General features: G+C 38.3%; 7 protein-coding genes, 4 long non-coding RNA genes, 1 other non-coding gene and 1 pseudogene across 13 annotated transcripts; 7 read left to right on the top strand and 6 right to left on the bottom strand.

The window, feature by feature from the left end:
• Positions 1-26,337: 26,337 nt before the first annotated feature.
• On the top strand, positions 26,338-29,401 carry LOC116299435 (uncharacterized). Its single transcript, XM_031708095.2, has 2 exons — positions 26,338-26,602; positions 28,256-29,401. Exons 1-2 carry the CDS (start codon positions 26,373-26,375, stop codon positions 29,304-29,306), a joined length of 1,281 nt encoding a protein of 426 aa, XP_031563955.2. The 5' UTR covers positions 26,338-26,372; the 3' UTR covers positions 29,307-29,401.
• Positions 29,402-42,413: 13,012 nt separating this feature from the next.
• On the top strand, positions 42,414-44,612 carry LOC148912675 (uncharacterized; annotated as a pseudogene). The gene is made up of 5 exons (XR_016119190.1): positions 42,414-42,494; positions 42,987-43,277; positions 43,455-43,630; positions 44,084-44,173; positions 44,277-44,612. The product of XR_016119190.1 is annotated as an uncharacterized LOC148912675 (transcript).
• Positions 44,613-46,441: 1,829 nt separating this feature from the next.
• Trnay-gua (transfer RNA tyrosine (anticodon GUA)) lies at positions 46,442-46,514 on the bottom strand. Its single transcript has one exon. It is a non-coding gene; the product is annotated as a tRNA-Tyr (tRNA).
• A 53-nt stretch (positions 46,515-46,567) lies between these two features.
• Positions 46,568-88,207, bottom strand: LOC116299430 (uncharacterized). The gene is made up of 2 exons (XM_089026445.1): positions 88,146-88,207; positions 46,568-47,076 (listed from the first exon to the last, which is right to left on the bottom strand). Exon 2 carries the CDS (start codon positions 46,909-46,911, stop codon positions 46,576-46,578), a length of 336 nt encoding a protein of 111 aa, XP_088882571.1. The 5' UTR covers positions 46,912-47,076; positions 88,146-88,207; the 3' UTR covers positions 46,568-46,575.
• LOC148912673 (uncharacterized) lies at positions 69,896-70,815 on the bottom strand. The gene has a single exon (XM_089026441.1). The coding sequence runs from the start codon at positions 70,731-70,733 to the stop codon at positions 69,897-69,899; it is 837 nt and encodes a 278-aa protein (XP_088882567.1). The 5' UTR covers positions 70,734-70,815; the 3' UTR covers position 69,896.
• On the top strand, positions 78,866-80,039 carry LOC116299433 (uncharacterized). The gene is made up of 3 exons (XM_089026422.1): positions 78,866-78,870; positions 78,991-79,213; positions 79,465-80,039. The coding sequence occupies exons 1-3, from the start codon at positions 78,866-78,868 to the stop codon at positions 79,561-79,563; spliced, it is 327 nt and encodes a 108-aa protein (XP_088882548.1). The 3' UTR covers positions 79,564-80,039.
• On the top strand, positions 86,140-87,011 carry LOC148912672 (uncharacterized). Its single transcript, XR_016119120.1, has 2 exons — positions 86,140-86,708; positions 86,797-87,011. It is a non-coding gene; the product is annotated as an uncharacterized LOC148912672 (long non-coding RNA).
• Positions 88,208-88,566: 359 nt separating the features above from the next.
• LOC116299436 (uncharacterized) lies at positions 88,567-93,035 on the top strand. Its single transcript, XM_031708096.2, has 2 exons — positions 88,567-89,484; positions 90,927-93,035. Exons 1-2 carry the CDS (start codon positions 88,773-88,775, stop codon positions 91,781-91,783), a joined length of 1,569 nt encoding a protein of 522 aa, XP_031563956.1. The 5' UTR covers positions 88,567-88,772; the 3' UTR covers positions 91,784-93,035.
• A 6,262-nt stretch (positions 93,036-99,297) lies between these two features.
• On the bottom strand, positions 99,298-108,698 carry LOC116299434 (E3 ubiquitin-protein ligase TRIM71). Its single transcript, XM_031708094.2, has 6 exons — positions 108,118-108,698; positions 103,482-103,776; positions 102,969-103,216; positions 101,913-102,244; positions 101,378-101,660; positions 99,298-100,832 (listed from the first exon to the last, which is right to left on the bottom strand). The coding sequence occupies exons 1-6, from the start codon at positions 108,683-108,685 to the stop codon at positions 100,306-100,308; spliced, it is 2,253 nt and encodes a 750-aa protein (XP_031563954.2). The 5' UTR covers positions 108,686-108,698; the 3' UTR covers positions 99,298-100,305.
• A 1,452-nt stretch (positions 108,699-110,150) lies between these two features.
• Positions 110,151-117,766, top strand: LOC116299426 (E3 ubiquitin-protein ligase TRIM45). The gene is made up of 10 exons (XM_031708086.2): positions 110,151-110,529; positions 112,107-112,443; positions 112,947-113,113; positions 113,725-113,890; positions 114,115-114,197; positions 114,285-114,577; positions 114,979-115,157; positions 115,598-115,762; positions 116,066-116,206; positions 116,735-117,766. Exons 1-10 carry the CDS (start codon positions 110,393-110,395, stop codon positions 117,314-117,316), a joined length of 2,250 nt encoding a protein of 749 aa, XP_031563946.1. The 5' UTR covers positions 110,151-110,392; the 3' UTR covers positions 117,317-117,766.
• A 1,675-nt stretch (positions 117,767-119,441) lies between these two features.
• Positions 119,442-128,856, bottom strand: LOC116299427 (uncharacterized). The gene is made up of 2 exons (XR_004197468.2): positions 128,720-128,856; positions 119,442-120,268 (listed from the first exon to the last, which is right to left on the bottom strand). It is a non-coding gene; the product is annotated as an uncharacterized LOC116299427 (long non-coding RNA).
• Positions 127,721-130,515, top strand: LOC148912671 (uncharacterized). Its single transcript, XR_016119199.1, has 2 exons — positions 127,721-128,036; positions 130,382-130,515. It is a non-coding gene; the product is annotated as an uncharacterized LOC148912671 (long non-coding RNA).
• On the bottom strand, positions 130,290-131,436 carry LOC116299437 (uncharacterized). Its single transcript, XR_004197469.1, has 2 exons — positions 131,307-131,436; positions 130,290-130,484 (listed from the first exon to the last, which is right to left on the bottom strand). It is a non-coding gene; the product is annotated as an uncharacterized LOC116299437 (long non-coding RNA).
• Between the last annotated feature and the right edge of the window lie 521 nt (positions 131,437-131,957).

Here is a 131,957-nt window from a genome sequence, read left to right as displayed (position 1 = left end):
ATAGAACCATCATTTAATTCAATCGAAGCTTGCACAAAAAACACATAATCAAATGCTGTAGTGTGCAACATCCATATTGGTACATCTACCAAATTATCAGATGGAATTTGATAATTTGCTGCAAACGTTTCACTCATTGTTCAATTTTAACACAGACGATGAAAGCCCAAATGAGATAGAACTTGAGCTAATGGTCCACCTAACTCACAAGGAATATAATAAATTAATAGAAAATAAAGAAAACTTAAATTTGGCTAAAACGGAAAACATTAAAGATATCATTGTCGAATTGGCAAAATGTAGCAATTTTGTGAACAGAACCATTGTTTTTGCAAATAACAGCAAAATAGAAAAGTTCTACAACAAAGTCAGAATAGACACAGTGACTTCTGACAATGGCATTGTGTCAACTTTGTCGCTCGAATTACGTTCTGAAAAACAGTGTTACACGTCTGAGTTTGGAAATGCAGTAGTCCAAAAAAGCACAAGGATCCCGTTTAAGAGATTTGAAAACGTATGGCTAATCAAAAGCTCGTTTGAAAGCGCATTTAAAATGCACGAGTTTATAGAAAAAAGTTACAGAATTGAAATGGAAGTTTCAATTGGCCAAGCGGATCCATTAGCTTATTTCAACAAATGCTTAAATGCTTACGACATAATGAACTATTATGTTTTTGCTTTTAATACTATATATAATTATATGTGCAATGTGTTCGACATGAAAGTTAGGGACATAAAAAGCTTTAAATTGTTCGTCAACCAACCAATTTCCTTGACAAGATATGCATTGTGTAAGTTAAACGCTGATGACGTAAAGGTGACAATTAAATTGGACGGAATGGTCAGTGTGATTGCAATCGACAATGACGGAAATTTTGTTTTTGCGCCAAATTATGGCGAAAGCTTAAGTGATGATTCAAAGTACGAAAATAGCAATTTTGCCATAAAAATAAATGAAGAAGAAACGATGTCTTTGTTTGCCGTTGGGGAATTGTTAGTAAATTATGAAAACAAAAGCACCTTTTGGATTTTTGACGTTTTATTATATGATGATAAGGTGCTAACAGATGAATTGTTTACTGAAAGAGTAAAATACTTACAAAGTGCGGTTCAATTCATTGAAAACATCTTTAAGGACTACAATGTTACAGTGTTACCTAAAACATTTTACAATCTAAACACTTTAAATGAGTTTCCAAAAACCAACCAAAAAAATGACGGTCTGATTCTTTATATTGCTAACAAGCCGTATTGGCACAACATTTACAAATTAAGAAATGCAAACCAAAACACTTGTGACCTATTAGTATATAAAAAGATAAAACGTGTGGTTTTGCGTTGTAATGAACAAACAAAATTTGCACAAATTGTACTACAAACAAGACCCAAGCTTAAAAAACCTTGGAACACAGCTATTTCCTTCAAGAAACTTTGAAATAGTTCAGTTTGAAGCGCCAGAAATTTTTTAATAACGTAGTTTCGTCCAAGATTCACACATATTTAGTTAACGCTGTAAGGTCGTACAAGCTCATTTGCAATGTTGTCATTGACATGGCATGTGGTAGAGGTGGAAGGCTAAAACTCTTTCAAGAAGTAGAAGTATTGGGAGAACTTGTGTTTATGGACATTTCACAAGCGTCCATTGAAGAGCTAAAGGCAAGGTTGGTAACATTTGGCAAGGAATTTAAGTCAAAAACCGCCAACTTTTCATTTTACATTGGTGATTTTACCAAAAAAGAAGACGTCGAACTTCTTTTGCAAAAAAAAAGAAAAAACGCTGTTTTTAATTCTTTAGGGGCAGACTTTGTTTACATGATATATGCGATTCACTACATGTTCAAAGACGCTGAAAGTTTTGAGCAATTTATGAAATTATTAAATTCTTGTTCAAAACCAGGGACCATCTTTGTTACTAATGTCATTTTGGCAGACAAAGCCGCAGCTTTAAATTTGTCAAAATTCAAACTAATCCCTATTTCACCACAAAATAAGAGCATTGCTTTTTCTAATTTTGGCAAAGTCAGCATACCCTTTGGTAGCTTAAACAAAGGCAATAAAGACGACAACAATACCGACAAACTGACTTATTCCACAGAACCGATAATTTACGAGGAACCGTTCTTAAAAGAAATGTCTCAAAAAAAATGGGCATTGACGCACAAAGAATCAATGCGCAAAGTAAGAGGATTCAAAAAATTGACAGATGCCGAAGAGGTTGCATGGATCAAGTGCCATTATATATATACCTTTAAGAAAATTTAAATTATCGTACTGCAAAAAAAAAAAAAGATCAAACGATCTTTTTATTAATCAAACTTTTTTTTAAAAAACTATCCAAATTGAAGCTTTTTTTTTTACTAAACTACTGTTGCGTAACTTTCTGTTTAACCTGTTTAAAAGAACTGTGCTGCTTCAGAACGAGTCTTGTATTTACTTTTGTTCTTTGGTACTTGTTGGTTTGTGATTTGGGTACCATTCACCGACTTGTTAACCTCAGAGGTTTTTGAAAAATAAATGGAACCTTTTTGTGTTTCAAGCGAGTTAATCAGACTGTTGAGTTTGGTGAAGAGTTCTTGACTTACTTCCTCAGTAACTGGATCATTTTGCATTACGTACTTTATCAGCTGAACTGCACTGTAGGTGCCGAATTTCACGATTTTCATCAAATTTCTTTGGTTGAAGCCCCATCTGTATCGAACATGTTCGACAAGGTTGAATTACAAACCATGAAAGAGTCATCATTGTTCAGCTCTCGCATGCCACATTGGTTATATGCTGAGGACATGCTTTTAATAAATGCGTCAAACCGAGCATCTTCACTGAGTTGGACTTGTGGGTGGGCAAAAGTAACCCCTTGTTTGTGTTGTTCTTTAAGAACGTCACCGAAGATGTTTTGATCGGTAGAAAAGATTCCATGGCTTTTTTTGGAAGTATTGTTTCCAAACAAGAAACTTGAAGTGTCGCCTACATAAGACATTTTTTGATACGATTTGACGATCTTTTCGGTCAACTCTTTTACAAAACTTGTATCATACGCAGACATTTATAGTTTAAATTTAAAGTAAGATTAATCTAAGCACAAAAAAATAAATAATTAATAAGTAATGGAAATTCAGATTAAAAATGTGTTTTTTACCTTTAAAAATGAAAAACTCAAAGCGTTTTATCAGAATTTAACAGCGTTTGTCAAAGTGCTAAAGTTGCTAGAATCTAATGACATTTTGCGCATTAAAATAATGAGTTTAACCAATATTTACGACATTAGCACTAAATTGCTATTTACAATGATACCGTACGTAAAAAAGTGTTATTTTTGCTCATTAGATAGTGGGCACAAGATCAATGAATCAAATGAACATGAAATCGTATGGTGCTCAATTGTTAGAACCATTGACAATGGGGCCATAAGTAGTAATTTTGTACAACTTGTCGGAAAAATCACATTGGTCAACATAAATTTCAGCTCAACATTAATTGAATTAATAGGAATATATGAAGTGCTAAATTATTATGAATCTTGCGGATTGCAAATTCCGTGTATCGTGTTTAATGACAACGAAAATGTTGTTAGATTTGGTCAGTCACCAAGTGTTTTCTTGGAACAAAAAAATGAAAAATCCGAACTGCACAAACTTTCAATATTGGTAAAAAACAAAATAAACATGTTAAACGGCAATTTTTTAATTGCAAAATCCAAAGGCCACGTGCCGTTAAAACAACTAGACTCGCTTTCTTTGGTCGAAAAACAAGTATGTTTGGACAAATATCTTTGCGACAAAACAACAAAGAAAAAAATTGACCTTTTTACTTTGTTTTCATGTTCTTATCGATTTAAAAACATTTTTAATGATAAACAAAATTGTTATAGCTCAATTAAATAATACAGTATTGAGTCTAATGTTATTTTTTTGGGGTTGGCTTGATACTCTTCCGTATTCTTGCTGCACATATCTGCACACTGCGACAAACAACAGCCGCATGGTAAAGTTTTTTACTTTATCCTTAAATACTTTGACAAGCGCAAGTAGTTGTTCATTGTCGTCTTCACCAAATTCACAAAGTCTAAATCCTTCATAAATATTAACGAACATCTTTGACTCCTTCTCTTTTTGCAATTTTTGTATAACCTTATTACGGCAAACGACTTGTTTGAAAAAATCGTTAAATTCAAGCAACCACATGTCAAACTCTTCGTTTAGCTTTTTTTCACATATTTGTTCTTTTTCGACTGTGTCAATCCAAGTTCCAATGTCCCAACTTTTGATTATTTCTTCTATTATTTTTTGCATTTTGGCTGAATTTTTACTGACTTCAAGTGTTTCACCAGCCAATGGGATGACAATGCTCGAAGTCAATGGAAGTCGAATCGTTTCTTCTGGACAAATTATCGTACTGTCTTCGATCAAATTATAAATTGTGGATTCACAGAAAAACAAACCATTTTCATTTTCGTCCAATCTTGCGTATGTACTTTCTAAAGAGGAAAGATGCATAAACTTCATTCTTACATATTCCCAACCACCAACACTGTGAAAATCGTTAAATTGTAACACATGCTGTTTTTCAGTAATTAATTTGATAACCTTTAAATATAATACATATTCTTCTTCTTTGGTCCCAACTGGATGCCTTACTGATAATTTTGCGCTTTTTAACAATTTGTCATTTTCGTCAATGTACAAAAAGGAAAAGTAGTGTCTAGAGTATTGCAAATCACGCTGAATACTAGTACCTTCACTTGCTGAAGTGGTAATAATTGACCTTATTGCATAAAAATCAGTAAATGTTAAATTAACTTTGTATATGATTCCAACAACATGTGAACCTAGGTTTCTGTGAACCCCATTACGGCCACCAGATTCCCAAATATCTTCCATACCTCTTGTGCATTTTTCGAAAAAATTCAATACCGCTACACATCCCATTTTAACTCAAAGTGTAAATCCAACATACGACGTTTATTAAACGGCTTTCCTTATTTTTTATTTGGTTAAAACTAATATTTATTTGGTTTTGGTTTTTAGTGTCAATTCCTGACAAATACTCTTTGTCAATTGCCCCAAAAATATAATCACCAACTTTACCAGTAAAACACAAATGTTTATTTACATGCACTAATGGGCAATAAACAAAACCGTCTTCATCTATAAATTCCATAAGCAATAAATAGCCACCAATAGCACTAGAAGTTATAATATTATATTGCAAATTTGTTTCATTTCCAATTTCAGTCTTGTATTTGACCGGCAAAACTGCAAAGCTTTTGCTTATTTTTTCGTTTATAATGCCTAAATTGTAACATATTTTGTGCAACATGGGCACAGTGCCGTCATCGTTTGTAATTTTTGCAAATTTGATGGAAATCTTGACGTTGCCGCTTTTCATGTTTATGTTTATATTTTTAGCTTTCAAGATCGAATAGGGACTTACTAGCTGAACTTTGGTCTGATCTTTCTTTTGCACAAGTAATTGCTTATGGTATTGTTTATATCTGTGGGGTTTAAAGTAATCTAATGAGCCATAATGTATTAGCTCATTTTTTTCAATTACATAGTTAACTTTAAATGCCTCAAAATAATAAGCAACTTGTGTGATGTTTTTTGCATAAAAGCCAGAACTGACATTACTGCATACTAAATAAATATCTTGAAGCAAGTCGCCATTGACAATGTCAACTTCCACTATTCCAAAGGCTTCTTGTTCAAACCCAACTTCATATTCATCGACTGTCAGTAATTTGACCTTGTGCAAGTCTGTAACTGTTACTATTTACCCTTTTTCGGTCATTTTGATGTTTGATATTATGAATGGCAAAAAAATATTATTTTATCTGAAAATGCATTAATCCACAAAGTAGTGCTCTAATTTTAGTGGTAATTTGCCCTGTAAATGCGATCAGATATCGATCGTTGTTATTGTGTCAATATTTGACAACTTTCTTAATTCTGGAAGCATTTCTCGTGTTTTTGGGGTAAGTTCATCTGAATAGTCAATGAACCCTGTGGCCACACTGTTAATTACTTCAAGCAATTTATAAAGTCCTGGCATTTTTTTCTTCTTCTTGGGTAAGTTTACCTTTGTGCGTTTTGCTAATCATTTTAAAGCAACCAACGTCATAAATCAACGAAACAAAGTAAAGGTATTTTCTCCACAGTTCTCCAACTTTATAATCACAGATCTTTTGCATGAATGATGGCAAGGTTTTTAAACTAGAATGTAATTCTGAGCTTTGCGTAACGGCATTTAAAACATTTATGACGTTTGGAGAGAGAAACTTGTTAAAGAAGTTCACAAATTCATACGAACTTACAAGTTCTTTAAACTTTTGCTCGTTTTTAAAGTATTCAAGCAAATTTTGTCTACTGATTTGCAACGAAAACAATATTTTACAATGAGGTACAATGCAAGCCAACAAGTCGTATTTTTTAATAAATGGCAAACAGTTTATGGATTCAATGGTGTTATAACTGACCATAGCAGTAAACACTCCTTCCAAGTCAATTCCGTAGAATTGTTTGAAAATTGAACTAGTCAAAATAAATAAAGCATTTGTTACTTTATCACCTACAACGGAGCAAATCCCATTACCCAAAGTGGTCATGGCAGAAGTGGCTTTGGCTGTCAGATTTTTTATCGTAGTATTTTGTGTTGGTTTTTAATTAGTTTTTCTTAGGTTTAGTGAAAATTCACCGTCAAACGTTTCACTGTGAATACCTGAAAAACCACCACTGATTTTGCCCAAAGAATCCTTGTTACTAGAAGAAAACGGATTTGCGTTGGACGATCCAAACAATGGTTCACCGCACAAAAAATCACCACCTTGATTATTACCAAAAACACAATCTGAACCATTGCCTGGTCCACCAAAAGGGCTTGAAGAATTCTGTTGCAAATTGATTTGCTGCAACAAATTGTCACGATGCTCATTTTTCAAAAATATCGTTTGTTGTTGCTTCAAAATTATGGTTCGAAATATCAGCTTGATTTTCTACTTCGTTTCTAGTGATTCGTTTCAAAGAAGTTGCAAAATTTTCATCAATCAAGTTAAAAAATGTCATTAATGGTGAATCAATATTTAATAGTTCTTGGCAAACTTCAAAAGCGTCTTCATATTTTACATCACCATTTGTAAAATACTCAACGATAAGTTCTGCCATGAATCACTAAATTATAATTTATAACTTTTTAATGGATATAATAACAACCAAGATGGTTACCACTGTAAAAGTGTTTGAAGTTAATTCTTCAGAATATAATAAAATGTTTTCTCTTAGCTACATGGAAATTCCACAAAGTTCTTTGTTGTGGAAATCAGCGCACACTGACAAAATATCAAGCTTGGTTGGGTCCAGTTCCATCGCTCATGTTGTAAACAGAGATTATTTGGTTTTATTCAATCATTTGTTTAGGCTTGGAAACATTCCAAGAATAAATAGCAATTGGGGGCACTTTTTTGTAAGCGTTTCAAGAGAAGTTGCTGGCAGGATCAACAAGATTCAATTATATGATGGTTTTACTGTAAAAAGCAAGTTTGGAACAGCATCTAGTGTAGATGCTTTTGGCAAAGACGTAAATGGAGACTTAGTAATTGTAGAGCTTAAGTCACCCATAACTAGGCCAGTAAGGCACGACAATAAAGTATATTTTAGGTACGTAAGCCAAAGTTACTCACCAAATCTTAACCACTGAAGCAAAACTTGCTATTTACTGCGAAGTGCAAATAATTCCGTGCAGAATTACTGAGCTTTTTCAGCATGGTTCGGTTATTACTTGCACCAACAGTTTTGCGCCGGTAAAGACGGTAAAGTTAAGCAAAATTGCATATATCGGTTTTATTTATTGGGAAAAAGAAAATGTGACATTAGACATGACAAAGTTCCCAAAAAAGTGTGATGTGTATGATTTTTCACATTGCAGCACTACGCAATTTTGTGACTTAGTAGAAAATGAAGGTGAACCTACATTTGAACTGTGTTCAATGTCTGAAAAAGAAAAACTTTTTAGACTTGTTGAAAGGTTGGTTTATGGTACTACCTTTTTACGTTGGAGACATTAAAAATGTTATAGTAAGGAAAGAATCAGTCAAAAACTTGTTAAACATATACAAGCCGGTTAATGTACGTCAACATGTTAATGACAAATTACGTAAAAGCTAATGGACGCACCAAACTATTAAACAAAGATTATTCAAAAGATGTGATCAAATTGGTCCGAAGTTTGACAGATTTCATAAATAATACATATCACATGTATGAAAAAAAAAGTAATTGTTATATATATATATAGTTTTTTTTTTTTTTTTTTTTTTACATGGTGTGCGCCTCAAAAAAAAGAAACAAAGATTAAACAATCTTTTGGGATATTTTTTTGTTCTAATTAACTACTTCAAACAATAAAACGTTTTTGAACAATAAACTTTTTTCTATCATAACATCTCCGACTTTTACGCAATTTTTGTTGAGCACATTTAAGAATTTAATTTTGACATCATTTATAGAAATTGGAATCAGCTCTAAATCTTGATCATAAATACCTTGGCATTCTTGTTTTAAAAAATTTTTTCGCACAAATTTTTGTCTGGTTCTAACATAAAATTGTCATAAGTAAAAGGAGTAACCCCAACAAACAAACTGCTTAAAGTTTGTTCATGAATTTTGTCATAAACGATCGAAACGACTCCTTTGTTCTTTTTTAATTGTTTTTCTACTATGGATTTGAAAACTTTCTTGGTTTTGTTATATAAAAAACACTTTTTCGTTATCTTTTATAGGTATAATTAAAAATTCACTTGCCAAGCTCGCAACATTAAAATCTTCTTTATCTATGATCGCTTCTTCTTTAACTTTAAAACGCTTACAAACATTCTTGTACACTCTATAAGACATTTTAACAATTACACTTTTTTTTTTTTTTTACATTTAACGCTTACCACGCCTTACCGCTCGGAAGGGCACTTCCTTCGACGATTGCAGTGTCAAGTTTCTGATTTACTTTGAAAAAACCAAGTTCCAGCATGTCGTACTCTGCCAATCGTTGAACGATCAAGTACATAATTTCTAGGCACTTTTTTAATTCTAAGATTGTTGACGTGTTTTGCCTGCCTTTTTCCATTTCCAATTCCAGTTTTTCATGTGTTCTGAGGTAGTTAATACCAACGTTGGCCACAAAGAAATGATCCGTGACATACGCCATTTCGTGTCTTGGTTTGCGTAACACTTCGATTACGTTGGTGTTGGCCAAGTAGTTGCTCGTGACGGGAGACTCTGTAAATTTCCCAACCGTGCTGTACGTTTTTTTTAGGCTGGTATTCACCGTTGGTTATCCACAACTGTTCATCTGCAAAAATTGGTATTGCACCAGCATTGCCTCTGAACAATCTAGGATAACGATCTGCAAATGTGTCACGCAAAACTTTAAATTCGTTTTCGTGAAAGAGCTGAAGTTGGTTTGCTCGTTCTATCAACATCGGCATCGAATGTTCTCCGACTAGTGTTGCTTGGTACAATTTTCGTTCATCATTATCTTCAAGATGGTCAGGCTTCAAAAATTGCCTTATGGTTTTTTTGTTTAAGTCATCGTGAATTTGTGCCAGTTCTTTCTTTTCGGTGCCTGATAGTCCGTAGTTTTTCTTTCTTTTGCTTATTGGAATGTTTTCTTTAAGCTTTTGCAAAGAGAAGTTGTGATTGATGTCAAATCTTACATTGTCAACGACACCCGAAGTGTCAAGGTACAAAAGTGAAAAGACTTGTTCAAAGTTTGGAGAAATGCACTTAAGCATTCCATTGCCTTCTAGTGGGCAAAGGTCTTCAATGTCGTCATTGGTGATGTTGAATTTTTTGATGTCTAAGACTTTGACGTTTTTGACATAAAATGAGACTTTGTCTGGCGAGCTGGTGCATTTTACCTTATTTGCATAAATTCCGAGGTTCTTTATGATTAGTTCTTTAAATTTTTCAGGGTCTGGCGTAATTACGTCAAGGTCTCCGAAACCAATGAACTTTTGCTTTTTTCGGTTAAAAAACAACGGAAATGTCAATTTCAGCAATTTTAGCTTTCTTTTTACCATTTTTGCCCCAACCCTTTTTGCTTGTTGTACGTATTTTAAAAAACTTCCAAAAAACCCGTATGTGAACGCCAGCTTGAGTCCTTCTTCTGCAATGATAGTTAACATTTTTAAGATTACAGAACCAAGGAGCAACATTGGGCTGTCGGTTTCATCTATGTCTGGGTCTTGTCGAGCAACTAACATCTGTTCAATGTCGTCTTCGCTTATAGGTTCTTCTTTCTGTAATTCCTCAAGTTCTTCTTCAGTGAGTTCATCTTTGATCAATGTTTCCACTTCCTCAGTGATTTCTGGAGATGCGTGCCTGAAAAGTAAAATTACGTGATCTTCAATGTTTTCAAATCCATCTGTTTCATCTACCGGTGCAAACTGTGCCTTTTCGGACAAAGTAAAATTGGACATATTGCCTGTTTTTCGAACGAAGTTATAATGGTAAAAAATTATTTTTAAAAAAACCCTTATACTAAAAATGGATTTACATTTACATAATTCAACATTTGAACAAACGTTAGAAAATGTCCAAGTCATTAATCACTTTTTATTTCACACCTCACACGAAGGTCAAATGATTCACACCTTAAGAAGGGTAAACAACAGTTTCTTTACGAATAATGAAGTAGAGTTGTCAAATTTGATAGCTAATCCGGACCACGTCGCCCACGTCAAACTCGTAAGGCCCTTCGAGTTTTTGTCGTGCCCCTTGTTCTGGACCGTACTCGCCATACAATAGTTTCCATACCTCCCCTTCGTTGTCGCGGTTGACCGAGGCCGGCGATTGCTTCAACGTGCAGTGTCGTTGATGGTTGTACGATTCGACCAACGGACCAATCACGTCCACCCATCGTCGAGTCCCATTTTCGTTAAAGTACTTCCACAGCCTTCCTTTCAACGTGCGCTGCAACCGTTCCACGATGGCGGCCTTGGTGGTGGACTCCCCCGACATGAGCTTGGGTGGAAGGGGACAACTGGCAAACAAGTCTTTGACGTCTTTGTTGTAAAATTCGCTTCCTTTGTCTACGTACACGGTACGAGGCAACGTATGCTTCTTGTCAGGGTCCTTGGCCACTTCCTCGAAAATTTCACGAATGCCCCGTGCCGTTTCTTCTCCCGTCTTTCGCTTCAGCGGTCGTACCCAACAGTATCGAGACAGCACGTCGACCACGAACAAGATCCATCCCATGCCATCGTTGGCAGGCTTGTCCCAAGTCATGTCCGACAAATCCATCTGCCATTGCTCGTCCATGGAAAACACGACAAAGGGACGACGAGGATAATTACGCCGTGCTGGGCGATGAATTTGATGCGCCGTCTGAGCTTCCAGCCATTTTTTCTTCGTGGCTTTCGCTCGAGACCCCTTGGAGACGTCGCCGCGGTCGGACAAGAACGCGGAGGTTCCTGCTAGGGCTTGGGGGTGTTGCGCTCCCACTTCGAAATACCGGCTGTACCATTTGGAAGCTTGCTTCTTGCTGGCCACAGCGGCGGCGGCGATGCTCTTTCCTTTCTTCCCTTTCGTCTTGCCAGCGCCCAATCGACCTTTGCGCGTGGATGACGATGGATCCCCCGCAGCACGACGAGAGGCAGCATCGGGCGCGTGCTTGACGTCCGCAGCCGATTCGGTTGTTGCTGATGTTGCCAACAGGCTGATCTTCGTTGCTTCCCGACACGATGGCGGCGGCTTTCTTGGCCAACCAACGTCCAATTCGTCCCGCAGCGATTTGAGTCATAGCGATTAACGCGTTTCTTTTTATATCCCCCCTTTTTATGTCCCTTTAATATCCATAAGGCAACGTTGTCAGACCTTGATCGACACGTTGTCGCTTGGTATACACCAGACGAACGTCTTTGTCCATGGACACCGTCCTCAATACTTTATGGGTGCCATACCTAACGATTTTACGCGGGTAGCTGACCGTCACTTTCTCGTTCTCTTGCACCAGCAAGCGCTTCATGCTTTTCATGTGAACGAGTTCCTTGGCACAGAGAGTCAAACTAATGCCTTTGCACTTGACCACACACTCCCCCTTCTTCGTACGGTACGCGTACGTCTTGGGACCTAAGGACACGTATTCCACGATCCAATTGGTCTCGGAATCTCCGCATTCGTCCGACCATTGGCCTAGTTGATCCCCCGTTTCCAGTTCTTCGTCCCCTTCCTGCTCCGTCTTGTAAATGATGGAATCCGTGTCGTGTTACAGCACGCATTCCCCCAAAGCACTCAACTTGTCGTACAACCGTAAACGGGCCCAGGCCGTCACGAACGCTGGGATGACGACGTTGCCGTTGGGGTTGCACACCGTGGACTCACGATGCACGTCGTAGTTCACTTGCACCATGTCGCCCGTCAACAGCAGCACCGTTTTGACGTTGACCGTATCGTCGTGCAGCAGTTCGAAGAAGCGGCAGGGTTCCGTGATGTACTCCACCTTGCCACGAAACGGATTCTGACCAAACTTGCCCCACAGCGAATTCAAGTTCAACTTGGCCACCGAACGCAGTCCCGGATTCTTCACGACATTCTCGTACTGGAGATCGATACCTTGGCTGGTCTTCACGGACCGCATGAACTCCCGTTTCTTCTCTTCGGTATCGCAATCGGACGGCCATCCCAACGCCTCCATCTTCATCTTGAGGTTTTCGCGAATGTAAGATTGGAACAAGTCGCTGCTACGGTCAGGGTAGTGCCATACTTCGTGAACTTGGGCCACTTCGTACCCGTGGTTCAGAGCTTCTTTCAATTCAGGGGTCGTCCACACTCCATGCCGCAAACGACGCTCCTCTATCGTGTGAAAGCACGGGGAAGAACAATCCGCGGGGAGGGTCGACGTCGCACTTCACCAAACCAAACCACTCCTCGTCCAGGATGCAATCGGCTATTTCCTCGGGGTCCAGATCCAAGTCTTCTCCTGCGTATACCATGGGATGACCTATAGGGTACTCTTCTTTCCACATCACATACATATACATACATACATTTATTGAGGCTCCTTTTTACAAGGCTTTTCAGCAACAATATAGATAAATATAATATAACACTAATAAAAATGATACTATTATAAGAATATAAAATATAAGAATATAAATATAAGTATATACAATTATAATCAATATGTAAATTAAACTACTTTATTGAAACTAAATAATTAAAAAGTCGTTTTCTAAAAATTTTAGAGTCATTTATACATTTTAAGTCTTTCTGGAGACCGTTCCAAATTTTAGCTCCGCAGAACGCGAAAGAACGTTGGCCCGTAGCTAGTCTACATTTGGGTCCCCCCAGTTTCAGCACTTCCGGTTTTTTTGTGCTTGCGCTGAAGCCACTTCCGGTTTACTTCCGGTTTAATTTTGTTTGCGCTGAAGCTACTTCCGGTTTACTTCCGGGTAAAATGTGTTTGCGCTGAAACTACTTCCGGGTTTTTCCTGCACACTTTCACTTTCATTTTCACTTTCTCTTTTCCCACTTTCTTCTCTCGGGACTCGGGGCCGGGACGACGCTATCTAAGAAAAGAGGATATCGTCTTTTGAGTTTAATGGGAGTTTCACCCATCTTTATTCTTGACACTTTGTTTGTTTACATTTTCTTGTCACAGACTTTACAATATAAGAATCCATCTTTACCTAAGTACTGATCTATTCCATGTTCAAAACTTCTGCAACGAGTAAATATACGTTTCTTAGGAAGTTTCTTTCCTGTTCTAAGTCTATACTCTAATCTAGTTTCTCCTTCTAGGCGAGCCACCATTGAGCTCTTTTTGCATGAATCTTGAACTTTTGTTCTATCTCCTCCACTGGATTTGGGGGGAGTGGAATCATCGTCACTGTCAATCTGTATTGTTTCTGGCAGTTGTCTTTTTCTACGCACTGGACCTCTGCTTCGTACTGAGTCTTCACGGTGTTCAGAAAGTTCTGGATCAGGCGGGCTAAGATCAAAGGCCTTGTGAGTGAGCAAATCAAAATAGCTTGGGGGTGGGGTGGCTTCAATTTCATTCTCAGATAATGGAGATGGTTGGTCAGGGGAGTTCACTTCTCTGTCATAGTCTTGCATAGCGAAATAAGTCTCAGTTGTATTATCGGTGAACACGAATGGTGTGGCTAGTGGCTCTGAGTCGGATCCTTCGGTTCCAGCATCGGCACTTACAGATGACTCTGCCTGGGGTAATTCGATACTCCTCAATGTAGACCGGGTAGCCTGAGAAATAGGATGTTCAGGTAAGCGTACTGGCGACCCTTCGGGGGACAGGGATGGGTTGTTGTCTACACACTCTCTAGCATGCATGCACGCGTCCACAAAGTACTTCCAGGCCCCGGGGTGGATCTTTTTGGGATAATCTTTTAACCAGGGCTGACTTTTTAAGTTCTCATGAATAATGCAACGATTCCTATAGGTCTGCGGTTCGCTGACCCCGCACCAGGGATAAAAATTGCAAGTGAATATTATGGGTGTCCTCTGTAATAACCTCTGTGGTTTACATTTGACATTGACCATACACTCAGCACCGGACATGATCTGTTTGTACTCTTCTGTCTGTGACACCCCGATCACGCATTCTTCGTTGAGAATAACGCTAGTGTCTATAGCCTCTTGGAACCCAAACCCCGCGCTGGCACTATTGGTTACTATGGCAACCACAGTCTTGGCCTCGACAACGGAAAAGGCAAACATCGATTTCCCAGAGTTCGATTCTCCATGCAGCACGAAGCAATTGACCTTGTTGCGCTTCTTGTCTAAAATGTCGATCAATTCGTTTGTCAGTCGCCATATGTCTAATCCGTGCGCCTCGCAAAACTTAATTAACCACTTATGCGACGTATGAACTGTGTGATATGTCTTAGGATCGAACTCTGGGAGCTTGTCTAATTCTTCTTGCCACGTGAGAGAGAGAGTTTCAGTGCGAGTCAGCTCGTTACAGACCTCTACTGCATCCACAAACTTCTTGACCCCCTTGGAAATGTAATTGTAACTTAGGCAACTATCGATAATAACTCCCAAGTCTTTAGCGATAGGAACGGCTTCGATCTCTTTTCCTAACAGTGTTGCTTTGAGTGATGGTAAAGTTTTTGTGAGCTGCGGTACACCAATAGTTAGTATTTTTGTCTTATCTGGGTTGATGAGAAGCGAGTTCATGCAGCACCACTTTGCAATTTCTTTCAGATCTTCATTTAGAGCAGGGATAGCATTGTCGATTTCTTTCGAGGGTAAGGCAAGAAAAAGCTTCGTATCGTCGACATAACTCATTACTTGACAATGCTTTGGGATAGATAGAAGCTCATTGACATATAGAGTAAACAGAACTGGTGAGAGAATTGTCCCTTGAGGTACGCCAAAGATAAGAGAGCGAGCGTCAGATAAAGTATTGTCTATCCTCACCACTTGTTTCCGATGGGACAAGTAGCTCTCAAACCATGCCATAGCAGTGTTAGAAGTTCCCATACTTTGAAGCTTTGACAGGAGAATGTCGTGTCGAATACTATCAAAGGCTTTTGACATGTCTAGTAGTGCAATGATTGACACCTTTTTATCATCCATGTTTTTTAAAATTTCATCTGTAAAGTAGAGGAGGGCAGTTTCAGTGGAATGGTGTTTTCTGTTGCCACTCTGAAGATGGGATATTATTTGGTTTTCTTCTAAGAACTCGGTGAGTTGTGAGTGTGCGGCTCTTTCACAGACTTTAGACATGATTGGTAGTAAAGATATTGGGCGCGTTTTGGATGGATCATCTGAGTCTTCAGATTTTGGACAAGGAATAACTTCGGCTAGTTTCCACGACTGTGGAAAATTACTTGTATCGAACGAATTGTTGATTAAGGTGGTAATCACCGTAGGGTAGAGCGACACCACATCCACGTACCGTATGCGATGCACGGGGTCTGAGCACAACATCAAGGCCATGGCCTCGTCGTCCGACTTGTCTACTTGGACCTCCCCCTCACAGTACGCGTAGAGACCCACGGCGTTGGTGCGTCCTCCCATCAACGCTTCAAGAGGCTGTATGGAGTCCAAGTTCTTGATCCACTCGGGGAACACGTGATATTCACGTTCCGCATCCCACACGTGAACTCCACATTTCCACGACGTGATGCCCTGCGGTACGCAGTTCTAACGTCCTCTCGCGCGTCTTGTCAAACAAGTCGCCCATGGTCACTCCCAGATGAGCGTGGACTTGACCTCGCTTGAAACACACTTCACACCCGTGATAGAAACAGCCGTGAAATTGATACACGGTGTTGGTCTGACGATCGTACCCATCGACTTTACTGCCTTGCAAGGTAATTTCGCCCAGCGTGCTTCCGGCCCAACGCAGTTCAGGCAGGCCCAACGAGTGCAGCCACTCCAGGGCTTGAACCGATTGAATGTCCCGTTGACGATAGCCCAAGGGCGGCACGACGCCCATGACTTCAGATTCCAAGAAGTTCTTCTTGAACACCGTCAAACAGGTCGAGGCAATAGTGACACACTCGGCAAAGGGGTCCACGTCGAACTTGTCCACGTAAAGCTCCCGACACTTCAAGCATCCCCGGGCCATGACCATCACGTCTTGAATACAATACTTTTCAATTTCTTTCTTCATGATGAACGTCTTGCCTTCTTGTTCTCGCCACCACTCCATGAACTTTTCTTTCTCGCGTGCGTCCATGTCATCCACTCCGTAATACTCGGGATCGGGGTAAGGTCCTTCGTACTGCGTATTTTCCAAAGTATTGAAAAAATGAGTAAAATGACCCTTGTCGCCTCCTGACGTTCCAAAGGTGGCAGGGAATTTGTGTAGAGCCATGAGAATGAAACACACCGAATCCTTGAACACGATCCCTTCCAAAGTCATGGTAATGACCTTGCCTCCTTGATACACGCACTTGGGCTTGATGCCTCGTTTCACACACTCCTCCAAGATAGGGTACGAGTCGTACCCCTTGAGGTTATGGGCCAAAAACGTGTACAAGGCATGCACGTCACGCTTGGGACCCAACAACCAATCCATAAAGGCAGAGGCATCGTCAAACGTGAACATCCTTTGTTGACCACGTGACGTTCCTCCAAGCATCGAGCTTCAAAGTCAAAGAACGCTAAGAAAAATTTACGTTTTTCATTTTTCTTGGTCCGTGCGTTGCCTTCCGTAGGGTCGCTGCTTACTTCCTTGATGTAGCACAAATGCTCCCCTCGCGTTACCTTCTTTTCTCGACACACCAAGCAATCGTATTGATAGCAGACGTGATCGTCGACCATGTACCAGACTTTGGTCTTTCGATCGTATCGCATCCGATCCACGGTAGTTCTGCATTGAAGACACACGTACCGTCGTTCGCAGGTGGTATAGGCTAACGACCCCTTGCGACGTCGCATCAGGTGTGAACGGTAACACACGTTGGACCAAAAACCCACGTGACATTCGCCACACGTAATACGCTGATTGGAATACTTGATGTAGTGGTCGTTCCGTTCTTCCCCACACTGCAAACAAGGACGGACACACTTGTGAGTTTCTTTATTGCTGTACCCTCTATTGCAGCGAGTGCAAAAGTAAACCTGCCCCAACCACCCCGCCATAGACTCGATCCAGGTAAAGTGTTCATCCATCCAATTCAGGTAAACGGGGGTCAACGTACCATTGTGCTTTCCCTATGCTGCTTCCGAACGAGGCCACCACGTGCCGATTCTTTTCGTCGTACACGCACAATTCAAATCCATGTTCTTCATTCGTCGCATATCCCTCGTTAATGCTAGCACACCACCGCTTGACGTCGTCCAACCCACACGCTTGATCCCAGGTGTCTTCCATCCCCATCTCTCCATACCAATCCTGCAAGGGTTTCTCGTACCCTCCTTCGGCTACCATCTCCAACCCCAAACCCTTCAGTGCCCGGTACGAGGCTCTTCCCAAGCAATTTTCATGCTCGTCGTCAAAGACTCGCGACACCTTACGGCGCTTGCATTCTTCCGTGACCTTGTAATGCGGTCTCTTCTTACCCAATTCGTATTTGGTCAAAGCCTTTTCTTCGCTGCAAGAATGCGTCCTCTGATGGCGATAGATCATGTCGCATTTCAAGCACAATCGATGGTGTAAGACCCTGGCCTCGCCATACAATGCATTGGGCGACACGACATCCAGCATCGCGGGGTCTCCTTCGTTCAACCACATGACCCATCCCTCAGTCTCACTGCTGTAGGTACTTTTCCATATCACTTCGTGATAAGCTCCCGGTCCTCCCTTTTGGCATAGTACTAAATGTTCGTGGAAGGGTGCACGACACACCTGCATGTCTGTTAAGCTCGAAAAATTAATGTTTTGAGCATTCAATGAAGTAAGCAATATTTCATCTATGATTTTTAACTCACTAAACAAAACACTAACTTCGCTAATTAACTTTAACCTGGTCAATGTCATCATCACACCTTCAATACCAAAAAGGTGGCTTTTGTTATTAACATGTGTTACTTGTGGTGGTGGTAAATATACATGTTGTTGTGTCGGACTTTGCTGTACCACAGGAACGACATTGGGCGTCAAACATTGTGTAGCATCTACTTGTTTTTGTATCTGTTCTAAGTTGTTTTCGTCAAAAAAATTCAGCTTAGGTTCTTCGTTTCTAATTTCAGAATTAGCTTGCGTTTTTTCATTTTCAACAATTCGTTTCAAGTTGTCCACGTGTTTTAAAATTTCATTGTTTCCATATTTTAAATCATTATACACTGCATTTATTGTAGGAATTTCAATTGACTACTCCATTTTATTAATATACAAAAAAATTATAAAATACAGTACGTATACTGTATCTTATTACTCTTTTTTTTTTTTTTTAACTAAACTAATCTATTTAGACAATTAATATACTACTAATCGTCTAAGCTACAATGAAAAATAACATAAAATGGGTTATATAAGTTTACACTACTAATATGTACATATGCTTATCGAGATTATATTTTAAACACTAATAACACTAATTAGCTAAGACATCTTGCTATTCCTACAAAATTAATATATACTTATGATTACCAAGATTATATTTTGAACATTAATAACACTAATTAGCTAAGATATCTTGCTATTTCTACAATACTAAGTTTATACCATAATAATGACGTCTAAACTACGACTACTACTACGACTACTTACTAATCTACAAATTAATCAATCAATAAAACTAACATTTTTTTTTGCGTTACAAGATTGTGACATAAACCATATATATTTATGTACATTACTTGTGCGTTTAATTTTTACAGCTGATATGGGTAAGGTTTTTGCAAGATGTACTGCTTTATTTGGTTAGGAAATGAAGCTTGCATTAGAATGGTTGCAAAGAAGCCGTCTAAATGATACAATGATTTTAGATGATGACCAATGGTAAACAAATTTACAAAATGACACAAATTTGGGTTTAACTTTTGGGAAATTATATCATGTTGGTTTTTTTCTGTTTCGTCTTTTTGAACTTTACCGAAAGTTTCAACAAAGCTACGAATCAAATCTTCATTAAAAGTAGACTCTAAACAAGGCATCTCTTTTCACAAATAACTAATCTAACAAACGAACAAGCAGAAATTACCATTATGTCACTGATCATGGTTGGAGGTCCTTGGATTTTGGGGGTCAGAGCTTTAATTACACTTTTTAGGTAGTCAGAGATATGGGTCCATGAACCTTGGCTTAAGATAAAATTACACATTACTAAATCGGCATTTAACAAAGGAGCTAACTCGGTTTTTTTGGCAATAAATTCTACAAACAAAAAAGCTTTACATAAGCCTACAACGATAGCGGCAGTGATTGGGTTGTTATAACTATTTGGGTCTGAAAGCACCATAAAAATATAATACAGAATCTTTGACAAAGTGAACAAAGACCACCTTGTCTTCTTACCACACCCAGGCTGAACCATCCTTCTTTTCACACCAAAAACTGTATCTGCAAAGAAGCCGTCTAAATGATACAATGATTTTAGATGATGACCAATGGTAAACAAATTTACAAAATGACACAAATTTGGGTTTAACTTTTGGGAAATTATATCATGTTGGTTTTTTTCTGTTTCGTCTTTTTGAACTTTACCGAAAGTTTCAACAAAGCTACGAATCAAATCTTCATTAAAAGTAGACTCTAAACAAGGCATCTCTTTTCACAAATAACTAATCTAACAAACGAACAAGCAGAAATTACCATTATGTCACTGATCATGGTTGGAGGTCCTTGGATTTTGGGGGTCAGAGCTTTAATTACACTTTTTAGGTAGTCAGAGATATGGGTCCATGAACCTTGGCTTAAGATAAAATTACACATTACTAAATCGGCATTTAACAAAGGAGCTAACTCGGTTTTTTTGGCAATAAATTCTACAAACAAAAAAGCTTTACATAAGCCTACAACGATAGCGGCAGTGATTGGGTTGTTATAACTATTTGGGTCTGAAAGCACCATAAAAATATAATACAGAATCTTTGACAAAGTGAACAAAGACCACCTTGTCTTCTTACCACACCCAGGCTGAACCATCCTTCTTTTCACACCAAACAATGCTTCGTGCCTATCTGCAAGGTTTTGAAAAACCTTTGCCTCGTCCTGCTCGGGTTTTAAGTCTTCCAAAAGAAGCAGATCTTTCACTGTCTCCTTTGTCGGAAAATCACCATTATCGAAGTTTTTTTCAGTACTAGTAGCAGGTTCACTAACAGAAGGAGTTTTGTTAGTGCTTTTTGTTTTGACGTACTTAAAAATCTTCAAGTTTGGCAATTCAGATCCTAAAGCCCCAACATTACCGACAATGTTTTTTTCTTGCGTCAGGCCGTTTTGTTGAACTGTGTTAAAGTAAGTTGTTCCAGCAATGTTTGTGGAGTGTGTAAAATAGGAATCTTTGTCGATTTTACAATTTAAGAAGGTGTTGTTTTCAGGGGTCCAAGTCAACCCCTTTCAGTGCATTTGTTAATGAAAATTGGGACTCAACACAGTTTTAATGCCAATCATGTTTTGGAGAAAAAAAAGAAAGAAACGTTTACATTTTAATCTTCAAGTTTAACGAAATGTAATATTTTTTTTTAAGCTACCCCGTTTTAATAGATTCTTTGAAGCGGTTTTTGTTGTTAACAACTGTAATATTTTTTTAAATCTTTACGCTTCTTTCTGGGTTTTTGTCAAATTTGTCACTAACTGCTTTGGCAGACTTGTCGAAAGAATTCATGACCATTTTAAAATATTCCCCATCTTTTGATGACATTGTTCAAAGTTTTTTGGAATTGAACAATGTTAAAACTAATACCAACTTCGAACAATGAATGATAAGTGTCAAGTGATTTTTGCAAAAAAGGAAGCCAAGAATTTGCCAATTCTTCAATTGTAGGCACGAGCAAAGCAGGCCTTTTGTTACGACCAGTTAATATCAGATAGACCTCAGTATTGGTGTTGGGACTTGCGATGGGTTTAACAAACTTATAAGTTTCGTATTCTTCAATCAAAGATCGCAGTGTTAGCGTTTTTCTATCTACTAAATCATACAGCTTAATCAAAGCACCTTTGGAACCTATTTTTTGTGAAATTTTTAATATTTTTACTAAACCTCCGAATGTTTTTAACTGATATTCTGATTTTTCCCAATCACCAGAACCAATGTCACTAAGAAACCATTCACATTGATAACTGGGACTTTGCGCAATGTGTTTATGGTATTCGATGTCTGTTACGTCTCCAGAGCAATTCTTGTCCCACATGCCAAATTTGGCCAAATTAAAGGCGTTGTGTTTGTCTGCCAAAAATTCAGTATTTTTCTTGGTACTAGTGTTTAATGGAGCACTTGCATAAAGGTTTTTAAACCCTAAAATGTACAGCGACAAAATCCAATAACCTGGTAATTCGCCAACTAAAACAAACTGGTCTGATCGTAGTGATTGTAACACATCTAACATTTCAATCAGCTTGATTCCGCCATTTTCTATTGCAACTTTAAAACTGGTGTTAAATTTTTCATTAAACTTTGGAACTTCAACGTTGCAATAATCATAGAAAACCTTATTAAAATAAGCTCTAATATTTTTTTTATAGTTCGTTTTTAGTAATCCGAAATATTGTGTTTGGGTTATTGACTCCTTGAAATCGTTTAGTTCAGAATATTTTGCAGAATTAAACATTTTTTATTTTGAAGTTATTATAATAACCTTTTTTAAAATTTAAAAACAGAAAAAATGGCGACCTCATCAGTTCAAGAAAACGTGTATTTTGTCCCAAAGAGCGAAAACAACCAAAATAACTTGCCTTTGGACAATGCTCACAACGACTATGTTCTTTACGAAGAATCTTCATTTCAGAACTCAGACTTGGCGTATCTCAAGATATACAATGTTGGAGGCATTTATGCTCCTTTGTTGACTGGACAAGCTCTGATTTATGAAAGCGTGTACAACATCAGAAAGTACATGGTAAGTCTCTTCTGTGGCAATTCTGCCAACCTAGAAGGTGGTCAAACTTTTGACCCAATCACCGCAGACAACGTAAGACAGTATATCAAAACTACGTTGAATGAAGGCATAAGAATTGCCGACAGAGAATGTAAACTTAAGTACGGTAAAAACACTGGATTTAAAGCTGTATATAACCCGGGTGTAATGTTTAATGATGTGTTTACTTTGTTGTTTGGTGTTAAAAAGTTTAATGTAGCTACTGTAGTTTTTGCGCAAAGTTTCATGGAAATCGGATGGCATTCTGAAAGTGCTAGGTTTATCGAGATCACCACTCCCGCAGACAAGAAGAAAGAAGTTGTAATTTCACCAGAAGTTACTATGGCAGTCTTGGGTTGCAATTTTGACAGTTTGGTTTCATACTGTGGGTACGACGAAACGTACGCTTACAGTTTCAACAGAAGCCTTTACGAGATAAATAGCATCCTAAGAACGTCACAGTTGACTTGGACCCCTGAAAAGTATCTGTTTTTGCACTTTAATTACTGGAGGATCATTATTGATTAATGTAACTGTTTTTTTATTTGTTTTATTTTTTGTTGTTTTAATTGATTTAGATAAACTCAGATTCTCCATGAATTTCAGCAAGGTTAACAAAGCACTTAACGGTGTTTTAAGGAAAACCTTTTATGAAATTATTCCACCTAAGTGTTTAGAAGAATTACATTTACTAAAATATTCAATATTTTTCGTTTACAACAACTTCAAAGATGTTTACGAAAAGGTTAAAGAAAACATTTTAAAAGAATCTGAACATTTAAGTGTCGAATTTCAAATCAGCAATGGAGTCTGTGTCGTATACAACCATGGATATGTAGAAGCAGTTATATTAGAAGTGGATCATATATTATATCAGTTTGTGTCAGAAACCTCACACAAAACAATTGTAAACACTAATATATTCTGTGCGATTCGAAACTTAAACGAAGAGAAAATACTGTATTCACTCAGAAGCTTCGTTGAGCCTTCTGTTGATCATTTTGCCTTTAAAAATCACCAGTTAGGGTTTCAAAGTCTTTGCAGTAACTTCAAATTCTTAAATGATGACGATGTTGCATTGACTTCTTTTTCAGTCAGCAGAGCATTTACTGACAGAAAGTCCAAGATCTTAGAAATCTACGTGATAAAAGACTTAGACAAGTTTTTGAAAAAGTACAAAATGGAAGACTGTTACAAGCCTGACTGCATTAAGACCCCTTTCTCAGAAAACTTGTCTTTTCGGTTTTTCGAAGTAGATCCGTCAAAAAATGCCCACGATGTAACCGTCAGGGTTTATTTTGACAAGCACCCTCAACAACTGGAACGAGTGGTTCGTTTCGAACGCTATAAGCATTTCAATATTACAGATTGGCAAATTACATTCTTTTTTATGCTAATGTCGATCGCGTACTCTGTTTACTATGAAAAGCTTAATTTGGCCAGATTTCAAATGAACGTCTTATTTTGGACGTTAAGAAGGACTGAAATCGACCCATCAAAAAACCATAGTGAGTACGAAATCAATAGATTAACATGCTATTGTTTAAAACAGGGATGACAAACGACACGTCATAAATTATGAATAATATATAGTCATTGTAAGTTATTTTTGTAGTGTGTATACGCTAACATATTAGTATTTATTTGATTTTATAGCATATACGGTGAGATTGCAGTTTATTTAAACTGCTTGCGTGACATTAAAAAAAAAGCATCCATATAATCAAACATTTTTAAAAAGTTTATTTGGACTTTTTTTTTACAAATGCAAACATTGCCGCAAACAAGCATGTATATATATATATATATATATATTTTTTTTTTTTTTTTTTTTTTTTTCTGACACGAAAGCTCTTGTGCTTTTAAACGACAAATAATTGCCATGAAACATGTTAAACACATATCTTTTACTCTAACAAGTTTGAACTCCTTGTGTAAATGCTGGATGACCTTGCATTGGAACTTGGTAAATTCGCGGATTACTTGGTGATGTTAACCTAGTAAACACATAAAGCATTAACCCAATTATTACTACTGCAATTGCAACCATAGAATACATGAAAGCTCTGGCGCTTACTCCTATAGCTTTTGGAATTGATTCCAAGAGTCCAAATAGTCCTTCAGATGTGTATGAAGACCCGCGCAGTTGCCCAGGGTTTGGCGCAATTCACTTTATGGAAATCCATGCTTATTTGGACGATTTGGAGCAATTATTAAACGTTTTTGGAAGGCCGTCAAACTGCCAAGGAACAGAGTGTTTTTTCTTGATTGGAACTGATGTCTTAAGAGTACCGCATACCATTAGCCACACTACTTTCATAGAATGCTTAACGGTCCCTCCAACCATCACTGCAGGTCATCAGCTCAGTTCCAGAATCGCTAGGCCAAATTCACTAGAATTTTTAAGTGTAACTGAATGTTTTGCTCAGATCATGGTAATTGCCTTTGGGCAGTTGGAAGGTGTGATCAGCAGAGAAGAAGAGCTATACTTGCAAAAATACCAAAATTTTTTGCACATAAAAAAAGATATTAGACGAATTATATCGAATTTCAAATGACGAAGTGCTTGCTTTGACAGACAAAAGACAAAACTAGATGATTTGTCTCAAATCTGTGAGGCAACATATTATGCAAAAAAAAATAGTTGGACATTGTTAAAGTAGCTTGTATCGGCAATTAAGCAAATGTTTGGAGTTTTTTCAGTGTTGCACAAAGATGACATAGTAAGTAATATAAAGAACCAAAAGTTTTTTTGGTCTACCATGGATGTTAGTGAAGTGTCAAGGAGTGACGTGCTTTGCGCATTGGGAACCATTACTGGTAACACTGACAAAATAGACCCAAAGTTCTTAGACAGTAGTATGGGCTTATTAATATTATATAGGTTAACGTCGTCAAACATGATAGTAAACAATGGAAGGTTTTGCAATTTGGTGCATATTGGCAAAGGATCTTATGCTGTGCAGGAAATAAACTTAGTGTCCTTGTTTGTTAAGAAACCTTTAATGGCATTAGATGGAAGCAATTCGATAGTCACTTTAAATTTCAACACTTTATTCAATAAAGACATTAACATTGACGAAATTGAACACATGCTTGTTAATTTTAAGAATGAAATGTTTGTGTATTATCTGTTCAAATTTTCCAAGCAAGATTTAATTAATCTTGTTCCATGGGCAATTGTTAATTGGTCAAACAAAAAAATTAGTGTGGAACTGAAAAATTTCATATGTTTTTTGTTCGTACCAGAGAAGTTCTTTTGGCATGTCACGTTCATGGATATGAGCACTATTTGCACCAGAACCACCCTGTTGGTTATCTGTTTGAAAAAAATGTGACATTGCACAATTTCACAACTAAAAAATGGACCATTGAAATTCCAATTTTGACAAAAGTGTAAGTTTAAAAAACGAATTTGGCATTGTTATGTTTTTGAACAACCACATGAAAGAAAAAATATTGCCAGAAAAACGACCCGAAAACCCCAAAGATAAACGAAGAGATACCAATGGAAAAATGTGCAACACGTTGCCCAAAGAAGAAAGTTTGAGCTTATACGAAACAATAGTAAATATTCCTATTAAAAACAAAAGACTCGTTAAGACTGATGAACTTTGCACTTCCATAAAATTGGTCTTAATCAACAAACAGCTAAATCAGTGGCCAAACACCACAGTAGGAGAGGTTTGTACAAAGAAAGAATACGTTAGGTACATTTTCATATTTCGAACCGTCAAGTAAGATGTTGTACCATTTATTAATTTTTTATATCATTAGCTTTGTCACATTGTTAGTAAGTGAAATGTTTATGGACTTAAAAACTTTTAGTCCTTATTTTGATAAGATAGTGGCAGGTTTGTATGCGTTTGATTACATGTTATATTATTATAGTTAAGCATGTCCTCGGAACCAACAGAAGTTGAACACAAGTCGATCACTTTGTCTGCTCAGAACACTAAAATTGTCAGAAATTTGCTAATATCAAACTTGTCTAAGGAAAAGATAGCCTCAGAAATCATTTTATTAATAATAACGTGCAAACTTGGACTGTTGCAGATATGCGTGGTGCGTTCTGCAATATTAGAATCGACTGATGGTGGAAAGTGCTCGGTTCCGCCGATTCAAAGGTGCGTGTCTTTTAAAAGCGAACTTGATGCAAATTTTGAATATTACAGTGTTTGCAACTTAAAAGATTTTTGGGGAAAATTTGATACTTTACTGGAAAGCGGAGAAGGGGTGCAGATAAATATAAATTGTGACAACAAAGAATTAACTTTAAAAACTTTAACCAAAAAAGTCAAAGTATTTATGTCCGTGTTAGTAGATCCTTTTATAACTTTGATTCCAAATGTGAACGAAGATCAATATTTGAGGGTTGAATTGTCATTGGACATGATAAACAATATTCAAAATAATGCAAAAAATTATAAATCTTCAACAGTTTTGAATTTCATACTAGAAAATGCAGTAACTTCTGAAGGCAAAAGAGACAAAAATTTCATAAATATTTAAGTAAAGGAATTAAGCCCAAACGCAAATGTAAACATCATTGGGCTTTGCACTTCTTGTGAAGGATTTGATATTCCAAAAGGAATAAGTTTTTTGGTGCGTAGTGAATTTTTGTACTATGCAATATCATCAACTAAGACACCGTTTAAAGCTGACAGTGGAGTTATGGTGCTTAAATTGCCCATTAATAATTTAGTGGATTTCTGTTACAAAAACAAAAACGAAGTCAGTATCACTTTGAGGGTTCCAATATATGAAATTTTGGAAACTGAATTGACTGAAACCGTAATTTGCGCTTCTTAAAAAAAAAGAGAGAGAGAGAAAACGTTTTTAATTTCAACCTTTTTTTTTTTTCATCACAAATTTATTACACCAAATTGCTTTGTCAATTTATATTTATAATTATAATTTAAACCAAATATGTTTCAATTGTTTCTGACTTAAGATTTTCTATTTCAATTTGAAACCCCACTGAAGATAATGCATTTCTAAAACACAAAGATGTGGTTTCATCGACATTGCGCAATGGAATGTTTCTTTTCTTTTTCTTGCCAGATTTAGAACCACTAAGTATCTGCAAAGTATATGAATCTTGTTTACCGTAATAACTCATATGAATTACACACGAATCTGTTTGTCCAAAATGATAATAATCCAATTTCATTAACAAATCACGTTTTCCGTACAATTCTCTTTGTTCAAAAGTAAAATAGACACTTTGAATATCTGGTGATTGTTTAAGTCGCTTTATCTTTACAGTGTCACACGAAGCCATGATGTTAAAATTATTAATTAACATTAAATTCAAATAGTTTTTCAAGTTTATAACTTACTTTTACATTATTTTTTTCAGTTAACAACAATCTTAAATCGTTTTTTGGCGGCGAATCGTCAAAATAAGCTACGTAATTATCAAAATCTTTTTGTAAACATAAAATGTACTCTCTTAAATCATCGTAATCTTCGGCTAATATTGTATATCCACCAGGACTAGCTTTTTTAACTTGATAACAATTAACATAAATAACATTTACTTCGTCCTTTTTTTTTAGCAAAGTGGACATATGAAGCAATATCTGAGTCTAACCAATTTAACCTTTTAAGAAAATATGTAAAATCTTTCTTTCTTTCTTCGTTTTTGTTTTTGAAAACTATAGTACAAGTGTCTAAACGGCCATTTTTTTCATCCAACAATTTTAATGAAATATATCTTATGAATTTACGAAGAAAATACACATATTAATAATAAAATCGTTTTCTTCTTTTTCTAGATTTTCTGAATTTCGAAGAAGTCTTGACGCCGAAATGAAGAGAGGAACAAGAGACGGACTTTCGCAGAAGTTCAAGAAACCCACACGAGAAGAGATAACAGAAGAAGAAGAACTGTTTTGGAAAAAAGGTTTATTAGGAATTAGTTCTGCCAAAACGTTATTAAATACTATTTACTTCTATAATGGTAAACTATTTGGTTTACGTGCTAGTGATCACAGAAATATTAGATTAAACAATTTCAAAGTTTTCAAAAATAAGATAATTTTTGATGAAAGTCTTAGCAAGACCTTTCATGGCGGGCTAAAAGATATGAAATATTCTCCACGAGTAGTGACCCACATATGCCACGATATTAAAGAAGAAAATCACAGTAGATGTTTAGTTTCAATGTATAATTTATACTTTCAGAAAGTACAACAATTTGCAGAATCCTTAGGAGCTTTTTATTTCCGTCCAAATCGGGATCCTAGTAAGTTCAGTTATGACAAAAGTCCACTTGGCATCAATACCTTGAACAACATTTTACCAAATGAATTGTGTTGCAAAGCTGGCGTACAAAGAAAAACTAGCCATTCCTTGAGAATCACGTGCGCCACAAAATTATTTCAACAAGGTGTGGAAGAAAAAATTATTCAACAGCGAACTGGTCATCGGTCGGATGCACTTTTGAAGTATCAACACCCTTCATCTGCACAGCTAGAAAATGCTAGTTCAATTTTGGACCCTCCGGCTACTGCATCGGAATTTAACGCAGAATTACCAAATTTTGAGGTTGTAACAGAATGCTGTGCATCAGAGATCCTAGAAGAAATAAGTGATGTTGAACTATCTAACATTCCGTTACCAGGTGATTCAAATGATTTGTTCGAATGCTTTTTAAATGAATTTGACAGTATAAGTGATGATTTATTAGCTCAGGTAGAAATGCCAACTAGCCATTTCTCACCTACTTTAAATTGTGAGCCTGTAGCAACTGGCAGTAGTTCAGCTGAGTCATTAAATAATGCAGTTTTTAGCAACTGCACAATTACATTCAATATTAAACAATAAATTAAGTAAGTTAATAATAATCATATATCGTTTGCTTCATGGGTGTGGCTACTTCTGATATGATATATAATGGACAAAGCGTGCTGTATTTGTAATTTATCTCTAAAAACAGCTAGTAAAGTCACTGAGATTGAATTGTTTTGCTATTGTTTTTATTTGCTTATCCCGGCAAGTATTATGCATCGAATATCAGTGGTCTATCAGATTTAGAACACTCATGAATATAAACATGAGTGTTTTAAATGTGATAGACCGCTAATGTTTAATGCATCGTGTATTCATTATCAGCCCCGCACTCCCCTGAAAAATTCAAAACCGCCCCCGACTTTAAGAATCTTGATTTTTTAGCGGGGTATAAAAAACTTGTCACGTGATGTAAATCAAGGACGCCATTGGTCAAATCACCTTATTAATATTCATGAATTTGCTAAGTTAACGTAACTAATTCTGTTTCCTTATTAAAAAATGACATTATAAAAATTTTTGCTCCAATCAGCAAAAAAGGTTACAAAGAACAAATTAAACAGGCCATTAGTTATGCGAACAAATGCTTAAGTATTTTTGGTTTTTTTTTTAACAAAAAGAGCGTTATGTTTGTAAAAAATAGTCTTTTTAAGTATCAACAAGCATCTGAGCCAATTGTGGATGAATGCAACAGCTTAGTTCCTGTGATAAAATATAATGAATCTTTTTCAATCAGCTAGTAGGCGTTCATATTTAACGTAATTTTCCAAAATTGCTTTTTTTTGTGCATCTTTAGAATTTGCAATAAATAATTGCAACTTATCATAGTCAGTTCTGCTTTTTTTGCGCAATCTGTCGTTACGGCTTATTGAATAGCTTTTTTTTCGAAATCTGGCGGTTTTCTTATTCCGTGCGGTACTTCTGAAATTGGAATTTTACATTTGACAAATTCTACCAGAAATGGGATTTCGGCCATTGTTTTAACCTTAATTTCATTAGTTCCAAAAACTGCTGGATACAAAGTGTCTAAACGGCCATTTTTTTCATCCAACAATTTTAATGAAATATATCTTATTATGGTTTGAACTTCATCTCCTGTGTAACCAGCAAATGAGAACCTATAGCCATCAAACTTGGTGTCTTTGATAAATTGTACTTCCGATGAAATATCTGGATGTGCGCATTTCTCCACAAAAGTGTAAAAATCAGCAAAGTTTTCCATTTTGATTCACTTAATCATAAGTTATTTAAATATTTGTTTATAAAAAATATCCTAAATTCAGATAAATTAATCTTACTTTGGTTTGATTGTAGGCAAAAAAAACTCAAAATGAGTACTTTATTTCAAAGTCCAAAGACTTCCACGTTTGGTGGATTTGGTTCTACCAACAAAACTACTGGTCTTTTGGATTCTTTGAACAGCACAAGCTCTTTTGCCCCACAAGTATTACAGAACAATGCCAATACACCTGAAAAAATGATCAGTTTAATTGGCACTGTTAAGGTGTCAAAACTTAGTGATAGCATAATAAATGTTTTTGAAGGTTATTATAAAACTTTTGAGGGTTCAAACGCTACTAGGATTTAAAAAATATTAAACATGGAGATGTTTTCTTCCAATCCAGCAAAAGATGTTTTGGAATCACAGGTGGTAAACTTAATAGATGATATTTGTGGTGATCTCACAAAGATTGCTACCACTGGACAAGAACTTAGCACAGTTGCAGATATGTGTGAATATCATTATCTGCCATTGCTTGCTATTTGTGGTTCTGCTAAAATCACACTAGTTGAGCTTTGAAAATATGAATACAAATAAGGTGCTAAAGTTAATGACTTCCCAGAACCTGTCTCACCTTCGAGCAAAAATAAAAATTGTCCATGTTTCCTGTAATTTTCAGTAATATAAGTTACGATTGTAATAATTGCTGGCCATTTTTCACTTTCAAAACTGGTTTCATTGACTTTTCGCCTCGAACTTCGCTTCCACGGCCCTAACACTAAAAGTGAATCATGGCTAAAAATTGACGGATTAAACCAAGGTTCTTTTCTGCTATATAAGCTTTTGATTTGTAAAAACCCTTTATCTGTTTCAAATTGACCTAATTCCATGATAATGTAACACAGATAGTAGTTTTACTTTTATGAAAAAAAATGAGTTTATTTCAAGCGTAGTGTTTTGTTTTAATTTGCGACACTTGAACAAGTTATAACTATAACATTTGTTTTTATGCACAAGTCTGGCATTTTTTTGACAAATCCTATCAATATTTGCAAGTTGGTAGAAGGATTTAATGTGGTCAAATCTTTAAAGCCTTCGTACAATCTTCCATTTAGACAATATCTTAAAATGTACTTACATCAAAATTTTCATATGTTAATGTATGATAGTTATTAACAAGTTTTATATTAGAAAGGTTTATTTCCAAACTTTTGATATAAATAGGTTCTTTTAACACTGATATGGTTTCATCATTATCTTTAAGAAAAGACATCACTATTATTATATCATCTAGCGTTGATTTATAAGTTGGTATATCAATTTTTAACTGCTTCAAATTTGCAGTTTTATATGTATTAGTTTCAATTCTGGGACTTAAAGCGTAATTGTTTTTTAGTATGACAGATAATCTTTCTGGATTGTACATTTTAACCCTAGTCATGGGCGTTTCTACTTTTGTTAAGTTCAAGGTGTCACTAAATACTGTTTTCACAGTACCTGTGTCGTGTTTGTTGACCAAAAACGGAACTCCATCAAATGCCATTTTGCCGATTGCAACTGGATATATTTTTAGTTCAAAATTATCCATAAAAGTTTTTTTGGTCTGTAAATTCCATACGTCTATTGCTAGAGCAGGATCTACTTGTAAGACGCAATTGCTATTTACCCAAACTTCGATAAGGTGAATCTTACTGATTCCCCAGGATTGTTTTGTGAAACAAACGACATTTATTTCAGAAATAAAATATGCTTCACCAATTGGTCCAAAGTCACTTTTGTTTATTAAGTTTTTGTTTAAATTGTCATTTGTGATTACGACAATTTCATAACCTTTCCGAATTTGTTTTACTTGTTTAATTTCCCATGCTTTGTACGACTTGTTTTCGTCGTTTGACTCAACTTCGTTATGCACGCTCAAAGAAGTCGCACAGTTTGAAAAAGCTACAATGTTATTCATTTTTACGTTATTTAACGCTAAAAAAATAATGTTTATTCAAATTACATCAAAACGTCTTTTAATTCTTCATTAATTTTGGCTATTATGGTATTCATGTGTATTGTACTAGTTCTGTTTTCCGAAACGTCATAAACACAAATGACTATTACATTGGGTTTGCCAGTAAATGCATTTTGCAAATTGCTATAAACAACCCTACTTAAATTGATCAAGGCAGTACCTTTGATCTTGGTTCCAAATTTATTTACTAATTGTTCATAAGTTTCAAAAACATGTTTTTCATTTAAAGCATTACTACATTTAGTCTCAAGTTCTTCAGGAACTTCTTTGTTTTGGCTTAACAAAGACTTCTTTTTCATAATTGGCCTAAGGTCATAAAAAACAGTGGTTAAAACATTTTCCTTTTCATTGCGGCGTTTTAAAGTAATACTTGACGAAATGTAATAATCATTTACTGGTACTGACGTTTTTACCAAATTACCATCTGGTGTTTCCACTGTTTTCATTTCAGTGGTTTTGATCATTTGATGATAACTGGTCTTAGTTAGTTCTTTGCTTTTAATTAGTTCAATAACGGCCTTTCCTTTTTTTTTTTGTTAAGATCGAGCAGTGAATTTAATTATTCATCCGTTAAAGCCTTTTGCAAGTCAACATTAAGAGAAGGACGATCTTCACTTCCATGATAATGATTTATAGTTGCCGATTCAAAATCTAAATTGTATGTCATAAAATTGCCATCTACCAAATTACTACTCTACTAACAAATTAAAATATTCTTTTGTGTCATCCTTTCATTTTTGTGTCCTAATTACAAATTTTGGGTCTTCTTTCATAATTGCAACTAAGTCTTTGGGAGAACATACTGTCTCGCTTGGATTTGAACTTTTTTTCGATTTATCTCCCATAGCTTAACTACAGGTTCTTCAATCGGTTTCCAAGGAATTATTTCAATGTTTCCTTCTTCGTATATATTCGTACTACTTTTTACACTATTTATACAACAATTATAAAAAATTTGTCCTTCGTCAATCTTTCCGCCCAACATAGTCAAATACTTCAAGTGTGCAATCCTCAACTTGCACTCAGAGCAAATTGGAATAAAAGACATTATAATAATGATATGATATTTTTTATGTTTACCTCACCTTGCTCTTTTTGGAGCTTTAAAACGTTTTTTCGCCTTACACTTGGCACGTTTAACTGTGTAACGTCGTTGTTTTCAACAAAAGTTTTTATAATTTTTTTGGGGTTTTCCACTACCTGTTCGCTTATTGAAAACGCACCAACTTCACATTTTTTAGCATCATGATAATAACTGACAGAAACATTGTAATCTTCTATTTGCTTTTTGGCTTTTTCTGCTGTCAAACTTTTCTTGGACAATGTCTCTAGCTCTTTTTCAGTTAAACCAATGTACATAAAGAAGGCGCTATTTACGAATTCACTGCCAAATTCGTGCTTGTCTCTTGTTTCAGTTTTTGTTAGCAAGTCAAATGTGTTTAGCAGCTTTGAAACTATGCCATTTCCACAATCTGCTGTACAGCAATTCAAGTTGAGCCCAATTTCAACCGATTCAATAAATGCTAAATAATCATATACTATTTTTTGCTCGACCCCATTGCCTTCTTCGTTCAATATTTTTTTGTACAAGGTTTTTAGTTCCTTAAAAGAATAAGTGGTTTTGTGCGACATTTCGACTTTTATTTGGACAGTTTCTTCAAACTGGTTGAACAATTCGGCCCTCTCTTCTGTGATTTTAAAAGATTCCAAGTACTTCTCCCAAGGGTTTTTATGCAATGAAGTAGTTGGAGAATACCACCTGTAAAATGAGCACTCATTTTTGGAATCTGGGTGTAACAACAGAGTTAACATTGCCATTGGCAAGAAAAAATGGGTGTCACTTGAAATGTAGTATTCATTAACCACCAACACTCTGAGCATCAATGCGCTAATTTCAAAAATTATGGAACAGTTATGTGTTTTGGTCAAACGTAAGAGGTTATTTTTGGTGCCAATTCTAGTTGGAGCTTTTTCATTTTCAGACGCCTTTGTCAGTTCTTGTTTTGACCCTGCAACCACTAATTCTTTGTTGACCCAACTTTCGGTTGGGACCGGTTCAGACAGTGTAAAAAAGTTTAAGATGCCGCCAATTTTTGGAACGTCGACTTTTGGGGCGCTTACAACAATATCAGTGCCCTTTAAGTGTGTTTTTTTGTCAGCACCTTTTATTTCAAAAACCAAAGCTCCATTGTTGTATGTTTTTTCTTTGTAATCTAACTGGTTTATTCCAGAAACAAACCTTGGCAAAGTGTGTCGACTTAAAAAATCTCTAACTTTTGAAGCGCTCATTGGTTCTAATTTTTCATATTCTTTTGGCGGAAGTAAGAGATAAGTTCTGTTAGTTAAATCATTCGTAAGTGAAAACCAAGTCTTGATCAAATTTTTTTCTTCTAAAATACTTTTTAATTTACCATTAGTATAATTGTCCCAAAACTTTGTGACTTCATTTTCTTCATTGGCCATGATCGATATTTACTTTGTTCCGTTGACAATAGCGTTACATGATTCTGAAAAAATAAAATACATTTTTATGCTATTTCCTGAAACTTTATGGGACGATGTTAAAAATATATATGATGGTATAAAACCCAACAATGATTTGTGGGGACTGCACTGGAAATCTACGTTTGACATTGATGAAAAATATTTGACAAAGGTTGAATTTGACCAAAACATTGACATAGACCTTGAAAACGAACTCGGTTTTGACATCTTAATTGACCACTTTAAAGTCAAACCTGGAGTATGGGCAATTAAGATGGGAGTATTAAAAACAGATTCAATGTTGATTATTCGACAAAAAATATATGCCTTTTCTGGTATTTCAATTTTTACCCAAAACGTGTCAGTAAAAAAAGACAAAGTAATTTCAGACGTAATAATTAAATATGTAAATGACAAAGAATATGATTTTTTGCCTTTCAACGTTTATGATACTAGTTCAGAAATTGAGTTCATATATGAAAATTTTGAACTGACATGCACTGATGGGACAGTGTACTTAACAACTCATTTTCACATACAAAAAACTTTGAACTTAAACTTTAAGCTTTACTTTCCGCAAACTCCAGAAGAAAACACAACAAGCTTTATCAAAAACCCATTGTTCGACCTTAAGTCCAAGATCTTTCCTTATTTGCACAAACAATACCAAACAATTTTTAAGTAACAAAACGAATTCATCCAAAAAGAAATTTGTGATGAATCTTTGGATGAAATGGTTTTGAACAACAAAATTGAAACTGCAACATTTAAATATATAGGTAATGAAACTGACAAAGCATTTAACATTAAACTGTTGTTTTCTGAGCTCGTCTATAAACTTGACTACATAGAAGTTTCATTTGACGAAATGGGGGTTCAGTATGAATATGTTTATGGTGAAAAACCGCCAAAGAACAGCGTCTTAGAAAATAAAGCCAAAATGTACAAAGATTTTTACGGACCGAACTACTTCTTTTGCATACACAAAAGCAACCTTCAAACGATTGTAATGTTCTTAACTGAAAACAACTTCATAAATTTTATTATAAAGAACAAAGACTACACAAAATCATTTGAAGAAATCGTAGAGATCAGCAAAGACATTTCGAAAAAAATATTTGGAGACCTTATCAACCCAAAATTATTTGACCCAAAAAACGTTTCTGACGTTAAAATAAAATTTGACTGGAGCAAACCGATGAACCAAGTATATTATACCAACTTGTCTATAATTCTTGCAAATTTAAGAAAAAGCATGTGCATTGACTTAAGCTCAAAAAACGAAATTGAGTCAACGATGACTGTTCAGTTTTTGCAAATTAGCTCAAAAAATTCCATGTATGCGAATGAGTTCGAAAATTGGACCTCTAGTCCAAAAACCGAAAACTTGAACACTAAATTTTATTCACTATAAACATTTACTTGGAATATGTAAAAATTGTTTTTAACGTAATTAAATGTTACATGTTTCAAATTCCACTACTGAAACGGCTAATTAGATACTTGTGTAAACTAACACTGAACACAAGCAAAAACCTTCCAACTACAAACACTTTGAACAAGATTTTTGAAAAAACCAGGAACAGCAAATTTTTGCAGGGTCTGGACCCACAAAGGTTCAAACTTGTCAGTTTGGGTAACGACAATGAAGAGAAGCAAATTCAATATGCCCAAACCTGTCAATTTACTGACCAACCAAGGCCATTAACCGAAGAAGAGTACAAACAATTGTCCGCAGAAGAGAAAAAAAGAGTCGCAGTGTTGAAAAACTTGACCACTGGCGGAGACCTGATCCTTATCTGTCCACCAAAACGAGAGGTCTTAAATTTTATGGTAGATCCAAATTGGCCAATATATACCGATGCAGAAACAGGCCAAGCCATGACAATATGTGTTGTTTGTTGCAGAAAATGCTCTCCGCAAAATCCAGAAAGACAGCTAAAAAATCAAATTTGCAAAGAAAAAGGGTATTATCCGATCTCTGAAATTAGCAAAAACCAAAACCTGAGCCACATTTTAAAACTGACCACGGTCAAATATAGTTTGCAACTACTGCACATCCCAACAAACATAAAAGAAGCCTTTGGAATAAAGAACATTTACTTTTACGGTCCAATATTTTCAAAAAACGTCGACGTTAAGCTGGTAAATGCAATCTTAATTTCTTTGGACGTTGAATTGGGCGATTTTTGTTCTTGGTGCAAACAGTATTTTAGTCAAAACATTGGCAAGTTAGAATTGTTTTTAGAACTCTTAGATGTAGAAAACACCGAAATTTATGATGTGCTCTTTAACCCTCAGTATTTCATAAACACGTTAAGAATTTCCACCAGAAATTATGCCATCTTTGAATTGGTACTTTGAAAGTTAGTAAAGTAAGTGTATGGGTACAATGTTTTTATCATAATGGACAACAAGCAATACCCAAAAAATATCTTCTTAAGTTCTGACAACCAAAAATACATAGTGATCATGTTCATTCAAGGAACTTATTTTCCAATTGTCGAAATGCCTTTGTTAACTTACAACGGACAAAGGAATTCGCTCGAATTCATCCATGATTCAAGTTCTCATTTGATGCAGTCAATTTACAAGTTTTTAATAAGATGTGACAGAAAACACGTGCTCAATGCAAGAATGCTAATTGACAAAATTAAGTCAAAAGCTGAGCTGAATTTCATATATACTGACATAGTTAAAGGCACTTTTTGCGTCAATGTAACGTTCAATGGTGAAACTTTTGCATTTCCTTTGATCAAGGCAGTCAACTATGATAATATTAAATATTCTAATGGTACGTTTGAGTTTGCCACTTTGGACACTGTCATAAAATTGTGCAAAGAGCTCGAGCTGGAAATCACCAAAGTCAAATGCTATAATGGTTATATTTTTGGCTTGTTCTTAACTAGTGACTTGACTGTTTACATAAAAAAACAAACATTCATTATACAGAAAAAATGCTAGAGCACAAGAGCATGGAAACGATGTTTGATGAGCGAATGTTGTTTAAAATTGACTTTAGCAAAAAAATCACCCCAGATTTAGAAGTTAAAGAAGCTCTTGAAATAGAAGGCGGCAAACGGTTAACTTATTCGTTGTTTGTGCTAAAAGTGCTAAAACTGTTAATACAATACATTCCAGATTTTAACAAAACCCCACAACGCATGTACTTGAAAAAAATAATTAAGACAGAAAACTTTGTAGAAAAAATATTTAAAAGCGAACTTTTTGACCAAGTAACCAAGACGCAAATTTGCACTTTGATTGGACACGAAAAGGACCCATTAGAGTATTTGTTGTATTGTGACATAGACAAATTAAAATCGGTCACGTCAAATGACTATGAATCATTATTGCACCGAGACATGAAAAAACATGTCAAGATCGCTACTGCCGACAAAGATTTTGGCGAAAATTTAACCAAAAAACCATTCACAGACGAAAAGATCGTCTTAAGCGAAGAAATGTACAAAAAATATCCCAAGATAATGCTGCAAGAATTGTTGGCCCCATTTTCTGTAAATTTTTATGACAATCTTATAAAAACAATAATAGAAAATACACCCATCAACCTAAAAAACGCAAAACTCCAAAATGTCGAATTCACCAATATATCCTCTTAGTGACAGATTTTGCGACTGCGGAAGCAGCTTTACCATTGATTATGTGTACGAGGTTGCAAATTGCGCAAATTGTAAAAAAACATTGGAACTAAACAAAAATTACAACAGATTATGTGAATATATTTTGTTGCACAACACTCCAAACCAGCGCAGTTTTATGACCAATTTTAAAATATTTTATGAGCTTAATCTTTTATTAAAAAGTGAATACACTTGCCCAGAACACGACACTCCATATCACCACTTTGAAACAAGCGACAAAAAATACATCTGTTGCCACAAATGTCTTCAAAAAAAGTGGTGATGGTCAAGTATGACCAAAATAACAAATTGTTTGAAGCTCCTACTATTACTGCCAAGTTGCTTGAGTTGCATTCAATTGGGTATCTTGAATTTAACACTGAAATTACCAACAAAACACAATTAGCACTTGAATTGACAAAAAAATTCGGACACCTATTTCAATGTGTCTATACTGTTTGCGAAAATGATGATGCCAAATTTGTAACAATTGGTTCATGCACCGAAGACGAATTTGAACATGTTTGCAATGCACTTAAGTATTAACTGATTGTTTATAAATTAATAAGACCCACATATTAAATTTGTCAGTCTTATTTTTTTTCTTCAACTCAGCTGTAAGGTTGTGGTTAGTTACGTTGTTGTCAAACTCAAATGGTGATAGACTATTTTTTGGAATATGCTGGTCGTTTTTAAAGTTCAAATCAAATGGGCCCAAATAATATATCTGCTCAGTATTACATTTAGAATTATTACCAATACTGTTCAAGAGCATTATTTCATTTTTATGCCATAAAACTTTAGAGTTTCCATAATAAATCGTAATTTCGTCAAAACAGGTCAAATCATTTAGTTCGAACATAGGGTCCTGCGATTTGTCCCCTATTTTTTCGTACATTATCCACATTGAAAACACGTCTGAAATGTTATTGTTAAATATTTTTGCCGAAACGTAAGTTCCTGATTCAACACTATTAAAATGGAACGACTGTAATATAAGTTCAGAAGGTTTGCAGCCCAAGTCTCGAATCACTTTGTCACTTACATAATAATATTCGACTTCGATTAAATTATTAACAACCAATATGTCTTTTAAGTCTTTGTCAAAGTCTTTGTGTAATTCAAATGTCAAAGAATCTATTTCATATCCTTTTTCAATGTTTTGTACCAAGTTTTGTGGTAATGGCAAATTGAAACTAAAAGTATATGTATATATTTTGTTTGTAGAATCTTTTTCATTACAAACCAAGGTTGGGTTGCATAATTTGTCGATTCCAAAATAGTTGGCATTTACTGCCCACAAGTACAATTTAGACATGCACAGTGATGAAATGTCAACTATTTTTCGTGATTTTTTTGCTAAATTAACTTTGACCGTATAGTTATCGTAAAGTGCAAAATAACCACTCATTTCTTTGGTTTCATTTTTGATACTGATTTTATTTTTTGTTGTAAAAACTATATTTATTCTGCACTTGCTGATGTGAACGTTTGGATGCGTCATATTTGAAAAAGTCAATAAAAAAGACTGAACTTTGCTACGTCCCACTTCACCAGTTTGTTGGTACAGTAATGTTTTTTTTATTTCAAGGCCATCATCAGACCCACAGTGTGAACCAACACCAGCCATTTTAATAAACAAAGTCTTTGCTAAAATGACAAATAATATTAAAGGTTTGGTTGATGTCTTTTAGGGTATCTTGACTTCTTTGTGCGTTAACTTTTATGGTCAGTTTTAAAACTAATTTTCCGTTTTTAGAAATATTTAAACCTGAAAGAAAACTATTATTTCCTTTGCATATTTCAATACCTATTGCTGAGTCATAAATGTTTTCTAATATTACTTGACCATTGTAAATTAATTCATAATAAACAACGTGCATTGTCCAATCCACATTTATTTGTATTTTGTGCAACATTAAATCATCTTCTAAAACAATGACACATGATGGAACATACACACGTACGGAGTTCTAAATTTACCTAAATCATAAAAAACTTCTTAGGCCGTTAAATGTTTTGATCCTTTTGTTGTCAATTTTTGGGAGGTCAAAACCTTCAATTACCACATAATCATCTAATATTTTGTGAACGCAATAAGAATGTCTAAACCCAAAAGCCTCATTGTTTGGTATGAGTTTTGACTTGTCAAATGTCACTTCAAGCTCAAAAAGGCAATTAGGCCCACAGTTTGAGTCAACTAAGTAATTGGCGTTTTTATAATTAAACCAAGGCAATTCTACCCTAAATGCAGTTTGTCCATATAAATCAATAATTTGGTCACCTTTAAACCCACATTCACATAATGCATTACCACTTAATGTGATAAATTCTTTGCCATTAATAAACACGGTAACTTTGGACAATAATTCAATAACACGAATCACTTGTTCGGCATCATCTATTGGTTTAGGTAGTACTTCTGTATCTGGAAACATTTTGGCCAAATCGATCACAACATACAAAAAAACTTTTTGAATATAGAACCCGTCAATTCGTGGAATTGCATAAAATGAGGGAGAAGGACCGTATAATGTCCCCTTAGCTTTTTCGACACGCTTTAAAACTACATTTTGAGAACTGATTGGATTGTCCAAATTGGTCAAATTTTTTTTAGAAATTTCTGAAGGTATATTTGTAACTACTTGTTCGATGGAACCATAAATATTTTCAACTTTTGCCATTTTATTTAAATAAGTTAACTTGCTAAAAAAAATACAAAATGAATGAAATACTGCCAGTAAAGCAAAAACATAAAATAATACAAGTTCAAGGCGGTTACAATTTTGAAATTGTTAATGTTGGTTTTTCGTTCAAGTACCAAACTGACGAAACCTATTCGGTCTCAGTCAGCAATTATGTCAAACTTCAAAAAATAGAAAAAGTGCCTTTGTGTGAAACGTTCGAGCAAGATTACATTGACATGACGCTCAAAGGTGGCGAAGTGGATGAAATGATAAAGTTTAAAGACCAGATGTACATTAACGATTTTTCATTCTTAATAATAATAAACAAGATCCAAGAAACTGGTTTGTTTGGAGCTTTCTATTTTAACACCGAAATGACACTCATGCATTATGAAGATGCAGCAACTGGTGCTGTTTGTATATTAATTCCAAACTTCTTAAACAGGTTGCCTGTAAGTTTTTCAAAAATTAACATGCAAGTTATCATTGACTTAGTACATTTTAACAACTCTGAAAAATTTATGATGAGTGGAATATTTTACGGAGCTTCTGTCAGTAAATGGGCAATTGACAACTTGGACATGGTTTTCCCAATAAGCAAACTTTCAATAGTTAATTTATATAACAAGTTTGTCATATTGGCGCAAGGATCTTACTACCTGTATAACGCATCTTTTGAGTCGTTGGTCAGATACTTAGATTCTTTGGTGGATAGTATGTTGAAATTAGACTTGTTGGGCGAAAACGACTTAAGCGACAAATTAACCAAAAGCTTAATCTTGTTGTATAAGATCAAAGTGGGCAGATTGAGCCCAGACTGCAACCCAGCAAACTTGTCTCGTGACAGTGACATTTTCAAAATCAAAGAAACCAAGGACGCCTTGGTCAAGAGGGCTAGGTTTAACTTAAAGTTTTTCATGAGAAAGCTATTTCTAAATGAGCACGACAAAAAGGTGTCAACTAGCGAAATGGCTGCCATAGAAGCAAAAAGCGAAGAACTTTTTTGTGATTTAGTAAATTACTTTAGGTGTCCACAAAATGTGCCTGCCGAATTGACAAATCGGTACAACAGATTTTGCATTATTTTCAGAGGTTGGTTGGAATACTGTGGAGGTGATTGCGGATTCTTTGGAACTGAAGCTTATCGAAGCCAAGATGATTCTGACAGAGGTAGAATGTCATCTTTAAGAAGCATATTAGATTCCCAGAAAAAAACCATAAAATGCAATGGTTTTACATTCGAAGTAAGCAAAGAAAAAATCCCACAAACAGTGTACAAGTTGGTGGAGGTCATTAGAGACCTTTAGCATCACGTTTTTTCCTGAAACCGCAAACGGCAAACTTCAAAAATGTCACGTGACCAAGGTCTTGGAGTCAGGTTTCACGTTCGCGGTCTGCGTTTGTACCTGAAAACCATCGTCTAGAGGTTCGTCGTTTACGGCAGATGCTTTAAGCGTTTCAAATGAATTTTCTCACGTTTGGAACCCAAACTTGTGTATTTAATTCATTCTTCTATCGACACATTTGATTTAAAGCGGTAAATTTATTTGAAAAGGGGCTTATTTTTGCTAAAAAGCTGAAGTGACATAAGCTGAATGAAAACAAACATGGCGGCTCCACGTGCACCTGCTGACTAAAACTTTTACTGGTTCGATATTTCAGGTATTAAAGACTAAACTAGCAAGAAAAAGGTAGCAGATCTTTTAACATCATCTTCTTTTGAGATATGGCTCCGTTTCGTTGGCCATTACAGATGCACGACTTGATGCTCGCCCAAGAGGTAGCTGCACACAAACCTTCAGGAAAGGCTGAATGGGAAGAAATTGCTCAAACGTTGAGTAAAGTGTTTTCTAAAGAAGACAAAAATGTCATTCTAAAAGGGAGAGGCTGCAGAGAACACATGGAAAGACTGTTAGAAAAGTATTGAGACGAGGACAAGAAGGCTTTGAAAAGGTACACTGGTAGTGTAGCTTTGGAAAATGCTGAATATTAGACAAAGGAATACCTGTATTGTCTTTATAGCTTTTAGCTGTTTACTGTATCATCTTTTAGGAAAATAGACTGATTCCTTTTCACCTTATTGTTTTGTTTTTCTTTATTGAAAACTATTTTATTTTATGTGCGATTCAGATCTGGAACTGAGGAAGATTACAATGAACTATGCCAACTTCTTGAAGACATATCAACCTTCAGAAGAGATCTGGAAGAGCAGAAAATCAAAGAAAAAGAAAATAAAAAGATCAAGGAGAAATCAGATAAGCAAAAGGGATTAGAAATGAGAGCTGCAGCCTTGTCTACAATGAAAAGTAAGACTGCAGACTTTCTAATCGATTAATTCATGTTAGATTAACTATCAATTTGCTGAGTTGATGAAATGAAAATAGATAAATTAAGTGCTAGTCGTGTTTATTGCTGTTTTTCACAAATTAATTAAACAATAAAGTGGTTTTCATAAACCCCGAAACAAAGTGTACAATTTAAAGTGTAAGAGTGTTTAATAGGTGAAAAGGCATAATAGAAAAAAAAAGTGTGATAAAGTGTAATATGCCAAAGTGTATTACATGGGTTGATGAAAACCACTCTAGAAATCAAAATAATTAGCATAATTTAGCAGTATTTAGAACTATTTCACTTTTAGTGTTTGTACTCTATTAAAAAGCACTTGAATGCTTTTTAACAGAGCTTGTGATTATCATGAACAGTTTATTACAGATTTACAAATGAAACTTATTTCTTAGAAAGGTAACTTGATGACCAAGAAAGCAGCGGTAGTGATATTGATGAAAGTGACGAGGATGACATTAATGATGGTGATGATGATGATGATAGCTCAAGTAGCGCAAAAAAAGGTGAGACAAGTAAGGGGAAAATCCCATTTTGAGGTGTTGTTGGGGCTTTTGAGGGGCTTTCTCTATATAATTTAGGTATTAATGTCCTTTGTTTGTTTTTAAGCTTCCAAAGTCAAGACTGGGCCAAGGAAAAGAGCTTCAAGGCTATCTGCAATAGAAATGTTGGGGAACAAATATAGCAAAAAAGCAGATTACAGAGAAAAAGAGTTAGATTTGAGGAGACAAGAATTTGATCTACAAAAGAAGAAGTATGAAGATGAAAGGGCAGAAAGGGAAGAAAAATTTAAACTAGAACTGGAGGAAAGAAGGGTGTTTCTTTCTTTTTTAAAAGATAAACTCTAAAGCACTTTTCATTGATATAGAGTTGTGTTCATTCATTGACATGCATCTAGCAAAACCAGTTTGATGCATTTTCAAGATTGTTAGAATTTTTCTAAATTGAACCAGCATTTATTGGCTAAAATCTTTACTGATATGATTTCATGGGCTTACACCATTTCGTTTTGGCATTTTGTTGCCTTTAACCGCCTTTATGTCAATTTTCTCTGACAAAGTTCAATATATGTTTATTAAGGATTCACTCATTGGTTTTACAGATACTTCCCATATTTGTAAAATGAAGCTATATGCAGTTTGAAATTTGTTTAAAAAGGTTAGACAATATGTGCAGTAGTGACTTTGTTAAGTTAACAATGCCTAGATATATCTTATTGATTGGAAAGATATCTCTCTAATGTAGGAAGATCTAATCTAAAGAACTTACTGGTTTGAGACCAATACAGGCAGGTATGAAAATTAACCAGAACACATGCTACCAAGTAATATTTTGCTGTAGGCTGAAGAAGAACCTTTAAATTTCTCTTAAAATCTAAAAAAGCAAACAGTTGAGTGATTTTTCCAAATCCCCACTCAACAGTTACTCTGACTTTACTCATTAGGCTATTGAACTGCTGTTGATCAGGAGGTAGTCGAGCTCCACGGAATGGCGATATGATATTCTGTGTAATGCCATAAGCTGAGTCCCCGTATATAACATACGGCTCTCCGCTGGGTTTCTGAAATCGCTGCAGCTTATTTAGTAGGCCACTCTCGCCAAGCATGAAGGCATCGTGCCTCCTCCCCTCTATAGGACCATACATGTGTGCAATAAGCCCATTAGGAGCCTGAACGGACTGTAAAAAAAGGAACTTGTCAATGTTCTTTTTTTTTTAATGTTGTGTTAATACAAGTTAAAAGTTTGTTACCTGGAATTTTAAGCAATGCGTTCGCTTATGCCCACTGTACATAATCCGTTGATTAGCTGTAGGTCGTGCGATGGGCTTTGGCGTTCCATCAATAAAGCCCCAGCATTGTTCAAGTGGTGCTCCTTTATCGTATATAACTTGTGAAAAGAGTTGTGGGTCAAGCCAAATGAGGTCAAGGGATTCAAGCAGATGCTTGAAGCGATCATAAATGTCGTCCAATACCTATAGAAAAAGGAAAGAAAAATAATATACAAAATTGCAGATTAACAAATTAAGGATGCTGACCAGTAGGTATGTGTTTAGAAACTTGCTTTGTTAAATATGAGACTAAGTTCAGACTCGGGTCTTCCAAATATTGGGACAAGATCACACCATCTATTCGGGTATGCTAGCCTTCGTAGCAAGATCATGAGTGCTTCCATCCCAGTTGCTTTAGTTCTTTGGCTGCAGACGAAATGTTCGGGAATCTGTAAGCAGTCCAAAAGGTGTTCCATGTCGTTCTTCTGAAACCTACGGAATATTTTGCGACATTTTATAAGAGAATGATTGGATGAACGAGAAAGACAAAATAAAACTTAATTAAAATCCTACCTAAACATCGTTTCACAGTCGGCATCGGTGATGTCTTGAAAATTCAATCTGGGAACGTCTTTATTCGTTTGGGGTGGAAACAGAGATTCAACTAAAAGTAAGTCAAGATCGTCTTCATCGCTACTGGAGTTATCACTGCTATCGTCGAATAGCAAAACCGTAATGATATCGTCAAAATTTCGCCTAAATAAACCCATATAAAATACACGTTTTGAGTAGTGATAAATGTCTATGGATAGGGTCACGATAATTTATTCATGGATTATATATTCATGTATTCCTGTTTTCATGACAAATCACCGGAAACGGAAACGAATGGGGTGATGGATCGCCCAATGAGAAGCGGGGACGGGTGACGTAAGGGGTGACGCAAGTGGGGATGGACCGCGCCTGTAATTTTTTTCTTTTTTCTTTTCTTTGAAAAAGTATAAGGTCCCGTGAGCTGGGTTTGAACCAGCAACCTTTGGAACTACAGTCCGACGCTCTGCCAATTGAGCTACCTCAGGCACTTACTTTAGAGGGGTGCTTAAAAAGGTAGTCAAGACTTTTGTTTGGGTTAAAGTTTTTTTAATAGGTGGGATATTCATGACATTTACAAGTACAGGTGTTAAAGGAACAAACACAAGCATGACCATTAGATGCCATCCATCGGTCACGACTTTCCTCCATGTATTTTTTGCGTTGTTGCTTGTGTTCTTCTACTTTGCGCTGTTCTTCTTTTTGTTCGTATGTGCGGAGGGCATCTTTGGAAACCTTGATTTTCCATTGAGCGTAAGCTTCAATGAGGCTGGAGTCACCAGAGTGAATGTGAGGCCCATTGTTGGGATTGACCATGCCAAAGGTATAGGTATTCCAAGCAGGAAGGTAGCTCATGCGTCGTAGGATGCCATGGTTGGTGACCATGACTTTGCCAATGCCACGGTTGATGTCGTCTGCTATTTCCTTGGGAGTATCAGGGCTGTGGATGAGGTAGCGCTTGTGGGTCTTGGGATGGGTGTACCATTTAGCGTCTTCTTCTTCTTGAAGGGTAGGTTTGGCTTTTTGGGAGAGGCTGGTTGTTTTTTTTACCTTAAAAAAAAAGATTTTTTTAAAAAAAGAAAAGCTCCCCTGCGAGGAGTCGAACCTCGATCTCCAGCCAGCTAGGCCAGTATCATACCATTAGACCACCGGGGCTGCTATGAAATAGAGAAGTTAAGTTAAGGTAGTCTAGGGTAGGGATCCGGAAGTGATTAGTATATGCTTTTTTCGCAAAAAAGCGATCGACTAGTTGAGCTACCCGGAACACTCATGCAAGTTAGGTAGAAAAAACTCAAGTCATAGGTGTGTTCAAAGGTTTTTATTGGCCAATCAGAAAGCGTTACACAAATTATCAAAACAAATGTTTTTTAATCAGATAAGTCGTGTCGTCAGACGCGTTTGCCATTACGAAGAGTTTGGAAAGGTGTGGTACAGTTTCTGCATTGGGGGAACCATCCAGGGAGGTAAGCAAGACATGCATCACAGCGTTTGTAGCGGAGGACGTAACGAGTTAGACCAGGGAGAGGACTGAGGTCGAGCGAGGTAAGCGACGCATGTGAGACTGGTAGTCGAGGGAGAACTTGACGTGGTTGAGAGGAGTGTTGGGAGGATGAATTCGTTGATGAAGTCGGACAAGGTGGAGTCGTTGTTTGTGGAGGAGGATGACGTGGAAGGTGTTGGTTTGGAATTCTTGGATGCACAAGCGACTGGCCCATTGGACGGCAGCAACGTCTTTGGTATGACGAATGAACGTTTTAAATAAGGTGTCTAAGTGAGTGACGCAGATTTGGTGTGGAGGTCCAGGGAGGGAGGAACAAGGGACACGGCATGGGGTAGTGATGACGGTGTTGATCCATGTAGCGAACGAGACAGAGGGAATGACAGGCTTGGGCAGGAACGTGATCGGGCAGCGGAGGCATGTACCCTCGGAGAGCAAATTGGCGGCAGTTGAAGACGTGGTATTGACCCGTGTAATCGATGGTCCCTTCTTGACCTGAATAGGGGATGGGCTTGTGACAGAGCAAGCACGGCGGAGGTTTGATCGTGTTGTGGTAGTTGACGTGAGCGATGGGACGGATGTGGATGAGGTCGTGGACGTGGCGCAAGAAGAGGAGCATGATGCGGGCCATGGTGGGTTGAGCCATTTCCCAGATGGGGTCGCCGCTGTACACTAGAGAAAAGTGACCTTCGAGGTAGTTGACGAATAAGGAGCCGGGCCAGTGAGGCAGCGAGTGGGGAGCACGACAGTAAGGACAGGTGTAGTTGAAGCCCGTGCTGAGGATCCACTGCATGAGGCACTCGGTGTGTATGGGTTGGGTACAGCAGGAGGTCATGTTGGTGTCGGAGTAAAGTGTTTCAGTCGGAAGGTGTCGTTGAAGCGGATGATTGGGAAGAGGCGAGTAACAAACGCAGCACTGTTAAGGAGCAAGAGTAGTTTCAAACATGAACAAGAGGGAGCAGTATTGGCAAATGTCTTCGTCAGGGTGAACGCGCTGATCGCAGGCGCCACAGGTATAGGAGGAAAAACAGTCAGGACAGTGAGGAGGCAGTTCCCAAACGCGACGTCGTCGTTTGCGTCGTTTGCGTGTCATGGTAGTCAGGTGGCCACAAAGAGGAACGTAGGTCTGTAATAGGAAAGGTGAGGTATTAAGAATCGCACCAGCCACAACGGCAGGGGTTGGAGTCTTTTTTCTTTCTGAGTTGATCTCTTAGGGTGATGAACAATTGGAAGGTGGGGCATCGATCCAGGGCGTCGGCTACTTCGGTTATGAGATGTGAAGGAGTTCGTTTTTGGAAGTCAGGAGGAAAGAAGAACTGGGGCTTGTTGTTCACTTCGGATCTCTTGGCCATTTCGGTGCATTGAAGGCAGTCAGGATCTTGAGCTTCTTGACACGTACATGCTAGATGGGAGGGGCTGCCTGGGGTGCCGTCGAGGTGTATAGTAGAGTCCTTCTAATGAGGGAAAAGGACAACGTGGAAATGCTTTTAGGAACGATGCTTTGGTAGCGCGTAATGTTTTTTTGGCGCTGACACCCATGATGTATAGGCTAGGATTATCCGTGTGCAAGTAGGGGGCCACGTAGACGTAGACGGACGTGTGGGCATTGAAATGAGAGAGGGGAAGGTCGCGATTGAGGCCATCCACCAAGGGCAGGTAAGTAAAGATGATGTTGCTCTCGTCTTGGTACTCTCTCCACATGGCCGAAGCGAATAAGTAGTGGTTGATGGTGCCGGAGGTGGAGATTTGGACGCGGATGAACCCCGAGGGTGGGTATTCTCGTGCTTCGTGGGCGATGAGTAGGTAACGTAGAGGCGTGGAAGGAGTTTGCGTGAACTGGAAGTTGTGGAGCCGCGTATAGGTAGAACTGAGGACGATGGGATCATAAGCATTGGGAAAGCGGTGGTGGCAGCTGTAATCTTGAGCATTTTCGAGAGCGATGGTGGTGGAGGGGATGATGGCAAAGGGATGGGCTTGGTGGTTGATGTCATCTTGTGAAGGGGTGTCGTTGGCTTGGTAATCGTCCTCGTCCTCGTCAGAATCGAGAGGCGTGAGTTCCAGGGTGGTGAGGAAGGGCGGATCAGTGTTGATGGGTCGGGTCCTGCACATGGGGCATTGAGTATTTTGACGAGTACGCCATTGGTTCAGACAGTCGTAATGAAATTGGTGTTTGCAACAAAGGGTCAGGACGGTGTTGGGGCAGTTGGTAGGTATGTCGGATAGGCAAATGGCGCAGACGACGGCGGCGGCGGTCTGAAGAAAACATAAAGTGAAGTTCACAAGGTAAAGGCAAGGGTATCGAGCCAGAACATTCCGGTGATGAAGTCTCCTCCATCGAGTTCAATGAATCTTTTGATGTCCATGCCGGAGACTCTGAGTTTGCTTTTAAGGCATCGTTCATAGCATTGCAGTTGATGGAGGAGGGGGTGGTTATCGCTGCTGAAGCGAGCATGGATCAACCAGAGTTTTTTGTCGTAGATGAGGTCGTGAAGGTTGTCGAGCAATAGGGTAAGTACTAGGGTTCGTCCGATGTGTTTGCGTAAAACGTTTGTGGCTGTGGCGGCGATTGCGGTCTGAAAAATAGAGTTCTTTTTAGGTTCTCATGTGAGGAGGAGTTAAGCCTATCTTAAGGATGCTGCAGGACTGAAGTTGCTTTTGAATGAGTTTGTGGATGCCTTTGAAATCGCTGAAGAGCTGGAAGTCGCGGATGTCTTGTTTGTTTTGTTTGTAGCCGTTAGAGATGAAGTCGATGACGCGACGAAGCGCTTCCTAGGGGTGGGCAAGAGCATGTGAAACATTGAAGCATAGGCGTGGTAAGGTTTTCTGTAGGTTTCGTCATAGTACTGTTCGTAGCACGAACGAGGCAAGCAAAACATGACGTAGTTGTGAAGGCTTATGGTGTAATCGTCTAGGTCAGCCACCCCGTCAGGGAATTGGTCAGGAGTGATGTAATCAGGACCCACACATAAATTTTGGGTGCAATGAGGACACATTATGCTAAAGGAGGTACGCTTCATTTCCAAGTAGTGCAGGACGCAGGCGCCATGAAGGGGATGATTGCAGCAGGGTGTCATGACGAAGGGTTCTGAAGTATTACATTCACAAGGCAAGATACAAATGGTACATACCAAGGTTTCGTCCTGACTGTCCTCAACGGTAATGGCTTCAGGGTCGTCCTGACCAACTTCACGTTCTTCTTGTTCTACGTCCTCCCGCTTACGTTTAGGAGCAGAAGGTCCTGATTCAGTATCAGAATCGGGGGAGTTGATGTAGGCCTGACGGGCGGTAACCACCACGGGGTCATCAGAATCATAGGGATCATCAATGTTGAAACGATTGAACTGAGGTGCAGGTGCGGGTGCAGGTTCCGCTGCAGGAGGTGGCGTACTAGGAGGAGTAGGCACGGTTTGATCTACTTGAGAATCGTCTTCTGAACGAAAGACGACCACGCGGCGGTTGGACTTCTTGGGAGGCATGATGAAGGTTGGTTTGACTAAGTAAGTACTAGGTATCTAGGTATACGATTTGGTGATTTGGTATGAAAAATGGACTTAGATATATAGGGGTAGGGAGGGGTGGGTAGGAGGTCCCCCCCCCCCCCTAGGTGTGGTCTATATAGGAGGACCAGGATCTGTGATTTCCATATGTTTTACCTAGTAGTGAATCACCAGTAAAGCCAACGTAGTATACGAAGATACCAGTGTGGTAAGTAAGATTAAGGCGTTTCGTACGAGGCTTTAGGCTTAAGCTTATTTTTTGCTTTTTGAACACTGCAGTACTCATAAGTATGAAGATGACAAAGAGATGCGATCGAAAGCAAAGAATGAGTAAGAGGATAAAGGATACCATTTATCAAGCCATGGATGCTGTGCGACAAGATGATTATAGCAATCAAGACATGTTATCAAGCACGCAATACATTCTAGTTCGAAGGACATTTTTTAATGTAGTGGAGTTGTTAAAGACTAGAGGCATTGAAGAGTTAGATACATTTGATGTACTATTGCTTAAACAATATGTAACCGAATATGTGAATAAATACGGGTACACCGTTGAATCTTAACTTGGTGTCTTTTGTTTTTTCTTTTTCCAAAGGAAGGCTTTGCGAAGGCATTATCCAAACATTATAAAGAAGGTACGGCCCCCGACCCTAAGTTTTTGCAAGACGCGAAGGAATACGTCAAGGCGTTACGAGGCCTAGCCAACACGCTAACGGGATGGATTGATGCTATCGAAAAGCAGCAAGAACGCAAGAGAAGGTCGGCGTTCGTGTTATCACGTCGAGCCAGGGAACGGGCACGAGTACAGCAGGCATTGGTGGATCCAGAACGAGGACGTACGAAAGTATACGTAATAGAGGAGTACGGCGTGGGCAATCGCTTAGTGTTTTCTCACCATGGCATCGGGCAGGAGCACCAGGAGCTCGTCTCTGATTAAGAGTTGTGCTCGCTCGGTGTTTGCAGTGAACGTGCCTATGAGGACTCGTGTCATTTCGTATCGGATCGAGACGAGGTCTAGCCTGGAACAGGCCGGCCGCCAACGTAGACCGTACGTGGGTCACGACGACGACGATGACGACGGGGAGGACTTGGAAGAGGGAGGAGAGGAAGGAGAAGACGAATGGGGTGTTCGATGGGTGGAACGTTTATTTGATCAAGTCATGGAACGCATTGCTGGTGGAGGGATTGACGCCTCGGGATCAAGTAGGCATGACCCTTTACGGTGGGGACTTGGAATACCCGGTGTCGTTGGCCATACGTCCGTACCACACGCCCCAATTTCAAAGGCTGATGTTGACCAACGCCATCGAAATGATTCAGCAGTCCAAGAGGGAATGGATGTTGGGTCGATCGTTGGACATTACGGTGACTGTGATTAAAGACGTGAAGGGACGAGGACGGGTGTGTACGACGACCATCATGACTCCTGAACTTTTGCGAGATCGGTTGGAAAGGGGAGTTCTACACAAGCCGCCCGCGGCGGTGGGGTCGAAGGTAGCAGAGCACGTGATTCAGATCTTGGCGTGGCGAAGCGTGAGAACGAGGGACAAGGTGAGGCAAGAGTTGGAGGTACAGCACGAATGGACCTGGGAAGAAGTATTGACGCGTTGGTGTGTCGTGCATCCTTCCACGAACGTCTTGGTACTGTGTCAAAAGGGAGGCCCGGGAGCTTGTCACGAGGTGATCTGGAAAAGTGTTTACACCAGCGAAACTGAGGGATGTGTCATGTGGTTGGACGAAAGAGACCCCGCGATGCTGGACGTCGTGTCGCCCGATACGTTGTATGGGGAGGCCAGGGTCTTGCACCATCGATTGTGCTTGAAATGCGGCATGACCTATCGCCATCAGAGGACGCATGCTTGCAGTGAAGAAAAGGCCTTGACCAAGTACGAATTGGGGAAGAGGAGACCGCATTACAAGGCCACGGAGGAAGTCAAGCGCCGCAAGGTCTCGCGAGTCTTTGACGACGAGCATGAAAATTGCTTGGGAAGGGCCTTGTACCGGGCGCTGAAGGGTTTGGGGTTGGAAATGGTGGCCGAAGGAGGGTACGAGAAATCCTTGCAGGATTGGTACGGCGAGATGGGCATGGAGGACACCTGGGATCGAGCATGTGGGTTGGACGACGTCAAGCGGTGGTGTGCTAGCATTAACGAGGGATACGCAACGAATGAAGAACACGGATTCGAGTTGTGCGTGTACGACGAAAAGAATCGGTACGTAATAGCCTCGTTCGGAAGCAGCATAGGAAAACACAATGGTACGTTGACCCCCATTTACCTGAATTGGATGGACGAACACTTTACCTGGATCGAGTCTATGGCAGGGTGGTTGGGACGGGTTTACTTTTGCACTCGATGCAATAGGGGGTACAGCAATAAAGAAACTCACAAGTGCGTGCGTCCTTGCTTGCGGTGTGGGGAAGAACGGAACGACCACTACATCAAGTATTCCAATCAACGCATTACGTGTGACGAATGTCGCGTAGGGTTTTGGTCCAACGTGTGTTACCGTTCGCATTTGATGCAACGTCGCAAGGGGTCGTTGGCCTATACCACCTGTGAACGACGGTACGTGTATCTTCAGTGCAAAACTACCGTGGATCGGATGCGCTACGATCAAAAGACTACGGTGTGGTATATGGTCGACGATCACGTCTGCTACGAATACGATTGCTTGGTGTGTCGAGAGAAGAAAGTAACGCGAGAACACTTGTGCTACGTCAAGGGAGTTAGCAGCGATCCTACGGAAGGCAACGCACGACCCAAGAAAAAGAACGAAAAGCGCAAATTCTTCCTAGCGTTTTTTGACTTTGAGGCTCGGTGCCTGGAAGAACGTCACGTGGTGAACAAAGTGGTAGTGCTGCTGACGTGCCACGAATGCGTATCTCACGTAGAAGACTACCGTACGCGAGGATGCGCAGGAACTTGCGGCCGACAACGGATGTTCACGTTTGACGATGCCTCGGCCTTCATGGATTTCATGAAATTACCTTGCAAGGCAGCAAAGTCGACGGGTACGATCGTCAAACCAACACCGTGTATCAATTTCACGGCTGCTTCTATCACGGGTGCGAAGTGTGCTTCAGGCGAAGTCAAGTTCATGCTCATCTGGGAGTGACCATGGGCGATCTGTTCGACAAGACGCGGGAGAGAACGTTGGAACTGCGTACCGCAGGGCATCACGTCGTGGAAATGTGGAGTCACGTGTGGGATGCGGAACGTGAGTATCACGTGTTCCCCGAGTGGATCAAGAACTTGGACCCCATACAGCCTCGTGAAGCATTGATGGGAGGACGCACCAACGCCGTGGGACTCTACGCATACTGCGAGGGGGAGGTCCAAGTAGACGAGTCGGACGACGAGGCCATCGCCTTGATGTTGTGCTCGGACCCTGAGCATCGCATACGGTACGTGGACGTGGTGTCGCTCTACCCTACGGTGATGTGGGAAGAAGAATACCCCATAGGCCACCCCATGGTGTACTTGGGGGAAGACTTGAATCTGGACCCCGAGGAAATAGCCGATTGCATCCTGGACGAGGAGTGGTTTTGCTTGGTGAAGTGCGACGTCGACCCTCCCCGCGGATTGTTCTTCCCCGTGCTTTCGCGCATTGCTGACCACAAGTTGATGTTCACTCTGTGCGCGGCCTGCTGTGACGAAAAGGACGTAGAGGAAAACGAGGGCGGAGAATGCACGCATACCATAGAAGAGCGTCGTTTGCGGCACGGAGTGTGGACGACCCCCGAATTGAAAGCTCTGAACCAGGGGTACGAAGTGGCTCAAGTTCACGAAGTATGGCATTACCCTGACCGCAGCAGCGACTTGTTTCAATCGTACATTCGTGAAAATCTCAAGATGAAGATGGAGGCGTCGGGGTGGCCGTCCGATTGCGATACCGAAGAAAAGAAGCGGGAGTTCATGCGGTCCGTGAAGACCAGTCAAGGCGTCGATCTTCAGTACGAGAATGTCGTGAAAAATCCGGGACTGCGTTCGGTGGCCAAGTTGAACTTGAATTCGTTGTGGGGCAAGTTTGGACAGAATCCGTTTCGTGGCAAGGTGGAGTACGTTACGGAACCCTGCCGCTTCTTTGAACTGCTGCACGACGATACGGTCAACGTCAAGACGGTGCTGCTGTTGACGGGCGACATGGTGCAAGTCAACTACGACGTGCCCCGTGAGTCCACAGTGTGCAACCCCAACGGCAACGTCGTCATTCCAGCGTTCGTGACGGCCTGGGCCCGTTTACGGTTGTACGACAAGTTGAATGCTTTGGGGGATCGCATGCTGTACCACGACACGGATTCCATCATTTACAAGACGGAGCAGGAAGGGGACGAAGAACTGGAAACGGGGGATCAACTGGACCAATGGTCGGACGAATGCGGAGATTCTGAAACCAATTGGATTGTGGAATACGTGTCCTTGGGGCCCAAGACGTACGCGTACCGTACGAAAAACGGAGAGTGCGTGGTCAAGTGCAAGGGCATCAGTTTGACTCCCTGTGCTAAAGAACTCGTCCACATGAAGAGCATGAAACGTCTGCTGGTCCAAGAGAACGAAAAAGTAACGGTCAGCTACCCACGCAAGATTGTTAGGGATAGCGCTCATAAAGTACTGAGAACGGTGCCCATGGACAAAGACGTTCGCTTGGTATACACCAAGCGACAACGTGTCGATCAAGGCCTGACCACGTTGCCTTATGGATATTAAAGGGGCATAAAAAGGAGGGACATAAAAAGAAACATGTTCATCGCCATGACTCAAATCGCTGCGGGACGAATTGGACGTTGGTTGGCCAAGAAAGCCGCCGCCATCGTGTCGGGAAGCAACGAAGATCAGCCTGATGGCAACATCAGCAACAACCGCTTTGGGTGCGGACGTCAAGCACACGCCCGATGCTGCCTCTCGTTGTGCTGTGGGGGATCCATCATCATCCACTCGCAAAGGTCGATCCGCCGCTGGAAAGACGAAAGGGAAGAAAGGAAAGAGCATCGCCGCCGCCACGGTGGCCAGCAAGAAGCAAGCTTCCAAATGGTACAGCCGGTATTTCGCAACACCCCCAAGCCCTAGCAGGAACCTCCGCGTTCTTGTCCAATCCCGGCGACGTCTCCAAGGGGTCTCAAGCGAAAGCCACGAAGAAAAAATGGCTGGAAGCTCAGACGACGCATCAAATTCATCGCCCAGCACGGCGTAATTATCCTCGTCGTCCCTTTGTCGTGTTTTCCATGGACGAGCAATGGCAGATGGATTTGTCGGACATGACTTGGGACAAGCCTGCCAACGATGGCATGGGATGGATCTTGTTCGTGGTCGACGTGCTGTCTCGATACTGCTGGGTACGACCGCTGAAACGGAAGACGGGGGAAGAAACGGCTCGGGGCATTCGTGAGATCTTCGAGGAAGTGGCCCAAGACCCGGACAAGAAACATACGTTGCCACGTACCGTGTACGTAGACAAGGGGAGCGAGTTTTACAACAAAGACGTCAAAGACTTGTTTGCCAGTTGTCCCCTTCCACCCAAGCTCATGTCGGGAGAGTCCACCACCAAGGCTGCCATCGTGGAACGGTTGCAGCGGACGTTGAAAGGAAGACTGTGGAAGTACTTTTACGAAAATGGGACTCGACGATGGGTGGACGTGATTGGTCCGTTGGTCGAGTCGTACAACCATCAACGACACGGCACGTTGAAGCAATCGCCGGCCTCGGTCCATCGCGGCAACGAAGGGGAGGTGTGGAAAAAATTGTACGGCGAGTACGGTCCAGAACGAGGAGCACGACAAAAGCTCAAGGGCCCTTACAAGTTTGACCTGGGCGACGTGGTCCGGATCAGCCGTCAAACCACGATCTTCGACAAGGGCTATTTGCCTCAATGGTCAGAAGAATGGTTCAAGATCCGAGCTCGTGACCCAGGCCCTCCCGCGTACTACCGCTTGATGGACTACAACGGCGAGGATATATTAAAGGGCACGTTTTACGAAGAGGAGCTGCTCAAGGTCGAAGACGAAGAAATAAAGCACATGCGTTATCGCATCGAGAAGATACTTCAACGCAGGACGGACCCCGCTACAGGTCGTCCCCAAGCGCTGTTCAAATATCAAGGGTGGCGTGAAAAGTACGCCAATTGGATCGACGAACGACAAGTCGAAGATTTGGGGCCAAAAAAGAAACCATGAGGTTGGAACGCAAACCGTTTGTCTACTGGTTCAACAGCAAGCCAGATCCCGAGTACCCCCAAACCAACGACAACACCACCTCGGAATTCGTGGTCCAGTTGCCCATAGGATGGCACTTGCCAGGCATGTGGTCGGTGGAAATACAAGCCATCATGACCCCTGAAACCACACAGACCAAAGGAGACTTGCTGCTGTACACGAATCTCATTCGCTACGAGATCGTGGGTCACGATTATTTTCCGCTGATCGAACGTATTACCACGTCCTCCGCTCAAGCCATCCGCTACCAAGAATCCAAGCATCCCTTCCGCCGGCGCGTCAACCGAAGTTACATAGAGAGCGTAGGGTTTAAATTGGCCGACACCAAGGGCCGGCCCCCAGTCTGGCTGAAAGACAGACCTACTAAAGACACGACCCTCTGCCTTCTCTTCACACCTCAAGCCAACGAGTACGATTCTTCCTCCATGAGCTTGACGCTTCTGTCCAACCAATCCAAACCTCGATTTCCTTCCGACAGACCAGGGAACTTTAAAGGCGAACTACCAGCGTCTCAAAGAATGAGTGATCAATGGAGAGTAGGAATGACCAAGGTGACGCTGCCTCCCGTGGCCAGCACTTCCAAGTCCACCCAATGGACCTTTAGACTGGATGCAGGAGGCTACCTGAAAAGCAAGCTGCCACCCGGGGCTCAGCACACGTTTACCCTAAGCGACGTCAACAGCGCCCAAGACTTGTGTGCTCAATTCAAGAAAGGCGTGGATGCCGTGTTCGATAGTTGGTTTCCGCAAACGCAAATGAAGCCGGCCAATGGGGGCATTGGAGGAGAGGGTGAAGGATCCGGGATTGGAGGAATGGAATTGAACCAAACGGCCACGTGGGTGGACGACTCTTCAGGCAAGGATGTGTTGATTGCGATCGACCTTGAAGGCAGGAAGAGCTTGGACGACCTATGGGATCGATTTTCTGCCAATGGAATCATCATGGGCCCCGACCAGACCAAAACCAAGTGGGACTTCACGTCACGTCATAACGTGCTGGTAGGACCCAACGCTCCAACCAATAACGAGGTCATGCAACGGTTGGGTTTTTGGACCCGCGATGCTAACATTGCTATACCTGGAACGATTCAACAAGACGGCACAACTCAATGGCATTCCTTCCTTTCTCCCTTTGTCAATGATTTTGAGCGAGATCATTCCTCCGTGTATCTTGTCCAGACCAGCCTTGAACTGAGCACGTTCAACCGCTTTTACTTGAAGATGGGATTCTTTGAGCGTCTAGGAACCCTAGATAATCCTATGGGACCGTCAGAACCAACGAGTACTATCGTTACTGCCAGCGAGTTGTACCTGACCATGCCCAAGGGGTTCTACGACTTGCTGAATTTTAATAATGGATCTAGTGCAGGGCTGGAGTACGAAAGCGTGGACGCCGCCGTCATGGGTCAAGGCGAATTCGTCAGGATCACGTGCAAGGAAGGATGGAGACCTTCAGGCCACGTGGAGTCTGATCAGAAGACCAATACAGAGCCCCAATCCAATCGCGTGGCTCGTATCAAGGGGTATCAGTATACTCAGCTTCGAGGAAACCAGGACGTCCTCAGTTCTCAAAGTGGGTCTTACGCTATTGACGTGGTCACCAACACCAAGGCCGTTCCCAAGAATGCTTACGTGACCTGCAGTCTGGTTCACAACCAACACGTAGGCGATCAGAACATCCCTCTCATGAACGTGGTTCCCCTCTCGTCCGTGTCCATGGGTGCCGCAGCCGAACCCAAGGAATACGTGTTCGAACCCCAACACGTTAAATACTACCCCCTCTCCGAGAATAGTTACCAGACCGTGGCCTTTGCCGTGCAAGACGAAGCAGGACAAGAGCTTCCCTTCCTCAATTCAGGAGTAACCACCGTATCGTTGGATTTCAAGAAAGGACCATGAACATTCCCATCTACGTTCCCCAAGAAGGAGGCGGTAACATTCCCGTCTATACCCCTCGACAAGCCGGAGGAGGACTAAGCATTGGACGGTCGGGGCGTGGGGCCATGCAATACGTCATACCTAAGATTAATGCTGTAAAAGACGCTGCTGTGGACCGTGGAGGCAAAGCGTTGGCTAACGTGGCCACGGACGTACTGGAAGGTAAAGATTTGAAAGAAGCCCTCAAAGACGAAGCGGCCGAAGCCAGCAAAGTAGGAAGCGTCAAGAAAAGCATCAAGAGTTCTGGATCCAAGTACGCCAAGTCTACCCTAAACGCTTTGTTCGACTAGAAAAATGAATCAACCCCGACTGATTACCGAGAATGGCGTATTCAAGCGCATCAGCAAAGAGCGGTATACCAAGTACATTACTTACCGTATGACCCATGGACCCCAACAAGGCATACGGACTAAAGAAAGAGACATTGTTAAAGCTTACGATATTTTTGTCAAGTTGTACGATGGACGCATCGCTATGGATGTAGATTAAAGAAAAAAAGTAAAGAAGACACAGTGTGTTCGTTTCATTGATTTTTTATTTCACAACTAGGGGAGTATGACTTGGGGGAAGGGTTTGTTTGAATCTTTCAAGTCTTCAGGGAAGGGGTCCAACGACAGTCGGTACTCGTCGGGCGTGGATTGATCAAAGTCCATGATCAGCGGACGATACGGTCGCTTATTGGCTTCCTCCAAAGCACGGTTCAACCACTTGGCTTGACCCGGAAAAGCTTGACGTGCCAAGGCTTGCAGCTGAGACTTGTCTCGAGGATTGCGAAACAGCACGATGCGGTGAGCGTTGAGGGAGGCGGTTCGCATGTGAACGGGAAACACGTTTTGCATGAGCACGACCAAACTCACGTCCATGTGGTGGGTTCCCTTGGTAAACCACTTCGAGATTTGACGATGATCCGATTCCATCTCCCCCATCAGGTCGTCCGCGATCAGCAGTCCTGGGGTTCGCTTGAATAGGGCATAGGGGTCGTCCGGCAATCCTTTGACCCACTTAGCCTCGTCTCCAAATTCTTTTTTCATGTTGTCGTACTCGTCTTGCCATATGCTGTACAAGTACACCACTTACTTGATGGGGGGATCGAACTTCCAAGCCCGATGACGACTCATCTTGCGAATGAACCGCGTCTTGCCGCTCTTGGAGGGTCCGGCCACGACGGTTGCAAGGATGCTGCCATCGTGAGTTAAACGGTTTGATTGCTTCTGCGTTGATGATAGTTTCTTTCTCTTAGCGTCGCGAAGAAATCAAATGTACTGATCCACTACCTCGTGAGGGCTCTTGTTATACCCTCCCTGTTGACTGTGTTTCTTGCGACGAGGTTTGGATTTGGACACTCGAGATTTTCGCTTGCGCCGCAATACGCCGCCGTCAATAGTTGCGTCATCGCCGTCATCATTATCATCGTCGTTGTCGCTGCCTGGACCGGGGAAGGTTTGACTGTTATGCTTGCGTTCCACCACAGGCCGCTTGCCTCAACGGACCGTGGTCACGGTGGTGGTATTGGCGATGGTTTGATGATCCCCTTTGCCTAATTTTTTGGGCAAGGCTTTAGATGCGGTGTCTTGATCCGCGTTCTTGAATCGTTCCCCATGATCGTCATTATTGTCGTCTTCGTCGTCGTCGCCATCGCTGCCGTTGTCGTCATCGTCCCCTCCTGGATCGTCCCACCCTCGATCATCATCATCGTCCCCGCCATCACCATCCCTCCTCCTGTCTTGTTCGGCTTCCTTGCGAAGCTGCAGTCGTCGTGCCAGGGCTTTTTCCAGGACATAGCGAATCCGCATTTGAGACGTTTCGTCAAACTTGCTTTGATCGGTGGCTTCCAATTCCTTGACGTATTCTTCCACTTCGGCCAAGTTCATCTTTTTCTCGATTCGATTGCCTCGCCATCGGCCATCCACCCGCGTCATCACGTTCTTGATGGTAGGCGTCAAGGTCTCTTTCACCTGGGGGTACTTCTCCGCCAACGATTTCAATGCCTCGGCGTACTCGCGCAATTCCTCCTTGTTTATCTGATCCAAAGTAGCGTCGGGCAAAGACGTTAATCTCCCTCCACTGCTTGGCGTCCATGCCGCCAAGTTCGCCACTTCTGAAGGGGGTGATGCCGCAGGCGATGCTGAGGGTGAAAAGGTTGGCAATGCACCGGGCGTTCTATCGGGGGATGGACCGGGGGATGGACCTGGTGATGGTTCGGGTGATGGCGGGTCCATGGCCCGGGCCAAGTCGCTTCACGTCGACAAGGGCGTGTCGCTAGACAGAACGCTCGCCATGTCGTCCGGCAAGTTGAAAGGCGAGCCTAACAACTGCAGCATGTCCTCATCGTAGTTTTGCGTTGGCGAAGGAGGCAACGGCGACATGGGCGGTAGGACGGGCGTATTCATCAGGAAACGATCGGCGGCCCGTTCGGCCGTGGACGTCGTACGGGGCGTTCGAGGAGCAACACCGGGAGCTTGGAAGAAAGGTTCGCGCTCGGTATGCTGACCTAAACCGTAACGTAGGTATAAATCTTGAGCACCCACACGTTCATAGGACATAACGTCGACGCACCGAATTGTGTTTATGTGTACTTAGTATAAGCTAATATAGTTAAGATTTCTACTAAAGAAAGTGATTGTTTCCTTTTACTAAATTTTTTGATTAATATTATGCTGACAACAAAAACTAGATGACCCCTCAAATTTGCTGCCATATTTCTGCTGACCCCCCTCTTGAGTCCTCTGAATTTATCGTGACCCCCTCCCAAATCTTGCCAGCCCCCTCCCTGGCATAAATAATGAATGGTCCCTTAGTATTTTGATATCTTACATTGATATATATTTCATCTTTTTTGAATATCAAAGTCTAGTTGTTGCCCCAAAGCATAAGGATTCGAAAAAGTGGACAAAATTACTATTCTCGCTGAATTTCGCTAACCATAGTAACCTCCGTTACAATATACGTTACCATAAAAAGTCTCTAAATTTTCTTATAGCCCAATTAATTGTTTAACAACAAGGGAAGATTATCACAATGGTTTGTCATTTTTTCAAAGGCCAGTTTTATTTCAAGATATCACGAATTGTATTTCAGAAAATAGTTTTTATTAGCAATAGGGAATGAATGTCCACATTTTTTTAAATACTAAGCTAATAATTTCAACACTTGTTATTCCTCTGGAATTAATGACAATACGAAACCATTTAAAAAACAAGTTTTAAATATTATACTTGATCATTTTTATACGAAATAGATAAAGCTTTATTCATTTGATTCAGTATACCAGCTCTTTTTCAGGCCAAAGTGGCTTATATTTTAGCATTTTTAAGACATACAGGTAGTAATAATACAAAAGACAATCATTTCGTAACCATTTAAGATTACATGCTCAAATTTCGGAAAATTATTCTAAGCTAATACAGGTTTGAGAAAATAAAATTATCTATATTATTGGCGAGACTTTCGTTTTTTTCATTTTTGAACATTCTAATTGCACACTTTAACTGAGAATCAATGTTTGTTCCGTAAGCATTGACAGTTGTGCAAACACAAGAGAAAAAGAACATGAAATGACAATTCCGGAGTCACACTTTCTGTAAAGAAATTTATCGTTCATTCACTACTTTCTAGGTTATTTTTAGGTACACGTGCATCTCCAGGGTGATTTGATCTCCAAAAATGAGCAAAAATTTGTTTACGTTCCTGGAAGCAACGAGGTGAGAATTGTAATTCATACGCCGTTGACTGCAAAACCGCTGACAAATATCATGCTCGTAAGAACTCTGAAATTCACTTATTTTTATAGTTTATTTCTACGTCATTGTTACAAAATATTGTTATGAATTAAAATGTTTCCGCCTATTCCCATTTCATTCAATACTACCTTAATAATTGCTTTGTTTGTTGTTTTTTTAATACAGATTGCAAAAGCTGTTTTTAAGCACAATTTCGGTGCTGCATTGTTGGCACTTGGCTGTTTTTCAATGGGGATGCACGCAGACATACTACAAAACAAATTTGATGGATGTCCTGTATCCATTTTTGTTGGAACCCGGGAAGAGGGAAAGCATGTAGCCTGATGTTGGGACTACCTGTTCTTGGTAAGTTAATGTTAAGAAGTTCTTAGCAACCCTACCAAAAAACTTCCAAAACACCGATAATATAATATCAATAACATCGCATCCCGCAGGATTCATGATCACCGCAACCCAAATGCCCCTCCCCCAACCTGAACAAAGTAAACATTTGGATAACGCAAATTAGTTACCCAATGCGGCCTTATGTAGAGCAGATTAAAAACAAATGTGTTTTGTGTTTTATCAAAGGTATGCCTAAACACTGTACCAAGTCAGGCTCCAAGGAGGCTATCCTTAAGGCAGGCAATGGAAGTGGAATGGAATGTTATTTTAAACCTCAACTTTCCTTACTTTCTCGAGATTGGATAAACATGACAAAAAAGAATGTCCTGGGGAATGCGCTGGGCGGGCAAAATTTTGCGGATTGCAGGCCAAAATTTATTTTCCAAAAACAAATTTTTTTGGAAATCATTTTTTGAAAGCTAGGTATAAAGATACCTACAGAACAAGCCGAAAACATTCGTTTTTGTAGGTGATTACTTTATTAGTTAAGCAAAAGACTGCGCCCCACCTGAAAAGGTTTTCTGATATGGCTCATAGATATCTTAGATGGCAACATGAAACAATTCAAAGCTTCAAATGTCGCTATTCTGTTCATAGATACTGAAGGAAAATATGATAAAAATGAAAAACCACCCAACTGTCCTGTTGATGTTTGGCGAAGCAACTGCCTTGTCGAGATTTTCTGCAGCTACTTTCAACATAATTTGCCGAAATCAACTTCTTGGCGAAATCTTATTTAAAATCATTGAAGTGCACTTTTTGTGAAGTGTTTTCTATTGAAATTAAAGTTATTCTGGTAGTGCAATCAGGCTTTTCTTGTTAATAGGCCACTTTTTCTCGGTTAGGGATTTCAATCATAAAAACCCATCGTTAGCTTAAATCTTCTTCCCCTAAATCTTTAGTGAATTGCCTTTTCCTCCATGAATTATTGTCTGTAACTGAATTCTTCGACATTAACGTTCATTTTCTTTTTCCTCCTCCATGAAATTTTGGCGGAATTAACGTTTTCTTTCTCTCCCTGCTTACTGCTTTGCAGTCTGCGAGATTTCCTCCGTCTTCATGCCTTTCTTTCTCACGCCTCTTCCCCAAAACTCTTTTTCTTCAACGTCTAATTTCTTCTGATTCGACTCTGAGCTAACACTGTTGAAATCTCAAACTACAAAACTCCAAAACTGGGTCCATTCTAACCATTCTCAAACAGCAGTTGCAAATAGTGACGCACTCTTTACGGATTATAAACGATTCGACAACGTGCAATCGTTCTTCTTGGACGAGGATGTCCATGTACCCCTACATGCCACGACAGTATCTCCGGGAGATGTCAGGCTAAACTGCGACCTAAATGGAGTGGTGTTGGAGTTGCACCGTTTGGCACGTTTGCGGAGATTCCTTCTGCATCTCATCCTCCCTCGCTTCGACGGGTCCTCATCCTCCCTCGCTTCGACGGGTCCAAAGTCAACAATGTGTTCTCGCTACTGCGAAAAGCACATAAGGGCCGTCGACCTTTCGGGGCGGGTGTGGGACTCTTTCAAGAACCTTCATGGCCACGCAGTTAGATATTCTGAGGGGTACCAGCTCCTGGCGTGCGTGATGCCTGCCACCTTGGACACCTGGTGTCTCGATCTTGTGGACCCTGTCACTGCCAAGAGGAAAACACAAGTTTTGCTGACGTCAATGGTGCAAAGGTAATTAAATATTGAAGTAACCACTTTATTGAACGAGGATTGGGTTTACTCTTTGCTGATGTCAGTAAAAATGAAATTAATATACTATCTTAACTGTTATCTATAGGTTAAGACATCTTCTACAGGCCCTTCCATCAACGGACATGGCCTGCCCTACGGTCCAGAAAAACACGTTTTATGATCTAAGCCACATGGCCGTTCTCCAGCAGCTATGTGTCTTTATAACATATAACCTCAAGAACCTAGTCATAACCAAATAGGGGGATCATGTAAGACGTTGATGGATCGATGTGTTCCAGTGCTCGTTGTGTAGCCCACCCTAAGGACAACACACCCATGAAGTTTGAGTGACATCTGTTGAATATTCAATGAGATATCAATGTTATACTGGGTACTAATGTTTGCCTCAATTAACCCCATTTCATATTTCAGGACCATTCATTCATACTGGGTCTGCTGGACTCGGCCGTAGCATTCGTGAATGCCCAGGATCGCAAGATGAAGATACATATGTTCCTGGTGAGAATGGGTCAGAAGGACCGCCATCCCCTTCCCCTTCACACTCACGTCCCCAATGAGGACATTGCATCCCTCTCTGTGCACTGCGCCTGCGAGGTCTCCCCAAGCAGCGGCGACGTCCACCTGCTGTGGTCCCATCAAGCTCTCCAGTCACTGGTGCACACGCGCAGCAGGACGTACTCGCCATTGTCCATATCCCAGAAAGCGCCAATTTCCAAGTGCGAGCTGGTGCTGGAGTTCTTCTTCCATGGCGGCCCATCTCGTCCGAAGACCGCCAGCTCGCAGTCTCCCTGGGCGTCCATCCCTGCCACGATGACAGTGCCACCTACCAGCGAGGCATCTTGGGGCTGGCCCCACACCAGAGTGCCTCCGTTGGCCTCTCCCCGCCTCCACTTACGAACTGCACCAACCAAGAATGGCAGAGGTTGCGGATCGAACGGGTTTTCGCAAAATGCGAAAACCTGGACACTGCCTTTGCCGTGGTGGGAGAGGCCTTCCTCAAGCTCTTCCTCCAGGATCTGTTGAACCAAAACGATTGCCTGCCCATGTTTTTTCTCAGCCAGTCATGTTTTGAGCCACCAGGCATCTTGGCTGGCCACCTCACCGTTCAAGAACTCATATGCAAGTTGCTGGACCACAGGAACAGGTTTCCCTACCCTGCCACCGTGGAAAGAGCGATTGAACTAATTACAAGGAAAGGGCTGGAGCCCAAGAAACTCCTGCCTCTGGGTTTCACCTCTCAGGCTGAAATACTTCCCAAGCTTCACCACGGTCGACAGAAACAAAAACTACGTTCTGTCTTGGAGGTTTCAGCACCATATTTAGATCTCATACACTGCTGACGATTTGTCGCCGGAAGCCGTGAAATTGGAAGGGAAGTTTTATTATTGGCAGGATGATATGCTTGGGCTGTTGACATGAAGGACTTTTTTATTGTTTTACTTATTTTTGTGTGCGCTGCGCAACAGGGAGGATTGCGTCCCTTACTCTTGCGTCGCAACAGGCAAATCTTCGAATCTAAATGAACCAATCACAACCCTTCATTTTTCAAACATTTGACCAATCACAGCCTTTGCATTTTCCAACATTGGTAACAAAGAGCAACCAGTACAAATAAATGGTTTCTGATTTCCTTCCACATATGAGATCGTTACTCGATTTAAGAAAAGCTAGATTGTCTGCAGTCAATAATGTGAAAATTGAGTGAATTATTCTCAGTTTGTATCATTTCACAGAAGAATGATCAACTAAAACGACATTTCGAGCTACTAGGGTTCTTTGGAAGTGGGTTTTGACAGCGAAATTCCATTGAACAAAGGCCAGCCACACAGTTTTCGAAGGTTGGCATCTTTGATTTATATTATATTTCTTGCTTGTTTTCTTGTGCTTTTTTCCCTTTGTTTGTGATTTTTCAGGTAAGATGGGCTGTATGCTGAGATTTAAACCATTCTACAACGGAACTTTGATCCTGAAGTGCACAGAGAAGGCTCGAGAGGTGAGGAACAAGAGCAAGGATAAACCAACAAAGAAATGCCTGCCTCCAATTGAGGTAAATCAAACGCGTTTTATTTCTTTTCATTAGACAATTAAGGCTATTATTATCTTCGGTCAATAAGTATTTTTTTCTTTTTAATAGCATTTATTTTCAAATACAAAGCAGTTAAGCTGTCTTAAAATCGCTATCATTAGTTTATTCAAACAAAGCATATAATTTTATTAAGCTCATAATGGCAATTAACCTTAGCATGATAAAACTATTTTCTTTGAGTTTTTAGACTACGGATGACTACTGGTTTCATTTGATCTATTATAGGTTAGAGAACACGCCCTGATAGAAGTCAAAAGGCGAGAGGGGGACGTAAACAATGAGGTTGACGTTCTTGGGTAATATTTAGTTCAATTTGGGGTTTACAGAGGTCAAACGTTCAGATGGATTTTGGAAAACACTTTTGGTTGTGATTGAGTGTTCTATGTTGACCAAGACTTGTGGAGCAGAAAAGGCAAAAAATGTTTTTTGGTGTCTTTCTCGCCCACCTATCAAAGTGTATATTTGAGTGGAATAGAGAAGATACAGAGTTGCTGAAGACTGCTAAAAGAAATCCGCTACTGAATGAAGGTGTTACAGACCCCTCAGAAGCACACATCATTTCTCGTACAACCAAAGCAAAGATAGCCCTACATTGTCGTAGAATTACACATGGTGTACACAAAACAAAAGAGTTGATTGATGCTCTTCTAGAGGCTTTTACTGGAAGTGAGGAAGAGGACACTTTGCATGTACCACTGCTTGACAGTGACCGAACCGCAGAAATATAGGATTCTCAGAAACATCATGTACCATGCCTACAGCATCCTGAAGGTGTCCAGCTGTATGTCCAGACAGGGACGTTAATGAAAGGAGGTATTTAACTTCCTACCTATAGAGGTGCTCGACGCTCCACATCTTTGGAATCATTCCACCTGCACATTAACAGATTCGTACCAGGTGCTTTCTTAACATTTAAGACATCATATATATATCATATATTCAAAATGAATGTGTTTTTCATTTCTTTTTTCGTAGACTATCCTTTTTTGGCTAATAAATATTTGCTAGATATAGTTTTATTTCCTGCTTCATATGATTTGTTTTATTTTCATTTCAGGCACTAGTGCAAGTGATAGCCATTTCCAAGCCTATCTCCTTGAAGGTTTATCATAGTGGAATGCTGATCGAGCTGCTGCAGTTGTCTTTAATACTGCAGTGGACTGCAGACAGAGGCTCTCTATGACTTAAGTCAGAAAGTATTTGGAAAGAAACTGTGCGCTGATTTAAACACAAAAGGAATCTACACAGGTGCATACTATAATACTGTAATGCAGATTGATCAGATTGAGTATAGACTTCACTGTTTCATTATATGTAATGCTTTCAGGTGAACTGATTGGAGTGGAGTATCTCTACAGTCCAACTGGTAGAGTGCTCAACAAAGACATGATAGAGGATAAAGACACAGAAATGACTGCTGAAGAACCTCCTGCAGAACTAGCTGATGCTGAAGATGAAATAGATGAGGGTTTTATTGAAAATGAAGGTGATGATGGCAATTGAACAGATGAAAAATTGCATGTTTAGTTGCAATTGAAAGGGCTGGACGATAAGAATGTTGAAAGGGGAATTGTTTTGTTCTGTTTTTTAATATATGGTCTTGTTTATAGGCAGTGGTTGTGTTGAAGCAGGCTGATATGGTTGGGCTGTACATGTTTTTTTTTTTTGTTTTTTTTTTAATTTTTTATTTATTTATTTTTTACAATATTTTTTACAACATTTATAATTCTTACTTGACAACAATACAAAATTTTTTTTTCTTTACAGAAGGTCGTCTAATTTACAATGCTACTAATTTTTTAATTTATTTATTTGAACTATATTTTAGATATCACTATTTCATCCGTTCGATATTCCAATCAACTTACAAAATCACCCTAATCTTTTCATATTTTTTTAAATGCACTAACAATTTCGACCTTTTTTTAGCTACTTCATATTCTAACTTTTCATATCTTAAACTTGTTTGAAAATCATTTAACACTGGAATTTTTTGCTTGCTTCTACACTGATACACAACATATTTCCACAAAACAAACAAAAAATTGACCAAAACATCTTCACTATTTCCTAATAGAATATTTTCAAAATTTAAGACAGGAAGTACTATTGAAGCCCCTTTTAGCCATTCACAACACTTGAAATAAAAATTTCTAGTTTCAACACACTCTACATAAAAGTGAGACATTGTTTCATTTTCTTCTAAACAAAAACTACATTTTGGAGAATGGACTAGTTTGAAAACATACAATTTCTGATTCAGATATAAGCAATTATTTAAAATTTTATACTGAAAAGCCCTTAATTTTGTATCTATAGTACGTGATATCATATTACAATTAATGCCTGTTTGCATCATCCTCCTCTTTTAAGAATAAGACCCTAATGTATAACAATAGCAAGATACCAGAAGACAAAATAAAAGTAGCCGTATTGTTTGGTGCAAAAAAGATTGAAAATCCAATTTGAAAAACTATCAACAACACTAACACGTAATACACATACAAAACAAAACGAAACAATACAACACTTAACAAACATATTGTCAAAACTATCAAAGGACGCAGCAAGATGAAGCCAAAAATTCCAGGTCTACTTCTGCATATTTAAATTTTTAGAGTAAGACAAAATAGAGAAAAAAAAGGAAAAAAAATCAATAAAATTGAAAAGGAGACGTAATATTTAACTAAGATGAAAGATAAACTTCGCGCAGTATATAAATATTAACTTCTAAAATATATCCAGTAATTAAATACTGTCTTTATATACAGTTCTATAGCTTAAGTTATTTCAGTTTTATACTTAGCTTTACATGAATAATTCTTCCAAGTCCACTTGTGTTGTTATTTTATATGTTTTACCACCTTTTTCTTTTTTAACGAAAATCTTTCCATCCCTAGTTTGAAAGCTGGCCCATTTATATTGCTTTGCTCGCTTCCTCACTTCTGCATACAGCTTCTTTCTTTCAGATGTTAGATGCTCATTTAGGAAAATCTTTTCCGCACCATTTAGCTTTTCGTCATCTCCTTCGTACTTCCTAAGCCTCCATCTCACCTCATATAAACTCTTCTTATCTTCATAACATTTAAATTTTACCAGGATCGGTCTGGGTTTTATCTTAGAATACTGTCTGTGAACAATATCGATATCGCCACTATCTATCTCCACTTTAACTTCTTTCACAATTCCTTCGACGATCTCTTCTAAGTCCTCGTTGTCCCACTCGGGAACACCATGAATTTCCAAGTTATATTTCCTTTGGTACTGGCTTATCTCATCTTGATTTTCTTCCAATTGACTCACTCTAGACTTTAAAGCTGATATATCGCTTGTTGTAACATTGCCTACATCACATTGCTCTTTTAATTCCACTTCAAGCTCATGAATTTTACCAGATTGTTCTTCGAAGGATTCTTTAAGTTTCTCATAATTTTTTTTAAGTTCAGCATATTCATTTATGAGTTTAACTGTGTTGTCTTCTACACTCATTAACTTGGTATAAATCATTTCCAGCGTTGGTTTTTCACTGTCAGTGTTCTTTCCTTCCACGTGTTCTTCGTTCAACATTTTACAACTTTTTGAAATTGGCGAAGATTCTTGCGATGATACTGAAGAATTTGGTTCTCTTTCTCTCCTTTTCGACATTTAACTTTTCTAGTTCTATGAGATTTTTCTTCTACATATGAATTGAGCAGAAAGTAGACCAGGTTTAAGGACTAAAGTTGGACACGTCCGACCACCATGACGGTATATAATTGAACACCTTTAATAATTTAATACATTATAATATAAATAATAATTGTAATAAGCATAATAATTTACATATAAAAAATTATCTTTAAATCCTATAAATATAAATACATGTATTTACTTTACTATGCAAAATGTTTTATTTCAGATTAAGAAAAGTATAATGTAATGCGTGTTGCTACAACCTGTTTTAATCCAAGGCCGTGTGCTGGGCGGCGGTTAATTAGCCTGGCCACCTTAGCTTGACAGGCTGAGGAGGGTTGTGGACCCCTTAATGGAGGAAATGCCATCACAAAGCTGTTTCCTTTCGGCATCAACTTGGAGGAAATGCTAAGGAATATGGAATTTCTCTGTCCACACCCTGGCTGTGAAAATAAAGAAATTACAATTGCTGGTTTATACCATAATGTGTGTCAAGTTTTGGACATTGACGGAATGTAGAAATTGTAAGGGAAAAGTCATCAGTTGGAGTCCAGACATCGTAAAGCAGCTTGATTATGGACATCAACTTCAGTTTCCAGTACTGTTAACCTACCAATATGCCTGTGACGGTAGATTAATAAGATCACTAAGACAGAGAAGCTTTGGCAACAACTCTACTCTGCTACATAACCAACGGACTGAAGTGAGGTCATATTATGGGCGTTCCTTTACTTGACTACGACTGCACCTGGGAAATTTGGAACACTCAGTTGGAACACTCAATTGTATGTGTGCAAGGGGAGCATTCACAAGGGTAAAATAACACTGCCCACATACAGATGTGCCCAGGTTTCAACATGCTTGGAGTCATTCCATCAATAGGTTCATTCCAGGTAAGTTCTTTGTCCTTTGTTATGTGAAAAATTAATGGTATATTTAAGGATACACGGAACACAATTTTCGTCAAAAATATATTTTTTGAAACCATGCTATATCAAATATAAAAGTAAAATCTTTAATTTTATACAAAAATTAAGTTAATTTTTTTTTATTAAGGGAGATATTAGTAAAAAAGCATTTTTAGAAGTTACCAGTAGGTGTTGTGCTGTTGACAGGAACTGTCATTTATCTATTCACCGGAAGTCGATTGATCCAAGTAAGCTTGACGTCACGAGCATTGTGGAGCCGTAGCAGTGAAAACATATCAAGCTGTAAATGAGGAGGCGACTAAGTGGACGATCGAACAAATTATATCATATTTACAGAGTTTAGTTATTTATAAAGATTGATTACTTCTACTAGATTTCTTCAGTTTTGTTTTTAATTCTTTCGTGGGATATCAGCGTTGGTAGATGCCTCGTAAGCAAAAGAGAAATCCTTTCTGTGGAGGTTCTAACAAAAGGAAAAGAAGACGTACCTCCACAGCATTCTGTCATGAGAATGCTAAATCACTCTCTTTGAGTGACAAAGGCTCTTACTATAATCAAGAAGAGCTTCTTAAGCGAAGTGATAGTGCCAGTGCTAGTGCCAAGAAGCTTCTAGGCCGAAGCAAAGACGAAGAATTGAACCAGTCATCGAAGGAAGAAGAGGGAGAAGAAGAACGACAAAACATCCTGTTGTTCTCTGGTTTGTTCAGCATTTCGCCCTCGGCCTCTTCCTTGGCCCCTTCCTCGGCCCCCCTCAGTTGAACTAGATGTTCGACCTCTGGTTTTGACCATCATGAACTCGAAACGAACTTTGAGATTTAGGTAAACACCGCGACACGAAGGTCAATAAGCTTGAGACCGGAAGTACAGTATACCCGCTGTCCTGGCCATGGTCCGATATCATATTACTTACTTTACGCTCATTGGCGTACTGTGCAGAAACTTGTCAACATTGAGTAAATAAACTTGTGTTTTTCTCAAAAGTAGTTTTTGGTAAAATACACAATTTCAGAAGGTTTATTCTCCCTCGGTTTTTGATTAATTACCGTGAAACTTGGCATGTGGATTCCTACTATGCTCGAGTTTAAAAGTGTGTCTGCGTTTTTTCCTTTTCCTTTTCTTTTCTCAGATATTTGCCATTTTCTCAAGAATGCCCTTAAAAACACGTAGTCATAACTTTGGAATTGAATAAAAGATTAAAGAAGCGCTAAAAGAAAAAACGCAGACACACTTTGGTAGAACAACATACGTGTAATAAGATGCAAAAAAATTTTGATCCGTTTACGCTGACCAGAAGGAGAACAAACATCTCGCCTCGAACCATAGCGATCAATGCCCAATTTATCCAAAATGAATTATTTTCATCCAAAAGTAAAATCGAATATGGAATATTTGAACTTTAAGCTGTTAGAAAATGTATACTTTATGGGGAAATTTATATAAACTAAACGCGCTATGAGCGTTCAAAAAACCCGACCCGATTGTGTTCCGTGTATCCTTAAGGTACTATTGCTAGTGATTGGCACTTCCAAGCATATTTGTTGGGGGGGATTACAAAGGTGGAATGCTGACCGTGCTGTTGATGCTTTATCAGTGGTTTCTTGTGGCCCAGAAACATATAGTGGAGAGCTATAGGCCATCAACAAGTTAAGTGAAGAAGTCCTTGGTACGAAAGTCATTTGTGGTGTCTGGGAAGGTTGCATCCACACAGGTTTGTAATCTTCTTCGAAAGTTAATACATGTTTTATAAGTCTTCTGCATTACAACATTAAGCAAATATTGAGACTTTTATGCATTCATTCACTTTTCTTCTGGTGAGCAGATTGGGGTGGAATACATCTACAGTGAAACTGGCAAGGTTCCTAAGAAACATTGCAAGATGTGGAAGGAGAACAGTCAAGGGTAGAACTGTTGTTAGATATAGATCTAGAAAATTTAGATGAAGGTTTTGAAGATAATGAAGATTACACATTGGATTCAATGGGTATAATGTTCTTTAGGAAAGATAGTGATGATAAGCAAAGAAAATAAAATAGTCGAAACTTTTAAATATCAGTTATTCATTCATGCACTTGTTTTCCATTAGATCCAGAATGTGAGAGTGCAAGTTCTACTTCTGATGAAGATGTCCCTTGATTGCCATCCATGAGAGAGGAATTTTTCTCTATGTTAATTAGAAATACATGTGTATATCATATCATAAGTTTTGTCTTTTTGTGTCAGGAATTTGTTGGGCATAGTAACATTGATGGTTATGATAAAGTTAAAAACCTGGCAGATTATTTAGTTTAATTGAGTAATGTTGGAAAGGCACTATCTAATTCTCAGGCTCAAGAATGCCTGCTACGACCCAACACTTTTTTTTTTTATCCGTTTCCTAAAGATGCAACACTAAGAAGTGCCTGCATTACAAAAGTAAGAAACACGAAGGACCCTATTTCAAGGTAAGTATGAAAAACTGTCTCTGCTTTCTTCAGTAAGATAATAATAGTTTTGTTCTCTTTTTAGATAACACACAGTAAATTACTAAATTACGGGAACCAACAACTTTAAAAGTGATACTCCAAGTACCGTAACAGATAAGATTGTTGAAGTATGTGAAAGCATTGAGAATGCCCTTCCAGAGTGTAAAATAGCAATTTCAGAAATTACCGCTCGACAAGACTCCAGTATGCTTGAAACTGCCAGAATAGATGTTAACAAGCGGCTTGGATCCTTCTGTTCAAACCGAGGATGGACTCTCATAAAGCACAAAATCACAACCAAAGAATTGAATGACAAGGGACTCCACCTCAACCGAGCCGGCATAGGAGCCATCGCCAAAGACTTCAATAGTCATATTAAATCTAATTTTACTTGATCCTTAGGTAGAGTACCAATAGAGGAAAGCTTTTCAAATCAATCCAACGTATCAATTTCTGGCCATAACATACCAAAGGTAAGAGGTTTTAAAATGGCCTCGTTGAATATTGCTAGCTTACTCGCACACATTGATGAACTGAGGAAATGGGTCGCAAATCAGAGCCTTGATCTTCTTGCTATAAATGAATCCAGGCTTGACCCTACTATCCCAAGTTCTCTAGTAGGTATTGAAGGCTATGAATTGTATAGGTTTGACAGAAATCGTCAAGGTGGGGGTGTTAGTTTGTATTTAAAATCAAGTATAAACGGCAAAAGCCGTCCGGATCTATCTGATAACAACACTGAATCACTATGTATTGAGATAACGAAACCACACAGTAGACCATTTATCGTATTAGCTTGCTATAGACCACGAAATTATGACGTTTTAGCTTTCTGTAACATTCTCGAAAATATTTTGACAAAAATAGACTCTGAATTCAAAGAGCTGTATGTCTTGGGGGATTTGAACTGTGATTTAATCAATAGTAATACAAGTACACAGGCTCGTCAACTAAGACATACTTCTGAGTTATTTCAGTTACATCAACTAATTACTGAACCAACAAGAATCACCCAAAGAAGCAAAACATTGATTGATATCATTCTTACAAACACTCCAAACAGGGTTGCCCAGAGCGGTGTTATACACCTCTCTTTGAGTGACCACAGCCTGGTGTATGCTATACGCAAGATAGCTATACCAACAACTCATAAGCACAAAATAATAACATTTAGAACTTTCAAAAATTTTGATGCAAACAATTTTCGTAGGGACTTGGCGTCACTCCCTTGGGATAGCCTGAGTGATTTAAAGGACCCAAATGATATGTGGTTAAAATGGAAAGAATTGTTTCTATCTATTATTGAATTGCACGCACCGTTAAAGCGGAAGCGCATAAGAAATAGGACGCCTTGGTTGACAATTGAAATACGAAAATTGATGCTCGAACGTGACAAACTAAAACAATTAGCAATAAAGACAAACCAAAATAATGACTGGGAAAAATACAAAGCAAGTAAAAACCGAGTAAACAATGAAATCAAAAAAGCTAAGAAGAAATACTATGAAACTCACTTTTCACAAATCTCGAGAAATTCGAGCGAAGTTTGGAAAACAATAAATGAAGTCTTATCTCGAAAAAGTAAAGACAAAACTCGTATAACCTCCTTAAAGAGCGGGGAAAACACTATTTGTGATTTTCAAGAAATCTCTGAGCTTTTTAACGATCATTTTTCTGAAATAGGGACAAAGCTAGCCGGTACAATCCCGGAAGGACCACTAAGCTTTAACTATTATCTAAATAAAGCAAACTCGACCTTTAAATTACAACACACGACTTCTGATGAATTATCTAAGATCTTAAACTCTATATCAAGTAATAAGGCAACGGGTTTAGACGGCATATCTGTGCGCTTGATAAAGGAAGGTGCTCCAATTATTATTAATCCCTTAGTTAAGATTTTCAATCAATCTATAGACAGTGGTATTTTTCCAAATGACCTTAAACTCGCCAAGGTAACTCCTATTCATAAAGCAAATGATAGAGATGATTTAAACAATTATCGCCCTATCTCAGTACTTCCTGCCATTGCTAAACTTTTCGAAAGAATTGTCTTCAACCAGTTATATACTTATCTTAGTTCAAATAACCTGCTCTCTGAAAAACAATCAGGTTTTAGACCACAGCACTCAACGACTACTGCTCTGCTGGAACTTACAACTGAATGGCTTACAAATATAGATGAAGGGAAGATTAACTGTATCACCTTCCTTGATTTTACGAAAGCGTTTGATACAGTTAACACTCTATCCTTCTAATTAGGGCATTGCAGAAAATTCATTGAAGTGATTTAAATCCTATTTACCTGAGCGAAGACAGAGATGCAACGTGAATAATACATTATCTACTATAAAACAAACCCTTTGTGGAATTCCCCAAGGGTCAATCCTAGGTCCATTATTATTCATATTGTATATTAATGATTTACCAAATAGTGTACATTTTTCAAGTACAAGAATGTACGCGGACGACACAAGCCTCACGGCTTGTAATACTTCCGTAAAATCTTTATCTGAGCAGATCAATTCTGATATTATTAGCATATCCAACTGGTTGATGGCAAATAGATTAAGCCTTAATTCAACAAAGACTGAATATATGTTTATTGGGTCTGACGACAAATTACATCAAATAAGTTCCAAACCACATGTTTACCTTGAAGGTAAACAAATCGCACGCGTCCAAACAGCCAAAACCCTGGGGGTTGTAATCGACCAACGCCTGTCCTGGGCTGACCATGTCGATCATATATGTAAAAAAGTTTCATCAGGCCTGGCTGGCCTTAGACAGGTTCGTGATTACGTCCCCCAGGAGACGGCGATTGCAATATATAATTCGCTGATAACTCCTTGGTTTGACTACTGCGATGTGGTTTGGGATAATTTACCAAAAACATCAGCTGACAGACTCCAAAAAATGCAAAATCGCGCAGGCCGAATTATAACTCAGAGTAATTATGAAACTAGGTCGCGCGACATTTTAATGTCTCTAGGATGGGAAAATCTTCAAAACAGGCGGAAGAAACATAAAGCCACAATAATGTACAAGACTTTGAATGCTCTTGCACCTCAAAGTTTAAGAGACCGCTTTGAGTATCAAACTACAAAATATAATTTGCAGAAGGGAGAAAAGTGTTTAAAATTATCGAAACCAAACACTGAGTACCTCAAACGTGCGTTCTCCTATGAAGGTGCAAAAGCATGGAACTCTTTGCCTTCAGATATTAAGTCAGCTAGAAGTATAAGTGAATTTAAAAGAAAGCTTTCTTCTGTTGGACTCTCATAAACTTTTTTAGCTGTCTAAATTGTATTCTTATTTAACTCGACATTCTTGTAAAGCAATTTTTATATTGATAGAATTTTTTTTCGAGTATAAATAAAGTATCACTCACTCACTCACTCACTCACACCATGAGGGTTTGCTCAAAACATTTCTAAGACAGTGTTTACCGTCCTTCAAACTACTCAGGAAAAAGACTTCTTAAAGCTGGCGTCGTCCCTACAATGTTCAAGTAGTCTGGTAAAACCAGTCACAGTTTCACAAAACACAGTTTCACCGCAGTGTTCTTCTGTGTAATGGGGATGCCCGCTACAACCCAACACTTTCTTTTTATCCGTTTCCTAAAGATGCAACACTAAGAAGTGCCTGCATTACAAAAGTAAGAAATACGAAGGACCCTATTTCAAGGTAAATATGAAAAACTGGTCTTTGCTTTCTTCAGTAAGATAATAGTTTTGTTCTCTTTTTAGATAACACACAGCATGAGGGTTTGCTCAAAACATTTCTAAGACAGTGTTTACCGTCCTCCAAACTACTCAGGAAAAAGACTTCTTAAAGCTGGCGTTGTCCCTACAATGTTCAAGTAGTCTGGTAAAACCAGTCAAAGGAGAAAATTTATTAGACAAGTTGATAGGTATATATATTTATATATACAAAAATGAAATGACTCAGAGGCCACAGTCCGGTAACTATGGAATACCCTTGTAAATCCCCAAGAAGAAATCCTTATCTTTTTTTATCTTTTACATCTATTGCATTTATACTTAGAATTTATATATATACTTACATTGTTGACATTCCTTTTTTACAGATTCTGGTCAACAGCCCCTATACCCCATGGACGTGATGCCTTCGTAGCAATCTGTCCTTTTCGTGGTTCACCCCTGAAGGGGGTGGACGGCTTTCAAAAAATCATTTTACAATAAAACTCCTATCATAATGTGGCCTTAATAAGAGCTGTTTTTTTTTGTGATGTCTTGGTTTTCTCCTCCGGATTATTTCTTGTAGCATCTTTGTGCACCCTGAGGTCTCATTCTTTCGTTACCAGGGAGGAACAGTGGCAATACATCGGTATCTGTAGCTAAATAAGTGCGTGTTCTTTCTCTAACTTTGACTTCCTGTGATGAATCGAAATCTTACGATGAAATCAGTCTGCATGGTGTCTTGCATATTGTGAAAACACAGGCAGCCCAAGCTTGAAATTCCTGGTCGATTTTAAAGGAAAATGTTAAATGAAGAGAATCAGTAAATATTAAGACTTGCTGTGTTTCTTAGAATTGTGGAAGAGGTATAACTTTGCTTTACTTATATCAGCCTCCAAGTAAACACATAGCTCATTTTCCTCTTTTTTCTTTCTTTCTTTCTTTGTCTCTAGGTTCTAATGAGTTAACCGACAGTCCATGAGAAGCCCTCCCTGTATCGGAAAACATTGCCCATGCAGTGAATCGTCTAATAAAAAAACCTAAGACCAAATTACCACAAAGATTTGGATTTCATGTTGGATCTGCAAGCCATTCCTCAGGAATTCCTACAAGCCGACATTTAAGTAAGATATTGTAGGCACTCGTTTGTCTCAAATGCCCAGCTGCGGATGCTGTCAGCTGCCAAGACCTGGTACATAGATAGTACTTTTAAAGTTGTCCATTGGCCATTTACACAACTTTTTACCATAAATACCTTTGTCAAATCCAATAACAACGCAAAACAGCTTTCCTTGGTATTTGTGGTGCTGTTGGAAAAGAAGAAAAAAAGACGACAAAAAAAGTATATCATAATATTGAATGCGTGACCCATGATACCAAAGAGTTGTGACATTGTGGATTAAAATATTGCTTTTGCCTGAGGAGCCATCCGTATGACATGCAACTCTAGATTTTGTGAAAGCTCTATGGGCAGCCCTAAAGTCTGTAATGCCAGAAGTAAAGCTTAAGGGCTATGCCTTCCATTGCACTCAGGCTCTTTGGAGAAAGGTAAAACTGAACTGGTGCAAAAAAAGGCTTTTGGGAAGAATTTCATTTTATTTTGTTTTTCCAGATACAACAACTTGGTCTCCAGCCTTTGTACCAACAGAATGAAGACGTCTACAAGTACGTGAGAAAAATGATGGCCCTTCCTTTCCTGCACCATCATTAGATTCCATGTCAGTTCAATAGACTCAAGTCCCAAGCCAACAGGAGAGCACTGCGAGAATTTGTTCAGGACTTTGATGGCCAATGGATGTAGTGGACCGTTCATCCACCAAAGACTTGGAGTGTCTTTGGACAGCCAATCAGGATCAATAATGACCTTAAAGGATGGCATCATGCCTTGAACCAATGAGCCGGGAGTAGATGTCACATTCAATTTTACGAATTAGTCAAGCTTCTGCACAATGAAGCTAGAATCTGCGAACTCAGTATTAGGTTGATAAGTAATGGTAAGCTCAAGAGAATTCCGAAGAAAAAAATATCATAAGCTCCAGGCAAAAACTTTTGACATGTGGGAGTAGTACCAGAGAAGTGAGAAATCAGTCACACAACTTTTAAGAGCTTGTTCCACCCTCAATGGGCCTTCAAGAAACTAATAGAGTAGAATAAAAATAAACTTTATAGTCTTGTCGTATTGATAGAATGAAGCAATAACTTGTAAATAAACTTAATATAAATGTCATATTTTATCTATTCCATGGGAGGACCAAAACATTGAAAATAAACTTTCTATTTTTGACGATATTTTGTATGTTTATTGTTCATAATATTGGATAATACATTTTTTTAGTTGATCGCTTTCACTTGACTACAGTAGTCATTACGCTTTTGTTGTTACACAACTCTTTAGCATCTCAGAAGTTCTTGACTCATTTGTAACGTTTCTCTTACTTTACTCAACAGCAGTCGCCTTGTTTTACCTTTTTTATATACTTACTGTGTCAAGTACAGAGTCACACTCATTTTACGCTTACCAGTTACTTGTTTGTATCTAACGTTTTCAGTGTTTCCCTTACTTTGTTTGCCTTGCTTTTCATGTAAAACTTATATTCTTTACACAAGAACTATTTTTCCTTTTTTACAGTATATTTGTCTCACCCTTCATAGATAGGTTTTACAATGCATTTGATACATAGGCCAACTTTAGTAGACAAAACTTATGCATAGGCGAAACTTGGACAAAGGGAAAACACTCTTGGTAAATGATTTGTAAAGCAACCAGAGATCTCTCAGCTTGTTTTGACAAATTTAGTGTTGATTTATGTCATAACCTTGGCAACAGTTCACTACAGAAAGCCTATCGATGATTACAGACAGGGGTGTTTTCAAGGTCATTTGAGTATACTTCAAATGTGTCCCGGTTTAGGGTCTGCATTTGGGTGTAAGATTTCTCTGCAAGGTCTTACGGCCATTCTTGCTGAGGGTGTGTGACAATAACAACCCACATGTCATGACACACTTGCAAAAATCTGTACTAGAACTATTTATCAATCAGAATCGTTTTGACATGCATGGGAGTCCCTGTGCGTACAACCTTACAACCTCACAGTCTTACAACCTTACAGCCTTACAACCTTACAACCTTACAGCCTTACGCCCTTACAGCCTTTTAAAGTATTTCAAAACAGTAGCTGTAAGGCTGTAAGGTTGTAAGGCTGTAAGGTTGTAAGGCTGTAAAGTTGTAAGGCTGTAAGAAGGTTGCCATAACAACAGAGTGTAAGATCTTACACCTAAACCTCACAGCAGAAAGGGGGCCTAAATCTTGACTGGTATAGTATACTTTCCTCATTTGTCGTATTGAAATGTGTAAAAATATCTATCTTTCAGAAGAGAAGCGATAAAACAAATAATAGGTTTAAGTTACTTTTTATTAAAAGTTACGTTCATTTAATAACAGACAAGACATTCTGCATTTGAAATAACATGATGCTAGCCAGTTAGGTATTTATGCTAACTTGATAAGTTATAAGTATGTTTTAGTAATTCTTTACAAATGGAGGCTGGTTGCTCACTCAAGTTGATAGTTGGAGAACTCTGTGGTTCCAATAGTCTCGACAGAAAGCATGAATTGCAGGTTGTTCCCTTACTGTCATGTTTATAATAATAATAATAATAATAATAATAATAATAATAATAATAATAATAATAATAATAATAATAATAATAATAATAATAATAATAATAATAATAATAATAATAATAAGTATTTGGAGCATAATACTAATTTTACATACATAATGCTGGAGGGATATCTCTCAAACCAAGGCTCATTATTCTTGTTCTCTGGAGCAGAGAATGAGGTAGATCTCATCTTGTGTAGGGCTTTTTTTTTACATGACCAGATACTATAAACAGCATTTCTCAGGATGCAAGTGTTTGCTGCAGATTTTAAATTTTACCTGATCATTACAGACATTCACTCTTGAAACCAAGTGAAATGTATTCTACATTCTTGGCCTGCATTCACTTGTTAAACGGTAAATAGATTATCAAGCTAGAAGTGAATTGTAAGGAGTCAAGAGTATAAACTTAACGTGTTATTTTCAAGCATTTATGAAGTAGTTGTATTTTTTCATTGTTATAATTCAAGCTTCTGAATACAGTCTATTCATATTCACTAAGACATAAAAAACATATCCCAAGTTTGCAGTGTATATAATTTCTTTGGTGAGAGAGTTTTGTAAGTTAACCAATCCAGCAAATAATTAAAAAACTTTTCACTGTAATAGCTTATGTCAGTGGAATAAAAGACAGGATTTTAAAATCTTTCACACTTGCATTTGCTCTTTAAACTTAAATTCTGCTTTGTGCGATACTTTTGGTTAACCTTATTTCACTTTTGGTGAATGTCCCATTACATAAAAATGGGGGGATAATAACAAACACACCATTGGGAACAATACCTTGTAACAAAAAAAATTTTGTCCACAAGTATCAGATCTCCAGACTTAAAGTGTCGTATGACCCAAACTTTTCAACAATAGCTATGTCTGATACTGAGCCAGGAAACAACTTGCTAAAATAAGGGAAGTTTGAATGAAAGATGTTTTTTAAAGCTGCACTCCATTAAATCTTTTCATTCACAGTTTAAATTCAGTAATTGGGGTTCAAATTCACACATAAGAATTCAAATTCAATCATAAGAAATCTAAAATGCTCAGTATTCAGCGAAAGACCTAACTGGTAAATGTAAATGTAAAGAATGCTTAAACTCAATTCAAGGTTATAATGCACAGATCATAAAGTTTAAATTCACATATAATAAAGTTTATATCAAATGTATGTAATGAGGATTGAATATTGCTACGAATGGGCAGACGAATTACAGTGAAGTCGTTTATGAGTTCAGTCGCCTGGAATCATGGTTCGATCACCCGCAATGCATGGTTCAGTCACCTGGAGTTCATTTCTTAAGGGAATTGTCAAACCAATAACACAAATATAACTTATAGCAGTAGTAAAGCTTTATAAAATATTTGTAAGGCATTTTAGATTAGTTTTGGGCAATCATTACAAGGTACGACCGCAATCAAATCAAGATCCAGTCAGTCATGATTGGCTTCCATCTTTTAACAAAAATTTCAAACCGTTTGTTTAAAAGTTCTTGTCCATTATTGTTGTTGGGTATTGCGTTTAGAAAATTTCAGATTATTTCACCGTTTTGTTTCCAAGTTGTGCGAATTTGATTTTTTTCGCATGATTCTGACCTTTACACTGCGGGTCTGAAAATTTTTATAGAAATGAAAATTTGTTCTCCAAATCAAACATTTTTAACATTTCTAAATGTTTCTAAATTCGATTTATGTGTGTCTAAACTGAGTTTGATAAATTGCTGTTGTATTGGATTTTTTTTAATAAGGTTGACAGCAAAAACCACGTTGTTGAAAGCGATGAATAGGGCGCCATTTTGATCGTCTCAACATTGTGTCTGTTGGCACGAAACTACGCTAAAAAAGTTATCCCTGATCGCCAACTCAAAATTAATAAAAAATTAAAAGAAAATACAATGAATCACACTTAATACGATACATGGAACGAAAATAAGCCTTTTACAATAGATTTTCTGAATACAATAGGTTCTCCATGGATGAAAAACGCCATTCCCGCGCCATTTTGATCGTCTCAAAATGGGGCACTGCTAAACAGCGAAACACCGAAACGAAACACCGGAACGAAACACCGGAACGAAACAGGGACAAATTCGTGATATTACAAATATCATGCAATAAAAAATATAAAAAAATCAAAATACACGATAGTACAATGATATAAAAGCGATAAAGCTTACCTTTATGCCTGTGCTTTATGATCTTTGATCCGTATCGATCGTTCATTGCCTTTTATTAACCATGTCTTTTCGCTGGCTATCAATGCAATTATTTCTCGAATTTGAAGGATTCCAATGGTTCTTTTAATAAAAAAAAGCATTAGTCTTAACTGCTTCTGTCTCTAGTATCTACACCAAAAAAATTGTGAAAAAAAGCTAAAGTTCTCGGGCGACGCTATGTTTATTCAAACAAAAGCACAGGAAGCCCCAAAGGAAACCCAACAATTTCGGATCCCGGCCTAAAAAGGCACATCTCTAATGCCTAAAAAATCCGAAAAGTTTCGTACATGATCCAACTACCTTTTTAGACAATGAAACTCGGATCTCCGAGCCCAAAATTAGCTAAAATGTGATCCCTGAGCCCCAAAATAACGCCGATCATTGAACCCATATACCTCGTTTTACTTACTAATCTGATACAGTACTACAATAAGCATTTTTTTTCTTTACCATTGTACAGAGTCGCTATAGGTAATGGTAACTTGCGAAAACAACCTTAAGCTTTCCATCTTCTTGTCTATCATTATTTAAAACACTAATAATCACCACCTGCAGTTTAGGAAACGATATTTTATGACAGATTCCTTTATTTGGTTTGTCAAGAGGTGGGCTTCCTGTGCTTTTGTTTGAATAAACATGGCGTCGCCCCTCACTTTAGCTTTTTTCACAATTTTTTTGGTGTAGACACTAGAGACAGAAGCAGTTAAGACTAATGCTTGGTTTATTAAAAGAACCATTGGAATCCTTCAAATTCGAGAAATAATTGGATTGATAGCCAGCGAAAAGACATGGTTAATAAAAGGCAATAAACGATCGATACGGATCAAAGATCATAAAGCACAGGCATAAAGGTAAGCTTTATCGCTTTTATATCATTGTACTATCGTGTATTTTGATTTTTTTGATTTTTTATTGCATGATATTTGTAATATCACGAATTTGTCTCTGTTTCGTTCCGGTGTTTCGTTCTGGTGTTTCGTTTCGGTGTTTCGCTGTTTAGCAGTGCCCCTCAAAATGCGCGTGTCTATCGGCATGAAGCTACGCTAAAAAAAGTTATCCCTGATCACCAACTCAAAATTAATAAAAAATTAAAAGAAAATACAATGAATCACACTTAATGCGATACATGGAACGAAAATAAGCCTTTTACAATAGATTTTCTGAATACAATAGCTTCTCCATGGATGAAAAACGCCATCCCGCGCCATTTTGATCGTCTCAAAATAGACATTTCCAATTTAGCGGCATAGGGAAAGTATATTCCGCATTCTTTAATCCGACCGGAATAGCATAAATTAAAAAGAGCTATCATTATTTTATTCCAGATTTAACCAATAGAATTTTCAAAACTCCTTATCTTACTGTTTTCTCAGCTAGTACAATGTATTATTAGATAAATAACAACTGTGAAAGAAAGTTTGTAACTATTGTTACTGACGTTACTCCTTCGTCTTACTACTATGGTCCTTAATAGTCAATCCTCTTCTTACGAAGAACTAATGTCCCAAACGTCATATATTTATGAACTTTCTTATACACCATTTGTATTCAACGCACCAAAACAGTCACAACTGACTAGTAAACGCTAGTAGTATCAACATATCTTGAGATTTGTTTACAGTATTAAGCTAGGGATTTTTCTGCTCTCACTAATATAAACATGTGTTAAGCCAGTTTGTTTTACTTTTCCGAAAAGGATATCAAAAAGAACATATATAACATTACAGTGTTTTTAGAATTCTTTTCCTTCGATTAGCAAGAGCACCACAAGTTGCTATTACAAAGGGTTGAAATGGCCTCATGTGTCGAAAAATATCCGAGGTCGCTGAGTAAATTTTCAGGAATCCAATGGCGTGCTCTACGCGGATACGAAGCGACCTTAGCGCTCTGTTGGCATTCTGTTGTCGTCTAATGTAAGCAATACGCCTTGGAGTGATAAGAGGTGGTGCGTTAGCGTATCCCCCATCAGCTAGCAGCCTTTGCTCGTCGTGATAGATTCCTTCTTCTTCCATGGCCTATAGCAGGAAGTCGTCTGTATGACTCCGCGGCTGATTGCCAAAAAGTCGGGCTAGGAGATTAGCTCCCGTTGGTACCGTAGAGACAAGCGCAACGAGTGTGATGAGCAGGTTCCCTATTAAATGCATAGGAAATAAAGGGGCCAAACGTTTTGGTCTTTGAAGACTCAATTTTATAGCTGCAAAGATAGACAGCAGGGTTACTACAATAAACATTGGGAAAGGTGGGACATCCATTGTTGCTTGACGCGAACAGATAGTGTATTAAACGTATATGCAACGTTTTCGTTCGCAATCACGAAACCAAACAAAAATATTTAAAAAAAACATTACGGCCAGTGCACGTGTGCACGTGCCTATGTATGCGAATTTTTAGGGCTCTTTTCACTTTTCTTAATCCTGTGAGAAAGGCGCGATGGACAGCAACAAGCAAAGAAAACCAAGGAAAAACTACACTCAAGTCGAAGATACTCTTCTTCTTCAAGCTGTGCAAACATGTGGAAGAGAGTGGAAAAGTGTTTTGAGTTTTATGAGAAGGCATGTTGAGGTTTTGGGAGAAGCAGGTGATCAATATTTGGCTGAAGGAAATTCCAACAAAGTGTTGCAGGAGCGATTAAGGAAGAGAGCTAATAAACTGCTTAACAACGCTCTTCCTCCAAGGTAAGAATGCTGTTGACCAAAGAAGAAAAGACTCTACATAACGGTATTATATGGAGTGTGATGATTCTTTTATTTCCTGGTAGGAATGCCAGTGAAGCAAGCACGTCAAATAAAATAATTGAAGAAGAATACTCGTCCGCATCCAGTGAGGAAGAAACTTGTAATAAAGATACTGAAGAAGTCGAAGATATTTGCAGAGCTATCAATGACCGCGAAACAAAGTATGTGTTAGATGCAGAAAAGAACGAACCCTGCTGACATCCTTACACGAATCAAGAAAACAAGAGAAAGCGAGAGGATGGAAGACAGGTAATTTATAAGCAGACATAATTACTTTGAACGTTTCTCATACCTATTTGATAATAAAACCTCGTTTATTTTGCTATTATCCTTTCAGGAAAAGACCTCTCAAGGAAAGCTCAAAGTCAAGTAAAAAACTGGAGAGCTTACTCGAAGCAATCCCCGCCGTTCTTGATGCGGCCCAAAGTGCTGCACGAGAGCACCAGAAAGCATTAAGAAGCTGGAGGGCAGTTCATGGTCTTGACGTGACAAATTCTTCGTCAGATGAAGACTAGCAATATATAGGTTCTATGAGTTCTGTTCACGTTATTAATAAATAGACATTAAGCATCACGCTTTTTCTTACCGCAGGGCCTGGCCGGCATAAGCACGTTTTTGTTCTTACCCTGTAATTTATAACTAGTACCTTTTTACAAACCTTCTCAGCAAAGACAAAGGTTATTTCATTATTTATCTATTGCTTCTTGAAAAGCTTTTCAACTTCTTTTTACTTTTTTTTTTTTTTTCGTTTGCGTAGCACAAATGTTTGTCTTACTGAATCTCTCAAATATCTTGTTTTGTTCTGAATTTCAACGCATTGGTTATGTGTACAGCCTTTTCCAATGTAGAAGAACTAATAGAGAACTTGAATAAAATCCTGTTTTTCCCCGCAGAGGAGGGGGCACAGAGTTGGGAAGCAAGTGTTTACAGGCAGTGAACAATCTCAGTAGGCATCCACATATCAACTATATGTTAGCAATACGTACGTGTCCATGCAGAAGGAAAACTTCTCGAAAATAATAACCGTCGTGGTATTCTACATTATATGCTAGCATTCTTAGTACTTTTATAAATTTAAGGGCGAGCATTTACATTAGTATATTATGAACGCAACTTTTTTATATACCTGCGTTTCAACGGGACGAGATCTTATTCTCGAGCACACTGCTCGTCAGTTAAGCTAATAAAACAGGTAGTGTTAACGATATTAATTGTGCAATACCTTAAGTTAAATAAAACAGGTCTACTGAAAGCTGTTTCATTATTTTATTGAATTTTCTGGTCATAACGATGATTCTAGCCTTATTCCGCTGGTTTATGCTTATTCCGCTAGTATATTCCTATTCCGCTCATATGCCGCTAAATCGGAAATGTCTAATGCGTGTCTATCGGCATGAAGCTACGCTAAAAAAAGTTACCCCTGATCACCAACTCAAAATCAATACAAATCAAAAGAAAAGCAATTGTCTTTATGAAGAAAATGTTTGAATTTAAGCTTTACTAAGTTTTTGTAGCTCTTTCTTACTTTGCGATCGATGGTTTTGATTTTTCAGTTGCCAAGTCCAAACAACACAAGCTTTTCTCAAAAATTCACAGTATAAACGCCTTAAGAGTAATTACCTCTCATAAATATTGATTAAAGATACATAAAGTGAGTAGAATTGATGTTAATAAAGCTTTTCATACCTTGAAACGAAGATATTTCGAGGAAAAAAAGAGAATTAATCCCACCTTTGCTCCTTCCTCCGACCGACCACGTGAAGTCCTGTGTGACGCTAAGCATGCTAGGATAGTAAGGTGTCAAATGACACACAGGAATCCAAAAAATGAATAAATTAAATTTCGTTACCATGTCACTGCTGTTTGCTGTCGCTTGTCTTAAACTTTACTTCACTTTATATTTTAATGTATTTTTGTTTAAATGTAGCTTATATGTATATGTATTTTGTCTCTGGCTGAGCTCGCGTGGACTTCGAGTCTTTTCTCAACCTGTGCAATGTTACTGAATAATTTTTTTTTAATGAAACGCTTGGGCTTCCTGTGGTTCCTCGCGATGCGCTGCGCATGTCGACAACAAACAAATTCTAAGAAAAAAACATTTATTATTACTATCAAAATTCAAGAAAATTAAATTGCTACGAGTCTGGGTTTCACAAGAAATTATCGAGTCTTTTCAACAGCATTGGTTCATTACATTCATTCAAACTTCGGTGAAGAATTAAGGGAAATCTCCATAAAGTTTCTTCTGTTTCTTCTCGTTTTTCCATCTTTCTTTTATCGAGACTAAAGGATCTTAGTTTATATTCGTAAAGAATGGATCAGTCTTCATCTAACAACGCTACTTCCTCCACTAGTTCAACGCCTAGTAACTTTTCTACGTACGTGGGGAATTTAAGATGCGACATTCCTGTCGAGGAACTAAAGAACAAACTTCATAGTTTATTTGAAACCGTTGGTGTTTCAGTTCTTGTGGCAGATACCCAAGTCTATCGAAAGTCTTGGAAGGAACCTTCGTTTGGCTTCGTGGTTCTTCGAGATAAAAGCAGTTTTGATCTTGCTGCGGAGAAACTTAATGGGACTAAAAATGACGAGATAGTTTTTACTGGTAAAGAGCTTATCATATCTCCCAGACGCAAACGAAAGCCTCAGCTTTCTAAGCTTCAGACAACTACAAAACCAGTGCTAACATCTGTGAGAAATAACTCCAAAAAAGGCAAGCACAAAACTGCTAATAATCACAGAGGTAAAAATTCTAGGTCTCATGGTGTTGCCATGGAGACAAGCACCATTTCAAATGGAGACACAGATAGTTCATTACTAAATGCCAGAAGTTCTCCAAAGAATACAGACCCCAGTTCTAGCATTTTGAATAGTCTCGTACCACAAGGGAAGTATTTCTGTGTGGGTCAGAAGCTCGGCACAGAGGACAGACTGACTGAATACAAGCAGGGTGGAGGGAAGTACTTGGACTATCATTTCAAACTTGATGTAGGGAAATACATATGTGCTTTTTTAAACAGTGAAGGTATGTTTGTATTGAATAATTAGTCCTCTAGCTTGGGCGTAATGTTTTCCCATTTCACCCCTTGCCATTCCCTAGAGTATTATTTCTTTGTTTAACAGTTGTGCATGAAAAAACACATGAATATTGATGGAGCCCAAACAAAAAATCTTTTTCCCATGCAAGAGAATTTCTTGTGGCCTGAAATGGGAAAATATTACACCCAACCCAATAACACCAGACTTTATTGTGTCCTATTATATCTACTGTCATAAAGCATTCAATGATAATTGTCTAGAATACGATTTTAACAATTAAAAGAGAATTCTTTTCGTATTCAAGCAGTGAGCACCAAAGACTATTTTCTTGAAGCAAAATTTTATTCAAAAATGAAAAAAGGCCTTCATTTGCTTATTTCCCATACATTTTCTAAAAATGCCTGACAAAGCTACATTCTAACACAAATGCAACAAAACATTTTTGTACAATTGAAAATACTGCTTCAAACAGGCATTTTATCATAGTACATCAGTTTCTGTTTAAAAAAGGTTTTGAGTGTAAACCCAAAACAAAAATTGAGATCTAAACTCATGTGAAAGTCTAGTTCTTTGCACTTTTTGCCATTAGTGCTCATTATTGAAAAAAATTTCCTCTTAATATGAAAGAAATACCACAAATTCCATCGAGAAAAGGCATGATTTCTTTTAATAATATTAATAACAATGGTATAGGGCATTTCAAATATCTCAATGTTCTTTACATTAATGACCAGTGAAGGACTTTATGGGCTGCGTATTAAGGCGCCATGGCAGCTGTGCAGCTTACAATCATGAGTGTGAATTGTTAGTAGATTAGTATTATCCCTCCAAATTGGAATAGGCTGTTGAACCGGGAGACAATCCCCTACTCTTACACGAATAATTCAACAGGTTCTTTTATGTCCCCCATTTACTGTAGGTTAGGAAGGGTTGGGAGACAGGGCCTACGGTTTTAAGTTTTTCTCCGAGAAGACTTGAAGATCTAACCATTTGCAGATGTAAATACAAAGACAGCACCTTCTCCTCAGTTATTTTAAGGCCATGAGTGTTGATCCGGCTTTTGTATTTTTATATTAGCCTGGTATCCATGACAGTTTTGAGAAGGGTCCATCGTAAATCATAAATTAGAATCTAAAAGAATGACATTGTCCTAGTGATTAAATTTATTTCTAATTAAGACCTGAATGTAAAAGTTCTTTTTGGGTTTTTTCCATTAGTCTGCTCAAAGGTTCATCAAAAAATAAAATATTTTTATTTTTTCATTCAGTCAGTCAGTCAGTCAGTCAGTCAGTCAGTCAGTCAGTCAGTCAGTCAGTCAGTCAGTCAGTCAGTCAGTCAGTCAGTCAGTCAGTCAGTCAGTCAGTCAGTCATTCATTTAAATTCAGTCATTCATTCATTGTTTTCAAATGTTATCTTTATCTATTCCAGGTGGAACTTTGCTTATCGGTGTTAAGGATGACTGCACTGTCTGTGGAACTGAAATCTCAAACCGCAAAAGAGAAGATCAACTCAGACTTCAAATAGACAAAATAATGAAAGGTTTCAACCCTAATGTATTTCCAAATTTATATTCTGTCAAGTTTATTCCAGTATACCCAATAAGTATGATAACATCTGGAAGCTGCAGTTCCTCTCAACCAGGGGACGAAAATTCAACACAGTTGCCTGACACTTCATCAAACAAACTACTCAGTCTTAGTTCACCCCTTGTACCTAGAAGGTTACCTCCATTAAACCTAACATCCCAAGATGATAATGCTTCTGGTTTATCAACTAAACAAAGTAACACTGATTCCTTGTCAACAAGTAAACTCACTCCAGTGAAAAGCTCAGGTGAAGGTACATCTGTGGATGGTGCATTAAATGAAAACATACTCAAAGTCGTTGAGATTTCTGTCCAGTCTCCACCAAGACCAAGTGGTGGCCAACGCACTCTTTACCAGAACCACAAGCGAGAGGTGTACATAAGGCTGGACGGCAGTGTGCGAGGACCTCTTGAAGCTAGTGAAATAGTCGAGTGGGGTCGATGCAATATGGCTGAGAGCCTCCACATGGAACATGACTACCTTAAACAACAAGTACACAGGAAACAAGAAGAAATCACAATGAACTTAAAGCTGGTAGATGACGTAGTCAAGCAGAAGCAATTCCTTGAGGATCAGTACAAAGAAGAACAGAATACCCTGGTCTCGGAAATAGATAAATTACGAACCAGGGAAAAGGAGATAGAGGGTGAATTAGAACAGGTTAGGAAGACAAAATCAAAAGTATGTGTAATTATGTGATTTATAATAAGATTTTTACCTTAACACTTTTCCAGTTCATAATGTACCCGTTCATCCATATCACGTTAGTCTTTCATAACCAACACCCATTTTCCACCCATTAACCTATTTACCAGCCACAGTTTCTACAGTCCTTTGACTAAACATTGTCGTTGATCAGATCATCCCTACATGCCTAGACCGAAAAGGATAATGGGTAAATTACCCAGAACTTGCATCATCCAAACTGCTCGCCAGTTTAAATCTTCGCCGTATACTCGAGGCATGGTTTTAGCAAATTAAATGGGATTGAAAACAGAGAGCTCAAGACATGTTAGATAGCATATGCGGCAGCTAGTAACTGTGAATTAATTATTCTCATGACAACATTTAGTCAAAGGACTGTATATGAAAAAGATAAAAATCTCCTAGAGGTTTTTCTTTATGTCATACACTCAAACATAAAATTGTGAAATGGATTGTTTCTGATATGCGTGACGTCATCACTCCTAGAGGAGAGCTTTAGCTAATGGGGTTAATGTATTGAACAAATATATTTAAAGAAAAAATTTTAAGTACCATTCCTACTTAAATATTTATAATGTCATAGTTCATTAAAAGTTAAAAACAAGTGTCATTTGGTTGGTTTGGCCCAAAAATAAGCTAAATTTTAGCTGAGATAAATTTGAACAAAGGTAAGGCGTGAGTCTCAATATGATTAGTAGCTTGGCCTTTTCACCATTTTCAAAAAAAAATGCTTAACTTTTTATAGTTATTTCTTTCATTTTTTATGTTTACTGGCTCATTTTACCCCCTAGCTTAGTTTGCTTAGTTTGTTTAGTTATTTAAAATGTTTATTCTTTGTGTTTTTCCTAAGGTTTATCTCTGCTCTTCCACTATTGTTGATGAATTTTAAATACTGTATTTAATATATATTTTTTAATCCATTTATTCTATTCTACTGTTAGAGCATTGAGATTTCATGTATACAGCTGTAATTTGGCTTAAATTTATATCAAAACAAATGCACTTATTTTTATGAAATATGATGTTATAAATTACATAGGAGTGATGATGTCATCACACATCAGAAGACAATCAATTTCACAAATCGGTTTTACCATAGTTAAGAAAAACCTCTTAAAGATGTTAACGATATCCATAGCAACCGCAGCTGGTAAATACAGCTGCAGCCAAGAACCCTCCTAAGTTTGTGTTTAAAAAGGTGGAACTTAGAATCTGCTTAGAAAAGGTACATTTTTTATTCACGGTGGTGGGGGGGGGGGGGGGGGCTGGGAAATTTGCAGTACTTTTGGACTTCTACCCTTACTACCCTTTAGTACTACCCACTACTCCTTCACTCAGTAAGGAATTGATGACCCTGCTATTAATTCAAGAAGGCAGTGCTGTCGCCAGACTGAATTGTTTACTAAGGCAAACAAGCTGCTAAGGTGGGAACAACTAGGGGGGTTCTGGGAAAGTTTCAAATTTCAGAACCTCAAAAATGCAATAAGCCTGAAGAGAGATGACATTTTATCCCCAACTCTAGACCATAACCCTTTTCACATTGCTTTTGTTCTTTGATTATGACTATTGTTCCTGTATTCTCTAAGGAATCAAAAATTTTAATACGAAAGAATTTAAAAACTATTTTGGCATAGAGTCAGGGGTAAAACGTCATCTTGCTTCAGGCTTATTACCAGAGGGCATAGATGCATTAGTGACATATTATCAAGGCAACTACTGCCTCGGTTGCCTCATAGTATCTAAAGCCCTGCAAGGAAACAGCTTTTGGGAGATGGATTCTCCTAGTAATGGGCTCATGATCTGTGAATAGAGACTTTGCACCATCACGTGATGGCAGCCATGACAGGGAACAGGATCAATTGATTCTGGTCTAATCTGATTTACATTAGGAAGGATTCAGTTTCCCAGGGGGAAAAGACTCTACTGTTATGCACCCTGTTATGGCTGCCATCACATGATGGTGCAAAGCCTCGATATGCTGCCTCACAGACTCAGTAAATAAAGGATGTGAAAAACTTCAAAATTAAGAGAAATTATCACTCAACAAACAAGCAATTTTCATAATTTATATTTCAATAATTACATAACATTAACTTAATATTTATCGATCAATAATTATTCATTAATAAAGCAAAGTAAGCTGTGAGAGATCTTCAGGCTGATTTGTCCAATTATTGTTTGCCTGTGCGTGTTTTATATGAGTATGACCCATGTGATTTTTTTCAAACTTCGTCAAAAGTTTCAATTTATTTAAATTTTCAGAAATTTGAAAAGAATTGTAGAGTCCCATGCAAAATTTAGGAATTTTGCACTACTCTTGAAATGATCCCTCAATGAAGGTTGCCATAGTAATTCAGCATTTTTTTGAGCTCGCACATTCTTGTAGACTTAAATCCCACGTTCAATTAATAGTAGCAGTCCCCTTAACTTCTACTGTCTATAGAATACCACCATGCTTTTCCTACAAAAGGGAAATATATTTTATAATATGTATACAGCTATTTATAAAAAACGATAAATACTGCATACTAAAGTAGTGTATTCCAAGACCAAAATGCAGGGAGGGTGCACATGGAATAAAATCGGACCATTAATCGTTTTTCTTATTACCAACTCAGTGGCGTAACTAGGGATCTTGCAGGGAGGTGCATAGGCAATAATTTGCAGAACCAAAAAGTAAAAAAAGGAAGAAGAACCAAAAAAAAAGGAGATGGATGAGCAGGACCTTTAGCTTTTACGGGGAGACGTGTACCCTGTGTTCCCCCTGGTTACGTCCCTGTTGGGTCATGATATTACATAAAGTAAAAAGTACATAATAATTATATATTTTGTTTTCAGGGCATTCCATCCGAAACGAGATACAACCTACTTTTTAATTCATATTAACAAGACCCACAATGCCCTTTGGTCTTGTAGTGCACTATTCAGTATTCAACATTTATGCAATATTCAGTATGCAATATTCAGTATTCAACATTTCTTGAAATAGACCAGTTTCGAATTGCAAATTACCGCTGTGTTTCTTGATTACAGACTCATTTGCACAGGGTTAGCCTCGTATCAGTGTTTAAATATTCACAAATACCAACGGTAAATCAAAGAATGCACAGCTTCAACAATACAAACACTTTGAAACTCGACGGGCCTTGACTGGAACACGTGAATATTCTGCACAAACTCGAGGCTAACCCTGAGCAAATGAGTCTGTAATCAAGAAACACAGCGGTAATTTGGAATTCGAAACGGGTCTATTGCTGTATATATTTTTTCCAATTCGGTATATTAAAAACCGTGCGTTCTGATTGGCTGTTGGAGCGAGCGGCATTTTCTCTAGCTGCAGTACGCTATCCTGGTAAAACAGATTGCTAAACATTAACAAAAATTGAAGAATTAAGTAAATAAAAGTAAATGTGGGGAAATATTTACCGTCCTTAATTAGTTCGGCCAAGATAGAGAAAAAGTGTGGCCTCGGCCTTGAAAACGGATGTCGCCCGGCCGAACTACCTCGATACCTACATCGGGAACAGTTTTTCCCTATTTGGTACTTCTGGCCGGTAAATAACATCATTGTATGTATTTTAGGGGAGTCAGTATTGTGAATGATAGTGGTTTGATTTTATTTGGTTGTTTAGAGCCTGACGGGTTATGGCTGTTGTGTTTTAGAAAAACCAATATTTCAAGCCCAGTGCAGATAGTGTAAACCATATTTGCTGGTTTTCAATCATTCCCAGGAGAATGAAGACAAGGCAACCATACGTTGGATGGTATAACAAAATTGACTAATGACGAATCTTTTGTTAAATTAATCCAACATGGCGGCATTGAAAACCATTGAAACGATAGTCCCCTTCACAGTTCCCTGCGCGATCTTGGACAATTATTCACATGTCTCTCCGCTATCATTGCAAGCTCACCGTTCGTCTCGCTTCGATGCAAAGGCTTGGCTACCTTTCAAAATGGCGCTGGGAGCTGTGAAGGGGACTATTGAGAGCAAAATAAACACGTGTTTATTGCTATTTAGTTTTGGGCTCTTTCACGCGGATATGTGGTTTGCACTCTACCATTCATATTGTTGTTCTGTAATTTGATCAAGGTTTTATTAATATCTTTTGCATTCCCATTGTATTCTGTTCGTTCCTGTATACGTAGAGCATTTAAGAGGGCGTCTCTGTAGCAGCGTGCCACTCGATCTGGGCTCGAAAAATAGATTTCTTTTATATTCCTATCATCGAAAGTACTATCTATCCTCACTACAAAATTGCAGTTAGAATTGTTCTAAATTCTTTTTTCCACCCGCTATGCGAATTTTTGTTCATCGACCCCAAATCAGTGAAAGACGCCGATTTTCGAGGTCGGCCGAGTGCTATTTCCAAAATCTGTTTTCTCGGGTTTCTCTGCACATAAAAGCTAATTTTTCTATCCAGAACTTTAGTCTAGTGTAACTTCTGCATAAAAACAGTAATAGTTTTTTTTGGAATGCGCGAATTCTGAAAAATAATTCTAACTTATCGAGACTACTGAAAGCGTGACATGGAAAGCTAAGATTATGAGACCTCGAATATTGCAAATTTCTCATTTGTGGCACCTAACCCAGCCCTAAGATATCATTCAACCTTGAGATAGGAAGCTATTTTATAGATGTGTGCAATAAAATTTGCGGCACATTGCGTTTCTACGAAATAAGCTAAGTTTCAAATTGTTCTATTTTCAGTTATTTCCTAGCGTGACACGACAGGCCGTTGGGTCTGTGACGGGTACTTCTTTGCTCATTATCCTCAATACCATTACCTAAAATATAATATGATGAATTAAAAACCTTAACTTTACAATATTTGTTCCATTATAAGAGATTTCAATGATCTACGGCTTCATTTGATAGTGTTTCTATAAGCTGTTTTGAAATTTCACCGCACAATAATATTTTTTATTTGAATATCTCGAGCTCCGCGGGAGGTCAATCGCTATTTGTTTATTTAATTGTAGTAAAGAAATCCTCGCTTTATCTCGAAACATACTAAAGAGATCCAAAAATGAGAACTGTTCTTGCCTGTAGAGCTGAATATTTATAGTTTTTTTAGTTGAAGGTAACATATCATTCATATCATTGTATTAAGTAAAGGATGCACTTGCCCGCGTTAGTAGCGTTATTCACTGTGTTATTGATCAACATTATACTTATATTAGTAGTACTTGAAATACTGAATCTATGTCTTTGTACTAAATACTAGTGAGTTAGACTAGTACGTCTAAATTGAAGGCTCTTGCAAAAAAAAAAAAAAAAAATGAAATAAAATAAAACAAAATAGCAATGCATAATAATTTTTTTTAAATATACATCTTTTAAATATAATACAAATAACCATTATTACAAATACAAATATTTATGATATAATTACCAATGAAATATCTATTTTTATTATATAATTACCAATGAAATATCTATTTTTCTCTATTTCGAAAAATTGATATCTTCACACGTGAAAATAACATGTTATTTTCAAGTGTGAAAATAACACCATTGCGATGGCTATTCAAAAATACACGAAAAGAATTGCCTGAAAAAGCCAAAACATACTTTCATTGATAATTATATAGTAAACAGAATATTACATGGGCGCTTGGAGATACGGAATTTATCTTCTCGCGTTGAAAATCTCTCATCAGCCTTCAATGTTGCAATGCCGAAAAAAATACTTAATCACTTTGAAGTACAGCTTAGATCTTTTTTGCGTTTGGTTGGGGAAGTCATTAAGGAATGCAAGTGTTCTCCGCAGTAGAATCAGTAGTGCTAGCTAGCTATACCGCAAACCGGTTGGCTCAGCTAGTTGGTTGAGCATCGGGACTTTCGTGCGGGAGGTCGTGGCTCGAGTCACAGCCGGACCAACACTCAGGGTCTTAAAATAACTGAGAAGAAAGTGCTGCCTTTGTAATTACATCTGCAAATGGTTAGGCTTTCAAGTGGCTCGGATGACCACTTTAAATGGCGGTCTCGTCCCTCCACAATCATCATTACTAACCAACATCGGAGGGACGTAAAAGAACCACTGAGGACGTAAAGAAACCCTGGCAGTGACCACTCTCAGTGCCTACACTTCATACTAACCATCTCTCATGCTTGTAGATTGCACAAAAAGCAATCTGTCATTAAAAACTCAATGTAAAGCGCCTTTGATTTTATTCATATAGAAAAGGCGCTATATAAATTCATAAGATCATTGTAAGCATTTAATCTTAGTTCAGTGAGTACACGACAGGGGCGGCGGAAGCTGAACATTATCCATTGGAGGACTTGAGGAGCGCGTCAAAACAGCCTGTACTGATTGACTGTTTTAAAATCGCCTTGAAAATAATGTTAGTTCCGAACTCATGTAGATAACCAAAGAATTTGCTTTTGTAATGAAGATGATGACGATGACGATGACGATGACGATGACGATATAATAATGGATTATTAAATCATAATAATAATAACGATAATGATGATTACAATGATGATAATAATAATAATAATACAGCAAAACAACAACAAAATAAAAACATCAATAAGAATTATCTATCAAAGACACAGGAATATCAACCATCACAGATTTTGAAAGAATGCTTTAGACGCAACCATAATAGCTTGGCTTCAAAGTAGTTGAACTTACTCGAGTAGAGTGAGAGCTGAATGTTTCTCTAAGAGAAATAAGCAATACATTGATTCATTGATTGAATAATGATAATAATAATAATAATGGTTTATTTGAAGCATATCTACAGAGTAGCTCTATGTGTTCAAAATTATTGGAGGAGCCAGTACCCGCAACCTCCACTTCCGAACCGCCGCCCCTGTATGATCATAATTTTCACAATCACTTGTTCTGTAGTTATGAATGAATTCATACGTTTGATTGCACCTGTTGCAAAAATCGTCGTCTCAGCCGAAGAACAGTCAAGACTGCAAAGTATTTTTCGAAAAAATGATAGTATATGGAGTTCGAAAATATCGGAAGGACGAAATACCTTTTCACTATAGAAAATGATGGATAATTTATAAAGGAAATAAACGTCGAGAATGTTAATGACTAGTGACAAAGATATCAATGATATATTTCCTAGAACTTAAAAAAAACTAGAAATATTCCGCTCTACAAACAAGAACAGTTCTCAGTTTTGGATCTTTATAGGGTGTTTCGAGATATTAGAGTGCTCACACTAAATCCGTGAAACAAATACTAATTTTTAGCACTAAATAGTGATAATTAAATAATAGAAAACAAAGGATTCTGTTAGAAATAGTACTAATTAGTACTATTTAATGTTCACGGTTTTAGTGCGTGCACTCTACTAAGCGAGGATTTCTTTACTAAATTTACTATAATTAAATAAACAAATAACGATTGACCTCCCGCGGAGCTCGAGATATTCAAATAAAAAAAATTACTGTGAGGTGAAATTTCAAAACAGCTTATAGAAACACTATTAAATGAAGCCGTAGATCATTGAAATCTCTTATAATGGAACAAATATTGTAAAGTTAAGGTTTTTAATTCATCATATTATATTTTAGGTAATGGTATTGAGGATAATGAGCAAAGAAGTACCCGTCACAGACCCAACGGCCTGTCGTGTCACGCTAGGAAATAACTGAAAATAGAACAATTTGAAACTTAGCTTATTTCGTAGAAACGCAATGTGCCGCAAATTTTATTGCACACATCTATAAAATAGCTTCTTATCTCAAGGTTGAATGATATTTTAGGGCTGGGTTAGGTGCCACAAATGAGAAATTTGCAATATTCGAGGTCTCATAATCTTAGCTTTCCATGTCACGCTTTCAGTAGTCTCGATAAGTTAGGATTATTTTTCAGAATTCGCGCATTCCAAAAAAAACTATTACTGTTTTTATGCAGAAGTTACACTAGACTAAAGTTCTGGATAGAAAAATTAGCTTTTATGTGCAGAGAAACCCGAGAAACCAGATTTTGAAAATAGCACTCGGCCGACCGCGAAAATCGGCGTCTTTCACTGATTTGGGGTCGATGAACAAAAATTCGCATAGCGGGTGGAAAAAAGAATTTAGAACAATTCTAACTGCAATTTTGTAGTGAGGATAGATAGTACTTTCGATGATAGGAATATAAAAGAAATCTATTTTTCGAGCCCAGATCGAGTGGCACGCTGTTACAGAGACGCCCTCTTAAGTTGTGACGTATTCCCTGGGTTCAACTGTTCACAAAAACTACTAAAATAAAAGAGGAAAATGTTCTCCTCTCATAAAGAAAATGTAATCAAGAAAGACCTTGATAGAACTGCTTTTCGTTTTGGACCCGGAAGTCATTTTTCCATACGAGTTGACCTCACACTCAACAGCTCTAATTTTTTATCATTTACATGTATTTACAAGTTATAAGGATACGATAAGATGCACTCCAAATTTCATGTTTTAATGACAGCGGGGCAGTCCTTCGCAATTCTCTTGGCATCAACAGATCTCTTGAATGTAGCATTGTATCATATAGTGTCAGATTTGACCTTTAAAACACCTGAATTCTATGATTATGCCTATCAGCCACGACCACGTGACCATCCTTTGTCATCGCAAGGCCTGTCGGGAACTTGAATTGTCCTTCTTTATCTCCTTCGCAACCGAACTTAGCAAAGAAGGTACCATCTGCTTCAAACACCTGTATCCGATGATTCTGGAAATCTGTGACGAGAATGAATCCCTCGGGATCGACTGTAATACCCGCGGGTCTGTCAAGTCTACCGTTACCACTCCCCTTGGTACCAAAATTCCACTCGAAGTTGCCTTCAGCGTCGAATTTCACGATGCGGTTGTTTCCTGTGTCGGTTACTAAGTAACCGTCGTCATGGGCGACAGCTATGTGGCTGGGACAATCGAGCTGGCCGTCACTGTCGCCAGGGGAACCAAATGACTTGATGTGGGTGCCATCGAGCTTTATCAATTGGATTCTGTTGTTGTCTTTGTCGATTATTGCGAGACTTCCATTTTTGTTTAACGCTATGCCGCTTGGATGCAAGAACTTTCCCTCTTCGGAACCTAAGAAAAACGTTCATAAAACTAAGTCAAGCAGCCAACTTTATGCACCAGTTTTGCATACCGCTGTCTTAGAAGACCTACTTCACATAAGTGTTTTACTGAATAGGGTCCTGCAAAACTTAAATGAATTAAATAATCAAAAGATAAAGTTTACAAACATGAGCATTATGATGTTAATTTGCCATTTATCATCACAATAGTTCTTGACAAATTATATTGTGTCATTAGTGAATCGATCTCTGGTTGGCATTGTAAAGATAGTAGCTTACGTCACAGCAACTTGCGCTATATGTAGACCAGCTTAAAAAAACAGCTTATTTAGAGGACAAAACAAAAGAATTTAAAATCATCTGAGAATTTGAAACCTATTATGACCTCCAAATTGAGCTGCATTTCAACTTGCTGCGAGGGATCTATACTGACTTTCTAGGTAACGGCCACCCCCTCCGTATCAGTCGTACATGTTTGGTGTACTAGCCAAAGTTACCTCTATTGGAGTGAATCTTAATTTTTTTAAACATTATTAATGATTATTAGAACATTACCTTTACTTCCAAATTTAGTAACATATTTCCCTTCTGAATTGAATAGCTGTATCCTATGGTTACCCCAGTCAGAGACTATGATCATTCCAGTGTGATCCACGGCTATCCCACACGGGTTCATGAGCTGTCCATCTTTGCTCCCCTTGCTGCCAATGTCACGCACGTGCTTGCCAAACTTATCAAACTTTTGGACTCGGCAGTTGACGAAGTCTGTGACGTAGATGTTATCTTCTGAATCTGTGGTAACGGAACTTGGCTGTTTGAATTCTCCACTTTTTGATCCCTAGAGGAGTTTAATAGAGCTTTAGCTTTTAGCTTCGGGCGTAATATACGTGTCATATCACCAATATGACAACCACGGCATAACACAAATTCGCCTCGCGGCCAGCACACACACGCAAAGCAACATGGAATGGGTAAAACACGGAATCAGTAACGTAATACTGACATGGACACCGGACTCACGGAACAGAATAAAAAACAAACTCATTAAGGATAACCTTCAACAGGTATTTTGAAATCAAATCTTTCTTACCATTGAGCCAAACTTGAGGAAAACCGGACCAACATTCTTATAGTCTATCCCTTCAACCACATTCGCCGTGAATGGTGCTCCCTGGATCTTCCTGCCTCTGATAGTGATGTTAATCACGTGCTTGCCACGTGTCACGGGCGTGTAACGCACGGACAGAGTGCCGTCCTTGTTGTTTGTCACGTGATTGCCTATGAAAAATTCTTCCGGTGCTTGGATGACCACGTGAAGGGGATTGCAGTGATCGCCTTCGAATGATTTATTGCCGAAACGATCTTTGGTCTGGATTGTAAACGTAGACTCCACTCCAACTTTTCCTGTTTTGATACCAAGGCCTAAAGACAAACGACGCCATCAAAATATAAGAACTCAGTAAAAAGTATTCGGTGCTATGATAGTTAGCATTTATTTTTTATTTTTTATTTTCAAAGTAGGAAGGGTAGTAAATAAGCAACTCGATATTACAGGATTGAACCCCTTCCTCTATCCTTTGCATCCTCTGCTTTGATCAATAAACCCCTTTCGAATTCCAAATTACCGCTGTGTTTCTTGATTACAGACTCATTTGCACAGAGTTAGCCTCGAGTTTGTGCAGAATATTCACGTGTTCCAGTCAAGGTCCGTCGAGTTTCTAAGTGTTTTTGTTGTTGAAGTTGTGCATTCTTTACTTTACCGTTGGTATTTGTGAATATTTAAACACTGATTCGAGGCTAACCCTGTGCAAATGAGTCTGTAATCAAGGAACACAGCGGCAACTTGGAATTCGAAACTGGTCTATTAAAGTCCCCTCAAGTAATAAAGCAGCTATTCAGTTACCATATGTGGCTTGATAAAAGTATGATCAGATGAAGTTTGAACTTAGAACTTAGAACTCTAAGGAATTTCCTTTAAATGAAGGAAGAGACGCAATAAATTCTGCCCGTATGCGTTACCAAGTACAGTAATCGAACATGAGTTCCCCAGAGCCGAGAGGTGACGAAATATATATTTTCCTAAAGAATACCAAAAAAAGTCATAGCTCTTTCGATAAAACCATCATGAAGTAAAATCTGTCCTCACCCGTTGCCATACACAGGGATGCAAACGTCTTAGAAGATGTCACATGACCCATCGTCATGGCAACTTCCTGCACTGCCTCATGATCCAGGATGTAATCAATTACGTCGTTTTCCTCGGGCTCCTTGTAGTCGAGCTCTATGCCATTCAATTCTTCAAGGCGATTGGTCATCAGCTGACGTAACTGAATGATTTCTACCTCGTTTCCATGTAGTAGTACATTTTCTACGAAGTCACGTGAGCTGGTATACCTATTATAAGTGAATATAATATTTTAAGCAAATGCCTCTGAGACAGTTATCTAATACAATAAGAAATTAATACGAAACGCGCTCTTATTTCTTAGTACTTTGACATTTGCCCACTTATATAAAAACCCTTTTATAGATATCCTGAAATAACCCCTGGCTAATCAACTCAGAAACACTTTTTTCGTTGTTTTCAGTTTGACCCTTTTGAGCTGCGCCACTGCTTTATGGTGGTGAATAGCGATAACATTTTTTTCTTAAACTTTACCTAAAAAGTTCCATCTCAAGTTGGTCTTGTTGAGCCCGCAGTACATTTTCTTTGGCCAGCGTCATTTCATCTACTTGAGCAATCAACTGTTGTTTCCGCGCCAAAATGCGCTTGACACACTCGTCAGCTGCCGAGCAAATATCATGCTTGACTGCGTCTGCGCGTCCGCGTAGCTTTGCGGTCATGGCTTTGACTTCATACACTGCTTCCTGGACAGGAGGGATCTTCACACCAGTGCAAAACTGCAGGAGTTCATCAATCAGAAGTTTTCTCTCATCAAGTGCCTCTCTAAGTCCTATAAAAAAGTTGAGCTGTTTTCAAACTTGTTTGGCAGTTATTTACGAAGTGGTGGTCATGTTGATGGTTTTCACGTCGGCCATGTTGGAGGAACTTGCCAATTAATTCTTTTTTTTATATCCTCCATCATGGCCGCCGTGTCTTTTGTTATTTAATTCTCTTGGGAATGGTTGAAAACCATCAATAGATCGTCTTCATAACCGCCATCTTGTTTGAATTTAACAAAAGAATTATCATAGTTATGGGGCATATCTTTTTCATATCAAGCAATACGGCCGTCAGATGTTTAAATTGCATGTGCACTAAATATAGTTCTGTTAGAAATGATTGAAGAACAGCAGGGTAATCCACTACCGATATAAAGAAGCTTGTGAATGCATAAAAGCTACAATATCTCTTGCCATCTTTTCTTATCCAATCGCAATATTAAGAGTTCGTTCTAACGGGACTGTTCGGTCCACCATATTGGACACGAACCAATTTATTATAGGTAGGTTATTATGACCAGTTATCCTCTAAAAAAAGATAAAAAATGGTCGCCATATGATGGTTGGAGTAATAAAACAGACAGACCATGGCCAGAAGCAAATATTTTGTTGATCATTTCATTCAAAATAGCGGTCTTAGCATTGAATTCAATCGTTGAATAATTTGAGTGAAAATACCAGGCAATTAAATATTATTTACATTGACAATTTAAGTAAATATTTCTAAAGGAATTGGAGAATAAAGCCCTAAAAAAATAATTTATCCAAACAGCAGATATCGACAACGACAACAACATCAATAACAGGTGTTACTAGCAGGTACTATCTCTACACAGTGAAAATACGTCCTCAATAAGCGCATGTGCTACTGCTATGAGAAATAATCGTGATAGGAAAAATAGGAATCTACTATACATGTGAACGATACATATTTATTTTAATTAACCTAGATAATAGGAACTAATTTAATTGAGACTGATAGGAAATATTATGAGAGTTCATTAAATTGCAAATGCTGAGGTTTGGTGCTTTGGTGTTATTCTCGGACTTACAATCCGACGACAGTGTGGCTTCGCATCTACGAGGCTGTAGCTTTAAAAACCAATGCTTTTTACGGAGCAATGAAAAAACGACAAACGATACGGCAAATTTTGTAGTCTCAGTAACGCTTACCAAACCCGTAATTATGTATGTCATTGGATGATTCGTGCAAAAACAATGGGAAGCCATTTCAATGTTATGGCATGTCGTACCGTGTACGTGTTGTAAGTTAGAATCTTACACCTTCCAACTCACGGCAGTTCCTCACGGCATATTGAAATAAAACCTTCTTATAGAACAGACTGAATGGCTTTCTTAGTAAAAGTTTGTGACATATTTTTGAGGAAGAACAAGAAAAAGCTTTCAATTTATATTTTATAATCAATAAACATCTTGTAATGACATTTGTCTAGAAAGATATGTTGGCAAGTAAGTCACTGAATATGGTGTCAAGTTATTTGACTCAAGACTGGAAAACTTTGATTCCAGGAACTTTTGAACTCAATATTGTTTTTTTGTATAAGAATTTCACATATAATTATAAAAGTTTGAGTCACTCTGGCATCATGTTCAAGTTTTGCGAAACACGGATGTTTTTACTAGTTTTCGCGATTCACGCGCTGATTTATGGCTGAATAACGATCACGCAAAAAGCCTTACTTCTCACTAGCTGAAAAACTAACTTTAAATTGTTGGTATTATGTTATTTCGTACATTACTTCTTCAAGCTTAGATTGTTTTAGGCATACTATTTAAGGAAAAGTCATCGCATCGATATAAAATTAATCGAAAACGTTGTTTTTTTAATTTTTGTCGAAACCTAAAACAATCTCTGGACGTACTGATCAAAGTTAGGGCACAGCTATCTCATAGAACGAAGTACAATTTAGTGTTTTAAGTTTTGCGGACGAAGGAAAACTGGAGAATCTAAAGAAAAACTCTTGAATCAAGGAAGATACTTGATCTTTGACTTTGTTTTAAAATTTTCATTTATCTCATGATCAGTTCACTTCGCGCTCAAATCCGCAACTCGCCTAGACCTACATGTTCGTATAAAAAAACACGCAGAGAACGTGTTCATTACGATTTTGCACAGAGATGAAATAATTCTATAAAAAAAGAAAACAAAAAATTTGCCATACATACCAGCATGCAGAGAATTAATTTGCCGTGGGACTTACGGATCTAGCCTCACCGTACGAGAAATTCCTAGATAAACTTTGACATGTTTAAGATTGGACGTCATATGACGTCGATCTGTCTGTCAAAACCAACAGGTTGGTTGGTTTTCGTAAAGCTGCAGTGAGTGTTGTTAACAGAAAATTAGACTTTTATTGGTAATTATAAAACTTGGTTAAAAGTTTGGTAAACACGGGGTGGTGTGAGCGACGAATGCGTCGCCTCTCTACGCAGTAGTGTAGTAGCTTCGATACCTGAGTGGACCTTGCTTGTTGGTTCGCTAATGTGCTTTGAAGGTTTTTCTTCCGGGTTTTCCGGTTTTCTTTCCTCCGAAAAAAAGATCAACTTCTAAATTCAAGTCGGATTGGGCGTCGAAAACTTAAACTCGATTCCCTGGCTCGAGACATCAATTAGTCACTCCTTTCTTAAATTCGAAGAGAGTTAAAATGTTAAATGTATTTTAGGTTAGAGATGTTTCAAGATGTTCTTAATCGAGAGTTTGTACGGAAAACTAAAAATCTTAAAAGTGAAGTATTTTCTCGGTATTAATCGAACTTCCACCAACGAACGACGCTATGACAGAAAACTTAGCACTTTGTGCCAAACCCACGTACACAGCAAATATATTTATGAATCAATTTTTCAGAGAAAATAAGAAGAATATGTCTGGCACGGACGCCTTATCCATAAACTCTCCATATATCGGTTCACTGGTCAAAAACATTGCATCTAACTTAGGCTGCAGGGTTCACATTTGAATAATCCTTTGAAACTACCTTGCAGCCTCAATATTGAATACTTTGTATTTGACCAGTAAACCAATGTATGGAAAGTGGTGAATGAATGTGTGTCTTTACCAAATCCTACTCAGCCAGTCAATTAGTGTGCATGCGCCCTGCAAAACTTCTTTTGTGTGCCTTCGCCGTACCCTGACCGTGACGTCATCGTATTTTCATTGGCCAAGCAGTACAGTGTGCTCGTTCGCTGTGATATGTTTTTTAGATGCCTACAAATGCTTAACCATTTATTTTTTATCGTTATTCCAAATTTACTCAATCTGTCTCCATGCAATTGCTAAGATGATTGAAAAAATTAAGTAGAGGTTGATGATGTCCAGATTGTGATTTCAAAGGTAACCACGGATTTGCACTTTTAAAATGTTTACTTCCTGGAAAATCTTTCAAGAATTTCAGTGGTGTTATGACGTACGAATATTTTTTTGTCTTCTCTGTATTTAACTACCATATTTTCCAGACACCTTTCTACCCTACATAGTATTGATTTCCAGAAATTTCTGAAAACCTCAACCTGGGACGGGACACTCCGCAAAAATGAAAAGCAAATAAAGGTGCAAATGCCTTTGATCCAAGCTGTGCTATATCTGTCATATCTTGCTGGCTATCGATACTGCATCTTATCGCGTCTTCAGTCCTCAGTAAAGTTGGTCCCAATAACGTTAGAGTGACCCCAGCAAATCCGTGAAACACTAATTACTAAATAGTACAAAATAGTGCTAGTTAAACAATAGAAAACAATGGAATTTGCATGAAATTGTGCTATTTAGTATTACTAAAGTTTCACGGATTTACTGTGGTCATTCTAACCCTACCCCTATAAGATTCCCGTCTCAATATGTAAGCTTTTCAAAAAACATAATCAGTGTTATGTCCACCAAAATTCTCTAATTTGTCGTTTCTAAAGGTCTTCTTAAAGATTTTTAGCTGAGACTGCTTTCTAAGTTCTTTTTTACGGAGAAAGATGCACATTCCTATATATGCTGTTGTGTTAGGGCCTTGCCTTGCCGTGGCTCCAGGGAATATAAAGGGAAGTAGGAAAAGAGGGCTGGAATAATAATATGAGAACCATGAGAACCTAATTATGAAGTAATGCAGTTAATTGGTAGCACTAGAAGGTGTCTACTTCTTCCAACTTAGGAATCTATATGAAATTTCCTTCGCAATATGTATAAAACTTATAATTCCAAGTAAACGAATAGCGTTTTATGTAGTTCTGTCTCAATGAAATGGGCCTAGTTTAAAATTTTTTCATTCAGTCAGAGTTTGAACCCGGTTTGAGAGTATAAGTAAATTTTCATTCAGTCAGAGTTCGAGAGTAAAACAAAAATATCTTACCTGTATATTTATGGCCGCGATGGTTCAGAATCGTACATTCCCGGCAGATCAAGCAATCACATTGGGTGCAGTAAAACATATAGAACTCATCCCCATGTTGCGTACAAAAGGACGGGCGATGCAGCGTCTTTCTGTCGGCCTGAAGAGTGTCCATGGACAATATTCTGTGGTCTTTGGTAACACGAATTCTTCTGTGAGCATGAACGCAAGTAACACACAAAAACTCGGCGCAATCCAGACATCTTGAAGTTGCTTCGGAATTGTCTTCACAGTTGGTACAATGAAGGACGTATTCTTTACTCGATTTGACGGAAAGTTGGTCCAAAGCGTTGGTGAGAAGAAAATTATCTGGTAACATTTTGGGGCCATCGTCGGGAATCGCCGTCAGTTTACGACAAAGAGGACAAACGAGAGATTTAGTCCCTGCGCCAATTAGATCGTAACTCTCAAGACACTTGAGACAGAATGAATGTAGACAGGAAAGAATTTTTGGCTCTTTGAAGACTTCCTGGCAAGCGCGGCATTCAAGACTTTGAGGGGAATATCCCTCGTCTTTAACCGTCGCCATTGTCAATCAGATAGATTTTAAGTTCTTTGGCTGTGATCTAAAGAAAATCATGTTTTATTCATGACAAACTTGCTGGTTTTCTTTTGAAATATCCTGTTGCTCATTCAGGTGGACTTTGAAGTGTTGATGTAATTGTCAAATGAATTATTTATAAGGTTTGTTTTCGTTTTTTCACCTAAGACTTGAAAAAATAAACTGACTACGGAGCCAAGATACTAGACACAAACACCAGTAAAAAAGACTCCAAAAGAGACCAATAGAATAACTTTTCTTGGGTAATTTTTGGAGTTTCTAACTGTTAAGAAACTTAGTGTAATAAATGGTTGTTTCATTTGCCACGCTTGGTTAAGTGATGGTTTTACTTATTCTTTGTTTCCAACATCCATTTGACTTCGGTGATTTTGTTTCCAAAAGCAACCTGCAAAGGTCGGACTTCCTAGTCCTAAACACTACACCTGTTTTCGCTTCGCTAAACCTATCTTTCCTTTCTAGTTTTCGGACTATAATAAGTAAGCTAGTATTCAAAGATCGAGTTACAATAGTTCACTTGAAGAAACTAGGCATTTTTTAGCTTCGTTCACCTCAAACACACATAACATAAAGCGAATTGTAGTCAATCAAAGATTGAATATATTTTGATAAATATGTTATTTATTACTATTTACTGTCGTTTTATTGACAAACAAATTATCCTGCATGGACAAAGCGACATTGAAATTTTGAGGGTTTATTTTCAAGGACTTGTATTATTTTGGCCAGGATTGCTCGAAATTGTCTACTATCGGAAAAGAGAATAAAGAATGGATATCAATTTAAATAAAAACAAAACTGATGATGTAATTCCGAAAGAAAAGGTTTGTTAAACTAGCTCAATACGTCCACCAGTATTTTCGCGCCAAAAATCAAAACCACTCGTCTTGATCCACCAATAAGGAGTCAAATCTTTAGGACGCGTGATGTTTTCGCGGGAAAACTAAGCCATGGTAATAAAAAAATACTAACGCTAGATCAAGCAGAACTAGCACCGAAATGTTGTTCAACACTGCGATAAATAGTTTTTGCCACGTCAGATGAACCTCATATTGTATTTTTTTCAACGTGTATTTTGAAGCGGAGAACATAATTTTTTAAATTTTCGTATCTCTTGACTTTTCTCAATATGAATATTCAGAACAAGCTGCATATTGAGTGAAAGAAATCTTTGTTTATTTTAACAAGTTTCCGTTGAAAGACGTTTTTGGTGTTTCATTAATTTCTACAAAAAACCCAAGTTTTGTTTCTCTCGTTTCTCTGTCTATTTGCTAATTTTTTTTCAGCTTTTTATGATGTTTATTGAAACCAATAAAAAACAGTGCGAACTCGAGCGAGAAGTCCAAATTAAAATTTTTCCTGCGCGATGGCAATTAATTCCCATGGTAATAATGAAGAAAGAATAAGATTTAAGTCGTGTTCTTCAAATGGCATAAAAATAGGGTTTTAAATTCAGTGCATTTGAATGGCTTTTTTGATTGACAAAAGTCACAATCAGTCACAGATGAGTCAACTCACCCGTCCAGGAGTCATAGACCGATCAAAATACCTGCTGTTCAAACTTATCCTCCTTTCAGTCATGATCAACTCTACCGTGAACCAGATCTTATTGTATCAAGTCTTTCAAATATGAATCCTTCTTAGATTTCTCAGCTTCGAAAATAATCGACCAAAACGATGAGTTCCGTGGTGGTTAACAAGATAACAGATCATTACCGTCTGGCCTGTGGGATTTGCCAGAACACGTACAACAACCCAAGAGTTCTGCCCTGTTTGCATTCATTTTGTCTCGGGTGCTTGGACAAAAGTATAAGGTATATATTGTAATCATAAATTCAACACTCCCTTAAACTTTCCCAGGTCTTTCAAACACAAGAGCTTGCCTATAAACCTACCCTTCGACTTCCTTAAAGTCAAATCTATTGATTTTTTAAAGTTTTGTGTCTTTATTTTCAAACCAACTTTGGTACTTTCTATGTATATAGTTCTATATAGCAGTCAGCATTAAAGAGCTTCCCAGGAACTGAGAATGTATTAAAAGTTCAATGACATATGATGATGGTAACATCATGTAGAAATTCAAAATTAATTGTGTGAAATAAAACGAATTTTGTGTAATAAAATATAGCTGTTCGTCAAAAACTTTCGAGCTGATTTTATAGATTGACACATTGAAAGCTCAAAACAGGCGAAAATTCTCTCCTTAAGACTGATATTGTTAAAATATTTTTTGAGGGCCAACAACATCAACATTGACAACATCAATCAGATAATTGGCTTTCGTTGCTGTCATGTTCCTTAAATAGCTCAAAATGATGCAAACGTTCACAGAAACGTGGCATTTTACGCATATTTTGAAGTTTGAAGTTCGCATCTTATTAAGCAAACCAATCCCGAGTGTATTTTGATGTGTTACTATCCTTGAAACTTTAGTTATTTTGAAGATTTTTAGGGTTGAACACCTAAACAAAATGATGGAAAGAAAGAAAAAAAAAAAAAAAAAAAAAAAAAAAAAAGGAAAGAAAAAAGCCTCTCCCACAATAACTTCGAGCACTGAGACTCAAATGAAATTAGAATTTCTTATCCTAGAACTAGCTAATTTACTCAGTTTATCTGTTATCGCATGATATAAACTATTTTTGCTCAAGTGTGAATATATTTTTAACGCGAGAAAATCGTTCTTAAAATATATTTTCAACAACTGCAATTTCCTAACAGGATAAACCAGTCGGCTTAAAGTTTTACAAAATTTATATGTTTACACAAACATAGTAGCGCTCAAATAAGTTGTAAAAACAAAATTTTAGATAATTTTTTTCTGTCTTTGCCTTAAAAAATGTTTCTTGACTGAAGCAAGAAATGATAAATAACTTTAAGGAAACAATTTTGTTCCCCAAAATTTAGCCAAATTCTTACGTTTCCGTTTCTTGAAATACTTTTATATTTAGTTGAATTCAATGTTATTGATCTTTTGATCTCTCGAGCGCAAATATTCCATGTGAGAGACAGGATTTTTAAAATGATGGTCACCAGCTAATTTGAAGTTTGATCCTTCCTGCAACCTGCTTAAAAAATATCAGCGAATACGTAATTATAGGCAGTTATGGTTTCTAATGAACACTTTGAACGGATAATATTGATCGCCGATTCGATCTGTGTGAAGGCATTATGGGTCTGGTTCTGGTAGAAAAGAAGCTGAGATTCATGTGCAAGACATTTTGCTATTCTCTCTTAAGCGGGATCCCCTTTTCGCCAAATACTTCATGTAAATTCAGCAAAAAGCAGCCATATTTTCTGTACGTCCTCTTAAATGGTTTTTCAAGAATGCATAGGAGGTAGATTCAGTGTATTAAGCTTTCCATTCATATAAAATCGGTTCTGTATCTAATAGGTCACAGGACAGGAAATTGCTTTGCCCAACATGCAACCAATCAGTGCCCGTTCCCGCAAAAGGAGTCGAGACGTTCCCCATCAATTTTTTCATTGACAACATGTTGACAGTCCTGGCCGTACAAAACCCAACAAAATGCACCAACTGTGAAGATAGTGCCCAGGCTACAGAGCGCTGCCTGGATTGCGTGGAAAACCTCTGTAACAACTGCGTGCATGCTCACAAGAGAATCCGCCAGACAAAAGACCACAGGATTCTTACTTTTGAGGAGATTTTGGCCAATGAAGTCAGAGAGACGATTAAATGTCCGTCGTTTTGTGGAATGCACCCAAGAGAGGTGAGACAAGTTCATAAAAAAAAAAAAAAAAAAAAAAAAAAACTGCAAAAGTAATCTTAATTAATTTAAAAATTCTAGGATGAAACGATTTTTTGAGCTTTAGGTATGACGGGGGGGATCCAGTCCTTTTTCCCGCCCAGCCCCTTTGCCTGGATCTACCACTCAGGAGATTTTGTTTTCACACATAACTCCTGGGAAGAAATAGAATCCAATAGTGGTCAATATGACTTTTCTCTAGGAAAGTTAAAATGACCCATTGGGGACAAGGTACTCCTTTATATTTATAGTTATACAGCCGGTCGTATACAGTGTGTTCAAACATGTGATTCAAAATCCCTTGAGATATAAATAACATTGAAATTTGATCAATGAGAAGTAAGGTAATGAGGAATGCTTTGTTATCGTCAACCAAGATGATGGTTATAACGTAACATACACATACTCTATACCTAACTCCGACGTATTAACTATAATATATATTCTATATATAATAATAATTCAAGGTACTGAAGTACTTCTGTGAGACATGTGACGAGGCAATCTGTCGTGACTGCGCGATCTACGAACACAGAGATCACATCTATGTTGACTTGAAAGAAGCTGTCAAACGCTACAGATCCACTATCACCAACATGTTGGACAACAGCAAGAGGAAAATACCCGTTGTTAGGTAAAAATATTATTTGTGATACCGAAAAGTATCTCGCAGGTGCGGGCTTCCTGTGGAATCCAGAAATTAACCGTGATGAATTTCGATAAAGCACAGTTCTCGAACAATCAGATCGCGCGTACTATCTAACGATGTTTTATTAAAAGTGAATACGAGGCGACGTGGCTGAGTGTTTCTTCTGCTTTTCGAGTGCTCTACAGCTTCCAAAGTGTTTATATCACAGTACAGAGGCATAAGCAGTCGTTTTATAGTACTTTAATAAATATTTTTGAATGTTTTTGCGCGAGTGTGTCTTTGTCTTCTGACTATATAAATGGTAGCCAGCCAATTAGTACGCGCGTTATATTTGATCATAAAAAATGAAAAATGCGCGCGTGATGCTGTTGTAAAAATGTACGCGAAAATTGCCAGAACACCAAAGAAGTGTCGGTTCTTTAGTGTAAAAGCAATCCCCAAGTGCTGTTGTAATTGTACACAGCTATTCTTTTACAAGATACATGCCAATGACGAAAAAAACTGAAACGTGATCGTGCTATGTGCATGCATAAAGCATTTGCCTCCAGCAAATCCGAAAGCGACGTTTATAACATTTGTTTTATGATGTATTATAGGATTGCAGTTGATGAGGTGAAGGAGGTGCGACAGAATCTAAACGAGCGGGTGGAAACAGTCAAGAGAAGCATCCATGAAACAATACAAGGACATATCAAAGCACTGGAAGAACAAGAAGCGGATTTGATTAACACGCTGGAGAAGATCTACCAAAGAAAGGAAAAGGTATTCGTCCATTTATTCATCCATCCATCCATCCATCCACCCACCCACCCACCCACCCACCCACCCACCCACCCACCCATCCATCCATCCATCCCATCCATCCATCCATCCATCCAAACATCCATCCATCCATCCATCCTTCCATCCATCCATCCATCCATCCATCCATCCATCCATCCATCCTAGACCAATTGTATTAATAGATTTCCATTTTGTTCTTTCAGGTTTTGACAAATCAACAAGAAATTCTCGAACTTGATCTTTCTAACCTTCTCAGCAGCAGTGACTTTACAGAAAATGTTCTCAGGTATTTCCATCTGCAGCGGCAGCTATTCAAACAGCTCATTTCTCATTTCTAATAGCATTGTATTAAAATACTATGTATATTTTTCAGGTATGGAAACGAGGCTGAAGTCATGCTTGTGAAGCCGCAGATTGTCAGCAGACTCACTCAACTCAACGACCACGAATCACAAACCGAACCTGAAGATAACGATATAGTTTACTTCACATCAAATGACGCAGCTCTTTCCAAGGTCATTTTAAGGCTCGGTAAAGTAACGACAAGCTCAGCATTCCCTCTACTGACATGCGCAGAAGGCCCAGGGCTGGTTCGCGCCAAGGTTGGATATGTTGCTAAGTTCACTGTTTTGGCCAAGGATCGAAGTGGAGAGGCCTGTACATCAGGTATAGTTAAAACAATATCGGCTCCTTGTGCTCGACACAGTTTACTTAATTCAATTAAAACAACAAAAGACTCCATGTTATACAATAGAACGAAGCTGACAACGAATACAATAGGTTTGCGGTACATGCGGAAGGACACAAAATATCGGTGCCTTGTTAAATTCATGGTCTCTTGATCCCTTATAATTATGATACTCTAGGGAATGTCGATTCGTCTGAAATTACTTAACATCCTATCATGATTTGTTGGCTTGTTTACCAAGTCTAAGAACTTAAAACTCTCCTAGGATATCAGTGTCATGACCTTTCAAATATCACAGAACAATGAAGCAAAAGAAAATTGCACACAGAAATCGGGAAATAATCAATAATAACTCATATAATTTCTTATTTGCTTTAAGGTAACGATCCAATATCGGTTAAAATACGTTGTCCATCTGGCTCCCCCTTGATTGCGGATGTTGTGGATAATGAGGACGGCACCTATACTGTCTCTTTTACTCCATGTATGAAGGGAGACCACGAAGTTAACGTTACACTCAGAGGCAAACACATCCAGGGAAGCCCCTTTGATCTGCAGGTAAGCAAGACATACTTAAAAGCGCAGATTCGTATGAGAGAAAGAAATAAAATAAATGGCAATTAATAGACAAATATTAGTGGTGATAAAAAAATAACCATTCAGCACGCGAGAAATTTGTAAGTTATCGTAGAACAGTGGTTCGACGGAGTGGCTCTTCTTCCAAATGGATTTTAGAACCTAAATTTTGTTGAGATAGGAAAACAGGAGAAATGCCTTCAAAGCACAAAAGAGAACCAACGTACAAGCATTTAAATCTACTCACATCTACTCTACTCACCCGGCACCGAGTCCGGGTATCGAACCTGGTTTGCCTAGTGCTACGCCACCCGTGCAACAGCTTTAAAAGCTGCATTGCCTGTTTCCTTTAAAACAAAGACGGGGAAATAGATAAATGCACCCTCTTTGCGCATGCGTCAAACTGTACATATCTTTATCAGGTGACTGCTGGAATCGACTGTGAGAAGATCTCTTCACCAGTCCTAACCCTGACTCCAGCTGGAGAGGATTCCAATTCATCTGATGAAACCCATGAGCCATGGGGCGTCGCAATCAATCCAAAGGGTCAGCTGGTTGTGACAGATCATCATAACCACTCCATTCAGGTATGAAATCCATAACGTGGGATCCCTGTGGTTCAAATAGATATTCCTTCACTTCGTCAGCCATGTTGTATATTTTAATGTTCAAATAACACGATAATAAGTGTAAGAAATTAACAGAACCTCATGATCACGGTTGAAATGATAATATGTTCAAATGTTCTCAGTATTGATCCTATTGGCAACCATTACACAAGAAAGTCATACTCTAGGGAATGACATGTGGTCTGAAATGGAAAAAAACATTACGCCCAGGGTAAAAGGGGCTTTTGCTAAAGGATACTAAGTCAATTTTGATGTGTTTAGATTTATGATGCTAATGGCCAAATGGTGTTTAAGTTTGGCATCCGCGGTAAGGGAGACGGGGAGGTCTGGTACCCAGCGGGAGTGGCGGTTGACAAAGGAGGCAACATCTTTGTATCAGATCATGGTAACAACAGGATACAGGTTAGTAATGAACACTATGAGTATTTATTGTATATTAACTTCAAATTGCATCGATACCCAGTCAGGGCACATCTAGTTCACAGATCGAACCCTGAAACGACCTCTGGGCTGATCTAAGTCAGGGCTTTGCTAAACTCACAGATCGAACCCTAGCAAACAATTAACCTCTTGGTTGATCAAAGTCAAACTCACAGTTTAAATTGGAATTAAGCTTGTAGAAGAAAAAAAACAGAAGAAAACCCTCGAATCAAGAGGGAACCCTAACTCTACTCACCTGTGTCTTACCGAGCCCAGGAATCGAATTCAATACTCCAGAGGCAGCAAATTCATGTTCTCTTTCCGCTATGGATCGTTTTTCACAAGAAAAGTTCACTGCGCATGCTCGACAGACTTGCATGTAGTACAATCTCGTACCCAGAGCCCTTATTTCTTACTGCGCATGCTCAAAGAAATAATTGTTTCGTTGAGCATGCGCAGTAAGAAATAAGGGCTTTACTTTTACCTTTTTTACAATTTTTTTCCCCCCAGGTATTTACACAAGAAGGAGAATTCATTCGTAAGTTTGGCAGCAAAGGAACAGGTTCTGGTCAACTCAAAGGTCCATGTGGGGTCGCGGTGGATTCCAATGACCGCGTCATTGTCGCAGATCGCGACAACCACCGAATAAACGTCTTTGACGTCGATGGAAATCCGATTTTCCGCTTCGGCAGTTACGGAGATGCCGACGGAAAGTTCAACTGCCCTCGGCACATCTCGGTTACTCCAAAAGGGGAGATTCTTGTCTCCGACGCTGGTAATTTCCGTATTCAGGTCTTTGATAGCCAAGGTAATTTTCTATACAAGTTTGGAGAAAAAGGCACCAATGATGGTCAGTTCAGCTGCCCTGCTGGTATCTCCACGGATTCTGAAGGCCATGTTGCTGTAGCAGATTTAAAGAACCTGAACGTCCAAATTTTTAACTCTGATGGAGAGTTCGTCAAGAAGATTGGAAAGGATCCTGATTCGTCTAAGGACAACAGTTTCTTTTGCAAACCAACTGGCATAGCGATATCAGAGAATGGAAACATTGCTGTGGCGGACAGAGGAAGCCACCGAGTACAGCTATTTTAAGGACATGCAGTATTCTCTGGTTGATACCACATGACAACAGTGTTTTATTGTAATTGTAGCCTCATTCTGAGCTGATTGATACCAAACAATAGAATGCTCTCTGGTTGATACCACATGACGGGCAGTGTTTTATTGTTATTGTAGCCCTATTCTGAGTTGATTGATACCAAAAAATATAATGCACATGACGGGCAGTGTTTGCCTGTCATTGTAGGCAAGTGCTAAAGTTCTTAAGATTCATTAAGGTGATTTCATTGACACCAAGCAAATGATATGTGTATATTAATGAATTTCGATCTTTTTCATTATAATACAAGTATATTACAGGTAATAATTTAAAAGTGTTTGATATATAACTGCTGATAAAGTGAAAGAGAAAATGAAGTTCAATGTAAATCTGAATAAATTAGGCTACCTACAAATTCAATAAACCCATTTAGCATAAGGGAAGGTACTTTTTTATCGGAAGGAGTTGGTGGGGGGATGGAGGGCGGGGGGGGGGGGGGGGGGGGGGGGGGGGGGGGGGATGGAGGGCCTGGGGGGATTCGCCGGGTAAACTTTTTAAAAACGTCGTAGTCCTCCCCCTTTCAATAGGAAATTCATGTCCTCCTATTAGGTCAAGAAGGAGACAGTCTTTGCCAAAACATGGCTTGACCATCCTGAACAGTTTAAATTATTACTGATGATCCCCCCTCTGCCCAGTCCTCCCTCAATAAGAAAACGTACTTTACCTAACATATCGTATAATCATATAGTTATATAGTGTATACTAGAAAATGCGAGTGCGTTATTGGATATTCTATGGTATCCATTCAAGGTGTAAACCATTGTGCATAGCGTGACTAGTGTATACTAGTGTATATCATTATATCAAATATATAGAAACGAAACAGTAATGTAAACGATCAATGTATAATAGACCTCTTCGGCTTGGGGTAATGTTGTCCCATTCCAGACCATGAGAATAAGATTCTTTGTTTGAGCTGTATCCATATTCATGTGTCTTCTCATGTGCAACCTAACGCAAACCTTAAACAAAGAAATGATACTCTAGGGAATGACATGTGGTCTGAAATGGGAAAACATTACGTCAGAGCCGAAGAGGTCTATTAACAAATAAAACAGCCTTTTCTGTGCTCCGTTCAGTAATAAAGCACGCAGGAAGTGGCGTAAGCACGAAAAAAATGTAAGGGGAAACACCAGGTGTAGGTGAGTGCTTCTCACACTTCTTGAGTGCTTACGGCGTTTCTTAGATGCTTTATCACTGAACGGAGCACGGAAGAAGCTGTTTTATTCGTTTTATTATACAGTTACTAATCTTATTTTGGTATTGAATTTATTTATTTACTTTGCGCGCGCGGATAGCGTAAGCAATGTGCTCCGTTCACTAATAAAGCACAGTTTGCGACCAATCAGTGCCAGCGTACTATCCTAAGTATATAATAAATATCATTATATAAACGCTTTGAGTAACTATTATACGGCCAAAAAAAATGTTGTCAGTAAAAATAAAAGTTGTGTAGCCAAATAAACTGGATAGCCTGACCTCGTTTACGTGTTATGATTACCAATAATTGTTTACGACAAAGATGCAATGCTGCTACACGCGATCGTGAACCAAGCAGGATCCCTAGGATCCCTAGGATTCCTCATTAGTTAGTGGGGGCTGCCGTATATGAGGATTCAGTTCTTCCCTGGCAGCACCTTTTTTGCAACTTTTTTCCATCATTATTTGTTTGCAAATAAAGTTATTATAAATGAATAAATAACTGACTGACTGATTGACTGACTGACTGACTGACTGACTGACTGAATAAATAAACATCTAGCACGTGCTTTAAGAAAAAGCAGGAGTTATCGTGAATTAGAATTTGTGTTTGTGTCCAGATTTATAAACACTTCCTTTACTCAATCACAGCATGATGTACACAGTATGATGTATCACTGATACTTAGTATATGATTATTATATCTTAACTTTATATCAAATGACTGCAGCATACTGCAAATTCTGATTCAGTAAAGAGGTTTATAAATCTCGACATTGAAATGTTAGTATTTTTCTTGTATTTCAATACAACACATACTTTATAGACAATATTAGACAATATAACAAGCATCTATCATTCTAGCCCTGTTATTGATCAGATGATCAAGACTTTATTCATTTTTATTGTAATACTGGTAAACAATTTCCTATTTAACAGAGTAGTTCAAACAAACTGGGTATTACATCACATTTATTGTATTCCAATTACCAACATTACCCTTATTTGAGTTTTTGTAGTCTAAGTTTGTGAAGCATAAAAAATCATTCCATTTCCCATTTTTGTACTAAGTACTGGAATTTCTAAACGTATAAGACATTGGGATACCACAAGAACTGTTTCATTTTATACTACTTTATTTCCCAGATTGACTTGTGACCTGTACTGACATCGTCTGTTCTATCTACTCAAAACGAGGTCTATTTACTACCAGTCAAAGCTAATCCCCCACTCCGCAATCTCAGGATATGTGAGGCTTTCGTGGGGATTAATACTACCTTTTTAACAATTCTTTGCGTCCTGCGTATTAATGGAATTCACATATCCTGTCATCCCTGCTCAAGCAATGTCTAGCACTACATCAGGATTCGTTTCGTAAATTCAAATATGGAGGCCATTTTTAACCAAAGATTGCAGCATTTTACAATTTTTAAAAGTAACTACATATTAAAGCTCATGGTAGTGGTAATTTTGGCATGAGTGAAAGACATGGTAGCCCCTAACCGTAACGTTTGAAGAGGTTACCATGACAACCAGGCTCCTGCACCCCTAGCACCCATGACACCTAAAAGAGGTAGATGTCCCATGTTCTACACTTCATCCTCTGAACTTATAGGTGATTGGCGAGGCGAAAGCTCTACAAGCACTTGGCCAAACAACACGACAGGGCTGCCACACTGTAAACCCTGCCAAGAGAGAATTTTAAATTTACGTTTACAGCAAACTTGAAACGTCAGTTGACCAGTGAAAAATCAGTTTCAAATAGCTGAGAAAGAATCGCAAAAAAGTCCAAGTAGTAGAAAAACAAAAGAATATTTGTCTTTGGTAAGAAAGTTTGCAAGAGGTTAACTTAAATACAGGAAAACGATGAAAACGTGGTCACGTTTGCCGTTTGCAGGGAGAAAAAAAGTCAATCTAAAACTCTCTAAATACCACTGAACCACTCTGCTCCCCCCTCCCCCTTGGACTACGTTTTAACTTTCCCTAAATTACATCCTGGCTTAAGAAAATTATTTTGCCAAGCCAAATTTAGTTGTTCCAGTGGGTGGATCTTTATTATTTGCCATTTATTGCAAATTTCTTCCTCATATACTGTGGCATTTGTCAGTTTTAGTTCGCTGTAGAAGTAGAGTGCAAACAATATAACTGTGAAACTTTCGTAACACTAAATAGCGCAGTTTCATGTAAATTCCATTGTTTTCTATTGTTTAACTAGCACTATTTTGTACTATTTAGTAATTAGTGTTTCACGGATTAATTGTTTGCACTCTACTGTTGTTGTTGCATTACTAAATTTCCACACATATCCCGGGATGCAGGTGGGGGACAAAGGGGGAATTGAAGAAGGTCGACAAGAGTCAGGGCCTACTGTAACCCGTCCATTATATAAGCTAGTTCAATAAAGTCATTCTTTTCTAATGCGTATTTCACTAGCATTTAGAGGTTATATACTGCTTTTCCTTTGCATATTATACAGGCAACCCAGTGCATGCCTATAAGGCATCTTGTTAAAATAAAAATGTACCGCTTTTGTATATCTTTTAACCAGTGGAGTGGAATGACACTCGATTAGTAATACCAAGGGCGCCTGGGCAAATATTGGTGTTTTTTTTAGCCGTTAGAAACTGTTTGAACTGTTACTTATCCGTTCTGTTATGTCCTGGCTTGATTTGTTCAGTTTTCCCCTTCTATATACGCCAAAAATACTGCTCTGACCAACGGTTCAACCGTTGGTCACGGCAGTATTTTTGGCGTATATAGACGGGAAGACTGAACAAATCAAGCCAGCACATAACAGAACAGATAAGTAACAGTTCAACAGTTTCTAACGGTTAAAAAACACCAATATTTCCCCAAGCGCCCTTGGTAACCGGAGAAAATAGCGTTGCGTTGCTGACGTCACTAAGGTATTTACTTAAGAGCGTATGTCTGTAAGCGTCGAGAATCTTAAATCAGTTTCAAAAAATCGAATTTCTTTTTATTGTACCAAAACAACACTTTGGGTAAGTTGTTTTAGGAAATAATATCAAAATGTCCCAGCGCGCTTTTATTTTTGAGAAAATTGCAAAAGTTTGAAAAATCGATTAAAATGGGTAATTTTCCTAATTAATATGCAAAAATCGATGGCCATCTTTAAAGAGCTCTCAATAGATCAAAAAGAATCCAAATGAATTCATATTTCCCAGGTAGTTAAATCAACTCTATATCTTTAAGAATGGTTCAAGAATTTGTAATAAATTGCTTTTTAAATACGAGAAATCGGCCTTCTAAAACATGTTGTGTTTTTATGATCGAGCGGCAGTCAAATTATAGGTGAAATTCAGCCTCCAATATCGCTGCTGGTACCTAATGAATCGAAAGAACACTTGCACAGCACGAAAGTACACATATTCTAGTTTATTTGTGCCAAGTTTTAGCTCCGACTATTAAAATGCCACCGCGTGAAGGAATTTCAACTTGTAGCGTTCAAACACGCTATACGGCTAATCAATTACACGGGTTGTTTATCAATATAACACTAAATCGACTCAATATTTCTCTTTTTTTAAATTTTTGTATTAAGATGGTTTGCCAAGAGTATAAATAGCATAACTAGAGAGTAAATACTCTTCAATCAAGTGGTCCTCTGTGTTAATTCCACGATAATCGAGCGCAGCTTGAGCTTAAAACCATGTCACACAATCTGGGGTCAGGACAAATGCACCCCGTCGTCGGTGGCTTTAGCTAGATTTCTTCTCCAATGCAAAAGATTTATCTCCTACTCTGAGATACCAAATGCTCTATGAATTTTTTAGCCGGTTTTTAAACTATTGAACCGGTTTTTGATGAATTATTACCATGACTGTCTTGAGACATGCATGTAAACATTTAACGTCCTAGCAAGCTGTCAATGGCACTCCAGTAAACACATGAATTCTACCAAATCCCCGGGGGGGATTCAGCTTCATTACCGCGTAGTATTTAACGACAAATTCATGTATATTTCAATTTCATTAACTAAAGAGACTGACAGCCGTATTTTCTTTTAGGCTAATGGCTAGATTCGAAACTAGGTGAGGCTACTTTGCTACCAACCCATGCGTGTTACTTTGACATCTGTTAAATTATGTATGTCAACAAAATGCGACAAAAAGGGCACAAAGGTAGTTTGATTCGCTTTCGGACCGATTTGACGAACGGTTGCTGAGGAGGCTAGCCATAGGTGAGGTGATAAAACATCTAGTGAAAAGTTAAAAGGGCATAAATTCAGTAATATACGGAATCTATGGTGGCACTTTAACTGGAAAAGAAAGAAAGATGGCACTCCAGTGTTCTAGACTAGTGATCATAGCGCTAGCATTCATTCTTCTTTCTCAGCTGTGTATCGTGTATATTCTCTTGAATATAGCGAATTTCAGGAGTATTAGTGTCAAGAAAAGTTCTTCCTTGATACCTGTATCTCAGTGTAATTGCAATGACAAAATTCATGTGATTCAGGGCTTACAACAGAAGCTGAAGCGTCTTCAAGAACGACTGGATATGGAAATATTAAGTAAAGAATCGATAAACACGACAAACAAAGACATTGAAACCACAAACGAAAAGTATGCCAAACGAGGAACAGTGTCCCTTCCACGACCTGAGAAACACGACTTGGCCAATAACATCGAGCTGTTTGCTAGATTTGTGACTATCATACTATACAAAGGAAACAACAACGTACCCTCTTCATGCGTTGAAGTCAGGCAGCAAGCTCTTCTTCGTTCGTTTCCAAGTATTGAAATACTATTCTCACTCAATAGTTCTACTGTTGGATCGACATTCAATTCGCTCATTCAAAAGGTTCGTACGAAGTATTTCTTGTTTTTAGATTGCCAGCATGGATTGTTTCCTCATACATCCGACCACAGCTCTGGTTGGTTGTTACGTGCACTGGAAAGCATTCCCGAGCTAGACTTTGTGAGTGGGTCTATTTTGACTGGTGACCATCTTGAAATTCCCATGTTACCGTTTGATATTGTGTAACTGGACCTTATCTCAGAGATATGAATATCAACGGTCCATCGGTGAACTTATGATCTGTGAGAACATCGGTGCTTCATTTATGGGAAGAACGGCTAGTATTAAGCGTTTATTCGTTGATAAAGCACATGCTTTTGATGACAAGATGACAGCGTTAGCAACTACCGATTTCTTCATTCAAGTTAAGAAAGGAGGTGCGCTGAGTGGTGTACGTCCAGAGGCAATCCACAAAGTCTGCCAAGACAGCAAGTGTAACTCTAATATGACTATCAACGCGCGTGACTATTTCCTAAAACACCTTCCTTTTGCCCATAAACATAAAGTGTTTCGTTTTAAAAATTCCGATTCTTGGTGAAGACATTTGTGATGAGCCCACAGCCCACAAAGTGATGCTGGACGGCGGACATTGGGCACATCAAGGAACATTTGCTTACCCCTTCATGGTAAATAATTTACAGTCTTGTTTATTTATAGTAGCGGACTTTTTAGAGTCCGAAGGAATCCCGTACAGCATTGATGGTGGGGTTGCTGTTGGTGCAGTCAAAATGCGAGGTGTACTGCCCTGGGATTCAGGAGACATCGATATGTTTGTGCTTTATAAAAACAGAAATGCCTTTTACGAAGTACTTGCCAAATTTGCTAAGAAGAAAAACTTCACTTCTTTTAATACTCACAAGGAAGCCATTGAATTTTTTTGTTATCCTCCAAATATTGCATGGAAAGTTGGTGGTATCGTGACTATTTATGTTCACAGTGAGAAGATGGGGAGTGTTATGAAGATCAAAACTAATGGCAGATGGATCCCGTACATGCAAGTATTTCGTTATCTCAGACAGTATTACAGTGTCAGCTATCTACAGAATAAAGGACTTTCTGGCGAACTAATGTACTGCAAGAAAGAGGGCCACGATGCCTGCTTGCCTGATTTCAGAAAACTTGAAAAATATGGGAAAACCGGTACCTTCAAGGAATTTTTCTGTGAAACTTAGTCGTAGGTTTATTGAAAACTGACAGAGGACAACGCGACCGCGCGATGCTCCTTACGTCAGTAATATTGAACCGTCCAGAGTTAATATGGTTAATCAAATTCACCTTAAGTTCCAATATGGAGCATCGCGCGGTCGCGTTGTTGTTGGTAATAGTACAAACAGAGTCAAGTACGGAACGACCGTTAAAGAAGTAACGCTCATAGGCCATTCAAACCGTTTGACCTTTGGAATGAAAACGTCTAGATTAGGGAGCGGTCATTAATTATTGGGGGGGGGGGGGGGGGGGGGGGGGGGGGGGGGAGGGCCGGTAAATTATTTGAAACTAGGGATCAAAAATTTTGGCTCCACATAGAATTTGAGCCTAAAACGTTTGGCCCCCTCTGACAAGACAGCCCAAAAAATTACAGACCTCCCCCTCCTGTAAATAGCTTTAATTTTTGTATATAAATCTGGAATGTTGCAAACTATAAGCATACATAGCAGTTAGATTGATATGTGGTGTTGCTTGCGAGGCACTTATTCTTTATAAAATACATCGGTTTGAAAATGTTATTATGGAAAAGTATAGTAAAAATAATTAATAGTTTTAGTTAGTTCTTATGCCAAAAAAATTTTAGTCAGCAGCACTTGGTCTCTCCCTCCAAGTTCTGCAAACTCTTTCTGATCTTGTGGTGTTCAACAGACTAGCAATTTGTTCTTCTTCTTGATGCAATTCATCTTCAGTGTCTGAAGAGGATAATGATGAAAGATCATCGTCATCGCTTCCAATCTCTTCAACCACTATATCATCATCCTCATCTTGGTCATCATCATCACTGTCGTCAGTCTCGTAAAATCTATTGTTTAGTAGGCTGTTGAGTTGGCAAAAGTGACCAAGCAATATCCATTGTCACAGCATCCACTTTTTCGTGTTTTTTTTTTTTGCTCCCCTGGAGATTTTAATCGCTTGTTTTCTATATACACGTCTAGTACTGACACCTTTAATTTTTTCAGACCTCCATCCCTGTATAAACCTTCCAATTAAAGTCGTTGAAGCATTTCTTCTTTTCTTCCTTCCTTGTAAGTTCTCTGGTCTCTGCCCTCTTTTTTTCCCCTTTGCTCCAGATGATGAAGATGTTCTAAGTATTGTGCTACTAGCCGTTTTTCAACCACGTACTTCTCAAACCACATGACTCACACTCTATCAAACAGAACTTAGAACATATAAAAAGTATCAAAGAGTCACTAACTACCCTTGAGAACGCCCTCAAAGAACATTTATGAAGTACCATTCACTCGTCGGGTAGAATTCTGACAGGACAAAAAACTGCACACGGCTTTGATGAACGGATCATTACATCCTCAAAAACTTTGCAAGAAGAAATGAGTTTGTTACAAAACCGACTTATCAAGCTTTTGGATGATTGCACATCGGCATTTCGTTTCAACTTCTTCGCAATAAAGAGAAAATCGCGAGCACAAAAACAGAACAATCGAAAAACAAAAAAAAAAGGATCCAATTATCATGAAACTTGGTAAAAGAGAGAGAAAATGGGCAGTAGCCCTTATATCTAAATCATCACCTCACCTGGATGAAAGAGCAAAACAACATTTACGCATGCTGTTGAATCAAGATATAAATGTTGAAAAAACTATGTAGATAATGATGATGAAGAGCAAGGGTTAGATTATAATAATTATGATGATAATAATGATGATAGTGATGACGATGATGATGATGTTGATGACGACGACGACGATGATGGTGATGATGTCAGCATTGATGATGAGAGCAATTTATAATGATAATAATAATAAATAGAGGATATTACATGGGCGCGCGGAGATACGCAATTTATCTTCAAGTGTTGAAAAGATCTCTCACAAGTGAGCTCAGCGAACGAGTGAGAGATTTTCAACACGAGAAGATAAATTGCGTATCTCCAAGCACCCATGTAATATTCTGTTTATTATATAATTATCAATGAAGTATGTTTTGGCCTTTTCAGGCAATTCTTTTCGTGTATTTTTGAATAGCCATCGCAATGGTGTTATTTTCACGTGTGAAGATATCAATTTTTCGAAATAGAGAAAAATAGATATTTCATAGTTAATCATATAATAAAGACAATTTACGTGTCAATATTTATACCGATTTATAAAAATAGTTATGATTTAGGTTATGGTAATTATGATAATGTTGTACGTAATGATGATGATGTTGATTACAATAATCCTGGTAATCAAGGCGAAGAATGTGGATTTAGATGTTCATTTTAATAGATGGTCATGATAGTGTTGATGTTGATAATGGTAGAAGCAATGAAAGTACAACAATCGCAGCTCAATCATAGATATTTTTACATTTTTGCGAGTTTATAGTGTGTAGAACAAAACATACATACGAAGAAAAAATGGTTTGGACGTGTTATTACTCATTAATCTGCACGTAGGGAGAATTTACTTAGACTTTGCTTTTTTTCGATCTTTTCGCGCGTTTGTTATTTTATAAAACAAATCAAAAACAGTTTTCTGTGTTTGATACTCCGATCAAAACACTTGGGATGTTGGGAGAACACTCCAGAAGCTGGAAACCACTCCGCTACGTGTCGTGGTTTCCTACGCTCCTCTCGTGTTCTCTCAACATCCCGCGTGTTTTGATCAGAGTATTACTATCTAAGTCTAAACAAAAAAGAACGTGACTTAATATTGTTTCAGCAATGTTACATACAAACAAATGACAAAAGTTGATCAAACGCTTTCTACTGTAATCAAAAACCTTACTAATATATATATTTAGGCACTGCCTAAAAGCGGAGCTCCCGATACGGAAGTCACAGGGAGAACAATTTGAATGAAACTAAAAGGTAAAAATAAGATAGGGGAAAAAATCTTCAATTATGTTTTAGTCGAAATGAAGATAATTTCTCCCATGATAAAAACCATGCAGTGAAATCGAATCAAAATGCACTACACTGTTTCTTGCTTTTTGTTTTGGGGGGGGGGGGGAGGAGGGGGGATTTCGTACACAACACAGCACCACCCCCAGGGGCTAGTTTTGTTCTTTGAAGATTGTTCGACAAAGTTTTCCAAGGCCGACAGTTTTCGGGCTTTGAATCTCTTTTACTTAAAAAAAGACGAAAGATAACTACAGATAATCCAATTTATCATATGACCCGTACGGCCCTGCTCGCGCGCTCTAATAAAACCATTGGAAAAAGTCACGTGATGGGGGCCGGACGGGTTGACGTAAGCGGGCCGGAAAAACCCGTCCGGCCCTGCTCGAATCCGCGCGCTTTCTTTTTCTTAATTATTTTTATTTTCGTGAGAGTCAAATGATAAAATGCTTATTGACTGAGTTAGGTCGGGCCGTACATAACAATATCAAGTTTTGAAAATGACCTCGGATGTCTTTCATTGAAATCGAAAATCTTGAGATTTAGGACAAATCAAGGCAAAAAAACAGACTTGAAAACTGGTTAAGGTGAGCAAAAAAATAAGGTTTACTTAAAAACAAAGCTTACATTCATTTAAACTTGACAAGAACAACTGAGACAAAATAGAAAATGATGCAAAAGGCAATGCAAAATATAAAATGACTAATTTCTTTGTCAGTAAATTGGCGTTTGTAAATGTTTTTGAATATTTTCTTGCTTTTGAAAGTGAAAGTCTAGGTCTTTATACAATAACATCTCAAACCAAAACAAATTTAAGCTCATTTTTATAACCATACTTGATCGAACAGCTTAATAAACAGTTGAATATTTGGTAAAAATTTATATTTCATTCAATACTTAAATAAATTATCTATAGAAAGATGTAAAATTCTTGAATGAAAGTCTGCATTGTTTTGCCGATGGGACCCCGCGATAGGAGGCGAACAAAGCTGCATACTTTTTTTTAAATTTTTTTTTAATGAACGAAAAACATACGTTAGTTGGTTAAAAACAACCGAATTGCTAAAGATTTACAAAGCTAAATAAAGAACGAATATTTGTTGTCGTAATATGCTCTCCGTGTTATATTTCCTCCAGCATTAAAATTAATTAAGCTCATCTATAGAAATGTAAAAGGTTTTGAGAGAAAGGTTTTGATTTGTCCATTCGTCGAGAAAAATGCTTGTCAAAAAAATATATATATATCAGTTGTTTGCTAAAAAACACACACCTGAATTCTTGAAGAACACTTCTGGATCCACCTTTGACTACATAAAAGTATTTTTTAAATTGTTTTTGGTCTATCTTGTCCTAAAGCGATTTTTTTTTCTGTGCATTTGAGAGCCGCATTTGTGAGTAGTTTTGCTTTGACATCAAGCGGGATTCATGTGTTGTGTACACGGATGGACGGACGGACGGACGGACGGACGGACGGACGGACGGACGGACGGACGGAAGTGACGTAAGTCAAGCCAACTCGATGAAAAATCAACTCGATGGTTTACCATTTTTTCTTAGTATGGTGCTCCGCTATAACAAATTTCCCACATAGTCTAACAGCTGTTACCAATATATTGATGGGTTGCTAGCATTCCCAAGAGAGTTAAAAGACAACAAGGCTATATTGCTCTTAGAGCAATGATGTTTCGGCCCGCAAAGCCTAGTTTCAGGGGTTTGCGGTTTTCATTTTTTGTGTCAAGTGGCTTTGTTTAATTTTGCTTAAAGACTTAAAATTATTGTTTAAAAATTTTTCCCAGTAGAATGGACAATAAATGTGACAAAATAGATTTGGTGTTTTTGAATATCCATTATGATACAGTATATGTAATTGACACATTTTTTGCAGTTGAAACGTACTTTATTTTGTATAGAATCTTTTAACTCAAAGTGAAACATATTTAACTACTTACAAGGAAATGTTATTTAACATTGGTGTATGTTCATATTGTCCTAAGTAAACTCTGAGCCAGAGTGGGTCTTATGTAGAAAACGAGGAAACCTGAAAGAGGCAGTCAACATTGCTAGCAGCCAGATTTACCATTCATGATTAATCCGCTGATTGTGTTATATTGCAGTCACAGCTGGAAACAGTTGATCAGTGCATATCAATAATAAACTATGTGGCGACAAGGAATGTTGATTGTCAAGCTAAACTGCAACAACTGTATTGTGCTTCCTAAGCACAGTTTTTTTTTAAAGTTTGAGGCCTGTTTTGAAAATGTGAAGTTTTGAGTCTAGTATTATGTATATTCTTCAAACGACACAACTTTTGAAAAAGTTGCTTATGTAATGAACAATAAACAGATTTGGAGAGAAATATTTTGTGTTTAAAGTGTCTTGGCTTTAGTAATCACATCTTGGTTTTTCTTATACCTGATCTCCCATGGCAACCGTTTTAGGAATAGTGTTGTTATTTGATCTTTTTCTAGCTTTGTGAAGTCTATTTCTGGAAAAAGCTGTTGAAAAGTATCAGTAAACAATGTATAGACTAAAAAAGTGTTGTTGAAGAAATAGAAAACGCGCGCGCGTGCTGTGTGCTGTCATAAAGCACGCGGGGGTTGGCAGAACACAAGAGAAGTGTTAGGAGAAGCACGAAGCGTAGCGGAGTGCTTCTGGACACTTCTCGAGTGTTCTGCCAATCCCCAAGTGCTTTATGACTGCACACAGAACAGCAAGCAAGTTTTTTATTTCTTTTATAAAATACAAATTACAATAATAGATAGGAATGACGCAACGGAAAGTGCGCGCGCGTGCAATGTGCTCTCATAAAGCACGCGCTCCAAACCAATCAGAACGCGACATTCATAACAGCTATTTTATAACTTTCATTAAAACTATAGTAACAACAATGATCTTCTGCATATAAGTTTACATGTTTTATCTCTACATGCAGGGTATTTCTTGATATGCTGTACTGCTACTAGAGATGCTGTTTGTGACATATCTTCTTCCTCATCACCAGAAGAGAGTATTTGTAAGTCTTGTTCCTGAGAAGGCTAAAGTAAATAAATACAGAAAAAGGTCAAAGACAGCTGTGTTTCCTTAAGATTTTTTAACAACGGTGAATATTCACATACGAAAGCACACATCATAGATAATGTTTTACGTATCTTTAAGAGTTTGAGGTTACTTAATTTCAACTTTACAGGTGTACACAATTTGATGTGATGTATAGAAAAAAAGTTTAGATTTGAAAATTAGATCACGTTACACAAATTAATGCCAATGGGAGACCTTACTTTGAACGAAAGAAGCCAACATTTTTAACAGTTCCGAGCGCAATCCAATCACGACAGTCAGTCGAAAGACAGACAGATACGAAATTTATCTTCGAGTGTTGAAAAGATCTCTCACAAGTGAGCGCAGCGAACGAGTGAGAGATTTTCAACACTCGAAGATAAATTTCGTATCTCCAAGCGCCCATGTAATATTCTGTTTATTATATAATTATCAATGAAAGTATGTTTTGGCTTTTTCAGGCAATTCTTCCCGTGTATTTTTGAATAGCCATCGCAATGGTATTATTTTCACACGTGAAAATAACATGTTATTTTCACGTGTGAAGATATCAATTTTTCGAAATAGAGAAAAATAGATATTTCATTGGTAATTATATAATAAATAAAATTATTGAATGGACGAACATTTGTTGTCGTAATATGCTATCCGTGTTATATTTCCTCCAGCATTAAAATAAATTAAGCTTATCCATAGAAATATAAAAGGTTTTGAGACAAAGTCTTTGATTTGTCGATTCGTCGAGGAAAATGCTTGTCAGAAACAAAATATATACGATTGTTTGCCAAAAAACAACAAACCTGAATTCTTGAAGAACATTTCTTGTTCCATCTTTAACTAAATGAAAATGTTTTTTAAATTGTTTTTGGTCTATAACTTGTCCTAAAGCGTTTTTTTTTCTCTGCATTTGAGAGCCGCATTTGTGAGTAGTTTTGCTTTGACATCAAGCGGGATTCCTGTGTCGTGAACACGGACGGACGGACGGACGGATGGAAGTGACGTCATCCAAGCCATGGAAAATCAACTCGATGGTTTACCATTTTTTCTTAAGTATGGTGCTCCGCTATTAGTGAATTGTTGACTAAGTTTTTTGTCATTCAATCACTCAAGCGAGACGTGGTCGAGTTCCTGAGTTTTTACTAGTAATTTAGAAGTTTGAAGGATCTCTCGTTCGTGAAACCACAAGTTTTATCTGCATCTGTAATTTTTTTATATTCACTTGAAGAAATAGCAGGTACTTGAGTAAGGAAATGTCCAAATCTTTTACTCTGCATTGTTGGTCGCAAATGAAATATCTATCTCGCATTGTTCGTTGGAGTGCAAACACGCACGCTACTATACGCTTCGACGAGGATGTCAAACAATAGATTGTTATTTAAATAAAACAATAATTGTACTATTGAGCTTATGACTTTAGCGAATCGCGGATAAAATAAAACAAAAGGTATACA

The sequence above is a fragment of the Actinia tenebrosa genome, unplaced genomic scaffold (assembly GCF_029948245.1).
Source record: "Actinia tenebrosa isolate PJP-AT-01 unplaced genomic scaffold, QUT_ActTen_1.0 PGA_scaffold10__47_contigs__length_13832649, whole genome shotgun sequence".
NCBI lineage: Eukaryota > Metazoa > Cnidaria > Anthozoa > Actiniaria > Actiniidae > Actinia > Actinia tenebrosa.
The sequence above is the reverse complement of the archived record's forward strand: the minus strand, read 5'-3'. Positions and strand labels throughout refer to the sequence as shown.

What these genes read in the sequence shown, in the direction of transcription:
- LOC116299436 (XM_031708096.2), top strand. Translation starts at nt 88,773, where the DNA reads ATGGATCAGTCTTCATCTAACAACGCTACTTCCTCCACTAGTTCAACG. An exon ending in TGCTTTTTTAAACAGTGAAG is followed by an intron (nt 89,485 to 90,926) that starts GTATGTTTGTAT and finishes TATCTATTCCAG; the next exon opens with GTGGAACTTTGCTTATCGGT.
- LOC148912673 (XM_089026441.1), bottom strand. Translation starts at nt 70,733, where the DNA reads ATGTCGAAAAGGAGAGAAAGAGAACCAAATTCTTCAGTATCATCGCAA.
- LOC116299433 (XM_089026422.1), top strand. An exon ending in AGTATATCATAATATTGAAT is followed by an intron (nt 79,214 to 79,464) that starts GCGTGACCCATG and finishes TTGTTTTTCCAG; the next exon opens with ATACAACAACTTGGTCTCCA.
- LOC116299434 (XM_031708094.2), bottom strand. Translation starts at nt 108,685, where the DNA reads ATGGCGACGGTTAAAGACGAGGGATATTCCCCTCAAAGTCTTGAATGC. An exon ending in TCGCGGCCATAAATATACAG is followed by an intron (nt 103,777 to 108,117) that starts GTAAGATATTTT and finishes ACTTTTTTATAG; the next exon opens with GACTTAGAGAGGCACTTGAT. An exon ending in CTTGAGATGGAACTTTTTAG is followed by an intron (nt 103,217 to 103,481) that starts GTAAAGTTTAAG and finishes CACTTATAATAG; the next exon opens with GTATACCAGCTCACGTGACT.
- LOC116299426 (XM_031708086.2), top strand. Translation starts at nt 110,393, where the DNA reads ATGAGTTCCGTGGTGGTTAACAAGATAACAGATCATTACCGTCTGGCC. An exon ending in GTGGAATGCACCCAAGAGAG is followed by an intron (nt 112,444 to 112,946) that starts GTGAGACAAGTT and finishes TAATAATTCAAG; the next exon opens with GTACTGAAGTACTTCTGTGA. An exon ending in AGGAAAATACCCGTTGTTAG is followed by an intron (nt 113,114 to 113,724) that starts GTAAAAATATTA and finishes GATGTATTATAG; the next exon opens with GATTGCAGTTGATGAGGTGA.
- LOC116299430 (XM_089026445.1), bottom strand. Translation starts at nt 46,911, where the DNA reads ATGGTCACCAACCATGGCATCCTACGACGCATGAGCTACCTTCCTGCT.
- LOC116299435 (XM_031708095.2), top strand. Translation starts at nt 26,373, where the DNA reads ATGTCCTCGGAACCAACAGAAGTTGAACACAAGTCGATCACTTTGTCT. An exon ending in TCGGTTCCGCCGATTCAAAG is followed by an intron (nt 26,603 to 28,255) that starts GTGCGTGTCTTT and finishes TTCTTTTTCTAG; the next exon opens with ATTTTCTGAATTTCGAAGAA.